At 42.1% G+C, this 121,896-nt stretch overlaps 1 protein-coding gene across 2 annotated transcripts; it reads left to right on the top strand.

Moving 5' to 3' along the window:
* The first annotated feature begins 29,868 nt into the window (after positions 1–29,868).
* On the top strand, positions 29,869–121,408 carry IMPG1 (interphotoreceptor matrix proteoglycan 1). 2 transcript variants are annotated; one of them, XM_059083063.2, is made up of 17 exons: positions 29,869–29,935; positions 46,712–46,945; positions 52,616–52,782; positions 53,051–53,079; positions 55,631–55,695; positions 56,474–56,577; positions 58,822–58,974; positions 62,327–62,385; positions 65,908–65,928; positions 67,266–67,513; positions 68,919–68,995; positions 69,982–70,064; positions 100,321–100,852; positions 103,869–104,088; positions 117,564–117,729; positions 119,662–119,734; positions 121,331–121,408. In XM_059083063.2, exons 1-17 carry the CDS (start codon positions 29,869–29,871, stop codon positions 121,406–121,408), a joined length of 2,376 nt encoding a protein of 791 aa, XP_058939046.1. The 2 variants fall into 2 exon arrangements, with proteins under 2 accessions (XP_058939046.1, XP_058939047.1); XM_059083064.2 differs by lacking the exon at positions 46,712–46,945.
* Positions 121,409–121,896: the final 488 nt, after the last annotated feature.

The following is a 121,896-nucleotide window of genomic DNA, read 5'->3' on the forward strand; positions in this document are numbered from 1 at the left end:
CCGCTGTGGCCTCTCCCGTCGCGGGGCACAGGCTCCGGACGCGCAGGCGCAGCGGCCACGGCTCACGGGCCCAGCCGCTCCGCGGCACGTGGGATCCTCCCGGACCGGGGCGCGAACCCGCGTCCCCTGCATCGGCAGGCGGACTCTCAACCACTGCGCCACCAGGGAAGCCCATGCCCAACATTTTTAAAGATAAGAGAGACCACGCTTTGTTCCCCGTGGAGACTATATCGGAGAAGTGAATTCGAATAACTGATGTGGCAAGAATTCAAACTCTTAGCAAGAAAACAAGTCTCGAGAGCGCATACATAAAATGTTCTCTGGACATGTCACTCGTCTTTCTGTTAGCCACCTAGGGTTGAAAACCAGAATCCTTTGTGGGGCTTTTCAGACTACAATTACCAGTGCCCCACCTCCAGAAAATGCCTGGGTCCCGAGTACCGGCCTTAGGATGGCATCACCCACCAATCAGTCACTTCTGAGCGAGAAATCAACTTCCAGCACGTCTGGGTAACACGTTCAGAAGTGGCTCGGTAAGTAGCTAGCTACGTGACCATACGCAAGACTGAGGAATATATAGTTAGAAGGCAAATGAGAGTCCAATTTTAGGAACTCTCTGACCCGCAGGCCTCGTGTCCCTCCTCGGAATATTCATCCTCTGCTACCGATCCACAGCCCCGCCACCACCTAGGATGCGTCAGCTGCTGGGGAGGCTTGCCGTACGTTCTGCCCCAGTTGACGGGGCCGAAGGGCCATCAGCTGAAAGAGGCAACCCTACACATCATCACGTTCAGCGCATTGCACACTTTTTACTGTGACAGTCTGATCAGGGTGCTTTAACATCTGGGCGCACCCCCGACTCGGCAGGCGTCGGATCCAGCTTGAACAACGCAAGGCGGCCTGTCAAGTCATCTAGCAGGCACTGTCCCCCTACCAACAACTTCATTAGAAAGCCCTATCATCTCTGCCAGGAACCACATCGTAAAAATCCAAGGACCAAATCTGATGGTCTCTCTCTCTCACACACACACACGCTTTTCTGATGTGAGGCTGTGCTTAATTTGGGGGCAGGTATAAAAATGAAGACTTGTCATAGAAAAAGCATCCATGGCAAATCACAGTTTTTTCCTTGGACTGTAAAACGATGGCTGACGGAACAAAAGACTTTCTCTCTCTCTGCGCTTCCCGACTCCCCCTGTCACGCTATTTATTCTATTCTGCACACTGCAGATCCAGAGAATCGGAATACCAAGGAGGGGTGTATTGGGATTAAAGAAGAAGCAGTCACTTCCAACCAGTGATCAAGAGTGTTCATATAACAAATAATTAATAATACGGATCCCCTTCATTATCTGACGGAAGAAAATCACAGAGAAGAAACCTAAGGTCTTTGAACAGAAAGTATGTTATTCTTTAAAATTTAGGTCACTTGTAGGCAGAGCACGTCAGCTTCCCTGGAAAGAAGTAGGTACAGGGGATTTCAGAAGAGCACCAGTGTTTTTACTTCTTTGCCCTGCCAAATTTCAAGATACAGTTCTTTTGTTGTTGTTTCTGGAAACGTTCAGAGCTGACAGGATCAGGGACTACACAGCTGTTTGCCTTCTGTAAATGCACATTGAATGTGTCTCCAGTTTGTGACTTGTTAACTCTGACAGGGCTCGACAAGCCTGGCAAATACAGCACACCTGACCAATTTCTTGAGATGGGAGAATTTAGAGGCTATTTCAGTTAACATGCCCAAGAAAAAGGGCTGCTGGGAGAAGTCAGCAGCTCTGCGGGCCGAGAGCACACAGGAGTTGATGAGAATGAAATTGGATGGACGTGGGACTAAACACTGGACTCCAGGAACAGAAAATGGAAGCTTGTATAGAAATCACATTCAGGTAAAAAAAAAAAAAATTTTTTTTAAAGGCAGCGTGGCAGATGTGAGGGGAGTCAACTGAATGAGTTTCTCAATTATGCGGGGGGAACAGGGTCACTACTCATTAGAACCCGAGTGAAATGCACAAATGAATTCAAGCCGAGGAAGGTGGGAAATTAAGACACTGGAAAGGTTGTTAATAAAGTGATTTCCTGCTAGGATGTGGGTCCCAGCATTACACACTGTGCTCTATGGGATCTCAAGCCTAACCCAAAAAGCTGTTCAATTTTTCTCCAGGTAAACAAGGGAGGTTTGCAGTAGGGAGGTTTGCAGGAGGAAGATTTGCAGTAGGACTTCTACTAGTTTGAGGATTTTTTATTTTTTTTTCAATAAGGCTGCATTTTTCTGGAGTGAGGGAGTAAATTCGGTTCCCTGATCTCAAGGCACTGTGGATCCCAGGACTGGGGTACAAAGCCCCCAGTGCTGAAACTCCAGATAGAGATAACTCCAGCTCTAACCAGTTAGTATCTTTTTATTACTTCCTGTTTTCCAGGACATACCAATCCGGGGAAAAGCCCAAGGGGAGAGCAATAGGCCGAGAGAAAAACAGCCATCGGAACTCACAATCCCCCATCCCCAGAGCTGATGACGCGCGGGTACTCCGCTCCCCTCAAATTCTCCACCCACATTTCTGAGCAGCCCCAGCGGCATCCAAGGGGTATCAAAGGCTCTCTCGTGGGAGAGGGTGGAGCATCCGCTCAGCTGTCCGCGGCATCCTCTTCTCTTCATCCATGCTGCCTGCCCCGGAATCGGGTTATTGGAGACCCCGCTGCTGCTCGGATCACCAAAAGCAGGGTCATAGCTGTGGATGCCGTCGCACCCATGCACATGCTACCTGCCCAGGTGCTGACAGCGTGAACCTTCTCACTGTGATGTCAGCAGGTCTGTCATCCCTGCCAGGGCTAGCTGCTCCCACTGTACGTGCTCTGTAACGAGTGTCGACGCCGCTGATGTTTTATTTATAGTTCCTGTGGTTTTTCACTTGAGCATAATTGGAGCTCTCTCATGCCAGAGCTCAACCCAAGGAGGCTGCAGTCAGGGTACAACCTGAATGGTAACATGCACCATCACCAAAATCCCTCCTCCTTGGGGCTTCCCTGGTGGCGCAGTGGTTAAGGGTCCGCCTGCCGATGCAGGGGAGGCGGGTTCGTGCCCCGGTCCGGGAGGATCCCACGTGCCGCGGAGCGGCTGAGCCCGTGAGCCGTGGCCGCTGCGCCTGCGCGTCCGGAGCCTGTGCTCCGCAACGGGAGAGGCCACAGCGGTGAGAGACCCGTGTACCGCAAAAAAAAAAAAAAAGTCTCCTCCTTTCAGGCACTAGTGGACAGTCCCTTTGGCAAAGTTTATGTCTTGATATTCTCTTTCCTTAGATTGAGTTCTCTCCAAAGAGGTTTCTCCTTTACCCATAGTGAATGAGGCAGACCTGTCCCTCCAGTCCTGTAGACATGTGTCATCCTGTCTGAATCCAAGGCACTGCTGGGTCACCATCATTCATTCATTTATTCATTCAACAAACATCCTTGAGCACCTGTTTACCAGAGACTCTACGAAATGCTAGGGATGCAGTGGTGAAAAAGACCAATACAACCCCTGTCTTCATAAAGCTCTCATCGTAGGAGGGAAAATAAAACAAAATAATCATAAAATAAACTGGGATGAGTATGATATAATTGCAAAAGAGCTGGCTATATAAAAACATTAGGACATTTTTGAATCTATGTTCAAATCTATTTGAACAGAAGAAGAAAATCAATTTGTTCAAGTTTATCCTGGAAGTGAGTCAACATAATAAAAGATTCCAGGGCTTCCCTGGTGGCACAGTGGTTGAGAATCCGCCTGCGGATGCAGGGGACACGGGTTCGTGCCCCGGTCCGGGAGGATCCCACGTGCCGCGGAGCGGCTGGGCCCGTGAGCCATGGCCGCTGAGCCTGCGCGTCCGGAGCCTGTGCTCCGCAACGGGAGAGGCCACAGCAGTGAGAGGCCCGCGTACCACCAAAAAAAAGGTTCCAAAGATTACAACCTTCTCAAAAAAATTTTGGAGGAACATTCAAAACTACCTGGATGTTGTCCAGCACAGCCCTAGGAAGTTGAATTATAGATCCCTCCCTAGGTAAAGCTTCACAATTACTTCCTTCGCTGCCTGTGATACAGGGCCCTCAGGATAACTGGCCACAGTCAGCAACTGTGGATTTCAGAGCACAAATAGCCTGCAGAGGTTCCTAATTGTCTTAGAAATAAGATAACAGCATTGGTCCAGCTCATTTGGAATTGTCTTTGAGGTCGGTCTTGCAGCTCCCCGACAGACAGAGTTAATTTGGCCAGTGGCTCTCCTAAATTTCCTGTGTAGAAAAAGCGCAACGACAAGGGCATCTAAATATGACCATGAAACCATGGCAATTTCCACTTTTACTGTCACCACCATTGCCATCTACATGGTCACCCCCACTTTCGAATTGATGTTCCATGGCAGGTGGCCTCTGAGAGATGAAGGGCGGGGCAGTAGATAGGAAGGTAGAGGATCCTCCTTGCTCCCTGGTCAATGAAGGGCCAAGAATCTTAAAAAATAATAATAAGGATTTTAAAAGGAAAAAACAACACTAAAAACCTAGGGCTTCACAGGCCCTAACAATTCCAACTACTACCTGCAAGGGTGAAACAGAGCAAACAATAGTCCCAGGACTTGATAGGCCAGAGCAGGTCCTTATCCCCACCACCCTGGCCCAAGTACACAAAACTATCCGCAGCATCTCAAGCACAGCTGCCGTGGTCCAGTGCCCAGGCTGGTGAAAGGTCCGGAACCAGGCATAAAGGCAGCGGTGATGACCACAGATATGTCAGCCACAAGAGTGGAAACCACAGTGAAAGCTGTATTGAGTTACGTCCCGGGAGGGAAATATTGGCAGGGGTGCAGCGGAGCCCAGGCCCAAGAAGCAGAAAAGTAGCCAAGCAAAGGCGATGCGTCACCTCCAAGACGGTGTGGGTGTCCTTTCACGATCTTTTTTTTTTTTTTTCATTTTTTTTTTTTTCACGATCTTTTTTGAGAGCAGAAAGTACTGATGGAGAACGGGGCTTGCAGGAAGCTGGCGCGGCTGAGCTAGTATCGTGACTCTAAGGAGCCCTGGTGCTGGAGAAACACGTGTTATGCTTGTAGAGACTGAGATGAGGAGATCAGTCTTCAGAGCCAGCAAGGAGTTCTGGGATGGATTAATAGGAATAAAAACACCCTCCACATGTATATTCTTTGAGACAAGTGAGCTCATCCTATCTGTACCCTTCACACGCCCGTTTCTCATTCCCCGTCCGTAAATAAACTAGTGGCTGCATGATGCTGTTATCACAGAGCCTCCAGCCTTGGATCCCTCACCCCCCTGGGCTAACAAAGGATCCAAGTCCCTGGCCTCCGAGCCTGAATCACACCTGTCTCAGCCGTCACCCCAGACGCCTACCTGGCTTGTACCTCCCGCCCCTCCCCTGCCCTTTATCCCTCAGTTGGGGGGGCTTCTTTCAGTCAAAAGTTTTTCATAGCTACTCAGTATCTACAGCTGATTTCCTCTAGAAGCCCCCGGCCTACGGTGTGGAGCCCAGAAAGACACTCAAGATTCTTGCTCCTCCACAAATATTCATTTTGCCTCATCATGTGAAAGGTCGAGCTTGCTATCAGAGTTTCAGTGATATAGTCCATTTGACCTCTGCCCTCTAAGACTTTACGATATCTCACAATCACCTACAGAGTTCAAAATTCTCATATCACAAGTTGTTCAGTAGCTTAGTTATGGGTTTAGGAACTTGACAAAATAAATATATTTAATGTATGCCTTGAGTTGGAGCTTCTAACCGTGAGAAAGAGAAAGTCCACTGATAAGGCATGAGCTAGTCAAATATATTCAGATCTGAGAGGGGGGGGCAATTTCACGGGCCTGTGACCAACGCAGCTCATAAGGGCCTTGTGCTTGCTTCAATTCTCTCGGTATCACTGCCTTGAAATTCTTAATAATTTTTGAACAAGGGGCCCTGCATTTTCCTTTTGCCCTGAGCTCCACGAGTTAAGTAGTTGGTCCTGCTTGAGAGGGTCATCATGGTCACGTAGTCCTCACATTCACTGAAATTCCAATTCAGGAGAATTGGCAGGAAGCTTCCAAACAGAATTCAAACAAAACCACGGAGAAGAAGATAAGAATCAATTCACATCAACAACTGAATCATCCTAAGAGATTCGAAACAAGAAGAAAATCAGCCATCCAATGTATCTCACAAGCAGGGCAAAGTCTTCTCTGCTAGAAGCCCTTTCATCTGTTCTTACTTTATGCTTTTAATCTCTCAGCTAAGGAAACTCTCAGAGTTTTCACAAAAGAAGGTCTAGAGTCGTTGGGGGAATGTCAAGGAAGAGTTAGGTTCTGACATCCTCTTTGTTTACATGGGTGAATGTGGAGTTTATAGAGAGCATGTGTTGATATGGAGCATAGAGAAGCTTCTCCAAGCAAGAGAGCCAGAGTTGGCAGGGCATGTGCTAAGGTCAAGTGCAGTGCAAGGGTGTGTATGGGGCAGCACCAAGAATGTGGCTGGATGGCGACTGAATGAACGAGGAAACTTCCAGGGATATTTGAAAGCAGGACTTCAAAGGGTGGGTAATAGAAAACCTAGGTAGATTCTTGAGCAGGAGAATAAAGTAACATGGGTGGTTTTCATTGAAGGCTTGTTTGACAAATTTTTGCCTTTTGGTCTGGGGTGGGAAAACATGAAGAAAAACAGCCAACTGGAAGAATGCTTCAATCATTCACAAAAATGGCAGTAAACACTGAAATGAAAGGAAGAAAATAAGATGTGTTTTCTAAAAAAAATACAAAATTGTCACCAGAATTTTGGTGGTCAGTGGGGAATCCAGATTAAAATAGAAAAAGAGAAGCTAACACAGAGCCCTGGGCAGGGTTTGCATTCAGCACCTGTGGAAAGTATTGAAACCAGGAAACATGTACAAGAAGAAGGGTGATAGGCAGAAGAACCAAGAGGTGGAAAATGTCTAGAACATTCTATTTTGACAGATGTTTTTAGGATATTCAGTAAGTAGAAAGATAACTAAGTAAAGGTAACTAAGTAAAGGTAATATGTGATTTTAAAACTGTCGCAGATTTTTTTTTAACATCTTTGTTGGAGTGTAATTGCTTTACAATGGTGTGTTAGTTTCTGCTTTATAACAAAGTGAATCAGTTATACATATACATATGTTCCCATATCTCTTCCCTCTTACGTCTCCCTCCCTCCCACCCTCCCTGTCCCAGATTTAATGCATTAATTTTTAAGGGTACAATAGCAGTTTATTTTTATTTTATAGTTTTACATTTTATTCCATGATGTAAAGCTCATGAGGACTGAGACAAGAATTCTGCTCACCATTATACGCCCAGCACCTAGCATAATGTGGTGAGAAATCAACCCCCCCCTTCATAATAAAAGATGCTCATATCATATCCTCCAAATGTAAAGATCTCAACGAACAAAAAAATTTCATGTCTTACTCCTCTTGACAAATGCTATATACCCTCTTTAAAGATCCTAAGTATCTTACTGGACAAACGCTAGTGACCTTTTCCAATGCTGCCATCAAATGCTGTCAGAGAGCCTTTCTGAAGCATCATGGGACTACAAGGTCCACTTAGCATTCCCCCCACCCCGCCCTCCCACTAAGCAGCTTGATATATCATCTTACCTACTTAAGGGCCATGAAGATGGCATCTCCCCTGCTGACCATAAAGCAAAATCCTGGAGGCAAGATTGGCTATCTTCAGGTACCAAAGAAATAGGGACATTTTTTCATGTTAAGGAACTAGGTGTGATGGGCTTCTTCCTGCAACAGATGGATAAACAAGGAAGTCTTTTTTATGATTTGGGGGACAAATGCTGTGGGATATAAAAAAAGAAAATTTTGAAGAGTGAATGATGGTGATTCACCCTCTACATTATGAAGTCTGGATAGTCATCCATCCACGAATATCACTGGCATCGACTTTGCTTTGTCTAAAGCATGAAAAGAAACGGGCTTGTCTATAAGTTGGGCTACAGATATTCTGACTGCTAAAATCAGAATCATGAAAGGGCAGAGCAAGAAGATAAAATAAAACCTAAAGTATGTGATTTTAACTTTAAAAAAAGAAACATAAAAACATCCCATAAAACACACTTTATGAGTTGAAAATTATGGGAAAGGCAAAGAGAATCAAGGATATGCAAATGATGGAAATTATTAGAAGGAAGCAAATTGGATTTTCGAAAAGACTGCAGAGAAGGGAAATCTTCAGAGGAAATAACCAAAGAAAGCCAGGATAAACGTGCTCATCCAGAAAACTGTCCCATTTTTCTTGTGTTTCATTTCCAGAAATGTTCGTAGCTAAAAAGTCAATTAAACAATACATCTGGAGCCTTTGTGAGCCCTGGCTAAACCAGCACAATGTGCACAGGCCGCTGGAGTGCATGTAACATGCAAGTAAAGAAGAACACCACAGGCAGGAAAACAGATGCAAAATACAAAAGACCCAAGAACATCTCTCCAAGATACAATGAGGGGAGAAAAACTCATAAACTATCCTGCCGATATAGGGGTGAAAACAATGAACTGTACGTAGACGAGGATGTGATTTGAATTATGTGGTGTCACGCTGGATAAACTGATAAAGGAGCTTCATCTCTGCAACAAAAGCTCAAGGTTAACAATGACAAACTCCCCCAACCCCTGCCCAGCAATCGTGTGGAAAAAAAAGATGACTTTGGACAGAAGCTGTACAGTGGCTACTCTCTGCACCTGGAGAAATTCAATAGAACCAGGTGAAAGAAATCAGATACAAATCTGGCCAAAGGAGAGGGGACAAGCTCTTAGACAGACAGATGGTATTTTTTCAATTATGATGAAACCAGATTCAGGGAAAATCGTTGACAGAGAAGTGAGGCAAGAAAATAAGCATCCATTAACACGATGGGTTTCAGAGTCCAGGTACAATGTAATGAGTCCAGAAAGTACAGTAGATTTAAAAGGAGCCACTAGTATACCCCCAACCCCCCAAAGAGTCTGGCCTGCCAGAGTTGCCAAGAAAAATAAAAGAGATTATCATTAATCTGCTTCCAAATGACCTCTTCAAGCCTAGAAATTTCCCTGGAAAACTTACAACCAGGAAAGCAATCTCAGTGGGCAAAGAGAACGTGCCCTCTGCCCAGACCTCAACTTTGGGGGAGAAATTGCCCCAGGCAGACTCAGGTTGGAAAAAGAGAACACGTAGCGTGAAATCTGCCTTCGATTCTCAAAGCATACTTACTTTAAGAGGAAAATAATATCCGATATTTATGTTACAACCCCCAAGAAGTGCACAGATATGACAGAGATTAAGGAATATGCAATGTTCCGGTTTGAGTCTGAGAGGTTTTTCCTAATCTGTATAAACTGTAGAGACGTCCTACTCCCACAAAGCACAGCGTTCTCCAACTCTGTACTCTCTGCATCCATCGTGTGTGTGTATTATTGTGTGGGGTTGGGGCAGAGACAGAGAGACAGGAAGAGAGACAAAGAGACAGAAAGCTCAACAGAGAGACAGAGATAGAGAGAGAAAGTCAGAGAGACAGAAAGAGAAGCAGCACACATAATGACAGAAGGGCATAAGGAAAGTAGCTCCTAAATGGGTAGGTACCCTTTCCCCAAGGTCGCATCATTTCCTTTACATCCCAAATCAGTCAGTACCAATCACCTTGCCCACAGGAGTTCTGGTTAATAGAGGTCTGCGCTGGAAATCTAGGTCTGAGTAGAGATAGTCAGCCCAATTAGCTGGAAAGGACAGAACAAACAGTAGCATTTTTCAGGTGCCCATTGTCAACTTAAAGAAAAACACAGAGGGCTTCCCTGGTGGCGCAGTGGTGGAGAGTCCGCCTGCCGATGCAGGGGACGCGGGTTCGTGCCCCGGTCCGGGAAGATCCCACGTGCCGCGGAGCGGCTGGGCCCGTGAGCCGTGGCCGCTGCGCCTGCGCGTCCAGAGCCTGTGCTCCGCAACGGGAGGGGCCACAGCGGTGAGAGGCCTGCGTACCGCAAAAAAAAAAAAAAAAAAAAAAAAAAAAAAACACAGAGTATGAGTTGTGAGCCTGTTTTATTCAGGGTCTTACTGATGACTGAGTACTAGTGCCCAGGAGACAGCGCCTCAGCTCTGAGGAACTGCTCCAAAGAGGTAGGGGGGAGGCCAGTTTATATATGAAATTGTTTGGCTGGGAAATACATGCAGTCAAACAGACATCTTGGTAAAATGCCAATCACAAAGAACAAATACCTCCAGTTAACAATTTTAGTGCTTTTCTACCTATGGGAAGATACAAGAATCTAGGGTCATTGAAATTCTTCCTGAGATCTGCATCTAACTATGTAAGGGCCTGTTTACCCAAAGCAGAGTGCCTCAGCCTGTTTTTTTTCATCCTGCATTTCTCTAGGTTGCACTGTGAGTGGCCAACTGCAGTGGGTTATGACTTAACCCTTGCAGAACGGGGTGATGAGCAGAGCTATTTTGTTCTCCTTTGTTTATACTACCTTTCAATATCATTCTGATGCTTCCTATAGTTATAACAAAGAGAGCAAGTTTGAAAGGCAATTCTTCCTTGAGTTCACTGCTAATTCTATTTCTACTGTGAATGAAAAATATTTCCTGCCATATCCGTAAGCAAAGGATGTTGCAGCCATCAAGCCATCACGTTACAGCCGCCCTGACGGTGAGCCCTGAGGGAACTCAGGGTGGAGGCAGGATGCCCCCCAACCCATCTAGCAGTCAGCTGCCGCAGCCACCCCGACAGTGCACCCCGAGGAGACTCAGGATGAGAAAGCACAGGATACTGGCCCCAGACAGCTGAGACGCGTATCAAAGGAATGATTTCAGTGAGCCCAGACTCTTGTGTCTTCCCGTATACAGAAAACCTCTAAATTCTTCAACCTGTGATGTCTGGTTTTCTTTTATTAACAGTAATCTTTTGATGTTCCAACTAGCTGGTCTTTGTTGCAAAAACTCCTATGTATCCCGGCTCCCCCCTTGCCTCTTCAGAACAATCTCTCAGAGATATCTGAGGTGCTGTGTCCCAGGCCCAAGTCCTCATTTTTGTCCACCAAACAAAACACAACTCTCAACGTTTAGGTTGTGCATTTTTTTTCAGTCGACACTACTTAACTTTCATAGGATTAATAAATGTTATAAGCCCATCATTTTCACAAACCACATGCCCTGCCACTGTTCCCTTTCCTCCCCATCTAGCCATTCTTCGTGTTCCTTCTTCTTTGCCCCTCCACAGTTCTTTCACCTTTGCTTCTCTTTATCCCATGTTCTTTCTGCTCACTATTTTTTTCTCATTTTCCTCTTCTCTCTCTCCATCTATCGTTCCCTCCTTTGAACTCCTTTTGCCAAGTTCCTTTCTTCATTCCATCCTACCTTAACCTCCTTTCTCCTTTCCCTTCAACTCACCATACTGATTCTCCAAAAGACTGCTGACATGTGGATTCAAGGTTTTTTAATACAGTTAAATCTCTGTAATTCACCGTAATGGGGAGGTTATTTAACTTAATGGAAACTTTGAGGAAGAGAACTTTTCTTAAAGAAATTAGGTTTCAAAATATTCCGGGACAAAGCAATGAAAGCACTGCCACAGGAAGGCAAGCTGTGAAAAGCACTTTAACCGGTAACATATTTATAACTAGCACATCCATTCTTAGACTACAAACGTTTCAGCTGAAGGCCTTCCCTCTCAATCAACATAAGATTCCCCTTGGTTATTAATTTACTTAGCAACCCCCTTTTCCGGGATGCAGGTTAAACGAAGATTCTAACAAAGCTGTATGTCCCAGTAGACGGCCTGTAGAAACAGCCTTGTTGGTCTAATCAAAACAAATTTTGCACAACAAACACTTGCGGTTCCATGGCTCTGTCATAATCATATGCCATGTCAGAGTCATTCTCCCCGAAGGAAAAACATTTAACTGGGTGTTGTCTGCCGTTCGCATTAGCAGCAGGCAGAGCTGGCCTTAGATATAAATATGAAAATAGTCTAATTTTGTCAGCTAGGCCCTGCTTGCTGCTCTCCTCCCCCTTCTCCTATCCCACCGTAAGCAAGTGGCCTATTTCCCTGCCTGCCATGGAAGTGCCTCCTTCTTCCAAGGATCAGTCCCTATTCCACTGGAAAATGTATCACACTAACGAAGCTATTAAAAGGAAGAGTGATGCCTATCAAGGATCCTTTCATTATTTTACCAGTCAACCCTGTTATCTGTAAAATTTGACTTACTTTAAAAATATCTGCTGAATTTTTAAGAATTGTATATCCTATTTTGGATCAAAAGACACATATAGCTTTGAATCCGCTCAACTTGAGGTCTCAAAGCACTTACATTGTCAATATTCCTTTCTATGAAATCTGCCCCTACCCACAACGCAACCTGGAGCCCCTTTTCAAAGGGTGCACCTCCCAGCTCCTGGTGAGAGGCTTTCTTTAGCTCTGTTGACTTTTAAACAGCCAGCAGATTTCCTTGGCCACTGCTGATTGTGAAAGCGAGGGCCAAGTTGGTTAAGCTCCCCAAACCTACCCTACCTCAACTAAACTGTTCCTAGCCTTTTTAGAAGTAACGTCTCTGATGTATGGGTGACTAGAGTAACAGTGGCTTAAATTGCTTTTCAGGAACCTGGAGCTAGTTCTTGCCCGGTTCAGACCAGTTGAGATCACTGACCATTCAACTGGGCCTGCATGAGTGGATGGATGACCATATGACGTCAGAGGGCGAAAAATTTCACCCTTAGAACATCCTAACGCCACCATTTTCTGAACGTGCATCCTATAAAGAGCCACGTAGCCTGACTATGCTTCTGCAGACCACTGATTACCTCACTTTTCTTACCTCCCATCACCATTCCCCATGCCTCAAACCACCCCGCCTCTTAATCCTATAACTATCCCTAAAACCTATCTTTGGGGCAAGTGGATTTGAGGTTTGGTCTCCTGTCTCCTCTCTTGGCTGCCTTGTGAATAAACTTTGCACTGCTGCAGACCTCAGTGTCTCAGCATTTGCCTTGATGCATGTCAGTCAAACAAACCAGGTTCAGCAACAACTGGGCCAGGACACCTTACCCAAACTGAGCCCATCTATTCTCTTTCCAGAGAAACTGGAAGTAAGAGCTGAGAGATTCCAGTCATCTGGAATCTAAAGGCCTATATGTTTATGTAGACCTACAGGCTGAGACAGGATCAGTGTTGGAGTCATGATGATACGTCTTCACTGCGAACGGACCTAAAATAAGTTGGCCATTTATAACTAGTAGGTTCTTGCACTGAAAGCAGAGGCAAGAACATTTTAGCATCAGGTGAGCTAAATTTCTCACCACAACCGGACAACAGAATCCAGAAACAGAACCAAACTGAGTCTTAAGACAAAAAAAAAAAAAAGAAATGCCTCTCAAAAAATGTAACCTTACACGCACGCATATAAAGAAAACTTACACATATAATGCTTCTAACCAATCCCTATATCTTGAATATCACACTCATGCAAAGTCATTTGCATGCATTTTCACTCATGCAAAGTCATTTCTAACACCCTATATGCTAATTTTAAAACTGTCTAGAGCTAAGTTGAGGTAAATATATTTGAAACCTGTAACTATCTTTGGATTTCCGTGTAAGTTCTTTCAAATGTTAGCTAACTAGTGTAAGTTGCCAACTACCTCCTCCCCAGAAGCAGTACCTGACTGAGTACTTCAAAATTTAACTAATAATCCCTGAGGTATAAATTAAGGATGTATATACAGATGTATGTATACACATACATACATGCATGTGTGTGTGTGTGTGTGTAATACATCTGCATAAAAGACATAGAAATAGATATACAATCTTCATTGAAGTGTTTAAAATAAATATAAACATTATAACAGCCATTTGCTGGCAGAGCCTAAGTGCCCAGTCTGCAAAGAAGTGGATGAAACTTGTGCCAACAAGGAAGCAGAGAGGTGACACCTGAGGCTGCAAGGGGACAACTCTTAAGACAGCTGCTTCGTTTTTGGTAATTTCCCTCCCCCTGGTTTCAATCTTTTGTGAGACCTAGCTGTACTTCCTACTTTTGGCTTGTATCCATATCATTATATCCACCTTCCCCTTTTCCTTAAAATAATTTGAGCATATTCTGTTACGTTCTACCAAACAATACTAGACCAAGAGATTAATACTATTCTTACAGAGTTAATATAATTACAAACAAAAATAAGGAAATTTGACATTTTAGTTAGCCTCATTACAGGTAAGTGTATGATTTCCATTACACTTACTAAAATACTTAAAGTAGCTCAAGGGCCACACTTGCCATCTTCACAGACTCCTAGGAACCCCCAGTCAAGAACCACAAAACAGAGGTATGAATGCTCAAGTGTTTTCCTCTGAACATTTCTAAACATATGTTCATTTTAAAAGAAGATGCTTTTTAAACTCAACCAACCTTTGTTGAGTATCTGATATAGTCAGAGAACTGTTTTATTTATTTTTTTCTTTTCCTTATTTTTTTGGCTGTGTCAGGCCTTAGTTGCGGCACACGGGATCTTCGTTGAGGCATGCGGTATCTTCATTGTGGCGCTCAAGTTTCTCTCTAGTTGTGGCTTGAGGGCTCCTCTCTAGTTGTGGCGTGTGGGTTTTCTCTCTCTCATTGAGGTGCATGAGCTCAATAGTTGGGGTACGTGGGCTTAGTTGCCCCATGGCATGTGGGATCTTAGTTCCCCAACCAGGGATTGAACCCATGTCCCCTGCATTGGAAGGTGGATTCTTTAGCACTGCACCACCAGGGAAGTCCATATCAGAGAGTTGTCTTAAGTGTTATGATGTTTAAAAGCAGAAGACAGCATTCTTAGCCATGGGGGTTAGGATTCTATTTGCATTCCAAAGAAGGGAATAGAAAAGCGCACAAATGACTACAATGAAAGGGCAATGAAGGTGGTAAATGTCATGAAAAGTATAAACACTGAGGGGTGCAAAGGCAGGGGACAGATTACTCAGCTCAGTAAAAGTCCACAAAGTTCTCAAAGTCCTGGGTAGATACTGGGAGACTGGAGTAGTCTGCATAGGCAGAGATGTAAGAAAGAGGAGGGAAGGCCTTCCAGGCAAGAGAAACTGCAGAGCCCACATGCCACAACTAGAGAGCCCGCATGCCACATCTACTGAGCCCGCATGCTCTGGAGCCCACAGGCCACAACTAGTGAGAAGCCTGTGCGCCACAACTGTAGAGAAGCCCGCACACCACAAAAAAAGAGCCTGCATGCCGCAGTGAAAGATCCCTCGTGCTGCAACTAAGACCCAATGCAGCCAAAAAATAAAGAAAATTCAATAAAGAAAGAAAGAAAAACAAAACAGGATTTATAAAGAGTGTAAAGGAAGAAAAGTTTTCTAAAAGCAATCTAGGGAGTCATTGTTAATAGGAAGTAACTTAGAGCCATAGCAGTTGGCTGCATCAAGAAGACTTTTCTAGGGCTTCCCTGGTGGCGCAGTGGTTGAGAATCCGCCTGCCGATGCAGGGGTCACGGGTTCGTGCCCTGGTCCGGGAAGATCCCACATGCCGCGGAGCACCTAAGCCCGTGAGCCATGGCCGCTGGGCCTGCGCGTCCGGAGCCTGTGCTCCGCAACAGGAGAGGCCACAGCAGTGAGAGGCCCGCATACAGCAAAAAAAAAAAAAAAAAAAAAAAAAAAAGAAGACTTTTCTAGGTAAGACCAGTCCTAGGTCAGAGCCACACCTCGTGTGAGTTCCCCACGAGTTTTAGTACATTGTGATCAAAGGGTACAGAGATGTGTCAAAGATGAAGGTCATGACTCATTATTAGCCTCAAATGGCAACAGGGTACACTGGCAGTAAAAAAATGAAGCAGAAAGTTAACTAAAAGTGACATCAAAGTACTGACCTGGCAGATCACGTGCTCCATATCAGCCATCAGGAGACTTAGAAATGAAGTGATGTTCAAATGTGCCCAATGGCGCAGTTCTAAAACTGATTCCATAGTAACCACGGAGCAACATCCATGATGGCTGTTCAGTGAGCATTGCTGTCCCAGGGGTGGGCTTTTAGAGCTGCCCCTCAACAAGTTCCATGAGATTATTAAATCCTAATGCCCTCCTAAGTCATTTATTGCATGTAATAAATGACTGTCTCTATTTTGTATCTAACATGTTATTTGTTAATATGCCATCCTGGGGAGAATTGAGAATAATCGCTCACGATGTTCTTTATTCTGTGACTTAAGAAGTGGAATCCCAATGACATGGCCAAGTGTCAAAATCTTCTATTGGCACCATCTTATACTGCAATCAAAGCTGGCCAGCATATTAAACAGAGCTGCTAACCTGGGAATACACTGCATTGAAAACACAAGGAAAGTGAAGGAAGTAAACCTGCAGAAGTTCCTCCTTGATTCCAATCTATGCAATAGCTAGAGCTATAGAGATTCAGTTGATAAAAACCTACACTGAGTCTGAACTTTCAAACACTGTCCAGTTGCAGACAAAAGCAAGCAAAGGGTAATGGTCATTCTGACAAAGCTGGCACGGGACCCAGACTTGTGAAGGGCACTGCAGAGGTTCAAGGGGTGAACCAAAAAGGACTCCCAATAAGACCAGGACAAAGATGATTCCTAGAGCTGTTGCTAATTAACAGTTCTGCCAACTCCTTATTCAGAGAGATGGGAGTAAATTTAAGTTAACTCTTTAAGTGTAAGTATATGGCTCTTTATATAATGTAAATTCTGGCAATTTATTTAAATGTCTCTGTTAAAAAACACTCCCCTTCCACCCTAGCCCCATTCAGATAGTGTCAAGATGGATATTTGATACTTAACAATTGTAGGTAAAGTTCTGTGGCCCTGAGTGGGTAAATTAAGCCACTCCCATATGGAATTCTTGTTAAGGCCTCCTGTCCAAGTGTGTCCTCTTCACAAAAGCACCTGGTCTGGTCTCTTGTGTAGTATAGATGCCCACGTTTTGTCCTGCTTTCTTGGTTAACTTTGAGATTCTTCCATCACTGTGCTCTCCGCTACCCTGCAAAGTACTTCATTCACTCACTCAATGAATATTTATTGAGCCCCTCCAGGGCGCTAATATGTGCTTTAATTGTTTTACTTTGCACCCTACCAGCATCTCAGCTTACCCAGTCTCTAAAAGGCACAGTTTGCAAGTCCATTCTCCCTTTAAATCTATCACCTGTATATTTTCTGCCAATATGCTTGATTTGCCTTTCTTTGTGCTCAGTGAATTAGGCTTCAAAAGAAAAGCAACCAAATGCAGTGGTTCAGAGAATAGACTTTGCAGCCTCATTGCCAGCTCTGAGCTCCAGCTCTGGCACTTATTAGTTACATGACCTTGGATAAATTACTTCACTTCTGGGTCCCCATTTCCACATCTATGAGAAGGGGAGAGGGATAGCTCCTATTGACCTCCTGAGGATGCTGTGAGCATGGAAGAAGTTGATTTAGGTAAAGCACTTAGAAGAGTTCCTGGTATATTAAGCAAGCACTACGTAGTAAAGTGTCAGCTTTTATTATGTAAACTCCACTGTTAAAATGTTTCACATATTCAATGATACCTGACTGGTCAGTGCAGCCCTGATTCTCCCCAGCAGCCTAAATCTGTGGGGCTCAATCCCATCAGACCCTATTCCCCCTGTAATACAAATATGCTACAGTCCCACAATTACTACCCATAGATAATATAAGCTACCTAGGAACATAATTTCAATATAATTCATATAATGTCCCAACTATAACAAGTAGGAGATATAAAAAATTAAAATAAAATAATATTATTTCACATCATAAATGCTTGGGCAGACTACACTACCATCCTCACATTAAAGTTTGGGAGGAACAGCCCTGAATGAGAAGACCATGAAGTAATCATCACATACTTGCATTGACAAGGTAGCCTTGTGAAGGCAGCGGCCAAAAAGCATATTCATGGAGCTGTGCTGTGTTAGTGAATTAAATACTGTGGGTGGCAATGGTACTCATAGTTTTTTCGGAAACGGAAAGAGCCAAACAAAATAGATTTCCATCTTCCCTCGAATTACTCAGTCATTGTATTTATAGAAAATTCCATGAATAGCAAAAACCATGGAAAAATTACTTTGTGGTTATAGGTAAAACAGAACTGAGATCCAGCCTCAGATAATTAGAAAGTTTTTCACCTACATGAACTGGAGGTGAACATTCAAAAGCAATGCAATACGTCGGGCAGTTCTTCACTGTGAAGGACAAAGTGTAGGACACTTAACCTCCCCAGCCTTCCTTGCTGAGTCCATCAGCTCTCCCACCCCCTCAATCATCTAACAACTGAAACAAGCCAACAAATTTCCAAAACAGCCCTTGGGGACAATACTATCCCACCAAGAACCACTGGGTTAATGAATGACAGACGTTTAGAAAGAGGGAAGATACTTGTTGGGACACAGTTTCATTTCTAAGAGAACACAAGGCATTAATTAGCCTGACAATTGAAGATCTAGTGGCACGAATAGCCTAACATCGGAAGAGGAAGTAAACTTTTCTTTCTACACTTCGCTGTATTTAAAAACAACCTGCAACATGAAGCACAATGAGTATACACTGGAATATAATGAAACTATTAAGAAAGAAAGGAGAATTCTCAGAATAAATATGAAACAGCAAAACCCAGATGATGGGAAAACTCGTAAAAATATAGAAGTATCTTCACTTTGAAAAATTACAAGGAAGAGAGAAAAGAGGAAAGAGAGAGGTTATAGGTTACAGTAGATTCAATGACATATCAAACAGTTGTAGTGTGTGGATCTTATGACAGAATTATGAACATTGACTGGATATTTGATGATATTACAGAGTTACTGTTAATTTTTTCGGTGTGATATTGGAATTATGGTTATTTTTTAAGAGTCTGTATCTTCTAGAAATACAAACTAAAATATTTATGAATGAAAAAACATGAGATTTTCTTCAAAATGATATGGGAGCAGAGCAAGGACATGGAGACATAGCTGAAACAAGATTAGACATAAAGTTATTCTATTTTTGGATGTTTCACATATGCCATAATTTTTTTTTTTCGGTACGCGGGGCCTCTCACTGCTGTGGCCTCTCCCGTTGTGGAGCACAGGCTCCAGACGCGCAGGCCCAGCGGCCATGGCTCACGGGCCCAGCCGCTCCGCGGCACGTGGGATCTTCCCGGACCGGGGCACGAACACGTGTCCCCTGCATCGGCAGGCGGACTCTCAACCACTGCGCCACCAGGGAAGCCCCTTGACTCTGCTTTTTTTTTTTTTTTTTTTTTTTGCGGTACGCGGGCCTCTCACTGTTGTGGCCTCTCCCGTTGCGGAGCACAGGCTCCGGACGCGCAGGCTCAGTGGCCATGGCTCACGGGCCCGGCCGCTCCGCGGCACGTGGGATCTTCCCGGACCGGGGCACAAACCCGTGTTCCCTGCATCGGCAGGCGGACTCCCAACCACTGCGCCACCAGGGAAGCCCTGAGCTTTTGATTAAGGGTGGAATACTCACCGAGGAGCGGGTTGAAGTGTGGCCTGGATTGCACCCGGCTGCGTCAGCCCCCAGTCTTACCCATTGGTCTCCTACAGACACCGTACACTGGCTCTAAGAGCTGTTTTCCCTTAAATTTCCCTTACTAGTGCAGCGCCACACGTGGAAGGTCATACAGAGGTCACCAGCAACCCCGTGCGTTTTTACTGCGCATGCTCCATGCTGCTCATGGTCAGAGCTTCTTGTTCAGATGCTACAAAGTTTCTATTTTAGAAACTATTTTATATTTATATATAAACTATTATATATATTTATATATATTATTATATATTATATATATAAACTATTATATATAAACTATATTTATATATAAACTATTTTATATTTATATTTTAGAAACTATTCCTCTGTGCATCACGGCCTCATTAAGTGCCAAACAAGGAGGCGGCTTTGCCTTCTGCCTAATGCCTACGCATGAGGACGCTGTCCTTGGGCCTGACCCTGTCTTTCCTGCCTCGCTAGGACTGGTCCCTTCTTGGAGTGGTTCAGCCACTCCTGGTTAGTTACTCCTCTTGATGGTGATGGAAATACTTCAAGAATCCCTTTTGCCTGCCTGAATTGCGGAGACAAAGCAACAATGTGAGCAGAAAGAAACCTAGAATGCTAAGTGAACGGTAGTCCCTCTACCAAAGAAAAGAGGTACAAGATTCCAGAGATGGAAACTGCCCAGATTCCTATGATGCCATCTTATCCACGATGTCCAAATTAGTAGATGCAATGTGAAGGAAAAGACCAATGCAAACAGTGAACTTTGGATGTGACCCTGCATTTTCATCTTCTCTTTTCATGCAATGTTGTGGTGATACAGTGATGATAATAAGAAATATGTACTTGGGCTTCCTCCATGTTTCTGGCACAGAGCTCCTAAAACCTTTTGGAATTTCTTAAGTGAGGAGAGTGAGAAAGGTGTCTTTTGTTATGTTAATGAGATGGCTTAGGACCCTTGTAAGGCTGGGGACTGGTTGCCATGGAGCCAAGCAAGAGATTAAAGGGTTAGAACTTTCAGTCCCACCCTCCCTGACCTGTAGGGACGGGAGAAGGGCTGAATTCAATCACCAATGGCCAATGATTTAACCAATCACACCTATATACCCATATAATATACCCATTTAGTCAAACACGCCTATATAATGAAGCCTCTGTTTGTTTGTTCAAGCCCAAAAGGACAAGGTTCAGAGAGCTTCTGGGTTAGTGAACACGTAGAGATTCTGGGAGAGTGGTACACTCAGGGCAAGGAGGCTCTGCACCCTTTCCCCAGACCTTGCCCTACGCAGCTCTTCCATCTGGCTGCTCCTGAGTTATATCCTATCATAATAAAGCAGTAATCTAGTAAGTAAAACGCTTCTGAGTTGTGTGAGCCACTCAGAAAATTTGTGGAACCCAAGGAGGGTACCATTGCAGCCTCCAGTCTACAGCCAGTCAGCCAGAAGCCCAGGTGACAATCTGGACTTTGGATTGGTGTCTCAGGTGGGGCAGGGCTGAGCCCTTAACCTGTGGGATCTGACAGTATCTCCAGGTAGATAGTATCAGAATTGAGGTGAATTAAAGGACACCCAGCTTGTAGGTGTCCAAGAATTGCTTGTTGATGTGGGGGGAAAATATCCCCCCCACACACACACACACATACAGATGCTGGAATGGGTGACCAGAACCCATTAGTCATTAATTTGTCTGGTGCATATCACTTACTTGCTTAGCATCTGTTTTCCCTCTAGAGGAAACCCAATGAGGACCAATAAAGAGAACACAGGCCTTGGAATTAGAACCAGGATGAAACCTCTGCTTCATCTCTACCAGTTACACTCTCTGAGCCTCAGTTTCCTCAGCCGTAAAGCAAAAATAAAAGTAGCACTTACCTCATAGCGGTGCTGGGAAGATGTCTTCTATGCATATAAAGCACCTAACTGAGCGCCTAGGACATAGTAGGCACTCAAAAAATTATGTTGATTGATTAACAAATGGAATAGTTTCTGTATGACACTGAATGATTCATTTATGGCAACCATTTCTCATTTCTACTCATTTCAGAGGAAGGAATGCATATACCCAACCTTGTACATTTTAAAGGCACCACTGAAATTCTGCCAGAAAATAAAGGGGAATGCTCACTTCTTTAAGAGTATATAATTATTGTTGACAGTCAACCACCTTGAAGAAGTACTTCTGGATTAATTAATAGTGACCTACCATTAAAAACAACAGTCCTTAGAGAAAGACCTAATGGTCCCAGAAAACATCATTTCAGGAATAGAGTGTTTATCATTCTTGCTTGCTTCCTAAGTGACAGTTATCAACATTAGTTACCAAGATTTTTAATTAAAAATGGGAAAAAATTAATAAGGTACTGATGTCAAGAGAAACTTTTAAATATTTGTCATCTTAATATAAATTCTATGCCTTCATGATCACATATATTGAAACTGAGCAGTACTCTGTGAGGCCTTCCCCAGGGACAGACCACCACCACCACCACCACACACACACACACACACACACACACACACACACACACACACACACACACACACACACACACACACACACACACACACTGTGCCCCCCGCCTCTTGTTTGTAGAAAAGCTTCAGCCTCCGAAGCCTTCCCTGAGTTCCAAAGAGCAAATTTAATCAGAGAAGTGAAAATGCAGAAACAAAGGAAAACAGTCAAACAAGACAAAATAGTAATAGTTTAGCTAAAACAAAGTCAAGGACCTTTAGTTCCTCTTCAAGGACTATAGATGATACTGAGCCACATCCTTGAGTTGTTTTGCAGATACTAAAACCCCCCACCAGGTGGAAGAAGTCAACTGCATGCTGACCACCAGCACATGGACCCAGACAGGCTGGAGCCAGAAAACTGATCATTGTGATTCCCGAAACATCACCTTTCTACCTCCGCATCAACCAAAGAATTATGCACGAGCTGATCCTGTAACCCACACTCCTAACCTAGCCTTCAAAATCCTTTCCCTGAAAGCCATCAGGGACTTTGGTTCATTAAATGTAACAAATATAATAATAGAAGATATTAATGCTAGGGGAAACTGAGTTGCCATAGGGGTATATGGGAACTCTCTAGTATCTTCACAAGTTTTCTGTAAGTCTAAATTTATTATAATATAAAAAGTTTATTAAAAATACAAAAAATAATTTTATAGAAAGAATTTGGAGTCTAAGATATTTCCTTCCAGAGAGAATTTTCCTTTGCTTTCTTCTAAGCACTGGGGATTACTAACAAGCCAAGATCAGTTTAATAAAATTTTTGAGTTGGAGATTTTCTAGACTACACAGGAGCTGGGCTGTATTTGGTGGAGGCCTGGAAAACTTGTGTTCACCTTTGCTCCTAGTATGCGGCCCTAGTATAGACCTGTGTACATATACACAGGTCTATAAATATATATAACATATATATTAATTAATTAAAATATATTTATATGGTATATATTAATTAATTAAAATATATTTATATGGTATATATTAATTAATATATCCGTCTCTATGTAAAACTAAACATGGGTTTATACTGATGTCTCCAACTCTACTCCATTACCATATGCATTATTATTATTATTATTATTATTATTTTTTTTTTTTTTTTTTTTTTTTTTTTTTGCGGTACGCGGGCCTCTCACTGTTGTGGCCTCTCCCGTTGCGGAGCACAGGCTCCGGACGCGCAGGCTCAGCGGCCATGGCTCACGGGCTTAGTTGCTCCGCGGCATGTGGGATCTTCCCGGACCAGGGCACGAACCCGCGTCTCCTGCATCGGCAGGCGGATTCTCAACCACTGCGCCACCAGGGAAGCCCACCATATGCATTATTTTTGCCTCTTCCCCTTTTGCTTGTCTGTAACCTCCACTCCAATAGTGAGAAACCTGGCCTTACCATCTGCCATCCACTTACTTAACTGCTCAGTTCCAGCATGCATGCTATAGTTGTTTCCGAATTGTTAACTCACACCCCTGTGGGAAACAATTTTTTCAACTAGAGTACACTGCTTATGTACAGTTCCTTTTGCCATTAGTCTGACAGACATTTCCAAAGTGATTTAGGTCAGCTTTTCCTCCACCCATCCTTCAGTGCCTATTTCAGACATTTTTAATAAAATTAGATTCTTTACTCACAGCCTGCACTGTCACAATTAACATTGTTAGGTGCTACCTGAAGGATCTGTTTTTAATTTACATGCCTTTAGATTCATTCCTCTGTTCTAGGGGTTTCAAAAAACGCATAAAGTCATGCATGACAGTATTATACAAAAGTTTCATGCCCTAATACTCTATGCTCGTCTATTCAAAGTGCACACACCCCAAAATGCCTATAACTGTTTCACCTGACTGGCCCTTCCAGAGTGTCATATAAATGGAATGACACAGTATGTTATCTTTTCAGACTGGCTTCCCTCACCTAACAATGTGCATTTAAGATTCATCCGTGTCTTTGCATGGCATAGTTCATACCTTCTTATTACTAACAGTATTCTCTTGGGTACGCACAGTTTGTTTATTAATTCACCTACCAAAGAACATCTTGTTGCTTCTGGGTTTTGGCGATTGTGAACAAAGATGCTATAGATAGTCAAGTGCAGGTTTTTGCATGGACATACATTTTCAGTTCAGTTGGGTAAATACCTGAGAGTGTGATTGCTGGATTGTATGATAAGACTATGCTTAGCTTTGCAAAAACTTACCAAACTGTCTTCTAAAGTGCCTGTGCCAATTTGCATTCCCACCAGTAATGAATGAGAGTCCCTGTTACTCCACATCTTTGCCAGCAGTTGGTAGAGTCAATTGTTTTTTAATTTTAGTTACCCTAATAACTGCGTAGTGGTAGCTCATTGATGTTTCAATTTGCATTTATTGTACTGATGACAAATGATGCTGAACAACTTTTCATGTGCTTATTTGTCATCTGTATATCTTCTTTGGTGAGGCATCTTGTTAAGATCTTTGGCTCGTTTTTAACTGAGTTGTTAGGTTTTCTTATTGTTGAGTTTTAAGCTTCCTATGTATGTTTTGGATACATGTCTTTTATCAGAAATGTGTTTTGCAAAAATTTTCTCCCAGTTTGTGGCTTACCTTTTAAAAAAAAATTTTTTTTAATTTATTTATTTGGCTGCACTGGGTCTTCGTTGCTGTGTGCAGGCTTTCTCTCTAGTTGTGGCGAGCAGGGGCTACTCTTCATTGTGGTGCACGGGCTTCTCATTGTGGTGGCTTCTCTTGTCGTGGCTCACGGGCTCTAGGCATGCGGGCTTCAGTAGTTGTGTCGCACATGCTCCGTTGCTCTGAGGCATGTGGGATCTTCCCGGACAAGGGATCAAACCCATGTCCCCTGCACTGGCATGCGGATTCCCAACCACTGCGTCACTAAGGAAGTCCCTGTGGCTTATCTTTTAATTTTGTTTACAGTCTCTTTAGCAGAGCAGAAAGTTTTCATTTTAATAAAACCCAACTTACCATTTTTTTTTGTTTCATGGATGGTGCTTTTATCTTGAATCTAAAATCTTATCACCAAGCCTAAGGCCAAGATTTTCTTCTGAATTTTCTTATAGAATTTTTACATGCATTTTTCATTTATGTGTATGATTCATTTTTACTTCATTTCTGTGTAAGGTGTAATGTTTGTGTCTAGGTTCATTTTTTTGTTTGTTTTTTATAGGACTTTTTGGTGGCAGGCTCATATGGCACCATTTGTTGAAAAGACAATCCTTTATCCATTTAATTGTTTTTTCACCTTTGTCCAAAATCAGTCAGCTATATTTGTGTGGGCCCTTCTGGGCTCTTTATTCTGTTGCATTAACCTTTCGGTCTATTCTTTCACCAATACCATAATGTCTTGCTCACTGTACCACAACTCTTAAAATATAATGTCTAGCATACAAAAAGAAAAAATAACCACTTGTACAAGGAGATAAGATAATAACAAATAAAAAAATAAGAAAAGCAAGACAACAGAAATAACACCCAGAGCTCCAGAATTTGGAGTTCTCAAACTATTCTTTCTATATTTAATGAGATAAAACACAAGGTTAAAACTTTTAACCCAGAAGCCTAAACTATTTTTTTTTAATGATGAAGCAGACTTGAAGAAGAACCAAATGGAAATCCCAGAACTGAAAAATACAGTAACTAAAATTAAGAACAATAAATTATATACAGCTGAAGAAAAAATAGTGAAATAAAAGATGTCAATATAATGAAAGCAAGAGGGAGGTAAAGGGTGGGAAAAATGAGTATATGAGACACACAGATTTTATGACAAAGGTGGAAATTCAGAACAGTATGGAAAATGATGACCCTTTCAAAAAATGGTGGTGGGACAAGCAAAAGTAAGCAACGGTGCTTACAAATGTGTAGTTAAGCAGCAAAAATAAAGTAAGAAAAGCAAATAAGTGGTTACCAGAGAAATCAGAATTAGTGATTATATTTCATGGAGAAGAAATGTTTGTGTTTGTGAGTAAGACCATGGATCCTTCTGGGGTGCTATTAATATTCTCTGGTCTTACTTGTATGTTACCAGGGTGTTCACTTCATAATAATTTTATTAAGCTGAATATGTAGGTTTAAGCCAAGTTGTAAAACATGGATAAATGGTAGCAGACTTAGAAATACAAATCTTAAACTGACAGCAGAGGAAGCTCAGAAACAATCTAATTTACATAAATGTAGTTAAAGACATATCGGGTACTTCTGAAAATGGAGGTAACTTAATAGAAGGATTGGGTTAAAAATAGAAGAATAAATTGAAATATCTAATAATCACTTAGAGTTCCAACTCCCCTCCCCTATTCCATTCATTTGTGTAACTGCCTTTTTGCCATCCAACAGAAGGCCGAAGTTTTATTTTCTGGACAGCGTAAAACATTCTCTGGACTATTAAATATTTGGCAGATTTGGGAATAAGGGTACTTCTCTGAAAAAAAGAAAATTAAATTAAAATATCATGAGACTATTAAGATTCAAGCCCCAGATCGTTTTCTCCACTTGTGTACTGATATATTGTGAGCTAGACTATATCCTAAATTCAAGAGATGAGCAGTCTTTTCTGGAAGATCTGACCACCTGGAGAGGAAATTCTTAAAGATGCTGACTTCAGATGTTCTGGAAAAAGGGTTGCCAGATGTAGCAAATAAAAATATAGAATGCCCAGTTAAATTTGGATCTTAGATAAACAAATAATTTTATAGTATGTCATACATAATACTTGTGACATATTTATACTAAAAAAATTATTTTTTTATCTTAAGTTTAACTGAGTATCCTGTATTTTATCAGGCAACACTAAAAAGGAAGTATCCCAGCCAGATAAATCTATACTGAAGACCACAGTTCACAAGTTCCAATCTTATGCACAGAACTTTCAGTCAGCTATTTACAGACTTGAAAATAAGTGAGTGGTCAGCCAAGGATTACCAGGTATTTGAGAAAAGCTCAAATAAAAAAGATAAAAAAGAAAAAAGAAAAAAATTTAAAATTCAGCTTGGATGAAACAGAGGCTACAAAAGAAGAAAATAATTTCTGGAACTGTTATTAATATCTTTAAAGAAATAAAAGAAATTGTATCCCTGAAATCCTGAAACAGTATCTTATTAAAATTTTTTAAAAAGAAAAAAAAATTTAAGACAAAAACCACCAAAAGCAATTCCCCAGAAATTACAAAATGACAGTAAAAATTTAAAAACCAAATAAGGGTTAAAAGATAAGTTGAGAAAACGTGCTAGAAACGGGAGTTTAAAGAGTAAGAGGAAAATAAAAGAAAGCATGAATTTTAAAAGTTAAAGAACCAGTTCAAGAATGCCGCCATCAGGGCTTCCCTGGTGGCGCAGTGGTTGAGAGTCCGCCTGCCAATGCAGGGGAAGCGGGTTCGTGCCCCGGTCCGGGAGGATCCCACATGCCGCGGAGTGGCTGGGCCCATGAGCCATGGCCGCTGGGCCTGCGCGTCCAGAGCCTGTGCTCCACAATGGGAGAGGCCACAACAGTGAGAGGCCCGCATACCACAAAAAAAAAAAAAGAATGCCACCATCCAAATAATATGGATTCCAGAAAGAGAAAGTACAGAAATTAAAATATAGAAATCAGATTCCGAAAAGAGGTTTTCAATAACTAAAGGACATGAATACCTAGATTAAAGGTCCTCTAAGTGCCCCATACAATGGATTAAAAGAGACCCACAACCAGACAGATTATCATGCCATGTCAGAACATTGCCGACAAAGACAAGATTCTAGAAGTTTCTGGAGAGGAAAAGATCCCATACAAAGAATCAAGAACAATTTGGACTTCAGATTTTAGTAGCACAGGAAGCTAGAAGATGATGGATTAATTAATATCTTCAATATTCTAAGTAGATGCTATTTCCAACCTAGAATTCTATACCCAGTTGTCTTAGTTCTTTTGGGCTGCTATAACAGAGTACTATAGACTGAGTGTCTTATAAACAACAGAAATCTATTTCTGACAGTTCTGGAGGCTGGGAAGTCCAAGGTCAATGAGCAGACTTATTCAGTGTCTGATGAGAGCCTGCTTGCTGGTGCACAGAAAGCGGTCTTACTGCTGTGTCGCCACATGGCAGAAGGGGCGAGAGGGCTCTCTGGGGTCTCTTTTCTAGGGCACTAATCCCATTCATGAGGGCTTCGCCTTCTGACCCAATCATCTCCCAAAGGCTCCACTTCCAAATACCATCACATTGGGGTTAGTTTTCAGCACATGAATTTTGGAAGGACACAGACATTTCGTCTATAGCACTGGCCAAACTATCAGTCAAGTATCAGGATAGATGGAAGCCATGTTCCAACATATAAGACCTCAAATTTATCCACTGTGAACTTTCTTTCAATCATCTACCAGAGCATGTGCTCTGCAAAAACAAGAGATTAGGTTAAGAAAGAAGGCAACCTGGGGTTCGGAAAACAAGAGAGGTGAAGGAATCTCCGGGACGCTTGTGAAAGGAGATCCTCAGGTCACTGCTGTGAACAATAACAAGAAATGGAACACTACAGCCTGGAGGAGGTTAGAAAGCTCTAGGAAACATGGCCAATCTGAGGTGAGTGACCATATGAGGAGGAAATGTACACATCTGGGGTAACATTTGGGATTAACTGATTGTTTTGTATGTAGGAAACTTAGGAAGAAAATGAGATAATTGCAGAAGTCATTAGAGGTTACTGGTTAAGAGCATAGGCTCCTGGGTTCAAAACCTGGCTCTGCCACATATACCTTGGTTTCCTCAAATATAAAACAGAGACAGTAGTATGTACCTCATAATGGTATACCGAGGAATATATGGGTAATCTACAGAAATCTCTAGAACAGTGTCTGTCACAACATAAGAGTTCAATGCATGTTAGTAATTACAGAATATTCCACACTCAGCTATATGTAGCATGTATACAGTCACAATAATATAAGATTGAATTTTCGATAAACTGCAAATACAATAAAGCTGAGGCAGATGGAAGGATGGGACTAGTACATGTTCATGAATGTGGGGAGGGTTTGTGTGGGGTAGGGGGAGACGATATCCTTAATATTCATTATTTGATAATGCCTGAAAGTGGAAAACAAAAAAATAGTAATAGAAGCATACTATTTAGAGGGGGCAAATGAGGCTACTAGAAGAATTAGCTTAAGGAATTAAAAGTGGTTGCCTTTGAACGGAGGGAGGTATGGCACCATTATCTTCCACAAACCTTGTAGAACTATTTGACTCTATACACTCTGTGCATGAATAACAAATTTTAAAAATGTAAACCAGACAAACCAGAAAGGTCATCTGTGTGTAATGCCAGAAAGAAAGCAATTTACAAAGCAGGCCATTTCTATGAGAATGGAGACAGCTTTGCTACCTCTGGAGACAGACATATCGACTAACCCCATACTTCCAGGGGTGGCAATTAAGTTCTTTCAGTGGATGTTCTTTGCACGTGTCGTTCTGGAAGATATTTGACCCTAACTGTCAGCCTTCTTCTGCATTTGGCCGGACTTCCTCTGGCTCTCTGTGTCCCTGTAACAGGTGAATAACTAAGGAAGAAAAGCATTCCTTCTGTCTGTGGACACTTGTTTATAATGGCATTCAGGATCCCCTCGCTGGGCTGACAGATGCTCCTCCAGAAGGTTAATGAGATAAAGTTTCCTCCAGCTGGTCCTTAAGCAGAGATTACACCTAAGGGGAGGATAAGAAGATTACTCCAGAAGCAGGCACTGCCTCATGTTCTTCATAAATTAGCCCTCATAAAAGTAAACCAAGGTTATCCTCACTCAGCTAATATCAATATTTCACTATTTTTCATATTTCTGTCATTTTATTTTTTTAATGAGACTTGGGACGGTTCTGTGATTGTTACCAGAAATACCAATGCACAAAAGCCAGCATGTATTTGGAAACTAGAAGGGCTATTTTTGTTCTTTGGATTTTTCTCCAAGTTCAAGGAATCAAAGGTAAGTTATTTAAATATTTGTTTATTTTTTTTAATTGCTTATATATAAAATCTATTTACAGAGTTGAACATTCAAAATCCAGAAAGTCACCACTGTATCTCAGAGGGCTCGTATATGGTGGGCCTTGAATACATATTGATTGATTGTTTGAATGATTGTCAGAAATGGTTTTCACTTGCTGAATATTTATTTTATATTTGTATAATATATGTATTTATATATATTTTTTATATATGCATCTTAAGCGCAATTTATGTTAACAAAATAGGAGAGATGAATGCATCCTATTTACTCTTAGAAAACACTGCATACAAATCCATAACATTAATGTCAATAAAATTAGTAGGTCCATGAAAAAAATGAAATTAATACTTTGTCAATGATGATCAAACAAAAAACGTATTCCTTACCCTCTCATAGTTAAATCATTAGTTATTTTCCCTTAGAAAATAGCAAGTGTGCTGCTTCTTCAGAGTCCACAATGAGGACCAACTCAGAAACTCGGTTGCTTGTAAAGTTGTATGCGTAAAAGAACAAGCACTGACAGTTTTTACAGCAAATCTTCAAGTGAATCCAAAATTAAAGGAAGCCACAAAACGGGCATATTTAAGAAAAATAATGTACTAAAAATAACTTGTTGAAGAAAGCTTCACTTTTTTTTAAGTATAAGGCCGACCATTATAACATAATGTTTTAAGACATTCGAAATCAATCATGTTCAGTTCTTCTTTAAGGATGGCGTAGCTTTGGACCATCAACCTTTTAATTGAAGCATTGGTTTTAAAGTGCCCAGAGAAAAGTAAAACACATTGTTGGTTGCATTTGTTAAGTCACAAAAACAACAGACCTGTCAGTTATTTATATGTAACATTTTAGTGGTTGCATCTGGAGAGAGAAGAAAATTTCTGGAAAAGATTATATGAAAATTCCCTTTATGTTTTGCTACCTATAAATGATAATGGATGGAGAAAAAGTTTACTTACTTGCCTTTCAATTTGTCAATTATATATAAATGTTTACATTTATTGAAACATTTTAATTATAAGCAATTGATGGGATTCCAGTATATTCTGAGCTTAATCTGCTGAAGCACACCAATTTATCAGTTTCAGAAACTTGACCAGTCAACTCATCTTTGGTTTTGTTTGTGTAATTAATTATGTTGACTAATTTAGCTATTTTCTCTATTTTCATACATTATGTATCAGCTATTACAATTACAAATAGCATAATTACATATAGAAAGTTAAATGAAAGAACTCACCAAAAAACTACAATTTGTTATATGCCAATATCTATGAAACAAACTATTATAACTGCATAATAAAAAAATCTTTACGTTACTTATTTGGGGTTTTTTATTCCATAAGAACCTCAGATCTGTGAATTTCTGTTAATCTTTAATTAGTGAGGTTCACGAGTAATTAGAGTTTATGTACTTCAGCCAGACCGGTTTCCCATTTGTGACTAATTAACCATTATGAGTGTATTTACATAGAAAATGCTTTTGGAAGAGAGAAGAGTTCAACTCAATACAACTAGTTGTTGAGCATAAAAACTGGGTATTTAAAGTCAAGAATTTCTTTTTAAAAAGTTATCCATTATTTGAAAAATCAAAAGATATGGAAAATTACCCATAGTACACCTATCCAAACACAACCTATGTCGGCACCTTCATATGTTCCCTCAGTCTTTTTTCTATGCTTGTTCAATCTTTACATGATTTCAGTTCTCCTGCACACACAATTTTATATGAGGCTTTTTGCACAACTTTTGCATCAGATGAATGGTCTACATTGCTATCTTGCTTTGACTATCATCATTTTATTGGCTGCATAATGTTCCTTTCAGTTGATATCACGATTTGCTTTATCTAAATACTCAACGAAAGAAGTGTTTCTAATTGTTTTGTTATTATGATATTAAGATATTCATTGCAATGAATATCCTTGCACATAAGCTCTCTCAGTATTTAAGATTCCTAGCATGAATTCACTAAAGTAAAATGATTGGGTCAAAGCAATATAAACAGTTTCGTGGTATTCGATTCATATTGCCAAACTTCTTCTCAAAAGGTTTCTTTCCTATGCCGGTAGGTAATTTTTCCCAATTTGATTCCATAAGTGGAGTGTTTGCTATGTACCCAACACAGAATATTAACAGATTCAGAGATATGCCGATATTTCAAAAGGTTTCCTTTGAGCTTTGCAGATTTCAAAGGTAGTTTTTCCATTGATACACATAAATGAAATGGTTTCGATTTCAAAGCATTCATTAAATAAATCGTTTAGTGCAACAGAAGACAGTTCGATAGTTTCAAACAACAATGACTTCATCAAGATACAAGCACCTCTCTTCGGTTTTCAGAATGGGGATGCCAGTTATATCCTATGTGTACTGCACTGCTTTATTCGCTTACCTTTCCATTTCGCATAAACAATTTCATCTAATTGCTTGTGACATGCTGAGGTGTGGGAGAAAGAGAAGAGAGAAAAGCCACCCTTAGCAAACCCTAAAATGGAAATGGTGTTTATCAGAGTATGGGTTTTTTGCATTATATTCGGTTATACTAAATGAAACCTTAACTAAGTTATTATTAGCTCACCAAGGTAGGGTAATTTATTTTAGTAACTATGAAATGTCAGGAAATTTGCATTTGAAGACACTCCAGTTCTTGCTAATTCTTTACTACTGGGATATGTTCTCGTTTCATAAAATTACCCAGGAAGTTATTTTTCCTCATTGCGGCTCCATGAACAGAGAACAAAGCTTCATTTATATACCTGAGATAGCTGCCCAATGACAGTCACATTAACTTTGCAGCTCCTATATTTTATCATCTCTGCTACAGTCTCAGAACACTGTAATTCAAAGGTTGAAGGCAGATATTTCTCTTCAGTTTTACCTGAAAAGATGTCCTTAAAATCAGTCATGTAAATTGAAGACACTTTGTGTCCAATTGAACAAACCATGGCAGCACACCTCGCTCAGACCATTTATTAGATTATATGCTTTAAAAAGAAAAGGCGATTGCTGCCTTGTGACCCTTCCAGGCTTATTTTGCTGATCACACTGAAGGACTATCATATGTGTGAGCTAATTAGGCAGCGTTGACAGGACCTATTGCCTTCGTGATCATTTCCATCAATCGTGAGCGAGCCACCACCTTAAATATCAACCATATTTGCATGTTAATCCTGTATGCAAATTCACATCCTGTATACCTTTGGTGCCCCAGCCATGTTCACAGATCTTATGCTGTTTTAAAATAATCCATTTGAGGCTTCCTGGTGGCGCAGTGGTTGAGAGTCCGCCTGCCGATGCAGGGGACACGGGTTCGTGCCCCGGTCCGGGAAGATCCCACGTGCCGCGGAGCGGCTGGGCCCGTGAGCCGTGGCCACTGAGCCTGCGCGTCCGGAGCCTGCGCTCCGCAACGGGAGAGGCCACAACAGTGAGAGGCCCCCGTACTGCAAAAAAAATAAAATAAAATAATCCATTTGATTTTCACAATAGTCTCTAGGTTTATATTATAATTCAGTGGATATTTGGAAATGACCATAGTAAAATTCTGGTTTTCAGCAACCATTGGGTCTGAGTTCCCTGTCTGAGACTGAGAAACAGTCTCACTGGGATATTAGCCTCCCTAATCAAGAGCGCCATGTCAGACGGAACCATTTTAATAAGGGAGGGAGTGTACTTTTCGCTCTGGATCCAAGGCAATCTGCATGCTGAAGCTTATCCTACAGAGAGTTGATATGGGTGGTAATGAGAAGTCACACATGGAAATGCCACTGTCAAATCTGACCTACAGCATGCATCATTATGATTATTTATCGAGAATGTACTTCCTCTGCTGTCCCTCTCTTCTGGCCACAGTGAATGTGGGACTATGCAAGAGCTGCAGAACCGTGATAAATACTTCTAAGCATATGGCTGTATTCAGTAGCTAAATATTCTCCCATTCACATTCAGCCATTCTTGAGGAAACTGTTTCTTTCTGCGTGCCTTTATAAAGGCATCTTCTTTCATTCCAACTTGGGTTTCTCCATCCAGCCATCTTTAGACCCCTCACTCACCACGGCCCACATCTGTTTTCATAATCACTCCCCCAGGAAAAGGGTTAAAGGAAACTAAGCCAAAAGCCAAGGAAAGAGAAGAGCTTCCAAAGTCTCCCCGATGCCTTCAGAATCGAGTCCAATCATGTCATTTGAGGGTCCTTACAATCCGCCCCTACCTTCCTTTCCAGCCTTACTTGTAGAGCCTACATGAGTCCGTGCCATGGCTAGACGCATTGCTTTCTGCAGATCTCCTTACTTGGGAAATATACACCAAGAGTGTACAAAACATATATGTGGTATTTAGAGAATAATAATAACATGCTCGCTTCCCAGGTTAAATAAGAAAACATTAATAGTATCTTAGAAGTCCCCTGTCTGCTCTGCCAGGATCTCGCCCCCTTTACTGTCATGAATCTTGTGTTAATTATGTCATTGCTTGTCATTAGTGTTTCCACCTATAGATGTATTCTCTCAATAGTATATTAATATTTCTTCTTTTGGTTTGTTTGTGTATTTATATAAGTAATCTCATGTTGTATGTGTTCTCCTATGGCTTAGTTCTTTGGCTCGACATTATATTTTTAAGAGTTTTCCTCACTGTTGCATGCATCAGACACTGAGGCAAGAGCTTACCTGCTACTCTTCATTAGGGAGTGCATTTTCAGGGAGCCAGGAGGAGAAGAAAATGAGGGGTGAAGCAGTGAAAGAGGGAAAACCGACATAAAGTTGCCTCACCAAAATGGCCGGCACTTGGTGTCGAGTGCAACCAATTGCTGATTTCAAGGGACCGTCTTTAGAGGCTACAGGATCTCCAGCTTGTCCATGAGGTTGGGAGCCTAGGGGTAAATGGAGAAAAATTCATAGGAGATCTCCTCAAAAGTTCACCTCAAAGGACATTAACTTCCCTGCACTTCCAGTGTACCCGTCCATAGACCACGGGTGGGTCCTGGGGCTTCTCACACCTCAGCAGCAACAGAAAATCCTGGGGCAGGAGAAACAGACACCGTGACACAGCAAGAGGCAAGGAACTGTGGGCTTGTGTCTCCCATAATGGGTCAGAGCTTATGAAGAGCTGGTCTGAGAGACAGGTGAGGCTAAGAGGGCCTGAGATGATGCTTGAGAGGCGTCTGGGACATACTGCTGCCTGGTATGGATACACCGTGTATTCATTCTTCTGTTGACGGACTTTGCATTACGTACAACACTGGTACAGACATTCCCAATTGTCTCCTGGGGCTCTCCAGGAATCTCTCCAGCATCTAGTTCTCTTTCTCTTTCTCTTTCCCTCTCTCTCTCTCTCTCTCTCTCTCTCTCTCTCTCTCTCTCTTCTGAATAGGAGAGAAATCACTGTGTCATGAGGAATGCATGTTTTCAGTTTTACCAGGTGATACCAAACTGTCTCCCTAAGTGTTTGTGGCATTTGGAGTGAGAATCACTTGCGTTCCAAATCCTCATCCACACTTGTTATTGGCTGACTTTACTTTCTGTCACTCTGCATTGGGGGTGAAATAGTGTCTCAATGTGGTTTTAATTTGCATTTCTCTGATTACCAATGAAGTTAAGTATCTTTTCCTGTATTTTGGGGTCTTTTGTGCTTCCTCTTCTAGAAAATCCTTGAACAAGTATTTTGACCAATTTTTTCAGTGAGATATATGTCTTTTCTTACTGATTTGGAGCAGTTCCTTTTAAGTTGCAGACACCAACCCTTTTGCAATGATGTTCCCTTTCAAATACCTTCTGTCAGTTTATAGCCTTGCCTTCTTACTCTCTTAATGGTATAGCCTTTGATGAACACACATTCTTAATTTCAGTGTTGTTGAATTAGCCTTAGTAACTTCATATTCTCCTATATTGTCTTATAAAAGACGTTTCATTTTTCATACTTAATTCATGACAATTTATTGTATGTGTATGTGTGTGTGAAGCAGGAAAACAATTTCTTTTTTTTAAAACACTGATAATCAATTGTTTTAGCACCACTCAATGAATAGTTTCTCCTTTTCTCTCTGCTCTGTGATGCCTCTTCTGCCATGGACATGGGGTTTGGTCATTTTTTTTATCCCTGAGCTAATACCACATTGCTTCAATTATTTTCAATTTATAATAATCTTGAAATCTTGTAACCATGTTTCCCTGGCTTAGTTCTCTTTCTACAGAGTGTCTAAGTTATTCTTGACTCTCCACTCTTCCCTAATACATTCTAAAATTAGCTCACCAAGTTCCACAAAAATCCTTATGGAGGTTGAACTGGAATTGTGTTGGATCCATAGATGAATTTGGGGAAAATTGACACCTTTAGAGCATTAAGTCTTTCTACCAAGAACATGGAATATCTCTCCTTTTATTAGTACCTTACAATCAAGTTGCATAATGACTTTTTAAAGGGCTCCACGTCATGGACTTTAGCTTTAAGTTTCATTAGGTCCCATTGTTTAGTTTTATTTCCATTTCTCTAGGAGGTGGGTCAAAAAGGATCTTGCTGTGATTTATGTCATAGAGTGTTCTGCCTATGTTTTCCTCTAAGAGTTTTATAGTGTCTGGCCTTACCTTATTACATTTCTATGCAAAAAAGTAATTGGTTTTACATTCCAGAGCTTTGCTGAACAATCTTTATTCTGAAAATTCACTAGCAATTCTTTGGAGTTTTCTCCATTATCATTTGTGAATAAAGAAAATTTGAGTTCTTTCTATTCAGTCTTTGTATCTTTTCTTTCTCTATATTTTCTTACTGCCCTTCATAGGCCAGCCAGTATAATGTTAAAGAGAAATGTGGATTGCATGCATCCTTTCCTTGTTACTGATCTTGAAGAGAATTCTTTCATAGTTCACCATCAAGTAGGATGTTTGTTTTAGATTTTGTGTTTGTTATGTTTTTGCAAATTCCCTATATTAGTTTGTAAAAAAAGTTCCTTGCTATTCTTAAGAGTTTTAATCATGGTTAAATAAAGAAATGTATTGTGTACTTCTTCTATTTCTATTGAGATTACCAAATGGTTTTTCTCTTTTAATTCATTAAAGTGAAAAATTACCTTAATAAATTTTCAAATATTAAACCAACCCTACTTTCCTGAGATAAGTCCAACTTGGTCATGACCTTTTTTCACACACAGCTGGATTCCATTTTCTAATATTTTACTTCAAATGTTACATTAATATTCATAAGCAAGATTGGACTATGATTTTTTTCACAGAGTTTCCTTGTCAGGTTTTGTACGAGTTTGTATGAAAATAAAGTTATTTTTTCCATGAATATTTGAGGAAGCTAAAGAGTTATATTTATGAAAGGATATTTGACTACTGAGTCAATTTTTTAAAGGTAATAATAATTAGGTTTCCTGCCTCTTCTTATATTCATTTTGGTAAGTTGTATATTTCTAGAATTTATCCATTTCATATAAAATTTCAAATTTATTGACAAAACGTTATTCATACCCTCTTGTTAAGTTTTTCATATCTATAGAAAATATAATGATGTCCCCCTTTTCAATCCTGATAGTAATTAATTGTATCTTCTCCTTCTTATGATTTTTGTTTCTGTTATTAGTATTTTCAAAGGAAAAATTTTTGGCTTTTATATGTCTTTTTCTTCTCTTTTATGTTATCTTCTCTTTTATATTTTATTAATCTCTACTCATCTTCTTTTCTTGTATTTTCTTTTATTTTTTTTTCTTTTGTTAACCTCTTGAGATAGATGCTTAGCTCATTAGTATTTAGCTTTTTTCTTTTTCTAAAATAGGCATTTTAATGAGATAAGTTTACTTTTCAAGTACTGATTTAACTATATCCCACAAGTTTTATTGTGTAAAAGTTTATCATTTGATAAAATATTTCTAATAACCAGCATGATTTCTTCACCGACTTATGGGTTATTTATAAGTATTTTTTTTCGATTTCCAAACATATAGGGAATTTTCCAGTTGTTTTTTTAAAACTGATATTTAGCTTACTTCTTTGTTGGACTGAGAACATAATGTATGTGCATTATAGTCCAATATATAGTCAATATTTGTATGTTCTCCCTGTGCTTGAAAATAAAGTATATTTTATATATAATATAAATATATACTATATTATATTTTTGTTTTATAATGTTCTATATATGTTCATTAAGTCAATTTTAGTTATGTTTTCAATCCTCTGTATCTTTATCGATTTTCTTCTGCTTGTTCTATCAGTTACCAAGAAAGATCTCTTAAAATCCACCTGCTATTATTGTTGATTTTACTTTCTTTATTGTTCTAAGTTTGCTTTATATATTTTAAGATAATATTATTAAGTACATAAAATTATAACTTGTTACATCTTTCTGATGACTTTTAAATTTTTACCATTATGATGTGACTATCATCATCTTTGTAATGCTTTCAGCCAAATAAGGAAATTTGTCCACTGATGTGCTGGAACTGGCCCACACTGACTTACAGGAGCCAGTTGCTCACATCTCTTCCCAACTCTGTTTTCAATAATAGCACATCGGTGGCTTGAAATCAGCCATGGGAGAGTTATAACAGAAAAATTGGCAAGTGTTGCAAATCAGGCCTTCTCATCCAACCCTAAGAGCTAGTTATGGAACATTTAACAGCAGACCTCTGACCTCATTAGATATTAATATAGCTATACCAACTTTCCTTTGATTAGTGTTTGCATAATATAACTTTTTTCCATCCTTTTAACTTCCCTATGTCTTTTCATTAAATGTGTCTGTTAAAACAGCATATCGTAGAATTTTTTAAATGTAGTCTGACAATCTTTCTCTTTTAACAGAAACATTCTGTCCATTTATATTTAACGTGTCCCCAATATTGCATGGGGCATACTTATACTAAAAATTTACATAGTTGTTTATTGGAAATTCAAGTTTGACTGGGTGTCCTATATTTTATTTGCTAAATCAGGCAATCCTATTCCTATCTTATTCCTACCCCTAAACCTCAAAGTAAAATGGTACCACATCATAAGAAGAGCTAACAATGTGCCAGGCCTGCTGTAAAATCGTGACCCCTATTTTCTCATTTAATCTTCAAAACAAAACAGAACTATATAACATGCAAACATTAATCCAAATCTATGGTGTTGGAATTATCGTTATACCCTTTGTGAGTTAGAAAGTTGAAGCACATCGAGATTATTTGCCCAAGTTCAGGAAGTGGCTCAGGAAGGCAGAGCTATCTTCCTGTAACTTCAGCCCCACAGGTACTCAAGATGAAGTTCATCTTTCTTCTCTGCAAGAACTGTGATAGTTTCTCATGCATAAGAAAGGCAGAGATGTATAGCTGTTTAACCTGTTTAATCTGTTCCAATTCTGCTCTCCTCGAGCAGCTACAATATCATTCTTTTGTGGCAATATATGTAAGAATGCTGTACACGCAATTCTCTTTACTCGGAATTTCCAATACACTCCAAGACCAGGTTTACATGAGAGCACTAAAACTTAAGAGTAGCTGTTTCATAGTTTGTAATATTAGAATTGTCAGCCACAAATAGATTCAGAAGACAAAGATGCTGGGCTAAATTAGCTGATTCTGATACAAGTACTTCGGACATGGTTAGAATCTAATGAGATAAATATGCTCCAAATATGTAGCACCCCTAGGAATCACAGGGAGAAAGACACCAGCACAGCTGGAAACAGAGGAAAGTGGTTAATGTGTCCCATAAGCAAATCTATCTTCCTGCCCCCTGCTACTTCCTCAGTGCACTCCCAGCTTCTGAAGTTAGCTTCCTCCTAATTGGGGGGGTTTTTTTTATAGGCTCTTGGTAGGTCTTTGTGATTTCCTGCTACTTGTCTACCCCACCCACTTCCAAGCAGATGGTGGACAGACTCTGCCTCCAGCTTGTGAATGACCCGGTACTGTTGTTCCAGCGAAACCTTTTGGTTTCCATATCATTGAAACTTTCTGGGGCTTCCCTGGCGGCGCAGTGGTTGAGAGTCCGCCTGCCGATGCAGGGGACACGGGTTCGTGCCCCGGTCCGGGAAGATCCCACGTGCCGCGGAGCGGCTGGGCCCGTGAGCCATGGCCGCTGAGCCTGCGCGTCCGGAGCCTGTGCTCCGCAACGGGAGAGGCCACGGCAGTGAGAGGCCCGCGTACCGCCAAAAAACAAAAAACAAAAAAAACTTTGTCAAGCCAGGCTAGAAAACTGCTCTGAAAACTATCACATCCCATACCTTTGTGAGATACAACTCATCATCCACAGATCTCAGATTAACCTGTAAAATTCCATTCTGATTCTCTTATTCGTAACCTGTGTATTCATTTAAACTCCACATTCTGAAACCAATGGAGATGGTGCCCCCAAAATTTACAGGATGGGTTAAAAATTGGGAAGCAGAAAAAGGTTAGTAGAAGTTAAGTTAACGTAAGGAAGAGATGATTAAAAGTGGCGTAACGGGGTTGGTCCTACACGGATACGGAGAAGGTATCTGCCTATCCAGGGTGATTTGAGGGGTACTAAAACATCCAGCTGCTGGGGAAAACACTGTTTCTCTCTGTCAACTCTTGAAAACAAGCCTTAGCTAGGCTAGCCAGCAACTTCAACATAATTGCTCTCACCTCAGTTTCACATCCTGTTTACTTCAACCTGACCTCAGCACTAAACCAACTCCGCTCACGGTTTTCCGGAGAAATATACTTTACAGTTAGTCACAGCTTATAGAGATATCCTACTCTTCTAACTTTCAAGAATGGCTTATTTGGGGGAGAAAGGATTTTGCTGATTTTGCTTATGTATTCATGTGAAAATCATTTACAATCCTTCACATTCTAAACTTCGCTGGTAAAATGCTCAAGTAAATTTAGCACCGCATGAAGAAGCTAAGGGTTGATACTGTGGTTTCTCGCAACCTCTGACACACGAATGCAGACTTCGAGGGCACTTGAGAGTCAAGGGCATCCCATGGTCCTGAATTGCAGCAGGAACAGTGCCTCTGGAACTGGCAGGTGTTTGTGAACGGGCCTTGGCCAAGAGGCTTGTTGTGAAGGATTCCTCCTCGCCTTAGATAAAGGCAGGCCATGAGCCCTTCAAGCTACCCCGGGACAAGGGCCTCAGTTGCATTGCTCTCCTTTCTGAAGACACAGAAGGCTGGTCTTTTTGGAGTATGCTCCTCCCCCTTCTCAACATCCTCTTCTGTCTCCCCACGAAAGGGGTGGGGAGTGAGCACCCACTTTTGTTCTGGGTCCAAGACCCTGTCCTGCTGGACCCCTGCCTGTCCACTTCCTGACACCTGCCAGACATGAAGAGCTCAGGACCCCAAGTTGCTCACAGGTGATCCCCCCGGGGCACAAAAGAGACCACTCCCTTTCTCTTTCCTGTTTTGGAAATCTATAGTTAACGTTTTTATAGATCTTTTTAGATTTTTCCATGTATATGAACAGATAATTATTTTCTAAAAATTGGATCAACAAAATATATTTTCATACCATTATTTTTAATGCTTGTCCAGAATTCTAATGAACTCTTCTTTTTTTAACTTGGTAGGCATTTGTATTTTTTGGTTTGTTTATTTTTCATTGAAGTATAGTTGATTTGCAATGTTGTGTTAATTTCTGCGGTACAGCAAAGTGATTCAGTTACACGTATATATACATTCTTTTTCATTATGGTTTATCCCAGGATATTGAACATAGTTCCCTGTGCTCTACGGTAGGACCCTATTGTTCCCTTTTCTCTTTTCTACTTCTCCCTTCAACGTCCGTTCGGTCCCTGCCCTCTCACCAAGCCGCATACGCCCTCAGCAAAATTTCTCGGCATCTCACCTATTGATTTGGTTCCTCCTCTTTTTTTTTAGTGCAGTGAGACGGATTTATCAATACATATGTATCCATGCAAATACATAATAGAATAGAAGATAGCAAGCTTTACTTCTTACAGTGGTTTTCCAGGGTCCTAACCCTTTCCTTCTGACGTAGAAATGCAATGGCCAAACCTATTTTGGCAATGTGAAGAAAAAACAGTGCAACCGCTCTAATGCTTTGAGAGAAGGGGGCACTGATTTTCACCCTCAGCAGGGGGTAGTGGTGTGGAGACAAGGAAGGCTGCCGTGGCACCCACGTTTCCAAAGCTTCAGGGAGGGCCGCAGTGAGGCATCCCCCCCGCATCACCGATAATCAGTCTGTAGGTTGACTACCGTTGAGACTGCGTTAGCTCCGAATCTCATTACAGAAAATCACTGAAATTTTTCCTAATTTCTGTGGTCCTCTTTTCCACCATTTACTCGCTTGCAGCGGGCTTGTCGGGATGGAATTTCACTGGGAGCTACACGTAGGAAGATAGAGGAGAAAGCAAGGTGTAGGAGCTCTTGTCATCTCCACCTGATCATGCAGAAGACAGTGTGCTTAAAATCCATGCAATTTTCTGCAACAGCATTAAGCAAGTGTTCAGTACGCAATTTTTGAGGCGTGTTCAGGTATGTTAAGCACAATGTACCTTTAGTTCCCTTGCTCTTTGGAAGAAAAACATTTCAGGTGGGTAATTGAGCATTTCCGCTAACGGAGGGGCCGGGACTGGGATGTAAACAGATCACAGGCAAGCTGAGCGTTTGCAAAAAGGTCAGAACTGCTTACGCTTTTTTGGTAAGGTCTGGAAAGTATATGCAAGATTAAATTTTTATTTTTTAAGACTTCCAGTCGTTGATTTGGTTCTGGAGTGTTACCCACTTTCTCTCTGTGGAGTTCTGTTCTTCAAATGGAGATTTTTATTCTGGAGGAATTCCAGTAGCTTTTGTCTCCACTCCTGTTAATTCTTTCATTAGGACGTCGCAGCCTTTTCCCTTTAGGAAAACGTAATGGGTTCCCTAAGTGCTTTTCCCAGTGGCTGTCAGTCTCATCACAACGCTGCCGCGAACGCCTCACTCTCCTTTTTCTGTTGTCTGTTACTGTCACTGTATGTGTACAGTGACCCTAGATTGTAAGCCTGCAGGGTTAGATGGCGAGAAAACATTCCTCTAGAGGAGAGAGTCTGGTGAGAATTGGTCCAAACAGGCTGGCAAGGACCCCCTTGAATACATAACCAGGAAAGAGGCTGCCTGGCGGGCAAGGTTGAGCCCTGAAATGGAAACTTTGTAAGCCATCTGTGATTGGAGGCCAACGTTGGTACAGGAAGGAAAAAGAGAAACTCCTCAGTGATGTACTAGGGAGGTAATAGGGAGGTTTCCAGGATGCCAGTCAACGTGGAGCCCTACCAGCCTAGAACCTAGAGTGGTAAAGACACTTTTGACTGAAGGGCTGAGCTTCACGTGAACTAGTGGACATGTTTAGGCAAGGCTTAGACAATCTAATTTTAACACGATAAATGAAGGGGCCAAAAGCCCAGTATTTCAGAGCTGCCTCTCCACCCCAGCGGGATCTGACTTTTTCTTAGGATAATGTAATGTTTGAATTCAGTGTTTGAATCAAATGGCTGTTCGTTAATTTCCCTTTCTGTACATGTGGACATTTCCAAACTTGTCACAGCTCCCCTGGGTGGCAGGATCCGGGTCAGCTCCAGGATTGAGCGGTTAAAGAAATTTAATTTAAACCCCAGTTTAAACCTTCGGTGTTGACCACCTTCCTCAGTCTGCTGGAAGTTGCCTGCCTGTGGACCTGCCGTCCTCTTCGCGCCACCTAAATACCGATATTTCCCATCTGCCAGGCCTTTCAGGAGAGCCTCCCAGCTCAATGGGAGTCCGTCCCACCGTGCTACGTCCCAGCCCTTCCTCAAATGGTCTGTTTTGCTGAAAAATCACAACCTTCACCACCACCCTCATCAACAAATGTCAGTACTGAACACGCACAATCCCGAAGTCAAAGAACTGATGATTGGGGGCTCCGTTTTCCAACCTTCGGTTCTCATTATATTATGTGTTCGATAGCGACACCTTCTGGTGAAGTGTCACAATAGCACGTCGAGTACACCGGGCTCTACGAGCACACTGCAAACATCAAAATAAAAAATAAAAATAAATAAATGAAAAGAAGGAAGGAAAAAAGAGGAGGGAATGAAGAGAGGAAATGTGGATGGCTTTGCATGTGGTGTCAGGGGACTCCTCCGTCACTCATATAGGACCTTGCTTTGTTTCAGGAAAGGAAGTGAAAACAGATCTTTCAAAGACTTTTGCCCTAAGTGCACATAGAAAAATGGGTCAGTGGCTGGAGGGAAAGCGATATCAAGAAAGAATCTTTTCGGTAGAAGGAGAAAATAATAGAATGTCTGCAGGCTGATAGGAATGATCCAGTAGGAAGAGAGAAAAATGATTCAGTAGGTGAATGAAAGGAGGGTTTCTGGAAGAACGTCCTTGTGAGGTGAAATGGCTGGGATCCAGGGCGTAAGTAAAGGAATCGGGCTTAGACAGGAGCACGGACCAGTCATCAAATAGTCACAGGAGGGAAAGCAGAGTATTTGAGCACAGATGCAGCCAGTGAGTGGATGCAGCGCTGGAAATCCGAAAAGTTATCTTCTGGTTTCTCCTGCTGTCAATAACACGGGAAGCAAGGCCATCAGCTGAGAGAACTGGCAGCAAGTGCAGGAAATCTGAGAAAATTTGTGTGCCGTTCTCCGAGAGAGAGAGAGAGAGAAATTCAGTGGACCAGAGAAAGGTAGTGTGATATTATTGAAGGACCATACATTTAAAGTAAGTCCTAATGGTTGTTTTTCCCCAGCCATGTTCAGCTACTAGGGTGCCCGTGAGGAGGAGGCAAAGAGTGGCATTTAACCCTGGTTCTGGTGGGGTTTTGGGGGTTTTTTTTGTTTTGTTTTGTTTTTGTGCTAGGAGGGCCTCTCACAGTTGTGGCCTCTCCCTTTGCGGAGCACAGGCTCCGGACGTGCAGGCTCAGCGGCCACGGCTCACGGGCCCAGCCGCTCCGCGGCACGTGGGATCCTCGCGGCCCGGGGCACGAACCCGCGTCCCCTGCGTCGGCAGGCGGACTCTCAACCACTGCGCCACCAGGGAAGCTCCCTGGTTCTGGTTTTGCCTGTCAGGTACAGTAATGGGGGCAAGAGAGTGGAGGACTCATCCTCCTAAAGAACCAGGCAATATTAATACTCTTTGCTATTGACACCTATGTTTGTAATTGGCTCCATTTAGTATTTCTTCATTGGTTTACTCTTGGATAAATTGAAAGATTCTGGGGATGCTGATTTTACTAAATTATACTTTGTGTATAAACCGTCCCCTTCCTGTTCTTTTGGTTTTCATTCACAAAGGAATGTGGAGAGCCTTCTGTAACAAAATGGGAACTTAAATCTCTGCAAGCCACATGCTGGTGGCCTCCAGGGGCCAGAGTGAGTGGTCCCAACTGTCCATCAGTAATTCCTTTCTTAAACGGCAGAACGGCTGAAAGGAAAGAGATAGAGGTGGGAGAGGAGGAGTGGAGATCTGACCACACTGCTAACGCGCTCTGACACCTCTAGGCCTCCGTACCTGACTGAGTGGCAAACTGAGAAAAATGGTATCTGTTTCGTCGATGCACGAGAGCTTTGCTGAGAGTGATATGAAATAATACCGATGGGAAAAATTCAAAATAAAATAGTACTCAGTGAATGTAAGTTATTTTTATGAGAGGTCTACAAAGCTAAAAATGAAATCCAGACCTAACCCTACCAGACACCTCAGTGCCAGCAGGATGAATGGCTCCGGAGTTTAATCCTCTGCCAGCACCCTCTCTTTGACCTCCCCGCCATCCGTTCTCTCATCATCTCCCATAAAATATCAAGCTTGCTCTGTAAATGAAACTCTAAGGCCCCAAATCATTTTCAACCAGATTGCCACCCCCAGAGCCCTGCCCTCAGAGAAATCCTAGGGCTGCTGCTAATAGGCAGGGAGGCTGTTTGCTTGCATTTTTTCCCCTAGGTTTTTAGAAGCACTCCACTTCCTCATCAAGAGTACACCTCTGGATACCACCATGCTATATATCATTCCCCACTTGAATTATAATGTCTATCTAAAGAGGCATCTCTCGGGAGGCTTGAGTGCTAAGTGGGGAGTGATTTTTAGAGAGATGTGTGGGAAAAGGTTTCAATATTTGGCAGTTCCTAAAGTCAAGATGATTTGAAATGTTGTTTTCATTTTTATTTTTTTTAAAATATGCTTTATCTGCCAATTATGCTATTGCCTGATTTCTGAAAATGTCTTGTCACTGAAATATCACATTTGGCAGTTGCAGCAACAGAGAACTTCCATAACCCTCAGGGTCAAGTTTTTAGTTTTTTCCAGCCGTTTATTATATGCTTCACTTACAGCACACAAATGTATATATTCATCAGGAAGTCAATCTTTCTTTAATTGAAATATAGTTGATTTACCATGTTTTAGGTGTACAACAAAGTGATTCAGTTATACATGTGTATATTCTTTTTCAGATTTTTTCCACTATAGGTTATTACAAGATATTGAATATCGCTCCCTGTGCTATATAGTAGGTCCTTGTTGGTTATTTTCTATACAGAACTGTTGTATCGGTTAATCCCAAATTTCTAATTTATCCTTCCCTACTCCTTTCCCCTTTGATAACCATAAGTTTATCTTCTATGTCTGTGAGTCTGTTTCTGTTTTGTAAATAGCTTCACTTGTATCATATTTTTAGCTTCCACACATAAGCGATATCATGACACTTGTCTTTCTCTGTCTGACTTCCTTCACTTAGTATGATCATCTCTACGTCCATCCATGTTGCTGCAAATGGCATTATTGCATTCTTTTTTATGGCTGAGTGGTATTACCAGGAAATCAATCTTTCTCTTACAGATCTCTCCATTCAAACATACAGTTCTGAAATTAAAGACCTAGACAATGCCGCAAGAATGGAAACAACCGAAAATACCGGGAAATTTTACAAAGTGTCAACAATGAGACGAATATTCGATTTGGCAAAGCATCGAACCAAAAGATCAGCATTTTTCCCAACTGGGCTTAAAGTCTGTCCACAGGAATCCATGAACGAGATTTTAGCAAGTCTTCAAGCTTATTACAGATTGAGAGGTAAGGAAAGAGGCACAGCCTGTTCAGGCTTTCCCTCTCGTCATCCTTTCCCTTTCATCCATCCCAAGGCTGTGTTCAGCCCAGAATTTCCAGTCTCTCATTCAGTCACAGGAGTTACAAAAATCAGCCAACGGATTTGAGAGTTATGAATGATAAACCCTCGAAACCATGATAGATCTGTGCTTGTAGGTTTTAAAACCATGTCCTGTGCAACACAGAGCCGTGAAAGTATTTAACAAGCCACCAGGAAGCCTTGGCCTCTGGGTTTTACCTCTTTGTATTATTTTTGCCGAAGCCCACTATTAAATCCTAATGTTTAAGAAGCACGGGATGATTGCAACGTCAGGAATCTGTGCAAGTTGATTTATGACTTAAGATTTCACTTTTCGTAAACCACATTACAATCCCAATCCTCCCTCCCTTCTTGATCAGTTTCAGTCGTTTATTGCTGATCCAGTAAAAATGTCTGAAACTGGGAAACCTGGAGGCACAAATTAGCAGTGGTTACCAAGATATAATGCAGGGGTGTTAACGGGATTTACAGCACAATTACTGTGGTTTCCATCAGAGTAACAGTGCAGTTTTTACCCCCACGACAGCATCACAGGACTCTTACAGCATTCCCGGAAATCATGACGGAGTTCAGTCACACCACAGCCATCAGTAGCTGTCCTTGTCATTCACTTACCGTGGATGGAAAAAAATCCCATGGCTTCTTCTTTAAAGGAAATTAAAGAATCTTTGGTAACTGCTATTAATTCCCGAGGTAGCTTGTCTGGCTGCATCCTAAACGCAAGTCACCTTACATGTGAAAATTGAGAACGTTTACTGATTTCCACCTTGATCATAATAGTTGTTTGCTTCCACTCCAAAAAGCACAGTCACCCTGCTCTATTTCAAGCCTATTGACTAGAGCAAGCTGGTTCAATTCTAGCCTGTGATGTATTGCACATTCTGACAACTGAAAACTATGCCACCAACTAACATCCCACCAAGTTCTTAAGTATTTACATCTATACGATGTGCAAAAGCTGCGTTAATCTGGGTGTTGTTATTGGGCTTGGGAAGCATAATTAACTAACAGTATCAAGAATATCAAGCCCTGGGTTTCCCTGGTGGCACAGTGGTTAGGAATCTGCCTGCCAATGCAGGGGACACAGGTTCGAGCCCCGGCCGGGGAAGATCCCACATGCCGCAGAGCAACTAAGCCCGTGCACCACAACTACAGAGCCTGACCTCTAGAGCCCACAAGCCACAACTACTGAGCCCACGAGCCACAACTACTGAAGCCCGTGCGCCTAGAGCCCATGCTCCGCAACAAGAGAAGCCACGACAGTGAGAAGCCCGCGCACCGTAACGAAGAGTAGCCCCCGCTCGCCGCAACTAGAGAGAAAAGCCCGCGCACAGCAACGAAGACCAAACGCAGCCAAAAATAAATAAATTAAATTAAAACTAAAAAATCAAGCCCTCTGTTCCACATATGTGTCACTTTATGTGGAAGTAAAAAGACACTTGCTTTCTAACAGAAGCCACACCCGCGGAGAAATGACAGCTACTGGATTAGAGTCAGAAGTAGGACTCTAATTATAGAAAATCAAGTGCACTATATTAAAATTCTGAGGTCCTAGCGCAGCACCTCTGCATATGGATGCAGAAGCAAAGAGATCATTGGGAATGCAAAGAAAAGACAGTGCCATAGGTAAAGCATTCATTTTGGACGTACCTACACATTGATCAGACAATGACACTGGTAAATTTTATGTTATCTGTTAATGGATAGAAGCATACGTACATGGGATATGCATCACATTGACTACGAACACAGCTGTTGCTAACTATTTTCACTTAACTTCTAATCCTTTATGACGTTCACAGATAGGATTCATCACAGGTATTTGTAGAATGGACTATTTATTGCTGCAACCAAATTTTTAGCTCTGAATTGTATTCTTAGCTCTTTATTCTTGATTAGGTTTACCTCTGTCGTTCTTGCTTCCCTGGATGAAACAAACCACTGTTTTTCTCCCCACAGCAATGATAACCTATTATCTTTATGGCTGCCCCTGGGTGATATGAAATTTTACTGTTCACCAGCATGGCTTTCTTAAGTCTAACAAATTGGTTCACAAAGAGACTGGAAATAAGACCCAGCTATAAAGCAGTGTTTCTCTGAAGAGTAACCCAGTTATTGCTCTCATAGCTGCTTTTACCAAATTATCTGTTGACATTTTTCAAACTTAGAGGAGACAGCTCCCACATTCCTCAAATCAAATGGAATACTGAGCTATTTCTCTTCCCAGTGCTTAAAGCAACACAAGGGAAAATGTTCTGAGCTTCCTGATAGAATCGCAAAGATTTCCTCAGAAAGCACAGACACAAGGGTCAAGGTCGTTCCTGGTAGTTTCCCAGGCAGAACCTCTGTTCCCACCACGCCAACTCTCTCCTCTGTGACTGCCTCCCTTCAAAGTCCTCTGAGTCCTTTGTGAATTCACCCCTCCCCATGTCTCTCCCTCTCTCTCTCTCTCTCCCTCCCTCCCCTCCTCTATCTCTCCCCACTCTCTCTTTCTCCCAACCCCAATATGAAAAGCAAGATCTTTCTTTCACGTTAACGTGTGACTCGGAGAAAGTTAAAGGTGAAGGGAGTCCTAGTTCTTGCTACTCGGACTGCTGTCCTCAGACCAGCAGCGTCACGTCCCCTGGGAGCGTGTACGAAACGCAGATGTCCACATGGCCACCAGACCTACTTCATAATCTGCATTCTCTCATATTGATAAGACGCCCAGGTAATCCTGCTCCTGCACCTGCGGCCCTTTCTCCCACCTCAGGGACACAGAAAGCCCTGGTCCCTATTAAAACCTACTTTTCCCAAAGGCTCTGAGAAAACGTTCTCCCTGAAGCACAAATGCCTGAAGCTGCTCGAAGAATTATTTCCCTGGGGCACTGTCGTTTACAGTGATCCAAATGTCGGGATGAAAGAGGGACCCGTATCTTTTCTTTAGACGATGTTCGAGGGGCAGGATTTTGGTGCCTCCTGCGATGTCATTTTGCCGGCATCCGAGAAGCTCAGCACACATCAGGAGGCACAGAATCCTTCCGTGATCCAGAGAACAGGGACTCACCGGGAGGGTCATCCGTCCTTGCTAAGGGAGCCTCAGATACAAACCGTGAAAGGACCTCAGCGCTGGGAGGAGTCTGACAACCTCTGAAAAGCTGGATCTTTCTAACCTCTTGGTTTACTTTTCTGCACCATCTTTGTCTGATTCTATTGGGAAGGATTGCCACAAGGATTTTGGAGAGAGCCAGAGCCTTGCCTCTCCAGTATCCCCACAGTTGCTTGAGATCTGACCACAGAACCTCAGCCTTTCTGCTTGGTGTCTCAGCCTAGGCTGTTTGATGATGTAGGAAAAACCCCCAGGCAACACGCACCTCAAATGTGGAAAACGCGATGGCACTTTTGAGGTGGTGGGCGCTGCAAACCACCCCCCGCCCCGGGTCTGTGGGTTCTGGTCAGGCTGCTGCTAGTAAATGACCTGAGCTTCTGTTGGTCTGGAATTCTCTTTGCCTCTTAAAACAGAAAGCTAAGAGAAACCCCCGATGTGGACCAAGTGGGGAGTGAGGGAAGTTAAAGCACTGGAGTAAGCGTCTCCAGACTGGGCTTCACATACCTTGTTCCTCCCCATAACCCATAACCCCTTTTCTCTGCATGGCACTCAGAGGGTTTCTTTAGAAAGTCAGATGATGTCAGCTTCTACTCCAAAGCACCCCCTTGCCCCTCAGCCCTCCAGAGTTAAAGTTCAACATATCACAATTGCGTATGACCCAAGTCTTCGATCTTTGTTTCCTAACTTAATCCCCCCAAATAATTTTTAAATTAGGTGCCCTCTTGAGAGCTTTTCCGTTGACATCTAAAGTTTTCCATCATAAGCTTAAATAACTGGATAAGATGTAACTTTGGGTGAGCTGTAAATATTGATATTGAAAATAAGATAGGAATTAAAGCATCCTCGTATATACAGTGGAATCTATCATAGATACTCAATACTTACCATCAGGTACTCTACAAATGCATGAACAAGCCCTTCCAAACAGCAGGCAAGGTCACGTGGTCCCTTTTCCTCCACACACCCACATTTCCATGCCACCTCTCACTGCAGAGTCTTATCTTAACGTAATTTAGGTCATACTTGAAAGTCTGTTATGGGCTGCTCTAAAATACTGCTCAGTAACAAAAAGGTACAAAAACTGAAGTTACATTTTTTAACTTATTTCCTAAGTAAATAACTTATTTTACTTATTTCCAGAAATTTCTTCTGGATTCAGTTGCATTTAGAATTATTTTTAATATATACTTGATTAAAGGAAGTAGATGTAAGTTTGACAAAAGTTTTTAATTTTTTTATGGATGGATATAAGATCAGATATTGGTTTGGGGTAACTAATGTTTATAGATGCAAAATTAGGAGCAAAGCTTTGGAAGGGGCCAATTTAAATGAAGGGCCTATAGCTTAAGCTCCACTGGCTTCTGCCTCTAGATAGATGGGTTTGCTCTGGCGCTGTCCCTCTATTAGTTCATGTGCCATTATTTATTATTCCTGTTACGTATTGCTAACATTAGACAGGATTTAACACCCATTTTATCCCTATTCTTTTCCTTAGTTTCACTTGAATGCTGAGAAAACGTGTGACATAAATAAGTAGACGGGAACAGATGGAGTTTTGTTACAGTAGCAGCCTTATTCTTAAGTTCCTCTGGCATTTTATGCTAAGAATCACATCGTGATCTGCCATCATTATTTTTAATGATCTATCAGCTGTCGACTTCATTAGGACTTTTTCTAAGGTGTTGAAGGCAAAGCATCAGAAACTGCCCTACTTGCAAAAACTGTGTGTTTGCCCTCGACTAAGTCCACTCCCTGTCTTAATCTCAACCACAGTTATTTCAAATGCCCTTTGTGTGGCAACCCAGGGGCAACTGTGCCATCACAGGAAGGCGGTATGGATGGGGAGATGGGGGAAGGAAGACGGCCAAAGGGCAAGTGAGGAAGGAAAGATGCGTTGTTAGGCAAACCGATTTAGGAAAGCACGATAGGGAAGTTGAGATCTAGGAACTGAGTCTCTGTAAATGCATGTGTGCCTGTTTATCCCTTGGAAAGTCTGCAGATACAGCGGGGTACCTGTGCCCCAGTAGAAGACGACTGGTCTGCAAGACGTGCACCATCTCTGTGCCCCTCACCACATACTTCCACGTTCATCCTCTATGACTCTCAGCCTTGCTCTGGCCACAGTGACGTTTTTACTGTTTCTTCAATGTTCAGCATTCTCCAGCCTCGGGGCCTCTTCTCAAAAGTCACCTTGATCAGGAGGTCTTCCTCAACCACCCTATTTTTAATAGCAGTCTTACACACACACACACACACACACACACACACACACACACACACACACACACACACACCTGTATTTCTATCTCCCTTCTTTTATTTTTCTCCATGGTGCATATAGGGGCTCAATAGAGATGTGTTAAATGAATTAAACTCTATGGGCTATAGGATATTGTTATCAGCATCAGCCGTGACAGAGCTTGCCACGTTTACGACTGGGCTTGGGTTGGGAGAAGGGCATCTTCTCAGGATGTGGCCGTTTTTCACTCCTGATGGCGCTGCCTTGCAGTGTGCCAGGAAGCAGTGTGGGAAGCGTATCGCATCTTTCTGGATCGCATCCCTGACCCAGGGGAATACCAGGACTGGGTCAGCGTCTGCCAGCAGGACACTTTCTGCCTCTTTGACATCGGGAGAAACTTCAGCAACTCCCAGGAACACCTGGATCTTCTTCAGCAGGTGAGTTTAAACACGGAGTGTCGGGAACCCGTTCCAAGTAGCTCCCAGGCCTCCAGACCCTGCCCCTCTTGAACTCGTTCCCCCAGCGTAAGGGTTGGCTGAAGAAATGCTTAGAGAGATCTGAGAAGGCCAACAGGAATTTTCTTCCTGCAAAATAACATTTTACAGGCTGATTGAAGTGGAGTTAAAGGGAAAAGGGAATGAAAATAGACTTTGGCTCTTCCGTTGGCATTGTCTCTTGATAAAATTACTTTTTATCTTCCTACAGAGGATAAAACAGAGAAACTTCCTTGAGAGGTGAGTACCCAAAATACAGTTGCGGCATGCTCTTGACTTTTGAAAGATCACATGATGGAGTGAGACTGAGCTATTGTGCCTTTGTATTATTTCAGCTACTGAGATCAGAGTAGGTTATTCTGACAGACCCTTTATGCATATATTCTGCTGAAGATAAATGAGTATATAAAAGGGAAATGGATAGACCTTATAGATTGAGATAGATGTTTGCGCTATATCTGCCGATAAAATGAATGCGATACTGTTTGATAATGACCTAACGTGTTTTTTACTTATTAGATACACAGCAATTAAAATAGCTTCATTTTTAGAACTGATGAAAAATATTAGTTACATCAGGAACATGTTGAATGCAATCAAAGAGCAACCTGAATCTTGAACTCTCATTTGGTATTCTGTAAAGTGTTAGTATTTCTCAAACTAAACTGAAGCACTGAGCGGTGTCTTCTACAAGAACCGAATATCAAATAAGAAAATTGAAATGCAAAGAAAAAGCAAAGTACATCCAATAGAATGATTAAAGAAGAGGGATGCTGTTGCCAAACTCTAAACTCACAAATTACACTCGTAACAGTTAGAAATCTAAATCTGAAGATAACAATACTGCAGAGAGAGCCACAAATTGGGCCGTATGAATTACAATTCTTTATAATGCTTTTCACATTTGTTCCTTGGTTTCTGTTCCCTTTGTCACAACCTGACCCGGGACCTTCTTAATTTACACTGTGCAAAACGTCAGATCCTTGCCTCTAACCTCTTCCCCTCCTTAACTTGCATAACTGCTCCTGGGGTCGACACACCTGAGATATTCCTTTGTATACACCGAGCCTTGTTCAAAGGCTTTGCAAAAATACTCCCGCGTCTTCCCCTGGCCCTTCTGAATGTCCACTCCCACCCTTCTCCACGTGCTCTGTGTGCAGAGGGCTGAGCGGGAGGGACTGACTCACTGGCCTCTGACTTCTGGGAAGGCCCAGCCAACGTGGATCAGGAGATCAGAGGGAGAAACAGAGTGAGGTGAGCGAATTTATCACCTCCCCGCGCGCCCCACCTGCAAAGCCTTCCAGGGCTACGGACCTCTTTCAGCAGCAGCTCAGCTCGTGTGAGGCAGCCCTCTCTTTCCACAGAGCCTTCTCTGTGTCTGATGGGCAGTGACTGCTGCATCATCTCACCCCTCCTGCAGAGGGGAGCTTTTAGCACCTCGCCGTTATCACCCACGGCTTCTGCACGCACCCTTGCGGTTGCTCTTTCCACGGCTTAGTAAGTAAGGCCTTTTTTAGAATTTGCTCAAATTACCCAATTCTGAGTGAGCCATTTGTTCCCTCTCAGGACCTCCACTGAGGCAGAGGCCACACTAATCCATCAAGGCCTTCACCCCCTGACCTTTCCAACTGTGCCCTCCATGAGCCAGGGTGCCACCACTGCCACCATGACACTTCCTCGCCACGTCCAGACCTCACCCTGCTCATGCTGGGCTCTGACCACGGCCTTCCCCTCTGCCTGAAGAACCTGTCTTCTCCACCCCACCCACCGGAATCCTGCTCTCCTTGCAGGCTCCCTAGTCCCCTACAACAACAGAGGACCTAGCCATGCCCTCTGGTCTTGCACCAGTGTGGGCCACTACTGAGATCAAACAGTCAACCCTGACTATATTGTACGAACACAGACACAATCCTTTGCGACCTAACAGCTTAGAGTAAGAAGTCTTTCAGTGAGCATCCATAGCTATCACTACTGCTACTCCTTTCTAAATAAAGCTTGCTAGAATGGGCTAATGTGATATGCAGACAGCTCTATAACCATGACCTTGGATGACACTCCCTGGCACTGCAAACCTACCCACAACTCCCTGGCAGGTTACCATTGCAGGCAATGATTATGTCCAGAATAGAGATTCAAGACACCTTCATTACCCAGAAATCTCTCTCTCTCATTATCGTAACCATAAGAGTTACTTTATCAGATAAACTTAATGACTCTCTGAATTTACAGGTTTGAGGGTCTGAGATTTTAGCAAGAATATTTCAGTCATAGATCATGTGATCAATTATCTTTGATATCAAGGACACAGTTGAAGCACGATGGGGACTATAAAACATCGGACCCGGGCTTCCCTGGTGGCGCAGTGGTTGAGAGTCCGCCTGCCGATGCAGGGGACGCGGGTTCGTGCCCCGGTCCGGGAGGATCCCACGTGCCGCAGAGCGGCTGGGCCCGTGAGCCATGGCCGCTGCGCCTGCGCATCCGAAGCCTGTGCTGCGCAACGGGAGAGGCCACAGCAGTGAGACGCCCGTATACCACAAAAAAAAAAAAAAAAAAAAAAAAAAAAAAAAAACGGAGTCAAACATAATTGTTTTCGGGTTGTTTCAATTTTTCTTCAAAGAAAATATATTAGAAGATTATTTCAGTAATGCAAATATAGGTAAACCTAATTTTAAAATATACTTTCTCTCTAATTTTTAGGTCTATTCAGTATAAGCAAATTTAAATGCATTTCCTCTATTGTCATCAAGCTCCTTTTCACCATCTCTTTTTTTATTCCCTATTGTGCTAATAGAAGAGATGAAATATCCACAAAGGAGACGTTAGGAGAGCCTGGTGAAACCCCTGTGTTTTCAACAGGTAAGCTTAGAACTCCTTGTTTCATCTGCTACTGAACCGTAATTCAAACCACCATGAAAGCATGTTATTTGAAAAGCAATGGGTAATTGAAGTTGACACAGTTTATAATGCACTTTCTCAAAACTAACTTGTATTACTAACCTTACAAAATAATTTAAATTCATAGCATACGCCTTGGGGAATACAGAAAAGAATAAAAACAAAACCGAATCACCCATTATCCTACAACTTGGAGGCAATCGTCAATATTTTCCAACAAACGAATTCAAGATAATGTATTCATGTGTCCTTTACATAGTCACAAAAAGAAAAAGTAACCAGATCTCATTAGGCAAAACCATTTAAGTGTAACACATCTAGGGGAGCTCCAAACTTGCGTTCTGGAAAGGAATAATGAGGAATTGAAGTGGGATCAAGAGTACGAGTTAGGGCTTCCCCGGTGGCGCAGTGGTTGAGAGTCCGCCTGCCGATGCAGGGGACGCGGGTTCGTGCCCCGGCCCGGGAGGATCCCACGTGCCGCGGAGCCTGTGCTCTGCAACGGGAGAGGCCACAGCAGTGAGAGGCCCGCGTACCACAAAAAAAAAAAAAAAAAAAAAAGAGTATGAATTATATTTTGCTCAAGAACATATTTGTGTGTCTTAAAAGAAAATGAGTTCAGAATGTACCTAACATCTGTAATTTCCAGAGTGACAGGAAAAGCATGTGACATGATGACCTCATTCTAATGTAAACTCCTCCAGTCTCATTCTCGTGCCTGTACTTTTTAAAATTTCCACAGACGTTGCCAGTGTCTCACCCGGGTCCCTGCCTACCCCTCCCGATGACACACTCCTCAACGAAATCCTCAACTACACGCTCCCGGACACCAGGATGCCTACGATAGTAAGAAGTTCTCGATCTAGCTCTTCAAACGTCTGTTTGGTTTCATTAGGAAAACAGGGAAAGACAAGGGATGGACTGGCCATTTACTGTTGTTAGTGCTGCGTTTTTATCACCCCAAGTAAGAGTGGGTGACTTCCTTCTATTGACTGTTCTCACTTCCTCCAAGGGAGGGACTGAGAGGGAAAAGAATAGATTGGAAACTAGGATGAAGTGAGAGAAGTTGCAACTGAATTATTAACTCCAGGAGGGCAGGGGCCCTTCTTCCCTCAGCGCCTAACAGAACCTTATGTACAGCGGGTGCTGACCAAGCGTTAGAGTGAATAAATGATGGGCGAATGAATGAATGAATACATCAGTCAACCCGTCACTGAAGTCCTTTCCCCACTGAAGTGTAAGGGCAGCAAGGGCAGAGGTCTTCTTCTGAGTCATGTCCAGCACGAATAGACCAGCCAAGTATCCAAATGACCGAAATCCCACGTGTCAAGCCGGGGAAAAATAAAAACAGTGTTTTCTGGCAAGAAGCCACACTGGCCACCACTCTGAGTGAAAGGGCATGCAGGATCGTTAGGGAATTGAATGTTGGTTATCGCTAAAGGGGGACTTTTTCATTGAAGTATAGTTGATTTACAGTATTTTATTAGTTTCAGGTGTACAGCAAAGTGGTTCAGTAGTTTTATATACTCCATTGAAAGTTATGACAGAATAATGGCTGTATTTGCCGTGCTGTACAATAGATCCTTGTCGTTTATTTATTTGATACGTGGTAGTTTGCATCTCCTAACCAAAAGGGAGACATGCTTAACCTCTCCAAAAGCTTTGAGCGCAGACCCTCGGTACACAAGCAGGCAAACACCACTCCCTTTGCTCCAGGGATAGAGGTGTGGCGGCACGAGGCAGGCAGCAGACCCAGAAGAGGGCAGTAATATAAGGAAGGGACCCCAAACCAGAAGCTAGATCTTATCTTTATGCTGTCACTGCCACAGGTCTACCATTCTCTGTGGTCTGTGAGGCTTCTCTGGCCCTTTCCTCTTCCTGTGACCCTCCCGCCAAGGCCCAGATCAAAGCCAGAAGGTGAAGGCAGGAAGTTCACTCTCACCATCTCTACATGGAAATTCAGAGATGAGAACCCCTGCTGACCGTTCTCTCTGGGCTTTAGGCTGGACGGCCGTAGACTTGACGGAACTACTGCGCTATGAACAAAGAGTGTACATGTTTTGTTTTTCTCAAAAATACTGTTTCGCCAACAGTGAAAACTGCCGTTGGAAAAAATTATTGAGGTTAAACATACTCACTGCAAAACTTCTAAGACAACTCCAGTCTGCCTTCTCTCTTTTCTCACATTACCCGTTTCCCATCTCTTTCAAAGTCTGATATAGGTCCCTCCTTCTCCTGTAAATATCCCCTGAATATTTTATTTCACATTCTTCATATCCTCCCGTTAACATCCTTTTCACCACCTACATCTATATTCATTCTTTCATTCAGCAAGCATTGGGCCATGCACTAAAGATACTAAGATGAGCAAGACTCAGTCCGGTCCTTCAAGGAATTTATAGTGCAAATAAGGGCAACAAAATAGCCCAAGTGCTATGATTGAAGACGGCAGATGTATAGACAAAGTAATAGGCTGGGACAGGTTGCTGAGGATGTGACCCGCCTTGTCATGGGTATTCACTGAGAGTTTTGTGCAGAAATGGTCTCATGTTTTTTGCTTTGAGGGACTCAATGAAGTGTGAGAATCACACTGGATTCAGGATTTTATGTGGGGTGACAAGATTACCATATTAAAAAAAAAACTTCTATGTGAGTGTATCAGAGGTACCAAATGAGCAATTCAGATGTTATTTGCTAGTGCAAAGGTTCAGAGAAGGCCAAGATTTCTACCCTAGATGGTAGAGGAGATGTTTTTTAAATGAACCAAAGGATATTGGTAAAAAGTAAATAAGTGTGTGTGTGTGTGTGTGTGTGTGTGTGTGTGTAAATGCTTTCATGAAGAGCACACAGTCATAAAATGATGGAGTTCTCAAGGTTTCTACATAATTAACTCATCAGAGCTTTGATACCCCGTGAAATTCAGAGGCCACTGCTAGTTAATAGGACTTTTATTCTAGAAGCACTGAAGGCTTCAGAACCCACTTCCTGAGACAGTACCAACATATATTATACAATGTAACCATTTGCTTGTGGTTTATATTAACAGAATCCCTTCTTTTTTTTTTTTTTTTTTTTTTAACTCTAACCCAGGAAAGAGAAGTAGAATTCACTGTTGCTGCTGAGGGCGCGCTAGAGCAGAAAGTAGGGCTAAGCATCTCCCTGGCAGAGCAGAAGTTCAAGGAAGAGCTCACCGACTCCCAGTCCCCGTATTACCAGGAGGTTGCAGCCAAGTCGCAGCTTCAGGTGAGCTGAACCCACCGCAGACAACCAGCGCCCGAGGCAGGACTCAGATCTGGGAGTCAACCGCACAGAAATCCTCTTGGCTCATCTGCCTGTGACCAGGCATTCTTTTCATTTTTCTTATTTTTTGGTTTGTTTTGTTTTGTTTTTACCTTTTGACCCCCTTCACCCATTTTCCTGCCTTCCACCCATCTCTACCTCTGACCGTCACCAATCTAATTTTTGTAACTATGAGGTTGGTTTCGGGGGGGGGTTTGGTTTGTTTTTAGGTTCCACATATATGTGAGATCATTCAGTATTTGTCTTTCTCTCTGTAACTCATTTCACCTAGCGGAATGCCCTCGAGTTCCATCCATGTTGTCAGAAATGGCAAGATTTCATTCTTTTTATGGCTGAATAATACCGCATAGTGTAGGGTGTATTCCATCTTCTTTATCAATTCCTCCATTGGTGGACACTCGGGTTGTCTCCATACCCTGGTTATTGTAAATAATGCTGCAACGACCGTGAATCTTTTCAAATTAGTGTTTTCGTTTTCTTCAGATAAACCCCCAGAACTGGAATGAAGTGGAATTGCTGGATGATACGATAGTTCTATGTTTAATTTTTTGAAGAATCTCCGCACTCTTTCGATAGTAGCTGCACCATTTACATTCCCGCCAACAGCGCACAAGGGCTCCCTTCTCTCCACACCCTCTCCAGCGCTTGTTATTTTTCAAAGGCATGGCATTCTTCATGGGTGATAAGTGGAAGAAGTTATATGGTCCACATCATCCGTCACTAAATCAAGACACTATCCCAAGATGGCTCTTCGCTCTCTGACCGTCATCGCAGCTGCCTGTTCCTGGTTAATTAAAAAAGCTCTTCATTCCCTGCAGGATAAATCCAAACCGTCACACTGAACTTGGCATTTATGTGCCACGAGAAGGCTCCTGCCTTCCTTTCCAGCCTCCTCTTAACACCAGTTCTTTACCATCCCCCTCTTTACACTCTACTTTCCAGAAATGCGAACTGCTTGCAAATCTTTTCTTACCTTTAGTCTTTACATGTGCTGCCTTGCCTGTCTGGAATGTCCTTCCCTGAGTTGCATTTTACAAACTTCGTCATGAAATGTTCTCTCTATGCATCCTGGGTTCAGTGCCTCTCCTCTGGGCTAACAGCCGGTGCCCACTGTTGGCACAGCACTTATCACCTTGTCTTGAGATGGTTTGTTTACACGTCTGTGGCTTTCGTTGTCTCCACTCCCCTCTGCTCTCGGGCCACACTCACTGCCATGAGGGCATGAGCTTCCCCTTGAGGGCAGGAAGTGCTTCTTTCATCTCTGCTGCTTACCTCCTAATACAGAGCTTGGGATGCAGTTAACTACTCAGTAACTGTTTGTAGAAATGCAATTGAAATTAGATGCATCCATGAGATTATGTAACCATGAACTACATTTATGAACAGCCTGCGTGCCCAAGCATCTTAGCATGGCCAGGGAACAACAGGCGCCTAATTCTCATACTTGGAAAATTCAGTGCTTTCCTCCTCTCAGCTGGAGAGGAGATGAATAACAGAAACATTCTCAACCTCCCACCTCTCCCTGCATCAGCATTCAGTCAATAAACTGTAAAGAATCTTTTCTATGAACTTCAAAGAGAAAGCATCAGCGTGGGATATTTATGAACCAGAGAAGTATTTAGACATGAATTAGTAGATAGAATGAATTAAAGAATTGTCTGTTAACTTTTCTATTTGTTCTTTGAAATATTCTTTTCAACAAATCCTTAGGCTAGTCAGAATATCTTAAAATTGGATAATTGGCCATAGACTGTCTTCACTGACCTGTTGTTAATTTTCTAAGCACCTAAAACAACCTGATGTAAAATAATGCAAAGAAATCATAATTCTTTTTAAATCTGAGTTTTAGTCTTGTTTCTGCCCAAGAATTAGCCGTGAGAATTTGGGGATCACTTCCCTGACCTTGATTCCTCATTTAGAAACTAAAGATGACCTCGAAGTGCCTTTCCAAGTCTAAAATGCTCTGTATCAAAATAGTAGCACTGTTCTTAACGTTTTATACATATTAACGGGATTTTTTATGGGATTCTATACTTAAAGTAAAATCATTTCTCTTTTTGACAAGTGAGGATACTGAGGTGCAGGGAGATTAATTAATACACCCAACAATGTCACACCTATTAACTGGCAGAGCCAAGTTTCAGACCCAGGCAGCCTGGCACCAGAGCCCCTGCTCTTAACCACTATGCTATATTTTTCCCAAATAAATATGCATGGGGAAAGGATTTTTGTATCAGCAAATGAACATGCCTCTCCTAGCCTCTGAAAAATTTATCAACCGAAGAAGAGTATGTCTTGCTGGATCTTGTTCCAGAGACCATCACATCAGTCTTGCTGGTTCCATTTACCAGCCTCACCACAGCCCAACACTTGCATTAGCTCAGCCATTCAGGCCTAATCAGGAATTAATGGCCAGTGCTTTGCAGTAATTTAACTTCCACAATAAACTTAATGACCAATTTAATACAAATGTCAAAAGGAATGCTTAGGTGTTGTCTGAATGCTTTCTCCTGTGCAAACATCCAGGAGAACTCGACACGGCTGCCTGTTTTTTAACATACATTCCAGCAGAATCAGGAAGGCCTCTGTGCATGTCACATTATTAATAAGGTTAACTGGGCACTTAATTAGCAATTTAGTGGTTAGCTGCTCCATGATCAGAAGGTCTCCGGAAGATAAGTTAGCAGAATTAACTGAAGGCCTTTGTCAGTTGCCTCCTTAGATGCCTTCTGCACCCTCCTAATCAAAGCTGATTCTTAATCAATCACAGCCAGGTTCACAGAGAGGACACGGACACGAGCGACCAACCCCGTCCACAGGAGCCGGGGTTGTATTCACTAGTTTGTTGTATTCACTAGTTTGATGTATGCTTCTACCGTTTTATTTAGGTACAGCAGCCAGTTTGACTTTAATAATCCCTTTAACATTACAGATATTTTCCAAATCATATAATTCAATTCAGAAAATATGATCTTACTCTGTGTGTATAAATAAAAATACTGTAGCCAAAAAAGTTTCTTCCAAGTACCACCTTAAAATTGTTTCATATTTTATGTAAAGTAACCAGTAAAGCAGGTCAGAACTACCCAATTACAGCTTTTAAATAAATAGCAAAACACTTTCCTCTGCGTTTCAGAAATAAATGAGAACAAAAAGTTTGGCCTCAATCATTACTTCAATTTTCCATTTTCACTTTTTTCCCCTAACTCATCAAAAGTGTTTAGGCTTTTTCAGTTAGATAAGATCTGACCCAGTAGAACCAAAGCGTATTTCATAAATTTCTTTCTCTCTGCAGATGCAAAAGGTATTTAAGAAACTTCCAGGATTCAAAGAAATCCATGTGTCAGGATTTAGGTAAGAGAATCGGACTCCTCAATTTTTAACTTTCTTTCTCACTATCCCCTTTTAAAAGCAATGTCATGAGGATTTTAAGGTCACTTTTACCCCAATTCTTTAGCTCCGCCAAATCCTGAAATCTGAATACATTTCAGATGAAGGAGTTGTCTAATTAGAACATGACTCTAGGTGATTTTTAAGGAGTAACGCAGGAGCCGACCTCCTTCCTTCCTCCGGATTCAGAAGCACGGCTTTCTGCAGAGAGCTCATCGCTGTCCTTGGCAATGTCATTTACCGAACCTCTTAGGAAAATCCCTGACTTGGTTACCTTGATGTCAATTGCCCGGTTTCCTATCCAATGCTAAATACCATCCTTGTTTAAGCAAATCAAGCTCTTCTTAGGGACACAGGGGAAACTAATCAAAAGTGCTATAGGGGTAAAAGAATTGGGTAGACGGGGATGGGGATGGAACTATTAATACCTGTTTTATCACTTTGATGTCTGACCGTACTTTTATACCATTCTGATCCATAGTAATGTATTACCATGCAAAATTTATAAAATTGAATATTTAAATAGAAGACATGAAATAAAATAGTGCCACGCTAAAGCAGGGTTCCATCATGTTCTCACAGCTTTCCCCTAAGCAGGCCTATATCCAGTAGCATCTCAATATTCCAGTGTGGGTTCAGGAGTTTTGGCAAGACTTTTGCATCTTTCTTTTAAGTTCTCACTATTCAAAACATCTACAAGGGGGATCATGATGTGGTATTTTTTTTAACTGTGCCACAGGGCATATATCAGCCCTGGTCTGAGCAGAATGAGATCCCTTGCACTGGGGGGGGATTTGTAAGATGGGAGGACAGGCCTCTCTCGAAGCTCTTCCTGGCCTGTCACCATCTGTTGTCTTAAATCAAGAAGGGGGCTTCCCTGGTGGCGCAGTGGTTGGGAGTCCGCCTGCCGATGCAGGGGACGCGGGTTCGTCCCCCGGTCCAGGAGGATTCCACGTGCCGCGGAGCGGCCAGGCCCGTGAGCCATGGCCGCTGAGCCTGCGCGTCCGGAGCCTGTGCTCCGCAGCGGGAGAGGCCGCAACGGTGAGAGGCCCGCGTACCGCAAAAAAAAAAAAAAAAATCTTTGCTATACCTTTGCTTTTGGAGTCAGATCCAACAAAACTATTGCCAAGGGCTTCCCTGGTGGCGCAGTGGTTGAGAGTCCGCCCGCCGATGCAGGGGACGCGGGTTCGTGCCCCAGTCCGGGAAGATCCCACGTGCCGCGGAGCGGCTGGGCCCGTGAGCCATGGCCGCTGCGCCTGCGCGTCCGGAGCCTGTGCTCCGCAACGGGAGGGGCCACGACAGTGAGAGGCCCGCGTACCACAAAAAAAACAAAGCAAGAAGGGCCACAGGGTGGGTCCCACATGCTCACAAAGAACAGCTGTGTAGGTGGGGGCTCGACCCATTTATTTCTCTCGAAGCTGTCAGGCGCCTCTGATTTGGGTACCTCCAGAGGAAGGACATGTTGAACCATGAAAGTAACAACAGATGAAACCCTTAACATTTACCGAAGCAGACTCATTTTTCTTTATTTCAAGATGCTGCTCCACAGCATTCCATGTGAAATCAGATGGATTAGAGAGAAATAAAAGATGATAGGAGAATACTCTGCATAGATGCAAGGTCTTCTGGATAGACCACTGCAGTTAAAGAATAAATTTTTAATTTAAACCTGAAGGAAATGATAGGAACAGTTCTCTCAGTGAATGTTCAAATGCTCATTATCTCCTCCCTTCAAATAAATGAAAAACTAATAATTAAAAAAAAATTCTGTTTCAGAAGAAAACCAAAATGTTAGGTGATGAAATTTTTGCAAGGTAAATATTTTAAAGTTATTATATCCTCTGAAACTGCATCTTTCCCGTGTGTTTTTCTCTGTAAGAGTTTATCCTTCTTTCTGTCAAGGATGCTTATAAAGTATATTTGATTACATTTTCCCAGTGATTTCCATTATGTTATGTAGACTTAGTCTCCCAGAAAACAGTTTGACCCCCGAATACAATAGATAATATGCTTATGAGTGTGGCAAACTTTTAATCATGAAAAACAATGCTCAGAATATTGTAAAGTAAACTTGTTATGAAGGAAAATGCTTTCTCATGGAGCCAGATCCTCCCACAGGAGACCTAAAATCCCAGGAGTCTCAAGGTCCCCTCTTTCTATGAGCTGACTCATAAAACCTGATCTACAATTAAACAAATACTTTTATATCGGTGACCTCATTTGATTCCTTTAACACAGCTGGGAAGAAGTTAGAACATCTATTATTAACACAGTTATAAGGAGGAGCATTAAAGGTTCCACTTTAAATATTGCTTTATCTCTTAAAGCAAATATGAGAAACTATTAACAATCATCCAGTCTAGTTGGAGGGTATATTCCTTCAAAAACATGTACACAGACATCCACAGCAGCTTAATTTGCATTAGCCAAGAACTGGAAACAACCCAAATGGCCATCAGCAGAGTCACAGATAAACAAATTGTGGTATATTCTCACCATAGACTGCTACTCAGCAAAAGAATGCGCTACTGGAATACAAAACAACATAGATTCATCTCAGAATAATTATGTTGAGTGAAAGATGAGCCAAAAAAGGAGTATGATATAATTCCATTTGCATTTCCTTCTCGATAATGCAAACTAGTCTAGAGTGAGGGAAGACAGCTGAGCTTCTAAACCAAATTCGCGTTATATGCCCAGAGAAGTGCAAAGTGTTGTCGTCAGTCTGGTGACCAAAAGAGCCTTTTCTCCCGGCACAAACAGGAGGTGGCGTGGTAACAGGAGCCCCGGGTTATGGTCTTTCGGGCCAGGGTTGCAATCTCGGCTCTGCTGCTTTCCCACTGGCAGCTTTCCCTCTCTCTGCATCTTCCCTTATCTATAAAGTGGCGATTCATTTATCTATAAAATGAAAAGATTAAATGAAGAAGCATGTAAACTGCCTGCAACAGACCACCCACTCGGTAAACAGGTGTTTGCTTTTCCTGCAACCTGTGGCGTGATGAATCGCTCCATCCTCTCAAGGCTTACTGATTAAAGCAATTCAAAAAACAGTCAAAAAAACTCCAGTTCCGGGGTCTGGTCTCAGATAAATTACCTTCAGGAATAAACTAAGGGGATGAGAAACCCATTTATAAAATACTTTTTAAAGCAACTTCCTGGCACCAGCACCCCACTGAAAACCTAAGATGTATAGGATATATTTGAAGCCTCTGAAATCAAAGAGTTTAAGTACCTAAAATCTTTGAACTGAGGCTCAAATCCTAATAAGAAACATCATAGAATAATGTTTACTTCCTGAGATTCACATGGTTCTCAAAACTTCTATCCAAAGCCTGATCGTGCAGTTTGTTTCTTTCAAAGCTCTGAGCCAACATGAGAGACAATGAAACTTTTTTTGTGTATGTGATTGATTCATCAAATGTCTCAGTAAATTTCATGAAAATTCTTTCTCCTTTGCATGTTCCCGTTGTGTATGATGAAATGAAGACCAAAGAAAGAAAGAGATGGGTAATTTGAACTTTTTTAAAATGTTTTGAAATATAGTACATTTCCCCACACTCACACATTTATGTGCTAAACTCTTATAGATTATTTTTACATATAAAGTCTGGGATAAGCCAGTGTCTTTTTATTGGTGTCTTATTTAAATGGAAGTATTTGATCAATTGCTCAGTGGTAGGAAAGAACCCTCAAATCAAAATCACTACGTGGAGAAGCAGGTAAACAGTGACCTGATCAGCGGAAGTGTGTTTTATAAAACTCAAAAGCTTTTCAAAAGAAAATCATAAAAACACATATCTGTGATGCAAGTGTGTTTCAACAATTTCTTAAACGTCGTTTGTGATGGGAAGTTGCCAGTCTGGGTGCACCCATGTGCGTGCAAGCCGCCTAAGTCTGTAATAAAGCAGAGGAACTAATTTGCCACTTGGTTCCCAGGTCAGTGTGAATGGGGAAAGAGCCCACTACATCCAGCTTAGCTCCTGTACTTGGGGAAATAAGCAATTGTAGACTCTGACTGATCGTGTGACCCGAAGAACTGCCGAGAATACATATTATCGTTTCCTGTGGCCTTTAAGACATTTTTGTATCCCGCTGTGTGGATTTATGGCATAAACTAAGAGGCAAAACCTGGTCCTAGAGGCCAGAGCTAGAGAGGATCCTATTTCATGTTTACATGAGTAAAGGCGTTGATTCAATAAATAGGATAACAAATACAGTTAGTCCTGAACTACTTCCCTTTCTCTTTCCTCACATCTTCCTTCTAAGATGTTATTTTAATAGCAGCTTGAGGGAAGAAGAGATTTTGTTTAATATAATGTTGTATTTTTTAATTAAAAAATACTTCTTCAAAAAAGTAGAAAAGAAATAGCCTTGAGAACTGAAGCTTTGACTTGGCTAAAACATGTACATATTGTTGTCCCCCTGGTATATCCTACAGGAGGCTACTTGTAGGAAAGAAACAAAAAAGACAATTCATCCTTCTTGCTGATTGGCACTTATAAGACCACGAAAACCCTGATCAATACCAGCAACTCTTGACAATTAACTTTTTCACAAAGACCTGAAGTGAAAATTTATGGTCACTTGATCCAGTTTGGTCTCTCTTCAAGCTGGATTTCAGTCCCATCATACATTCTATTTCAGAGCTGAAATATATGTCAATTCTTTTTCTACCTTTCAAATTTCTGACAAACACTGAAATTAGTTTCAAGTGTGTGATATTCATTAAAAGTCCATCAGGAAAGAGGTTGAAGCTGTCCTGAAGCTTGGTGGAAACACAGTGATTCTCTTTATAAGGCATGTAACAATGGCTTTGGATGAGCTGTGTCCTCTGCGATCTACAGGTCAAGCTCCACAGAGATGCAACTTATAGCCATCTTTCAGAGAGACAAGGCAGAAGCAAAAAGCCCTGCAGGTGACCTCCTGTCTTTTGATTCCAACAAAATTGAAAGTAAAGGAGACCTTCATGGAACAGTGGAGGGAGACAAGCAAATGGAAATCTACCCCACAGCTTTCGACCTCAGAAAGCTGATCAGCAAAGCACTGGAGGAAGACCAGTCCTTGGATATGGGATCAATTCAGTTCACTGATGGTTAGTGGGTGATTTCATAGTTCGGAGCTTATCCTCATCCTGACAGAGAGATGAGGAGGTGTGACTGTCTCCTGGTCACTGTCATTTTAACTTGGGTCCTGTAGAGTCAGTCATTTCGGTGACAGGCCAATCATGGATGGCTATCATCTCTGTCTTTCCTCACTGCCCCCTGGGTCTCATTCAATGGGCCTTTCGTGACCACTTCACACCAAAAATAGATCTAGGGAAGCCAAGAGGCTCAGCTCAGTCCGGTTCAACCACAGTCACCCAGTGGAGCCCAGGTGGAGAGAAGAACCCGAGGACAGCTCTGTTCCCCTGGCACAGCCCAGATTCCCTCATCTAGTATATGGGTCAGGTTCCAGATGGCACATTTGAATAGGATAATTTGAAAAGAGTTTCATAAAGGGACTGTTATAAAGGTTTCCCTAATGCCCAGAGGACTAGGACAGTTGCCCAGGGCTAGAGGCACCAAGGCCCCACTACTACCTCCAGGCCTGAAGGGCTGCCTAATGATCTAAGCCATACCAAAGACAGGGAGCAAGGAACCGCTGACATGGTCCATGTAAGTCAACCTCCCAGGGCAAGGAGTAGTGGGGAGAGAAGAGCGTGGATCTGAAGAAATCAACAGAAAATCGGGCTCACTCAGGGTCCTCAGAGGGGGCCTGGAGGGACCCAGGAGCCTGGAACTCTTCACCCAGTACTCTTGGCATAATAGATGGGCACTAGAAATGCCATTTTAATGTGACATGGCACGAAACTGGCATTCTCTGTCCGTTCTGTTTCTGTAGTTTAGAGAGTCAAACTCAACTCTGGAAAACTTTACAGAGATCCCTTGGGATGAGATGTAGGGTATGTCACTAAAGTTGTCAGTAAACATTCAATATTAAACATTAAAGTTGTCAGTGAAAACTTCAGACTCATCTCTGAGAGCATCTGGTACTCTGGGTTGGTCTCTTGGTTGAACCCTTTGGGATAATCTGAGAATTGGGCTTCAGGGTAGAAGTAGGATTCACGAGGACTCACATTCGGTCCTTGCTTCCAGTATTTATTCTAGCCATTTCTTTCTTTGTCAACTTAGTTATAGTTTTGTCCCCACTGGCCTAGCCAATCAGTTGGCCTGCTTGGTCCAAATGTGTCCAACCAAACTAAACACCCTAAAAATCCACCTTAATAACTGTTCTGATCCCATAGACTTGCAAGATGAACCCCTTGCATCCACCCTTCAGCAGATCACTCAGATCAATGACCACTAGTGTATCTGATGCTGATTTCTTGATGATTTTTTTGTACCACTCCTTAAGAACTGGTTATGGCCACATTTCCCAACCTTCACTGTTTGACTGCTCCAACCACAAAAGAAAAAAAGAAAAAGAAACACTCAGACATTGTGATTTTTCACCCACAGAAATTGTTGGGTCTTTGCCAGGTCTTGATCCTGACACCCCATCGGTGCTGTCAACTCTCCTCACTGATATCACAAAGGTGAGTCTGTTCTTCAAGTAGGAACAAAGCCTCGAAATCTTCCATCAGAAAAAATCAGCTTAAGGACTGAACAGAGCAAGATCCCCTCTGCAATGCTAAATATAATTCTTTTCTGAATCTAAAAAAGAATGAATATATGTATATGTATAACTGATTCACTCTGCTGTACACCTGAAACTAACACAACATTGTAAATCAACTACACTCAAGAAATAAATAAAAAAAATTCTTTTCTGTTTTTCACAGGCAGTACTTGCTTACCCACTTCCACTCTCTGTATTAATAAAATATAATACAACTTGCATTTCAAATATCCTTAAATTCAAAGTTTCCTTCAACATAGTTAGAGCTCTGTTTCACTTAAGAGTCAGGAATTGCCATTTTTGATAAAACAAATACATGTTCGTGAGCTGAAAAAATACTTAAAGCGGAATATATTATTTAACTTTGATTTTCTGAAATAAATATAACAAAGATACTTTATAAGTTTATTCTTAAGTCTTAAGGTCTTATCTATATATTTATTTATGGGGGTTTGTAAGGATAAGTTAATATATTAGGAAATAAAAAATAATGAATTCAGTAATAACTTTTGTATTTCATTTAAAGATATGTCCATTTAATTTATGCCAAAAGTTGTCACTACGGTGTTCATAAATGGAAGCGCTAAGCTTTATTCCTTTTTTAAATGAAAAAATGCATAAGTTCAAATATGATTGACACACGTTTCAAAGTATTTTGGGTTATCAGTTAACCCTATACAGGCAGACGCAGCCAAGAGATCGTATTTTACTACTGTATCAATGCATGTTTTCCTTTCAAGACATGTTTCTGTATCAGAACCTATAGCAGAATCCACAATAGAGTCAAGTCAACTACAAAATGATTTGCTTAAATTTAAATGAAAAGAAAAAATACAGAGTATAACCCTTCTCATATACAGAGAAATGTCCCTTGTCAACATCTGTCCTCAATTCCTTCTTCAGGTTGCTACTCCGAGTCCAGAACTTCCTCTTGGTCAACCCATGCTGGAGACAGTGGACAGAGCAGAACAGAGTCTACCTGGTGAGTTACTTCCCACAGAGTCTGTGTTAGATGACAACATCCTCTTTGAGGAATCCATCTATGACACTATCTCCAAGACCAGTGATAAGGTCATCCTCCACCCAGGAGAAAGTTGGGTCCCACCACTGTTTCCAGCAGAAGAGCTGTCCACCGAACCACCTTCTTCTAAAGAGGTGGTCACCCTCAGCTCTCATCCCCAGTCCCACAAACAGCACTGACAGCCCTTTCCCGACGGATCTGGTGATAGAAGCTGAAACCAAAGCAGCACCAACCACTGGCCACCCAGAACAGCTATCTCAACTGGGCTTCAAACCTGAGAGGCTGTCAGGACAAGGTAGGTCCTAAGGCCCACGTCCATGACAAGGGGCTATGGCGACAGAGGATTGGGCTCCTACAATCAGTGTTTGTATTCCTATTCGCCATATACAGCCTGACCCTGGATACTGTCTGTTCTGCTAGGTGTGTTCCTTTACTGACAGTTAGCCCATGTGTAATTGGTCAATAAGGATGTCAGTAAACATTGAAATCCTCCTAGTTCACTTATTTATTTATTTTTTTACTTTTTAATTAATTAACTTATTTTTTAAATTGATGTATAGCTGATTTAAAATGTTGTGTTAATTTCTGCTGTACAGCAAAGTGATTCAGTGATACATATATATATACTTTCTTTCTCATATTCTTTTCCATTATGGTTTATCACAGGATATTGAATATAGTTTCCTGTGCTATACAGTAGGACCTTGTTGTTTATCCATTCTATATATACTAGTTTGCATCTGCTGACCCCAAACTCCCAATCCATCCCTCCCTGACCCCCCTCTCCCTTGGCAACCACAAGTCTGTTCTCTCTGTGAGTCCATTCCTGTTTCATAGATAGTTTCATTTGTGTCATATTTTAGATACCACATATAAGTGATATCATATATTTGTCTTTCTCTGTCTGACTTACTTCACTTAGTATGATAATCTCTAAGTCCATCCATGTTGCTGCAAATGGCATTACTTCATTCTTTTTTTATGGCTGAGTGATATTCCATTGTGTATATATACCACATTTTCTTTATCCATTCATCTGTCGATGGACTTTTAGGTTGTTTCCATGTCTTGGTTATTGTGAACAGTGCTGCTATGAACATAGGGGTAGATGCATCTTTTCAAATTATAGCTTTGTCTAGATATATATCCAGGAGTGGGATTGCTGGATCATTTGGTAATTCTATTTTTAGTTTTTTGGGGTTCCTGGTTCACTTCTGAATTTTCAAAAATATTTAGTTTTGAGGCAATAGGGTCAAACTTTCTCACAGATAAAGAGGAAATCTTTATCAATATATGAAGACCTTATTTTAAAAAAAGGCAAATATTCTGCAGAAGAGTCTTTTTTTAGTGCAAGAAGTAGTGGATATAGTGGCTTTAGGAACCTCTGTGCCTCCCACTTTATACAGCTCCCTGGAAACTATAAGTAAAAATGTCTTTAAGGAAGCATGAACCCCAGGATATAAGGCTGATAAGGATGCTCTGTGATTCTAAGTGCAAATGCCAGGGAAGATTTTTTGTGGCTTATATTTTTAATTGAATTGTTTCTGTTTTAGTTAGGGCTCTTTACAAAATTCTACGGGTTTTGGTGGTCTACCTCATTGCTATTTTCCTCATAAACCTTGTGTGAAATTAGTGTGCAATTTTACTGAGTACAAGGTTTTTCACAAAAACACATATGGCCTGATAGCAGAACCACCTACACAGATTAGATTTGGTTTACATGATTACCAGTGACTAAATATTAACCGCATGATACAGTTATCTATTTCTGCATTACGAATCACCCTTAAAGCTAGTGCCTTAAAACAACAATCACTTATTTTGCCCATAAATCTGAAATTTAGACAGGGGTCAGTAGGGACAGCTCTTCTCTGCCCCATGTTGTGACAACTAGAGCGTCTCAACTAGTGTTGAAGATCTTTTTTCAAGAGGGCTCACTCACACAGCTGACAAATCAGTGGGCAGCCAGAGCTGTTGGCTGGAGGCCTCATTTCTCCACTGTGTAGCCTCTCTGAGGGGCTGCTTGAGCTTCCTCTCAGCATGGCAGCTGGGTTCAAAGAGTCATTATCATAAGAGAAAAAAGTGGAAGGCTCCAGTCTCCTCAGGGCCCAGAAACAGTGTCACTTCCTCACATACTAATGGTTAGGCAGCCATAGCATCCATGTTGATTAAAGAGGAGGGCATGTAGACCTTATCTCTTGATGGAAGAAGTAGCAAAGCATTTATGGCCATTAATAATCAACCACCATTCACAACAACCACTATTTTGACTCTTAAATCACTTAAATGTTGGTTGGATAAAACAGACCACCTTTTGGTGACATGAATGATATTAAATGCTCACTGGATTCCTTTCCTTCATTATGATATCAGAAAACCTTATTATAAGATCAGCATTTGGGGTATATTAATAAAAATGATAGTATATCTATGATGAAAGCATTATTGTATTTTCAAAATTGCTTTACTGTTTTCATTGTATGTATACATCCTTTCCATTCATGAATATACCATAGAACACTAAAGCTGGAAGGACTCTTAGACATACTCTAGTTAAGCTGTATGTTTCACAGGTAAGAAAACCAAGGCTAGAGATGGGAAGTGCCTTGCTCAAGGTCACACCATGTAGCTGGTGGCAAAGCCAGGACCGTCATTCAAGTTTCTTCCACCTATTACACTATGTTTGGCTTAGTGACCTCATTATTTTAAAAAATATATATTGCCCCAAACTTGTTTGCTCTCAACCCACAGCCTCTTCTTTCTCTATTTCACTACATGGTCATTTCTTTTTAATCGTCTAGCCTTCTGAGTCTTCACAATCTCACCTCCTAATCACCACAGTTTTCACAAGGTTTCACACGTTACAGGGACACAATTTTCACAAAATTCACAGATCTTTTTTCAATTTAGCAGCCTCATTTCCATCTTTATTTTACTACACTGCTGGCGCAGGGCTCCTATTGACACCCCCTTCTTTACACTCCTTCATTTAGCTTCCTCAAGATGAGTCATTCTTGGTTCTTAGGTTTTTTTAAAATAATTTGTTTATTAAAATCCTGCCTCATTCCCCAAAAAAGGTGATGAGGGTTTACAGACTTGTGTGAAGTACAATAAGATTTTATTTTAAAGAACTGAAAGAAAAATGGAAGAGAAGATGAAACAAAGATAGGTCAGATGACTCTTGGAGTAATGAAAATGTTGGGGAACTAGATAGAGGTGGTGGTTACACAACGCTGTGAATTTTCCTAACACAATTACTGAATCATTCACTTTTTTTGAGGTCGTCAGATGTTTACAACTAATAAATAATTTTAGAAAAACAGAGTTAAGGCAACATTGAACTGAATATTGCCATCACTCCTTACTTATATTTGGCATTTTACAATTTAAACCATTCACTTTAAAAAGTCTTATTTTATGCTATGTTTCACCGTAATAATATTTTTTAAAAAATCAAATGACTCCATACGGAAAATTGTTTAGAAAGTAAACATCAGAAAGTTCCTTGTTTGCTTTAGGTGGTTCATGAATTTGTCTCTGAGCTTCTCAGCAGACTGTGCAGTGAGAACAATGCAATTTGTCACATAATTTGGAATCCGCATGCTTAGAGCATGGCAATTGCTTAGGAGAAAAAAATGTCTCCTGTGACTCCTCCTAAGAAAGAGCATCTGGGTTACGGAGAACCACGTTCTGTCTGCCTCAGCCTCCCTACAGCATAAACTCGGTGTCAGGTGTTTCCTAGAAGGCCCTCCCTGGAGACGCATAACGAATGCCTGAACCCAGTTCATTACAGTGGTTCCACGAGGGACAGGCGCTGACCGTCTGCCTTAACTCAGGGATTGAGTTTAGAGTATCCAGAGGAGTGACTATGGTGCATAACCTTCAGTCAATGCCCCATAAACAAAAATTACACTCATAACTGAGCTTTTCATTAGTATTGACCAAGAAGCAGTATATTTGTTGGCCTGGGCTTAGACAGCCAATATGCTATGTTACCAATGAAAGGCAGATCCATACGTTTTCATAATCAGCCCAACCAGGGATCGAGAGGACATCTCAATGACCAATGAAGACCCCAACTAGGAAACATCCCTGATAAAAAGGCACCCCACTCATATATATAGAAAGGGGAAGGAAAACAAAGAGCAGCTCTAGGCAGGACCAAGGCTTCCCTCCCTCATAAAATTCTGGGTCTCTCCGCAGCACAGGTAGATGACGACCAGGACTCCAAAGCTCTGCACCTTGGCATCACTGAGATAATTGTAGCCTGGAAAATGTTTAAGGTTAGTGTCGCCAAAGGCCCACTAAGCCATGAAAATCTCAGTCAAGTACTCATAGAAATCTCTCAGCTTAAGTAGTCTAATGTAGTGGTTAATCCCCTGAGATAAAGTACTTGCAAAATGTGCCTCTAGAACACTAAATGAATTGGTGTCTATCTGGTCTCGAATTCTGAGGTCTTCTATTTTTATGTTTTTAGGTTAGTTGATCCCGTTCTTTCTTGCAGAGCCAGTTATCTTATCTGTTAAGATTATTCCTATTTCATAGAAATCAGTCATCAACCTATAGGGTAAACTCAACATTCTGTTCGCCACATAACATGCATCCAACTCGTTCAAAAGTAGTATCGTAGGGCTTCCCTGGTGGCGCAGTGGTTGCGAGTCCGCCTGCCGATGCGGGGGACGCGGGTTCGTGCCCCGGTCCGGGAGGATCCCACGTGCCGCGGAGCGGCTGGGCCCGTGAGCCATGGCCGCTGAGCCTGCGCGTCCGGAGCCTGTGCTCCGCAACGGGAGAGGCCACAACAGTCAGAGGCCCGTGTACCGCAAAAAAAAAAAACCTCCTGCAGTGAGCACAGTGTCTGGCACATGCTTGGAGGTTCATAACCATTTGTTACTGTTGTCAACTTTATTGGGTCCATCAGTGTTTCTGGTGTCAGACGGTAAACTCCTAGAGGATATACCTCTCTGTGTACCGGTCCTCATGCGTCTCCAGAGCCAGCCTCACATGAAAGGTGCTATTCCTCACTGGTAAATACTTTTGTCGAAATGAGAATGCTGAACAACTTTAATTAGCTCCACCGCATGGGATGTATTAATACCACAAGGATTCATGTGGAGGCATGAAGTGGAGGAAATATGCAATAAGCCACTCTCCCAGCCAAAACATTTTACTTCCTAACTCTCAGCCAGAAGGGCCTGGCCAAGATGTTAATTTGCTCCACTTCAAGATGAAAAGATAATAATTAAGACTTGGAAAGATTTGTAAGAAAAACTCAGCTGAACTTCACACCACTAAGGTCAAGATGTTTGCTTCTTCTTCCTTGTAATTCTAAATCGGGGACCAAACAGTAAATTTTCCCAGCAGGAATATGCCACTTATAAAAATAGTTCAGAGGCCCATGGAGAAAATCTCATCTCAAAGGAAGGAAGGGACGGCCATTCAACAGGGGCTTGCAGTTACGCTCCATCCCTAGATACCACCTTCACAATGCCCAGAGAAAACTGAAAAGTGAAGCCCTTCCAACTCTCACATTGGATCAAAGCTGAGATAGTACTGTCCTCCAAATTTTATATTTGGGAAATTCAATGCCCTGCCCCAAATCGTGGCATTTCCCAAGAAAATGTGTTTTCTGACTTTCTGCCCCCAGTTGAACTGATCTGATGCCCTCTCCCTGCTGCAGTGCTATTCGGTCCTCATTCTCTCAAACCTCTCCTCCATGACCACCCTTTTTCCAGCTCTTCCCAATTCCGCCCTCAAGTTATGATCCAATTTTTTATGCAGAGTAGTGGTCTCTTTAATCTCTTTTCAACATTTTAATGAACAGAAACATCGAGTTTATGAGCCCTGTTAAGAACATTGAAAGGGTCTTAAGCTTGGGAATGACACAGCAAATCTGAGTTTAAATAGATCTTCTGACTGCTTTGTGAGGAATTGGCTGGAGGTGGGCAAAAGCAAGCCATCAGTTAGAAGAGTGTTAACAGCAATCCATGCTGGAAAGGTTGATGGCCTGGACTTGGGTGATCGAAGGGGAGTTGGACAAAAAGGGACTGATTTGAGTGGTAGTGAAGAGGTAAAACCATTATGAAGAATTCTGAAGCCATGAATGGCTTCGGCAAGAAAGCTTGGCCTGATTAATGATCAGCGACTGTTATGGGCTCAATAGTGGGTGGTGGTGATCTATGTGTCTGCAGTGTCCGTACTATCTGCAAGTGAGCTGGTCTGGGTCACACTCCCAGATGCCCAAATAGTGTCTTCCTGTTGCCACTTTATGGTCATACGACCAGCGAGCACATTCCAGGAGATGCCAGCCTTAGCTTGTTCTCAGACCCTTGACGTGGTCACTTTCATCCATTTTTGTGGGTTCATAGTTACATAATGAGGAAGATTGATAAGTATCCATTATTAGCAATGCTTTTGATTGATCTGTCGAGTATTTCACAGTGAGGAGAAAAGAAGAGGTTGATAAATACAGAAAACTGTGCCACATAAATAGGTCAACGTAATGATTTTAAGGACTTGACCCATGCAACTGTGAAGGCTAGCAAGTTCAAAATCTGCAAGGTAGGCTGGCAGGCCAGAGACCCAGGGAGGAGTCTGCTGACAGAGTTTCCATTTCCTCTGCGGAGGTCAGGCTTCTTTTTTTGTTTTTAATTGAGGCCTTCAACTGATGAGGCCCTCCCACACTATAGAAGGTAATTTGTTTCACACAAGGTCAACGGATTTAAATGTTATTTTCATCTAAAAAACACTTTCACAGAAGCAGCTAGAATAATGTTTGACCAAATATCTGAGTATCATGGCCTAACTAACGTAAAATTAACCATAATAGCATGTCTTGAATGAGCTCAGCACAGTAGGTAAAAAACAGAGAGTGCTTTATACATTAGGTCAGCAGGAAAAGATGCAAAGCCAGGACTAGAACGGGCAGAATCAGGTCATAATCGGACAATTCATCTGGAGCAGAGAGAAAGCAGGGTTGCCTGATGGCATGCCCTTAGTCATAATGTGAAAGTGTGTCTGTCATCAGTGATAACAGGTGATCAGTATCTGTGGAGTTGGAAGGAGCCCACGGTAGAAAGGGGGGGCAGGAAATACACAGTAGACAGAACATTGTGCAGAAGAAAGCCACGGAGGGAGAAGCACCAGGGTGACGTGGGCGAGGCAGTCAAAGTGACATCTAGCTGGTGCCATAGTCACCCGTTCTCACCTGTATCACTTCTCGAGCGACTGGGGCGTGACGTATTCATAGCTACAGGACTGCTGTCTCGTGTCCCCTTCTCTTGACCCACACGAGGTACCATCACGATTAGGGTGGGAAGGCAAACATTTCTGACTCTCTTTTGCCCATTTTTACAGAGAGTATAAGGTACCAGTTGTGCAAATGGTCTGAGGCCAGTGAGCAACCAGGAGCTGACAAGGTCACCTCTGAGACTGTGGGGAAGGAATGTCACCTTGGGTCCAGCTGTGAAGACTCGGGAGTTTTACAATACGATCAGCATTGTAATCAAAGAAGCAAATCTTGCACTGAGGGAAAGTGACATTTTAGCAGTCCTTAAGGTAGAAATAGCAAGAGCATTTACAAGGGAATTCTATGCATTTCCATGGATAGAAACTCCCATGAATTCCTTTAATTTTTAAGTTTTAAGAGGATAAAACTGCATTCCAAAAGTCATCAGGAAATAACAAGTTGCATGCAGTGGTCAGCTTCTAGAAGGAAGTCTGCACAGGCAACTGAGCAAACCAGTCATTGTCACACACTTCTGCTCAAAGAGACAGGTCACATCATTCATCTGACTTTAAAAATGTAAATGTCAGGAAAATGAGAACTTTGTCTTTAGATTCTGTAATCTCAGAGAAAATTTAATGTCTTTGGACCACTGAGTAAACCAAAAGATAAGACGATTTTCATTTTCTTCTATCTCTATGTTTTTTTTTGCTTGGCAATGAATGAGATGGAATAATAACTCTCCCGTGCTACGTGGCAAGTTCTCTGTATTGTCAAGTTAGGTAAAATCCTTGCCAGAGCGTGTGTATTAGCTTTATTCTATTTGGAATGTTGAAACAAGTGCTAATCCACAGAATTTTAATAAATGTTCACAAAATGTCATCCAAAGACAGCATTTACAAAACTTACCAAACTTCATTTACAGATGGAACAAATGAAAGCATTTGAAGACAGGTAAATGAATACCTCTGTTTGTATTTGTTGATTTGCTTTGAATGAGCATGTTTAGAGTTTAGGAAAATGTATCTCTTTAGATTCTCGATCCAAACCTTCATTCTGCAGGATGACAAACTCCCCATTGATTTGAGTCTCTCCATGGGAGTTTGCAATCATTTTAGTCAGGCCCTTCATCTGTTTATTTGTAACATTCTTGAATGATCTGCCGGTAAATTTCTTCAACTTTGAAAGCTGGAGTGACTCAGGGTACTACATAAATGAGGTACACCACTTTTTGCTGTATCTTTTGTATAGGAAATTTAAGTAGAGGTAGTTGGACAGGAAACTGAGAAGAAATACGCAAGAAACAGAGCAAGTGTGACTTCCCTGGTGGTCCCGTGGTTCAGACTCCGTGCTTCCACTGGAGGGGGCATGGGTTTGGTCCCTGGTCAGGGAACTAAGATCCCACATGCCTGGAGAAGAAAAAAAAAAAGAAGAAGAAGAAGAAAAAGAAACAGAGTAAGAAATATTACAGGTGGGAGAACTGGGCAGTAGAGAGGAGAAGGGAGGCCAGAAGAAGGAAAATGAGATAGATAGAAAGAATACAACCAAAATAGCTTAAAGGGCCTTTTAATTGTGGGAAATACTTGTTCTAACCATGGGATCTGGAGAGCAACCAAAGAGAAGCTGCACGAGGATAGAGACCTTGGAAATAGAACAGTGGCGAGAGGTGTCGGGCAAGACGGGGGTCGCATCAGTGCTGGGGGGGGGCGGGGGCTTCTCCCTTCTGGAAAGGGAGCTGGGGCTGCTTCTGGACCAGATGGTTCCCAGCAGAACCAGTTTAAAAGAGTAACTGCTGACCAAGGCCCAGGGGTGGGAAGGAGCACCTATTCACTCCGGAAAGGAGAAAAGCTGAACTGATTCAAGGATGCAGAGTCACCTTATAAGTTGGACAGAGCCACGCTGCTACTGGGCTGTGTACCTGCAATTTGCTAACTTTCTTATAAACTTTACTCACGATTCCCGCATGGTTCTAAGGAGCTGAATATGTTGAATGACTGCCCAGGCAAATGAGAGTGACGATACTCAGCAAGACTTTAATGTCAGACCGAAATCCAGAAAGAGGACCTCCGCATCCTCCTGGGAGATAAAGGATGGGGGAAGACCTGTGGGAGGCTCTCACCTTCGCCCCAGGTGAACCCCTTCACCAGCACTCCTCCGGAGGAAGCTTCTCCTGGGGCAAGGAGGAAGTTAAGCGTAAGCAAAGAAAAAGAGGAAACGAACAGTGCAGTAGTGGGTCCCAGCTGCCTTAATATTCACTATGGAAAATGGAAGCTGCCACTTTGCATGACCGGTTGATGGGTGCCCTTAATTCCTGGCTAACCAAGAAAAAGAAACGACTTTGAGAAAACTTCCCTGAGACCAAATACTACATTAGAAGGCTCATTTCTGGAGTAATTTAATTCATTGTTTCATCATATACGAAAGATATGAAACTCTTCCTGTTTTCATGAGACTCATCTGAGGCTTTGTTGGTTTGTAGGCTTGCTTTGTTTGTTTCGTGTTTGTTTTTTAAGTTTGCAGCCTTCCTACCCAAATTAATGAATTTCTCAGTTCATTTCTCCCCAGGGCAGTCTCCTTTTCTCTCCCCGTTGAAAACATTTCCTCTTATGAAGCACAGGCTGGGCCAGAGATCCACTTTGACATGTTATGCAGTTTATAGCAATAACCCTGAAATGGTATCTTTCAGTCCTCTTTATTGATATCTACTATGCTTGATCAGGACAAGTTATATTACAGGTGTCATTCTTTTCGACTCTAAGGCCATTTGCCCAATTTCAAGTTTTCTTGGCAAACCCATGATCCACAGTAAAGTATCTTTATGTTGATTCCCATTTGGATCTGTGTCTTCAAGGGCCTCACCACCAATTCAAAGCCAATTTGCCCAGGATTCAGTGGACCTTGCTTTTTTTCCTCAGACTTTATCATAATAATTCTTGAGACCGCAAGTCCACTTTGAGATAGTTTCTCTCAATTCCATAGCATCCTCCTTTCACGAATTCCTGCATAGACAGCCTGGCCCTTTTCTCTTTCTTCTTTCTTCCTCTCAACCGAATCTCAGCACACCCTCTGTGCATGTGGGACAGGTAGCACCCCAGCAGGGCCAGGTTTAGGGTGTAGTGAGTGAGGCACAGATTTAAGGGCAATCCAACAAACTCAGTCATCAAGATAATATTGAATTGTAAGATTTCAAAAAATCAAAATTAATGCAAAAACTCAGGAGGAAAAAAATATCAAATTTTTAAATGAAGGTAGCTGTTGTTTGTTTTACAATCCTGCATTACGGTATGACAGGGACACTCCTTTCCAATCTCCACAGCCCTGGTCTCCCCCTTCAGGCAGCTTTATGAGGGTCGACATCAGTGCAAAGGACTGGATAATGTGAGGCTTCATAACACAGAGTTATGATTTGGTTTTGTTTTTTGGTTTTTTTTCTAGTGCCTTTGCTAACTTTTTCTATTTGGTTCAAAACATGGGGGGATATTTTGCTAAGTGTATTAAGGGACGCACATTTTTCCTTTTGCCTCAGGACCCAACAGGCTCAATGCCAACAGAACTAAGTCTTGCTAAGGTTGTGTTCTATGAGCAGAAATGCTCTCCAAGCCTTACCCAGCAGCCTGGTGCCAGATCATGGAGTAGTAGGGTTGCAACAGTCCACATAACAACCAACATAAACAGTACAGGCAGGGGTAGGTATTTATAAGGATGGCAAAAGGGGTTGTTGTAAATCACTAAAGCATTATTTTGGATGAGAAATGTACTCATTTTTCCACGCATTCATGGAAATATAAATACTTTTCGGAAGGGTTCCGGAATCAACTGTCTACTTTTCTTCCCTAATGACCCAGCCAGTCTATGTAGAATTATCGTCTCTGCTTTGGTCCCACCTGGAAAATGTTGGTGTTTCTGCCACCTTCCGCCTCTTCCCCATCCCAGTGCTGTGTCCTGGGCCTCTGTGCTCTCTGCCCACTGCATCCCCTCTGCCAGGGCCAGCATTTTAAAGTCCCTTTTTGGTGGCAAGGATTCCTTCCTTAGTTGACCTGTAACAGCCAGAATTTAACCAAAAAACAAAAAACCAGAAACTACTTCAGGCATTAGGTTACCATTTTTATAAGTCAAAACAGTCAAACGTGAGCAGTACGTAATGGTTCAAACTATTATTTACAAGAAAGAGAATTTAATGCATGGAATGTGTTAGGTGGCAGAGGAGCTGAGAAGCCAAACAGGAGAGGGAGGCTGCCCACAGATTAAGAAGAGCAAGTGTTTCTACCCCAAGCGCACCCCAGGCTAGAGAAACAAAAGTTGGAGGTGGTATTACTGGGATCCGGAGGCCAGCTCACCTGAGGGAAGCTGGAATCTTGGAGCACCTATCCAGGGGGGGAGCATCTATGAGGGGGAGGGGGAGACCCAGAAGAGAGAGAGAGTTGCCAGAGCGGTGACCTGGAGCGCACAGGGTGCAGGAGAAATAGTCCCGCCTTTCCCTACCCCTGCCTGCCGATGCCCTCATTGGCCAAACCCAGCCAGAAACCAGATGGTGCAGAGGTCTTTGAAATGCTACCCACAGGGTTCAGCATCCCACCCCCACCTCCCTGAAACAGAGCTGAGGGAAGGGCAAGGAATTACTGAGGAATCAGCTCAGACTCCAGATCGTAAGGGATGCCATCATCGAGCAGCAATACGGCACTTGTAATAACGTCGCGAAACATTGCTCATCCGCACCCATCCAAGAGGTCTTGCTATCCAATCGCTTTATTTCCAGGATTGTGGGAATACACATGTCATTGCCCTTCAAAACTGTCCCCTTATTATTTGCACTTAATTAAAAACAGGAGGCTGTCTCCCTATGTATTAAGTGATTTTTTTTCTTTTAATTTAACTGTTTTAGATTGGGGTATATTTGATTTACAATGTAGTGTTACTTTCGGGTGTACAGTAAAGTGGTTCAGTTATACATACACATATATCCATCCTTTTTCAGATTCTTTTCCCATTTAGGTTATTACAGGATATTGAGTAGAGTTCCCTGTGCTGTACCGTAGGTCCTTGTTAATGATCTATTTTGTATACAGTAGTGTGTATCTGTTCATCCGAAGTTCCTGATTTATCCCTCCCCCTAACCTTTGCCGTTTGTTTTTGAAATCTGTGAGTCTGTTTCTGTTTGTATTAAGTCATTTTAAAATTGCAGCAGAACTGCTTATTTTCCCAGAGCAGTATCTCCTCCTGTACCCAAACCCATCACCTTCTATAAAGTAATACACAGCATAATCCCCTGGGATAGTCTCATTGTTACTGACGTCTTCCTGATGTAGTCACCCATCTCAGCTGCCCTTGAATTGAAGCAATCTCACTCCATCTTTGGACCCCAGCTCTTACCATTATCTTGTTTTCCTCTGCAGGGGCACTCTCTAGATGAATGGATGGATAAAGGCATGGAGGGGTGGGTGATGGAAGATGGATGGATGTCAATGGTAATGATGATGTCGCTGGATTTTAAATAAAGGGATGCTCCCAGCCTTTCTTTTGGTGGCAGCAGGTTGATCCACATACAGGTGCCAAGGCTGATGCAGGGTCATAGATGCAAAATGTGAACCTCATCAATGTAACACTTTATCTTCAAACCATAGTTAAATGTTAAATTAAAGGTAGAAAGAGATGATTTTTCTCAGAGAGATATCAACGATTCAGGCATTCATCACTGAGGGGGAGGAGAGTTTGAATGTATTTTCTTAATTCAGATAATAAGTAATAAACGGTTGCCTGAATTATTCAGATTCTCTTCTTAATGTTCACATACCCTATGCATTCAGCCTTTGCAGGATGCTATAAATCTTCCTCTCACCCCACCGCCTACAATGTCCTATGGGGTTGAATTTTTATTATTTAATGTTAGTATATGATTAGGCTATGATTTCTTCAAATACAGTTCATTACTCTTAATAAATCTTGCAAATTGTTCAAAATCCATTGTAAAATAAAAGCAGATGAAATATCGTGTTTTAGGTAAAATTGTCATTACCAAGGGCATGAAATTAACCAGGCATCTAATGCACTTAAGGCAGTTAAAGTGCTCTTTGTAGATCACTTGAGGATGAATAATGCTTAGAAATTTGAGTTTAAAATAGCTCTAACTGGAACTATTAACTTATCCCCCCAAAAGTTCTTGCTTCTGAACTACCTTTTAAAAACAGAAATTTAGAACCAGTCTTGCATTCTTCTCTCCTGTGCCCATAATGATTCCCTCCAGCTGACAAAATGGGATGTTCTCTAGTAATATCTTCAAAATATGTACTTACAAAACCAACTTAGAGAATGCATTGAGGCAGGAAGCGATGGTTTTAAGTGGCTGAGATACAAATATCTTCTGCAACCGCAACTTGGCAAAAACCACTAAAAACTATCATACCGGCCACCGGCTCGTAGGGGGAATTTATATTCCATTAAGAAGTAAGCAAAGAAAGATGTTAACCAGCTTGAATTAACAACACCCTGGAAATTCAAACACACTTTTTGACGTGTATTTGCTCTTTAACAAGCTCTATAGATATATGGCAGAAAATGTCAGTTTTTTCCCCAAATGACACTCATGGACATAAAAAGCATTTTAAATGTCAAATGGAGGAACGCTTGTGAAGGGACTTCAGTGTGATCGTATTATGGATTTCTTACTCTTCAGAGTACAAAGCTACCGTCTAAAGTTGAATTTCCCTGTCTCTAATAAACATTCTAAAGCAGAGTTCCCTTTGGGGGCACTTCACAGATCTTGGTATTAAACGTAAGTGTCCATGTACCTCTTCTTGACCTAAGTCTTTACCACTAAACTACAAGACAATAAAGGGGCACCGTGGAGGAAGTCGCGACTCCGAGGACTGAGGGCAGGAGAGCAATGCTGTTTTACATCCGCCTCGGGGGCAGACCCAGGCTGGGTTGCATCACTGTGCTTCGGTCACTGTACATTTTCCGTAATAAATTGTGGAAGCTTTCCTCCTCCAGTGTTCTGAAACTCTTCCGTGAATCAGAATCCCTGGAGGGCTTGTTAAAACACAGATTGCTGGGCCCTTCCCCCAGAACTTCTGACTCAGTGTGTGTGAAATGGGGCAAATCTGCATTGCTAACAAACGCCCAGGGGCTCAGCTGCTGCTGGGAGCCCGTGGCACACCGAGACAAGCCCTGTTCCACAGGAAGAGCTGTAACTTACACTGGGCTCTAGTTAACATTTTCAAAGCTCTTTCATGCCTTTGTATTGACGTAACTGACTGATAAACTTTGCCATAGATGCACAGAAGAGCTCTTCTCCTCTCCATTTTAGACTGTCAATAAGAAGCACTGAGGCTACCCCGCCCCCACCCCCGTATTCCCTGTCTCGGTCACCACAGGCAGCATCAATGAAAGCGCCCGAGCTGGAAACCTGGAGGTCACTCCAAGGCCCTTTCTGCTCTCTGCACTCACATCCAGTTGCGTCCAAGTCCTGCTGTTCTCACTCCCCGTCTTCTGGGTGTCCTGCTCCCTTCCACTTCTGTGCCTTTGCACATATTGTTTTCTCTCCCTCATAAACTGTCGACGTAAGAAAAATGCACAACCCAAACGATGAGAGTTATGTGTTATTCCGTGGACAAAACTGAGGACTTAAGCCCGGGACACGGCATCTCAGATAGCTCTGAGGGACTGCTCTGAAGAGGCAAGTGTCCGGTGAAGGACACTTGAAGGGGGAGCCAGGATACACAGGAGTTTTTGCAACAAACACCAGGTAGTAGGAACATCAAAAGACTACTGTTTTTTTAAATTCATTTATTTATTTTTGGCTGCATTGGGTCTTTGTTGCTGCACACAGGCTTTCTCTAGTTGCGGCGAGCGGGGGCTACTCTTCGTTGCGTTGCACAGACTCCTCACTGCGGTGCCTTCTCTTGTTGTGGAGCACGGGTTCTAGGCGTGCGGCCTCAGTAGTTGTGGCTCACGGGCTCTAGAGCGCAGGCTCAGTAGTTGTGGCCCACGGGCTCAGTTGCTCCGCGGCATGTGGGATCTTCCCGGACCAGGGCTCGAACCGGTGTCCCCTGCACTGGCAGGTGGATTCTTAACCACTGCACCACCAGGGAAGCCTAAGATTACTGTTAATTAAGGAAAACCAGACATCTGAAGTTAGGGAATTTAGCATTTTTCTGTGTATGGGAAGATGCAAAAGTCTGGGCTCTCTGAAATCATTCCTTTGACATGCGTCTCAGCTGTCTGGGGCTTGTATCCTGTGCTTTCTCACCCTGAGTCTCCTCGGGGTGCACTGTCTGGGTGCCTGCAGCAGCTGACTGCTAGATGGGTTGGGGGGCATCCTGCCTCCACCCTGAGTTCCCTCAGGGCTCACCGCCAGGGCGGCTGTAACGTGATGGCTTGATGGCTGCAACATCCTTTGCTTACGGATATGGCAGGCTATATTTTTCATTCACAATACCTTGATACTGGTGCTTAAATTTCTCAGGAAAAAATGTTTCTTAAGGTTTGATATATAATATTGAAACAGGGTGAGTTAACCTTTGATACAGATCTAATATTTTGTCCCCTTTTTAGTATTCATAAGCTCAATTTCTCCTTCAAATTTGCTAATTCCGTGGTACATCTTTTTCAAAGTTCACCATGCCCTAGGTGTGTGACTGTGTCTGAGCAATCTTGCTTGAAGCACACGAGATTGGTAAGACCCCTTCTTCGGGCGGGCACTTGAGTAGCTAATCCCCCAGTACCCTGTGGAATCCAAGTCTCATTTCTCATGCTTGATGCAAGCTGCTTTCGCCCCTCGCAAGGGCTCTGACCCCTCCGTCTTTCTGTTTTTCCATTTGGCGCGCTTTACGTTCAGCTCGAGCCTCGAGGCTTGGGGTTGAAGAGGGTGAGCTGCTCTCGCGAGAAAAAGTGTAGTGCTAGTAGATACGATTACTCTTTGTGAAGTTTTATGAACAATATAAACAAGAATGTTGCTAAAGTGTCAGACTCACAATTATTCAATTGTAGCTGATGTAATTTTCCTTAACTTGAAATTTCTAAAGCCTGTGTTTTCACTGAAAGAAGGTCTGTCTCTCTGGACTCCTTGCTTAATAATTACTCAAATCTCAGCTTCTGGACTCCCCGAACCAAAATGGGAAGGGGTGGTGGACGGCATTGTCAGTAGCCCTGCCTGTCCCAGCACTTGAAGACAGTTAAACTAAGAAAAATAAGACTTAAGCAGTTTAGAGATTCATTACTGAGAAGTAAAAAGCTGAGCTTTGGTTTTATATCAATCAGGTGTCAGTAACCCCGCGAACCCGTGATTGGCGCGGTGATTGTTCTCTGCTGTGAGTATCATGTAATTCACAAAGATTCAGCAGAGCCACTTTACTGGGTGGCCCCACTCCCACCCCTTTTCCCTCCAACTCCTCATGACATATTTTAGATCCAGCACTTTGTTGTTTCTACCGGTTGTTCCTGCACCACGCGAGAGCTGTGAGCTTTTATTTGGGGCAATATGAGGACTACAGCCCGGGAGACAGCACCTCAGACAGCTCTGAGAAGCTGCTCCAAAGGGGTAGGGGGGAAGGACAGTATATATGTGACTTTGGTGAAGGGGGAGTACATGCAGTGGAGCACATATTGTTTGCAGAAGGTTCCTGCCAGTCGCTAGGAGCAGACGTCACCATGAAGGATTTTAGTGGTTTTCTAGATAGCAGGAGATGCAAGAATTGGGCTCATAAAATCATCTCCTGAAAATACCTAACTATCTGAAGACCTGTTCTGCCAGTTTTTCCCAGAGCACGGAGTGCCGCATTCCTGATCTCCACCCTAAACTCCTTTCAGGGCGGTTGCAGGTCAGCAGCCGCAACGGCTTGATCCTTGTAAAGGTAGGTGGCAAGCGCTAATTTGTAGGTGGCATACCCATCACTGATTCTGTTAAGAACTTATTCGTCTGTCTATGCCTCAGTTTCTTTATCTGCACAGTGGAGGTGATAGCACTTGCTAACTTGGATGTGACCTTTAGATACAATAACATACATAGATAGGAGATGTTCAGTAAGTTGGAGCTATTGCCATATTTTCGGCTACTATAAGCACTGAGGCAGTGAATGTATTTATCTTGTTCATTGCTGCTGCCCCAGTGCCGTGCAAGTACCTAGCACCTGGTAGATACTGAGTATTTTTATTGAATGAATGCAAGCATGCCTACGCAAATGAAAGAATGAAGCCCCGGCAGAGAGGAAAACATCAACAACTTTGGGGGGGTGGTTCGGTGGAAATAAAATGGATATGTTAGGATAATTGAACTTTAGTGTTGAGCCTGTCATAAGTGAATTTTGAGTAGGACTTGACGTTTTCTCGGAGTCTTTATCATTAAGTGAGATAACAGTGCCTACCTTGCCTATCTCAAAGGGGGTTAATAGACATAAATGAAACAAAGAATGAGCATAGAGAAAAGAAAGCAATAACAAAATATGCCAGCAATGAAAGAGTGTATTGGGACTCACTAAAAGGAAAGATGGAGAAAACACCAAAATGCATAATCTTGACTGCAGCCCGCGAGGTGCAACTCCCTGTGAATGTCAGAGAGTCAGGAGAGAAGGAAACAGACTCCAAGGACACGCAAAGAGGAGGAGGGAGACCAAGACAAAAGGCCAAAGAGAGCTTGTATTTAGTGAGTATTTGAGTAACTGATGTTGAATCAAAAAATGGGAAGTGTTTTGGTTTCATATGGAAAATAAATTACAAATTCTATGCAATGTAATTAACTTTTATAATGTTTATTAAAACCTTTGAGGACCATTTTGCATTAAATATGTAGAAATTACTTTGCAAGGTATAAAAAGTCAGATAAGTATAAAATTACTTGGTATTTCAGAGCTAAGCCATCACAATTAGTGAGTACACCATGAAGTCACTCAAAACTTGGAGATTTGGAAAATTTAGAGTTCCTGCTTAAAAAAGGACTCTCCAAGTTTTCCTATCCAAAAAACTAAGAACACTATTAGATGGGGTGGAAAATCACAACACTTCACATGTTGCTTTTAGGTCTTTAGTCTTCCTTGAATTTCTTATGGAATGAGGTGAGGTTTCAATACTTAAAATTAATGTTTGAGCCTTTGGCAAATAATCTTAATTTGCCAATTTCCAAACAGTTAGAAAAACCTTAAGAGATTAATTAAATCAATGCATAATTTTATAAGCTTCTGTTCCATATAATTGGATCTTTCTATTATACTTTCAACAAAAAGAATATTATACATTATTAATATCACAGGAGTTCTAGCTATCACTTATTGTATGCTGTGTATCTTAAAGTAACAACTTGCCTTTGCTATATCAAGTAATTTTTTTAAGCGCCACTTCCTTAAATGTACCAGTTCTCCATCCTGACTGCATGTTAGAATCACCTGGAAAGCTTTTCAAACATACCAATGCAGGGCCCTCTGCTGAGGATCTAATTATCAAACTCAGTTCCTTTGCAGAAAGGCCCAGATATTGATACAGTTCTGAAAACTTGCCAGGATTCTAATAGTCACTCAGGACACAGTCTCTCAGCCTTTTGATTCATGGTCTCCAAATACCTCAATTGAATTCCATTAATTGCCTTTAGCAAATGGTAAAGAATAAATCTCTAAAGGGGTAAAATCATGACTCTCGTTCAAATAGAATATGAACATTGTGTCACAGATGTGTCAAAGATGTGTCAAAGATTTTATTTAACTCATTAGTTAATGAGGGAGCAAATAAGGTGTTACAATTGATTCAAAAGAGCATTCAAAGACAGGCAAAATATAAGCCAGGGGTCAACAACTGAAAGCCCTGTGGGCCAAACCCAGCCCACCACTGGGTTCCCAACAGCCTGCAAGTTAAGTCTGGTTTTTACATCTCTAAATGGCTGAAAAAAATCAGAAGAATTATAATGTTTTATGATGTGTGAAAATAACATGAAATTCAATTTCAGCACCGATAAAAAAGTTTTAGTGGAACACAGTCAAGCCCCCTTGACTTGCTACGGCTATTTTAGAGCTACAATAGCATAGCTGGGTGGTTGCGATAGAGACCAGATGAGCTATACAGCCTAAAATATCAATATTTACTATTTGGCCCTTCTCAGGAAAATTTTGCCAACCCCTGATATAGGCTAGTCAAGAATGCTGGCACAAATTTGCAAATTGACGCAAAACTGGTCAAAATCTACCCAGCAGTAAAATATAATGTTTGGAATCATCTCTTCCAGAGGGGGAAAATCAATGGCCTCCCCATCAGACAAACTTCACTTGCATGTCTGTGGACTACAGTTATTGCATTGCCTTTAGTTCCCTATAGCTTATGGAGCTGTAAAATAGCCCAGGGCTTCCCTGGTGGCGCAGTGGTTGAGAGTCCGCCTGCCGATGCAGGGGACGCGGGTTCGTGCCCCGGTCCGGGAGGATCCCACGTGCCGCGGAGCGGCTGGGCCCGTGAGCCGTGGCCGCTGAGCCTGCGCGTCCGGAGCCTGTGCTCCGCAACGGGAGAGGCCGCAACAGTGAGAGAGAGGCCCGCGTACCGCAAAAAAAAAAAAAAAAAAAAAAATAGCCCAAAGACAGTGAAAAGCACAAAACTCTCTAGAATTAGATAACCTCCCACTATCTGCCCACTGATGCTCATAATTCCTTTGAAAAGACACCCAGTAATTTTTTACACCCATATCACAGTCTTTAACAATTTTTTCTGACACAAACTAACTACATTCACTGTTTTTTGAAATATTTTTTGAAGTAGAGTTGATTTACAATGTGTTAGTTTCAGGTGTACAGCAAAGTGAATCAGTTATACATATACACACATCCACTCTTTTTTAGATTCTTTTCCCATATAGGGCATTAGAGAGTACTGAGTAGAGTTCCCTGCGCTATACAGTAGCTATCGATTTTATTTACGATAGTGTGGATATGTCAATCCCAATCTCCCAATTTATCCCTCCCCTACCTTATGCCCGGTAACTAGGTTTGTTTTCTATATCTGTAACTCTATTCTGTTTTGTAGATAAGTTCATTTGTACCATTTTTTTAGATTCCACATATAAGCAATATCATATGTATTTGTCTTTCTCTGACTGATTTCACTTCACTCAATATGATAATCTCTAGGTCCATCCATGTTACTGCAAATGACGTTATTTCCTTCTTTTTATGGCTGAGTAATATTCCATTGTATATATGTAGCACATCCTCTTTAACCATTCCTCTGTTGATGGACATTTAGGTTGCTTCCATGTCTTGGTTATTGTGAATAGTGCTGCAGAGAGCATTGGGGTGCATGCGTCTTTGCAAATTATGGTTTTCTCCAGATATACACCCAGTAGTGGGATTGCTGGATCATATGGTAGTTCTATGTTCAGTTTTTTAAGGAATCTCCATACTATTCTCCGTAATGGTTGTACCAATTTACATTCCCACCAGCAGTGGAGGAGGGTTCCCTTTTCTCCACACGCTCTCCAGCATTTATTGTTCGTAGACTTTTTGATGATGGCCATTCTGACTGGTGTGAGGTGATACCTGACTGTAGTTTTGATTTGCATTTCTCTAATAATTAGTGATGTTGAGCATGTTTTCATGTGCTTTTTCAAGACATCAGAGTTATACTCTGAACTCGTGTTTCAGATGTGCTTAGGACACAGCCAGACCCCACTCTATAACCCATATTCTCTGCCTGCTCTAGGAGCTGGGTGCACACCAGTGACTGACCACTGCTAACTGAGCCCTGATTGTCAGCTTCTCATCCACAGACCAAATATGAGTCCTTATTTGGCTTGTGCAGAGTCCTCTGGGCAAGGAGCTCCCTTAAACAAAGGCCTGAGGGAGCATGTGTTCCTGGCACACATATTTCCAAGCCAATAGAGATGCTCCATTTTAAATCTGATTCCCCTGTGATTTTACAGCTTCCCACTTTCCCCAAAGAAAAGGCAGCATTCCTCTAAAATTCTTATCCAGACTGCATTTCTTCCATTTACTGGTAGAAAAATATCTGCATAAAAATCAATATTCGCTGATATTCTCTGATCATCCTTTAAAATGCATGTTTGACTTTTCAATCAACTTTACTTTCATTTAAGCTGTTGAATATTTATTGCAATTAAGAAACTCCTCATTAAACATACCTTCAGTGTTTTGATGATATTCTTATGAAAACTTTTCGTGAGGTAAACAATTTTCCAAATCCGCACTAAAATCTTTGTTTATTATTTTTTATATTTTCGATATATTTCTATATGTTTATATATAATATAATCACACACCTATATATATTATATATATATTTATATATATAATATATATATAAATTTTTATATATATTTTTTATTTTTAAAAAATATCTCTTGCTTTGACTTTATTAGTTCACAGTCAAAATTGCTTAAGGCCGTTCTCTGAAGACACTCTCTTGTAAAGCCAGGGTACATCAGCTCAGTTTCTACAAACGATAACCGTTTGTGGCTCAAAGAATTGCACTGGCTGAATTTTGCTTTCTTGTGTTTGGCTTTGCTCCTCACCACATCCCTAAAGCCAGCAGGGCTTATCAGTCTTACCAGTCTTCTTTCACAAACACAGACCCACCAGCTAATGAGAGTTAGGCCTCCCTTTCATGTCTCCCAAAGCACACCAGGCGTCCTCTTTCACAGCACTTGGCACACTTGTGATTGTATAGTTACTGCTTGAAGATGGAAGGATCCCTGAAGACAAGCGCTGGGTCTGTCATATTCACCACTCGAGTGTCAGCAGTGCAGTGAGGAGGGTTCTGGAGTCTGACTATGTGCATCCAAACCCCAGCTAACTACTGGCAGCCTTGGGCGAGTTATTTAACTTCTCTCTGTGCCTCAGTTTTCCATCTGTGAAATGGTCATAACAGTACCTATTTCATGGGGTTCTTGTGAAGATTTAGTTAGTATGTACAATGCTTAGAATTGCGCCTGGGGGGAGGAATGGACTAGGAGTTTGGGGTTAGTAGATGCAAACTATTACATAGAGAATGGATAAACAATAGGTCCTACTGTATAGCACAGGGAACTATACTCACTCTCCTGGGATAACCATAATGAAAAAGAATATAAAAAAGAATATAGACATGCGTATAGATAAGTCATTTTGCTGTACAGCAGCAATTACCACAACATTGTAAATCAACCATACTTCAATTAAAAAAAAAAGTTTAAAAAAATCTAAAAAAAAAAAAAAAAAGAATTGTGCCTGGTACATACAATGTAACCAAAAAATAACAGCATGCCTGGTACAGCTCAGTATGCAATAAATATTCATTAAATGAATGAATGATTGAAGTAAAAGCAGACTTGAATCAAATATTCAACTATTCCAATTCTAGCGCTTTTTTACTCTTCTTCCATGCTTTCTTGAATATACAGAAAGCTTAATTTTAAGAAAAAAGCAGGATTCCAGCAAACTTTTAAACAATGATTCCAGTGGTTCTCCATAAAAATGACCATTGGATTAACTGAAAAATTACTTCTCTCTGGGTTTGCTGTTCGAGTCCTTGACTTTAAGCCAACATGCTTTAAAAATAGCCATAAATTCATCTCTAGCAATTGATTTAAATTACCATTTTTTACTGGTACCTAGTATGTGTTCAATAAATGTGAGGGATGATTGTTTTAAGGAATGGATGAAGAATTCACATGTACATATAATTTCTTAAAATTAGAGCTTAGAGCAGTGTGTAATAAAAAATATACCAGACAATCAAGGACACACTTTCATTCAGACTATTACAATAGGGGGAACATTCATTAATGAGGAATGTGTCAAACAGAAAAAGTGGGCTGAGGTTTCATAGAGGCTGAGTCTTTCGGGAGGCAGGAGAAAGAGTGAGGACAGTGAGTGAGTCTCAGCCAACTTACAGGAGGGAGGGAGATTCTTTGCAGTTAACCCTTTTCCAGAACAAACAAGGGTGGGGAGATTTCAAAAAGCAAAAGGGTTGAGGTGAGTGGGAGCTCTTAACCATAGCTATTTTTTGCTAAAGCTCAAGTCAAGTTCCACATTGTCAAGAGTAATTTTCAGTGGGGCAGTACTGCCCTGCAGGATATGTCTTGAGAATGTGAGTGACAGAGACACTTCTTACTTGCCTCAGTAGCGGGAAGGCACTGCTAATACTTCGTGGGAAGAGAAATTCTCTAATATGCAGGACGATACTACACAACAAAGAATTTATCTGCTTCCACTAATACTTTTGTATATCTTGCTAGATATTCATGTATATGGCGGGGGCGGAAAACTATAAATTTCTAAGCCTGGACCTTAACGCCTGTTAACGTAAAATTTTATTAAAAGGTAAAATCATTACTCTCATACAAATATAAAATGAACACGAGTCAGAGATTATATTTAGCAAATTACGAAAGAGGAAACAAGACGTTATGACCAGTTTGAAGGAGAATTCAAACAACACAATCAGCAATTTAAAATGAGGAAATAAATGTACAAGTTTATAGAAAACTGGCCAATAGCCACACGGAAATAGTCAATTATATTCCACCTGATGAAAACCCTTTGTCTTTCATGGACAAGAATAATTTGCATTACTCTAAGTATACTACAACTAAAATATTGCAAAAGCGATAAAAGGCACAGACCCGTAGAGATCAGAAAACCCAGAAAGTGCACTAGATAAGACACTTAAGTCCTTTGCATTCTTTCCTGACACTTCTTTTTTTATAAGTATAATTTGCGAAATGTATTTTGCAAAATTTAATTTAACCTGAGCTTTCTGCAAATTCAGCCAATGTGTACAATGAACTTTACGAAGTGTTCGCCACCAATTCAGGAAATCACTACTTCTCTGATGACAGTGGTGGTCGTTGTGTTTATGTGGCCCATACAACATCTGAATCTGTCTGCCATTGTAGCTGTGGAATCCACAATGATGATTATAGATGTTTACATATAAGTACATATAGGAATCTAACTGCTTTATTATGTCTTATGGTGCTATAATGCCTTTTGAATTACATATTGTGCTATTATAAATTATTTTCCTTTTATTTCTCCTTTATGTTACAGTTTTTTTAACTTTTTATTTTATATTGGAGTAGTTGATTAACAATGTTGTGTTAGTTTCAGGTGTACAGCAAAGTGATTCCGTTTTACATATACATGTATCTATTCTTTTTCAAATTCTTTTCCCATTTAGGTTGTTACATAATATTGAGCCGAGTTCCCTGTGATGTACAGTAGCTCCTCGTTGGTGATCTATTTTAAATATAGCCGTGGGTACACGTCCATCCCAACCTCCCAGTCTATCCCTCCTCCCCACCCTTCCCCCCATTTACGTTACAGTTTGAACAATGCACTGACTTTTTTGAAAGTGTGTATTTGTTTGCTTATATTCTTGATGAAGCTCTTTCAGGATCATAAGAGGGCATTACCAAATATTTGTTAGAAAAAGGGGTACTGAATTGGTTGGGTTGGGGACACCTAGCATGGAAGTCGCCTACGGCAACCTACATTAGGTAAATACAATTCAGAGCGGCAATGTTTCCGAGTCATACAAAATATATTGTAAGAAAATACAGTGAAGTCCTCCGCGGTGTAGGAATTAAGTTTCTTAACAATTTCAGTTTTAATCCAAATGTTAACAGTAACAAAGATTTGGAGTAAAATATTTTTACTTCTGCGGTGGCTCTCTGCTTAAGACTTACTTAATAAGTAGATACATGAGAAATTTCATATTTACCTCAGTTTACCAAGGAGCTATTTTTTTATCTGAAGTTTGCAAAAATCTAAAATAACATCTATAAGAAAAATTTTAAAACTGTATATGTCTGTAAATGTATTTTATGTAATGTGTATTTCTATATTTCATGTTGCACACAAATATAATATTGGCGATTTCCAAAAAATTGTGTATAATTATATTAAGAGACTAAACAATAGACTTTTAAAAATAGTAATTACTGTTACTTTTAAATCATACATGCTCATTATTTAAAATGCTAAAGGAGGAAGAAAATTACCAAAAAGGGAAAATAAAATAATATTAAAACTGTGCTACTCAGAAATAACTAAGTGTTTAATCTGTTTTTCCAGCTATCTCTCAATACATTTTAAAAGACAGGCTACATAGAAAGGCTTTTACAAATATGGAATTTTTCTGGAATGCCACTCAAATAAAATGGACTGCATATAATATTACTTGACTTCAACATAAGAAAATGAAACAAATAAAACTCAAATTACTGAATTTCAGATAAATATTTCCTTAATTTATTTTTTTAACATCTTTACTGGAGTATAATTGCTTTACAATGTTGTGTTAGTTTCTGCTGTATAACAAAGTGAATCAGCTGTACATATACATATGTCCCCATATCTCCTCCCTCTTGAGTCTCCCTCCCTCCCACCCTCCCTATCCCACCCCTCTAGGTGGTCACAAAGCACCGAGCTGATCTCCCTGTGCTATGCGGCTGCTTCCCACTAGCTATCTATTTTACATTTGGTAGTGTATATATGTCCATGCCACTCTCTCACTTCGTCACAGCTTTCCTTTGCCCTCCCCATGTCCTCAAGTTCATTCTCTACATCTGTGTCTTTATTCCTATCCTGCCCCCAGGTTCATCAGAACCATTTTTTTTAGACTCCATATATATGTGTCAGCATGCGGCATTTGTTCCTGGAGCAATACAGACACCCTTCTTTCTCTGACTTTCTCATTTGCATTTGCTGCATGGCTAAACTCTCTCACCTCCTTCAGGTCTTGCTCAAATATTGCATTCTCAATGATCACCGTATAAAATTGCAAACCCAGGGCTTCCCTGGTGGCGCAGTGGTTGAGAGTCCGCCTGCCGATGCAGGGGACACGGGTTCGTGCCCCGGTCCGGGAGGATCCCACGTGCCGCGGAGCGGCTGGGCCCGTGAGCCGTGGCTGCTGAGCCTGCGCATCCGGAGCCTGTGCTCCGCAACGGGAGAGGCCACAACAGTGAGAGGCCCGCGTACCGCAAAAAAAAAAAAAAAAAAAATTGCAAACCCAGCATTCCCACCTTCTTTCCTGCTTCCTGTTACTTCGTTAGCTCTTATCACTACCTAGTATAGAATATATTTCCCTTCGTTTATTTTGTTAATTTTCTGTCTTCCTCCACTAGATAGTAACCTTCTGCGGGTCAGAAGCTTTTATCTGTTTTGTTCACTGATGTACCCCTGCACCTGGAACCGCGTCTGGCACATAGTAGGCCATCAATATCTATTTGCTGAATGAATGAATAGTAAACACATATGTTCTATCTCTACAATATGCCAAAAAGAAGATGACTTTTTTTGTTATGATAAATAAGAATGGATTTGTTTGATAGAGAATTAAGAACTTGCTGGTCATGTCACTTGAAGATCTAGAGGAGACTGTGGAATCTTTGTTTTTAGGTTTTTAAACATAAACCAGGTGACCTCCAGATGTTTATGATTAGTGGGTACATGTAGATGTGTGACCCTTTCCAGCAGCATTTAGAATGATCTTTCATCTGCACTTGCCTCACACGTCTCTGTGCCTTCCTCTGGCTACTAGTAGGGCTTCCAGCTACCCCCACTGAGCCCATCCTCACCTGTTACCGGCTTATCTCACTTTGGGCTTCAGCTGGACCTGAGTTCATCCACTTTGGTTTGGCGCATTTCATCTGTGGCCTTTGTTTGCGGGAAGATCTCCTGCCCAGAAAGTGACCAAAATAGCCTTTTCCTTTACACCCAGCAGCTGGGCTTCTACCAGCGGCCCCCCGGGCACACATACATATAAACAGATCTCATGCCCTCATGAGAACTCTACACATGCTCTAACATGACAGCTAAAAAGTCAAGTTGGGCTTCCCTGGTGGCGCAGTGGTTGAGAATCCGCCCGCCGATGCAGGGGTCACGGGTTCGTGCCCTGGTCCGGGAAGATCCCACATGCCGCGGAGCAACTAAGCCCGTGACCCATGGCCGCTAGGCCTGCGCGTCCGGAGCCTGTGCTCCGCAACGGGAGAGGCCACAGCAGTGAGAGGCCCGCATACCACAAAAAATAAAAAAATAAAAAAAAATAAAAAAATAAAAATAAAAATAAAAAGTCAAGTTATTTTGAGTCTGTTTTGCATACCTCATGATGAAATAAATGGCCTTGGCTTTTCGTGCTTGCCTTTCTCCATTGCAGTGTAAAAACTTAGGGTTAGGATGGCCTTTGTTGCTGGCATGTCTTTTGCATAAGAATCTGATGAATAATTATTTTAAATACATTTATAAGTGGTGGTAATGTCTGGATGATATTTTGTGTCAAAAGAATTTACTATAGCCTTAGTAGTTTCAATATCAAGCTGAGAGACCGTGAGGGGTCTGTTAAAATCACACTTAAATAGGGCTGCTAGATTCAGCAAAGAAAAATACAAGATAACCAGTTAAATTTGAATTTCAGATAAACAACAAATAATGTTTTAGTATAAGTATGTTCCAGTGGGAATCCTGTATTTTATCTAACAATGTACATTTAAATAGCCAACGGTTCTATCAGTGAAATAACTTGGTTGGGTTTATTGTGAATATGATTAATGTGAAGATGTCACAGGGACTCCCCTGGTGGTCCAGTGGTAAAGAATCTGCCTTCCAATGCAGGGGACACAGGTTCAGTCCCTGGTCGGGGAGCTAAGTGCCCCCCACATGCTGCGGAGCAACTAAGCCCATGCACCACAACTACTGAGCTCGTGAGCCTCAACGAGAGATCCCGCGGGCTGCAACTAAGACCCAACACAGCCAAAAAATAAAAATTTGTTTTAAAAAAGATGCCACAGAGGTTAAGAGTTAGAAATTCTTGTTTGCTAGTTGATGACATAATGCAACAGACTGTTTTAATCTGACTAAAATCTCTGTACTGAGAAAGGCATGAGTAATGAGATGCTGGCCCGGAGCAGAAAGAAGACACCTGTCATTGTGCTTCGCCCCTGACCCTGACCATCTGGAAGAGTGCTGAGGAGCTCAGATTCAAATGCGTCTCCCCCCAGCACAAAGTCAAATCAAACCACTGCTAGTACTTGAAGCCTTCAATTTACTTATCCCAGATCTTTCCAAGGATGTCTTAGTCAGCTTGGGCTGCTATAACAGAACATCATAGACTGGGTGGCTTAAATGACAGAAATTTCTTCCTCACAGTTCTGGAGGCTGGCAAGTCCAAGGTCAAATTGCTGGCTGATTCAGATCCTGGTGAAGGCCTTTTTCTGGTTAGCACACAGATGCCTTTTTTCTGTATCCTCACATGGCAGAGAGAGAGAGAGATCATCTCTCTTATATCTCTTTTTATTTATAAAGGCACTAATCCCATTTATGAGGGCTCCACCCTCCTGACCTAATTACCTCCCAAAGACCCTACCTCCCAATACTGTCACATTGGAGATGAGGATTTCAACATATAAATTTTGGGAGAATGCAAACATTCAGTCCATGGCAATAGAGATTTGAATAAAACGACGAGTGTGTATCTAGAAAGATCTTGGATGTTACAAAACATCATTTCTGATAGTTGAGTGAATTATGGGTAAACACACCCAAGCATCCTCCCCAAGTAGAAGAAAAGGAGGTGCTTCTCTGAAATCTGGTTAAATTCTCCACAGACAGGTTTTATTTTAAGAAACTAATAAAAGTAATATGATTCTACCTTTCAGAACTGTTTATCACTTGGATTTTCAGTTTGGGCGATTGCACTCTAGTATATTAGCTGAACTGAGAGTCCAAAGATTATATCTGCATCCAGACAGTCCATTCATCATGCTTAGCATTTGCTTTCCCACATATTTGCCAAAATGCCACCGAAGTATTCACAGAAAGCTCCCTGTTTTGATCTACCTAATGCCCTAAATATTATCTATCTGGCTCTAGATTTAGGTTTATTGGAATATTTTAATAACCCACCAATATCTTTATCTGAAAGCTTCATATAACCACTTTCTTAGTTCAAAACTACTTATTGAATTTAATTTTGCACCAAAAAAGGGAATGGACTTCAGTAGTTCAATATGTACTTACTCAAGAAAGCAATGCAAAGTGGTGGTATTATCAAGGTATAATCATGTAGGAATGAAAAAAACCTTTAAATATTACCCAATATTTAGTTGTATGGCCAATACATAGTTCAAATTATATGCGTTACCCACATCTTCACGCTCTCCGTATCATTTTGCAAATAGGCAAGTTATTCAGTCAGATTATCCAATTTTGGAAAAGCATAATTTAAATTTTAATTGATGAAAATACCACAATGTGATAACTGAGATCCCCCCCAAAACTCCAATTACACAAAATTCAGGTTTGCATGACTGGAAGGTGAATAAAACTCCGGGCCAAAAGAGCACAGCTAATTGTCTGGGAGGTCCAGATGGGGATGTGAGATCCAAGTCTACCCCAAAGCCACCTGCAGTGCGCCACCACCTGCTGACCTAGTCCTTTTTTTACCACCTGGTCCCTAGATGTGCTGTGTCTCACTGGGCAGTAATTCCTGTAATTCTAGGCAATTGGGGCTCTTTTAGCCTTGCATATCCAGAAGTATTGAGCCTGAATAAAATGGTTATAGAGACCCACCCTCTGTCTCCCTTGGTGTGGACACAGGGCTGCCTACCCTTTCTGTACCAATTTGTCTTTTTTGGTTTTTGGCTGCGCCACGTGGCTTGTGGGATCTTAGTTCCCTGACCAGGGATTGAACCCGTGCCCTCAGCAGTGAAAGCACAGGGTCCTAACCACTGGACCGCCAGGAAATTACCACCAATTTGCTTTTTAATATATGATACTAGATTTGGTAATTATTTCACTACATAAGTAAGTCAAAACATGCTGTACATCTTAAATTTATGCAGTGAGGTATGTCAATTATATCTCAATAAAACTGGAATAAAATCAAAGATATTTAAAAATAAATAAAATATGACATTAAGATAGTCAAATGCTATTTTTCCAACATTAATTTTAACTCTGGATTTTCTTTTTTGCTTTCTATTCTTTGCGGGGATGCTTGGACATAATGAATTGGTCTCAGGAGCTTCCTCCATGGACAGTTCTTGGTCTGCACCTGCTGTGGCGTCTACCTCCCTATCGGAAACCCTACCTTTCTTTACTGCATCGAGCATCTTTTCTCAGACTGATCAAAGTGCCACAGACATAATTTCCCTTGACCAGACAGTACTAGTCCCACGGCTAACCATCCCCACTGATGATTATTCTGCCATCAGCCAATTGGCTCAGGAAATTTCACGTTCACCTGCATCTTCAGAAGACAGCAGGTTGAGTATTATTAGCAGTCAAGATACAGTCGGAGACTTAGACGGAACGGATCTCGGCAGCACTCGCGCATCCTCTGAGGCACTGGGATTCAGTGGCTACGTTTCCGGCCTGGATCACTTCGCGGAGAACATCACTTCCGGCCCAGCTTTGCAGTACATCACCACCAGCGCCATGACCGCTGCCACCAGGGGCCGAGAGCTGGTGGTGTTCTTCAGCCTGCGTGTGGCCAACATGCCCTTCTCCACTGACCTGTTCAACAAGAGCTCGCTGGAGTACCGAGCTCTGGAGCAGCGATTCACACAGCTGGTGAGTGGACACCACATACAGCTGTCTGTGTGTCTCCTTTCTTTCTTGTTGCTGTTATTTTATAATATCATCCCTGGGTGTCTTGAGCAATGCACGGTGGAAGAGACAAGCCTCTGAGAGAGCTGTTGCCGACGGCATTCAGCTAGAGCGTTGACATGGATTCAGATCCAATGGGCCGCTGGCGCCCAACTTCCTGGGAACAGACTTATTTTTAAGACCTTTTCATTACAGTTCCTCCCGATTTAGTTTTCCCAGGAATAATACACAGCCGCTCACGGACTGAGCTTGGAATTTATAAACAATATGAGCAGACTTATCCGAAGTTGTAATGCCACATGCTGTTTTCCAGCCATCTGACTAAAGGGTTCAAGGCTAGAAAAGTCCAGCACAAATGAGGATGAGAGTTCAAGTGTAAGATTTTTTTTTTTTTTTTTTTAGTTCCCCTTAAATTCTCATAAAACTAAAAAAAAAAACCTGACTAAATGACTTAGCATCCCAAGCCCTAACAAAGAAAGTGAGAAGACAATCATGGTGGCATATAACCCTAATTTATGAAACACCCCTCAAACTCACATGTACTCTTGTAGAAATACATACACAGTGAAAACTGCTGAACTATGAACCTCTACACAGTCATGGCTAATGAAATTGAAGTACACAATGCATAGCACAAAGATCACAGAATTTCTGAAAATAAGAGGAAAAATATTTGTAAGCTTCATATAAGTTAAATCATTATGCAAATTAAAACCACATAAACACCAATGCTTCAGGTGAACTTTAAAGTAAGACTCTGTGCTCTTCCCCCCTCCCCAAAATGAGGTGAGTAGATATTGGGACAATCTCAAGGAACAGAGTCCCAGGGCACCGAACCCAGGTGTATTAACCAGGGTACATGCTGGGCTGCCATAATGAAAAGATCAAGAATACAGTAACTTGGGCTTCCCTGGTGGCGCAGTGGTTGAGAGTCCGCCTGCCGATGCAGGGGACGCGGGTTCGTGCCCCGGTCCGGGAGGATCCCTCGTGCCGCAGAGCGGCTGGGCCCGTGAGCCGTGGCCGCTGAGCCTGCGCGTCTGGAGCCTGTGCTCCGCAGCGGGAGAGGCCACAGCAGTGAGAGGCCCGCGTACCGCAAAAAAAAAAAGAATACACTAACTTAAATAGAGTACAAGTGTATTTCTCTTTCACTGGGTGGGTGGGACAGCTCTGCTCTATGACGCCATCCAGGGACTCACAATCCCTTCATCTTATAACTCTGCCAACCCCAAGGGTGTTTCCTCACTCATGCAGCCAAAGCTGGGTCACCAGTACATCCCTGTTTCCACTGTGAGAAGGTGAAAGAGAGGAAGTCCAGAGCAAGAGATTTTCTAAGCAAGTGATGCCAAAGTTGCCCACATCTCTTACACTCATATTCCATTGGTGGGAACTGGTTATGTGGCCACAGCTTGCTGCAAGGGAGGCTGGGAAATGTGGTCTCTAGCTGGGCAGCCTCTTTCCTGTGAAGAAGAGGAGCAGCTAGTTGTCTGCACACTAGCTGAGGACAGGGAATTCCCACCAGAGACCAAAGCAATGGTAAGACAGAGAATGAGCCTAGTCAAAGTAGGTGGGAGAAAACAGGAGAGAGCGGTTCCACACTTCGTATAAAATTTCATTTTATTTTCACAATGGCCTTGTGCGGGGGGGGGGGGGGGGTGGTTACTGGAAGGGGTACCAACATGTGGGTCTGGGTCAGAGTCAAAATTCTGGTGGGGTGGAGACAGGGGCAAAGGAAAAGCAGGTCTGGGCCAAGCCTGGGAGACTGTAGTTTGCGTCTGTGCCCTCTCTGGGTTCGTGGGTGTTGGTTCATGAAGGAGAGGGCTCGCTTTCAAGGCTGGAAACAAAGCAGACGTCGCTGAGTTTCAGACATTTCTGAAAAGTGATCTCAAGCGTGGTCATGGGGACCTCCCTGGTTGTTCAGTGTTTAACACTCTGCGTTTTCACTTCAGGGGGCACAGGTTCCCTGGTCGGGGAACTAAGATCCCACGTGCCATGCAGCGCAGCGCCCCCTCCCCCCAAAAAAGGATGGCTGTGGCTTACGAGAGACAGGTGTGGGAACGTGAAACACAATTCTCTGGGACATCATTTTGAGATTATTATAACTTGGGAAAGGTCCTTAAGGGAACAACTTTTCTTCTCCCTCACAATTCAGGTGAGAGCACTGAGGTACAACAGTAGTTAAGTGGCTTGATGACATCACACCGCTGGCTAGCGACAGTCACAGGACTGACACCTCGTCTCCTAACAGCCAAGTTTTCTGCTCTCTCCACTTCACCACATCTGTGCTGATATGAAGCATCCTGCACAGACAGACGAGCTGATGGTTCAGCTGTTGTTTATTTCAATAGGTCATTTCAAACTGGGTGCTTCCAAATGGATGTCCTATTTACCAGGCATAGGTCAGTCTGTTCCTGGGCTCAGTTTGGAACACGTTTTTATTTACTTGGATTTGTGTGTGTGTGTGTGGTACGCGGTCCTCTCACTGCTGCGGCCTCTCCCGTTGCGGAGCACAGGCTCCGGACGCGCAGGCTCAGCGGCCACGGCTCACGGGCCCAGCCGCTCCGCGGCATGTGGGATCTTCCCGGACCGGGGCACGAACCCGCGTCCCCTGCATCGGCAGGCGGACTCTCAACCACTGCGCCACCAGGGAACCCCGGATTTTTTTTAAATAACTGAACCTGGCACCCCTGCCTGGCTGATAGCATTGACCTGGATTTTTTTTCAATCCTCTGTTCTCACAGTTCATCACGAAGAAAATCACTGCCTATCCATCTCAATACCCAGGCAAGTGGAAATAGGGGACATAATCACTGCATATAGATCATTAAATAGTGGTGTTCTGGTCTCATGTTCAATCCAAACACAAACATAAAAAAGGAACTGAAATTTATGCCTCAGATAATGAAATGTGAGTATAAAAGGAATTAGCAGCAGCTGAGCCCTTAGAACACCGTTAAGAGTAAACCATCTTTTATTTCTGCAGCTGGTTCCGTATCTACGATCCAATCTTACAGGTTTTAAGCAACTTGAAATACTTAACTTCAGAAATGGGAGTGTGGTCGTGAATAGCAAAATGAAGTTTGCTGAATCCGTGCCGTATAACCTCATCAAGGCTGTGCGAGGCGTCTTGGAGGATTTTCGTTCTGCGGCAGCACAACAGCTTGATCTGGAAATAGATAGCTACTCTCTCGATGTTGAACCAGGTAAAAGAATCCAACCCAGAAAACTTTGGGAGTGTTTTGGTTTTGTTTGTTTGCTTAAGCATATGCAGTTCAACTTTGAGGCCACAAAAATCAGTTTAAAACTGCACTTGACAAAATAACTTTTCGGAAGCTATGGATCAACATGGTAGATAGGTAGGGTCCTAAGACATGCAGGTTAAAATTTTCCTACATCGAAAAAGCAAAGAGCAAGTATACCTCTTGCTTCACAATCTGGGCTCTTTAGTTTCCCCACAGAACAAAACTTTTGCTGTGCTGAAGAGATTTTTTTTTTTTTTTTTTTTTTTTAAACATAACCCACAGCCAAGCTAATTTACATCTTGTCGGAAGTCAAAAGCACTTTCTCCGTGAACTGCAACCACCTAAGAAAGCTTCCAGTCCTCTTCGTAGCACAATTCGGGATGAAACTGAGACAGTTTCCCGAGGAAAGAAAAATAATCATTAGACCAAAACTCAAGCTTGGAAGAAAGCCACTTCACCATCACCCAAGAGGAAAATCATGTCCCCTCCCATTTGTATACCCGAGATCAGCTTCCACTTGTGCAGGTTAAAACAAAGTAGTCAGATGTGGGAAAAAATACTTAAAGATACAGGGGCTGAGCCCAAAGCTACCAAATAGAAAGCAAACATTTGTTCTGATTATAAAGCATAGCGTATGTACCAATATAACCAGCTATGCCCAAATTGGGAACTGTTTCCACCATTAGCTCCAAAATTCTCTTTTCTCGCCAATTGAAGAAAATTTTTTAATTTCCTGGAGCGCAAGGGGGCAAGGCTCCAAATCTACTGGAAAAGCGACCTTCCAGTCATGTTCAGAACAAACTTCCTAATTGGCTGTGAATTAGTGAGGTGGATCTTTTAACATCCTCCCTGGCTTCCTGGGGATTAACAAAGGCAGGCATAGGGAAAGGCCTTGGGCAAAATGCAAACAAAAAGGCTCAGTTGAGAGACACTCATCTTTGAAGGAGCAGAGCCTCGAGCAACTTTAAGAAAATTGCCTCCTACCTCAGTAAACAGGATTATTAAAAAGACGGAGAGAGCCTGACGGCACTGACCCGCGAAGTGCTTACCTTTGAACCCAAGCAGCTAAGCAAGCCCTCCAGACCCCTAAGAAAGCAAAGACCCCCCTAAATGCTAGTAAGATACTGCCTCTTCCCCTGAAAACTACCAGGGGATCCCTGCCAGCTAAAATCAGAAGACCAATTCTTTTCAGTCAATTGAAAACAGTAACATAATATAGGGAGAACTTAGCATAAGAGAGACAAGGGCCTGACCCCCTCCCGGGGGAGCTGACAGGCTTCTTAGAGACCCATCCAACGATAGGAGAAGGTAAAGTAAGGAGCCAAGTTGAGGCAGGGGAAAATGGGTGCCTCTTAGATAGAGGGCAGGAAGCTGGTAATGTATTTGCCAGGGATGTGTAAGGTACCCTGAGGACGCTGGAAGGAAGCGCTGCAGAAAACCATGACCTTGGAGGGCTATGGTCCTGAACATGAATCCTGTGTTCTAATGATGCCCGAAACTCTGCCTCTGTGCACCAGTGCGGAATCGAATCTCAGAGACAGGGCTCTGGGTGAAGTAGAAAAGAATAGTTTTATTGCTTTGCCAGGCAAAGGGGGACACAGCAGGCTCGTGCCTCTCAAAACTGTGTGGCCCAACCTGGTGGGGGGGGCGGATTTGGTGAGGAGTTTTATAGCAATGGTTCAAGGGGGGGCAGGGTTGCTGATAACGATGGGGGTGTGCACAGGGCCTGCGTTCCTTTAATCTGGCCTCAGGTGGTCTCTTGATTGAGTTTCTCGAGGTTAGAGTGCTAACATCTTCCATTTGTTGGGGGTTTTCGTTTTGTAAAGAGCTCAAAGATATTGTTGTGTGTATCCCTTGAGGGGGAACCAGGACCCTGCCCCAAGGCTGCACTATTATTTCTTGACTGCTCCTCCCTTGTCTCTGTATCCCCTCCCTTCCCTGATTAGCAACTGTTCGAATCTGCCCTTTGGAACTCAGGGAAGGTCATGGAGGCTGGAGTCTTACCTACAAGAAATGGGGGACACAGAAATATTTCCATGCCCAGGAGCCCCAAGGGTCCCACCCAGTTTCACTCTAAGGAAAGGGAGGTTGAATAAAGAAGCCAGTGGAGAGTTTAGTTTAGCTGAGGGGACTGTTAAAGCCCTCTTGGTCAGAGGATGTAGCATTTCCTTTCTATGCCCCAGTTTTATTATATTTATAGGCAATGCCCGGACAGACCAATTATTTAGTTCCATTTGCAAAATTTGAAACAAAACCCAAATCAAGTGCTTTTCTTTTCTTTTGGCCTAATGTCAGGGTGGAAAAGTGGTTTATGGTAGCAATGCCGGGAAGGGGGGTTATTATTCCTTTACGACTTTGGGACTAAAGAGAAGAAAGAGGGTAGAATCTGAAAACCCTCATGAGATTTCCAGGTGAATTTCACCCCACATTCGGATCAGCATCGAGCTGTCTGACTGGCTGTGTCCTCTAAAGGAGGGTCAGTACTTGGTTAGACCAGATGGCATCTGCAGAGGCGCAGACAGGTAGGAAAAGCCACACAGACGCTGTTGGTACTGTGTGCGGTTTGCCTCTCACCTTCTGAAACTCCCCGAATAAATGAATCTCTGATATAAAAAGTATGAACCAATGTTAGAACTATCTGATTTATCAACCGAAAAACAATAAATCACGGCTCGCTCAGTATTCCGCTGGCATCCCTGACAACGAGAGTTGTCTTTCACTTAAGCTGCGGTGAAAATCCTTCAGAAGCACGTGGCACTTTCATGCCAGTTAGATGTGCAGTTTGAAGGTTTCAAAATTGCAAAACTACATATAACTTATTCAGACTTACTCTCTCCTTGAATTCCTAAAATTCCTCCTCCAAAACAGGCAGACCTCAAGGCTGGTAAATGGTAAACACTGAAATTAACTACAGTCTGGCATCCTAGATGCTTCCAGCCAGAATGTGCACGATCAACAAACTCATTTTCTCTGGAAAGTGCATAAATTTGTAAGATTCGCACTTAGTCACCAGCTCTGAGAAGATGGTAGATGTCACTCATCACGATAACGACAATAAAAATGGTAACAGCTACTGTTGATTGACACTTAATTTTTCAATCTTAATAAGTAACTACACAAAGTGATTATTTCCCCCCATGACACAGTTGGAGAAACTGTTTCCTAAAACTGTAAGTAACTTACCTTTTTACTGGTGACAGAGTCACCAAGGGCTGGAGCTGGAATTCAAAGGCAGCTTTGTGTGCTTCCGTCAACTCTACCTACTGCCTCTTTCTAAAAAGGAGTCTTATCAACCCTCCTACTGGGTATACAGAGGCTGCATAATCTACTTAGAAAAAGTGACAACACACTTCAGTCTAATTAATCCTAAACGAACTGTTAGGTTCTGCATGTCACCAAGTGAAATTTCCTACAATATTTTGTCATATTCCAGAAAGCCAAACAAACAAAAAATCGTTCTCTCAGAAACAAAAGTCCCAAGCTTGCAAATGTCCCCTTTCCAGGTACTGGTTATTGGCTCTGCTAGGGGTGTCCCTTCCGAGCTGGGGCAGCCACACGAGCCCTCTTTCCAGGACACTCTCCCCAGCTCCCCCATCCCGTCTCCTAGGTCTCTGGCCAGTCTCCTGGGGTTACATTGCTGCTGCCTCCTGCCTCCCGGGGTGCCGTCACAGGGGTTTTCTGTTAATGTCTGCTTCCGTTACCAGTTGGACTGCCACATACCTTGCACCCCTCTCCAGAGTTTCAACCTGTGCCCTCATCTCACACCCGAACCACCCGATGGGGCTTCCTTAAGACACTCCCAGAGCCCTTCATCCAACCCCTTAATGCAAACCCTCCACACAAGCCTGGGACTCAGCCCAGCTGCAGGGTCACCTGCCACAGCCCCTGCTGTCAGGCGTCCCCCTCCACATCCTGGGACACTCAGGCCCTAAGATCAGGGCACCCAGAGCACCTCAGTTTCGCTGATACAAAAATGACTGAGCGAGAATTCTTCAACCCTCTGTCCAGGTAAGACATGTGTGTTTGCCCTGGAAATGTTACTGAGAGCCTCCTGTAAAGAGTTTGTGGTGGTTTTCTTGAGAATGGTGGAGAATCGAAATGAAACCCTAAGTTTCTTCATTGCATGCCCCTTCAAGCCAGAAAGAAGTCCCATTAATACCTTACTCAATTCCACAAACGTGTATTAAGCTGCAACCACGTGCATATAGTACTATGCTGTGCGTTACACGTATCATTGAATAGTTATTCTCACTTTAATCCTACCCTTTGGCAATAGGTCATAAGCAAAATATTTTTGGCCAGTAATAAAATAACAATAAAACAATAAACATGAACTTAAATGTAGATTTTTTTTTTTAAGTTCTTTTAATCACTGAATTGCACAACAGTTCTGGAGCCGGGCTAAAGCTCCGGATGCCTTTGTTCCAGTAGGACATCTAGAATGGGAGATTTCTATTTGAGCTGGAGGAACGTCAGTGATCACCTGCTTTCATTACCCCTTTTTATAGAAGGGAGAAATGAGACACAAAGGTGCTAACCTGCATTCCCAAGGCCACAGATAATTGCTGGGAACAAGCTCTTCTCGCCCAGGGTGCCTTCCTGGAGGCTTCAGCGTTGACAGCAGGGATAAGCAGGTTCCCTCCGCGGCAGGTGCAGCCAAGCCCAGAATGTTCTCAGGATTTGGGAAAACAAGCCCGATGGGCCTGTGTGGAAGGTGGGGTTCCCCACACGAACCCCCAGAAGGGCGCCACGTTTATTCAATGACTAAGCACTCGGCACCAAGCACTGAATTTAAATGATATTCACGCCTTAAGAAGGGAGCAGTCAGACGACGAGCGCTGCATTAGGATTTCCCGGGCTCTAGACCCTTTGCCTTCATGAATATTAATTTTAAACTTTAATATTAATAGAAATCTTTAAAATTATATTTTAAGTCTGCGGTGGCATAGAGACAAATATAATGCAGATTGGATTATATTAATTTTTTTCTTCTGATTTTAAAGAACTTAAAACACGTTCGCGAGCCCCTAAAAGTCTGGTGGGCTAGTGCGTCCCGTGCCCTGCAGATCCGGATGTGTGGGGCTGTCATTCCCTGATGCCCCAAGGAACGGAATGACACGCCCTCCTCCCCACCAACAAAGCCGGGAAGGCGAAGCCTAGGTCGTTCGGGGGTTAGGGAGCCCCAGCTCCCCACTTCTCTCAGACGTGAGGCTGGGTCGCGGCCTCCTCGGAACTTTTTGAAATGGGAGAAGATGATCCAGGAGTTTGCACCACATGCCCCAGCCGGCCGGGCCCGATCTGCCGCGGTGATCACGGCGCCCTAACGGCTCGATCGGCGGTACCCCGAAGCTGATTCTGCCACCGCGCCAATTCCCGGCGGACCTCGCCTCCCTCCACCGGTGCGCTCCGCACAGCGGCTCTTAAGGAGACAAAAATCAGTTCGGGCTCTTACCATTTCAATCCCTGAATCTATTCCTATTTCTTTTGCTATTGAGCGCCATCTAGCGATCACTAGGTTTCATCGCATTAAAATGTTAAAAAAACAAACAGGAAAAAAAAAAAAAGGCCACAGAAAAGTCCTAACAGGCCCTCAGCCCCGGCCAGACCAAACGAAGGCTGAGTTCCAGCCACGCTGAACTGGAATCCTGCCCTAGGACGGGACCCGATTAAAGGAGATGCTGGCGAGTTTCGCGGCCTCACCACTCTCTCCCTCGTCTCTATTCACCCCTCCAAGGCCTGAAGGGCCTCCTGGAAACCCCGTATTTGAAACCACTGAAATGATGTCAAAAGCTGAACATCGTAACATAACGGATGTTAATCTTGGGTCATACTTACTACTTAAAATGGGCTTCAATTTCCTTACCTGGGAAAATGAAGTCAGCACTGTCTACTTTGGAAGATTATTGTGAATATCCATGAAGACACATGTTTTAAGTGCCCGGCACAGTGCTGAACAAACAATAACCCTCATTATAGGCGCGCTCCCTGTTCATATAAATAATTGCCGTTGTGCTCCTGGCGAAGCTGGAGGTTCAGGATCATGATTTCTGGGGCCAAGCCAGGGACAAGGCCTGAAATGAAATGACACCAGTCATTTCCGACTATGGTCGGAAACCACGTGGGAAGCCAAGGACCAAGTGCCATGATGAACCTGGACCTTTCCCACCTGCTGCAAACTAGGAGCTACTAACGCAGTCAACTCACTGAGTGCCCGGGGCTGCCTCTATAGAGAGGTTGTCAAATTTGCTCCGCAAAAGAACTATCCACATGGATTAAGGAAAGAATATTAAGTCATTTTGCTAGCAAGCAATTATGATAAGCCCAGAGGATGTCCCAGATCATACTAGGTGTTTGCTGGGTGTGGTACAGGCTTATAGAGACACCTCTTGGGAGTACGAACCATCAAAACAATCTATTTAAAGGGGATTTAAGTAAGCCCAGGAAGCTAAGGCATCATGAGGCCCTCACTTCCTCAAATCCACACACAACCTGATAGTGACTTGAAAATATTCTTCTAGGAAATGGCAGCTAATTGTTCTCTTCCTGATCTCAAGTCTTGTCCTCCCTTTTTCCATGTCACACACCACATTCAGAACAGAGCATTTAAGGTTGTTGCCGCATAATGTTTAGCTTATTAATCTTGACCAAATCAAGAGCAAAGTGCAGGAAGTTCAGATCGATTTGTTCTGCGCATGTCCCGGGGAGTTATGTTAAGGAAGAGGCAAATAGTTGTGTGGTCCACTCATGAATGAATCCATCATTCTAAGGAGAATGTCCTTGGGATATGAAAAAGAAAGAAAATAACGACGTAGGGAAAGCTTTGCTTAAGAAACTTCTACTAGTTAAACTTTGATTCATCATAGAACCATCTCTCCTCTTCTATGGCCCTGACTCTGCAGAATCTGCCTAAAGCCTACAGCCCAAAGTTGTAGGTGTCCTTCAAAGAATGACATGTAAGTAAAGAGGGTCTTTTTTACTTAGGAAAAAAATTTTTCATCTATTTTTAAGGTAATAGGAGGGAACACAGTAAGAATTGCCTCACAAATTAATCTAAATATTCGTCTCTTCTGTTACGATTCTAATTAACTGAGATTGCCTTTACAAGCCATGGCCAACAGCTCCCCCCCCCCGGACTCTTTCCTTCCCTGGAACCTGTCCTCACACAGTCCACAAGCTGGGAGGGCGGCGGGGCTAGGGGGAAGGGGCAGACGAGTGCAAACAGCCTTGATCTTGGCAACGTTCAACCTCACTGAGTCTTGGCTTCCTCATCTGCAAAGTGAGCAAATTAGTGGAGAAGGTCTCCAAAATACCTTCTAGCTCTAAAATTCTGCCTCAAATGTAAGGTTTTAAATATGGATAAAATAAAAATCTAAAGCAATTAGCTGGACTGGAATTCTTAATACTAAAGAGTTTGAAGGGCCAATTTGGTATTTCTTGAATGACTGAGTGTCTTAGGACCCAGGAAGGCGTACACAGCAAACCCAAACTGAACTAGGTGACGTGAAGTCTTGTACTGTTCTGTAGGCTGGTCCCAAATAAACGACATGGGAGAAGCAAGTAATCTATAAACTAAGTGCCTTTGTTTGTCAAATATACCTGATTGCTGGCCCCCAGATTTGGATAAATTCACTTCTCCCGTGTTGCCTTACTGTGTTCTGTTCAGGTTTACTGGTACATAGACATAGACTACGCCTGGCTGGGCTGAAGGAAATATTGGTAAAGCAGAAACATTTTTTTTTAAACAGGAGACTCACGTGGTTATCACACAATTCCTATTACTCTTCTGAGGGGTGGGCTCGGTGCATTCAGTCTGCTTTCCCAGTTAAATCTATTTCTCCACTGCAGAAAGAGGGCAGTGGAGGTACTGACTATTCCCTCCTGGCCTCCGCTTTCAGGACTGCAGCCCTGACTGTCAAGTTGCTGACAGCTGTTATTTATTAAACCAGTCCCTGGACATGAAACACCTGGGTTGTCAGGGTAACTCTGAGTCATTTTCTAAACAGTGACGAGGATCCCTTTGCATGGCCAGCTTTAGGAAGTGAGGCAGGGAAACCCATTCGCATTAGCTAGGCCTGGCTGTCCATATGGACCCTCAAGTTGCAGAGAAATACAACTTTATGTAAAAAAGTAGCAGGTCTACTTTGCTGGGAGACCCCAAAGTATGTTTTCAAGGACCTGCTCCTGCCCTCCCTCCGCGTGGGCTGGTCTAGCTAACCCCCTCGCTCTCCTCTTCCGCCACGAGGAGGCGCTAGATCGGGACCGTGAACTCGAAGGTCCGTGGAATTCTCGCCCCACAAGCTGCGCCCCCCACCCACCTGCAGGGCTTCTGTGGTCAGTAAACTTGGCAAAGCGGCTGACTACAGCCTTCGCTCGAAGATACGCCCTAAATACTCGCTTATTAGTGACTCTAAGAGGTTTAAAAGTAAAAAGAGAAGGGGGTGCAGCTGGGGGGAGAGAGAGTCCAGGGGAAAGAGAGAAACCGGTTATGTTTATTTCGTGCAGCATTTAAAAAAAAAACAAAACACTTATTTAGCCACCAAACCAATTTTTAACATAAAACTGACTAAATCCTGCTCAATTCGAGTTGTGCAAATGTTCCCGCTTGGGAAATACTATACCACACGATCACTGAAGCAATCCTAATTCTGAAACTTCTAAGACCTATTTACATATTTTCTAAAGCACAAGTCTGATCATAGCCCTCCCCTGCCCCCAAATCCTCCATGGCTCCCACCTGCCTGTAAGGTCCAAATCCCTTAGCACGACCCACCGGAGCTTGGCCTGAACGTACCTCTCCAGTGTCAACTCCCTTCCTCCCTGTGTGCCGCCAGCGGCGGCGGGTCCTCAAAGTGCAGCAACCATCGACGAGAGGGGGTAGGGAACTGAACGCACCGAGGTATGGGATCAGAAGGGCACAAGCAACTGATGGTTGCAAGGCAAGTTTAATAACAAAGCATAGCCGTATATATACCCCTAAAGCAGGGAATTTGCTTAGTCATCATCTTATCGGCATCAGCTGGTTGATTGGCTTCTCGGCTTAGTCACGCCTTATCGGCATCAGCTGGTTGACTGGCTTCTCCGCTTCTCCCTCAAAGGCACCAATTTCCCCTCCAGGGTTGTTTTTCCTAGCTTTAGGGAACAACCAGAGACTCCCAGTAACTGAGCAGGTCCCTGGAGCGATCTGGCCAAAGGCCATCTCCTTTTTTACGTTCACACCATAAAGTCCAGGATGCATACCAAGGAGAGTACAATTGGGCCCTGAGGCTTATGAGGGTCTTAATGGTGCCTTCCTCAGAGAGCAATGCTCGCCACATTTCCCCCTCTTTTATTTTTTAAAGCTTGATAATGTAATTTCAACCCATACACCTCCTGACGAAGAGCAGCTAGACGGCCAACAATAAAGCGTAATAAACAAGGTAATGCAATTAACATCAACTGTCCATCAGTCCATACACTTAAAAAGTGCATTTTTACTTTGTTCCAATCCCAGTCAGTTTCATTATAAGCGTGTTGAGTCACACAAATCCAAGTATATTTAGCATGGCAAATCAAACGCATTTTCAATTTTAAAGCCATAATTTGGTCTCCTAAACCTATGAGAGCATTTTTTAACTCTTCAACCTCAGTTTTTAGTTGAGTATCAGTATGACTTTGTAATGCTAATGCAATACTGGTATTTTTAGACAATTGATTAACATAATGTGCTTGTACAGTTTTACTTAATGCTAAACCAGCGGTAGCGGCTGTGGCTGTTAAAGCGGCTAAGGCTAATATGCTACATATTAATATTCCAACGAATCGTTTAGGTCTTTTTAAAGCTTCAGATAATTCTAGCCAAGCTTGCATGCTAGTACTATGATACCATGGTTCAGAAATATTTACAGGCAGCATTACATAGGAAGGTTGTTTTAACATCATAACAGAAAAAGTTCCTTTCATAGGCAGAATGCAAGTACTAAAAATACAATTCTGACAAGTTATATTATATCCTAAGGAACCAGAAGTAAACTCAATCTGTAAATCTCCTATTAGCAAGGCATGGTGTAACACAAGTAATCACCGGTTGATAAGAATAAGACAATGCAAACTTCCCCAAATCCCAATGCTTATAAAAACCAAACTATTATTAGTAACAGAAACTGAAGAAATTAAAATGGTACCATTATTATAATTTAAGGTGCACCAGATTTGAGAATTCAAAATCAGATTGGGGAAAATCAGAAGGAAAAAAGGAGGGAAACTTCAAACTTGTAACAGCTTTAACTAGCTTTAAACTATGGCCGGCCAGTAAAGTCCCTTGTCCTCCTACATATACTTAAACACAAAAATAGTATCTTTGACTTTGCAGCTTCTATTAGAGCTCTACTTTCAGCTTTATGATTAGACCCATCTTTGTTGCTGTAATTACCAGTCTCATTCTTTCCATTTTTGTTATTGTTGCCCTATGAAATCATTTTTTCTACAACAGCAAGAAGATGTAAAGCTTTCTCAGCTTGGTAGGTTAATATATACAGGTCTACGAGCAAAAAACACACTGCTTGGGCAAATTTTTCTTCAAAAGGTTCTATGAACTGATAAAGTTTTTCACCAACGGATATGGCTCCTGTATACTGTCGGACATGATACAGGATGACTGCTTGATTGTAATACAACATACTGTTTTCAAGATCATCTAGTCCATCCATTTCTTCAACAGCCGAGTGCACCTGATTCTTCAACTGGTTAAGTGTCTGTCTTAAACTATCTGTTGTTGTCTGGTTACTTTTGAAAAACTCAGCTACTGCTGTATTCAAAATTATTTTATAATCGTCTTTGTTTATATGTTGTAGACAGACATCATAATTTCCAGCTGTGAAAGCCTGGAAAGCACTGGTGGACAACTCCTTCTCTTGATCAGTAATCTCAGGTCGCTCCTTGGATACTTTTTGTCCCATACTTTTTTACTTCTGACTATTGCCCCGAGTTACTATCAACTTTACTATGTGACCACACTTTCACTCGTAACTCCGGGGATTCACCTACCGAGATTCAGACGTCCCTCTCGTCCGGTGCCTGCTCGGGCGCCACTTGCCGCCGTGGGTCCTCAAAGTGCAGCAACCATCGACGAGAGGGGGTAGGGAACTGAACGCACCAAGGTACGGGATCAGAAGGGCACAGACAACTGACGGTCGCAAGGCAAGTTTAACAACAAAGCGTAGCCGTATATATACCCCTAAAGCAGGGAATTTGCTTAGTCACGCCTTATCGGCATCAGCTCGCTGATTGGCTTCTCGGCTTAGTCACGCCTTATCGGCATCAGCTCGCTGATTGGCTTCTCGGCTTAGTCACGCCTTATCGGCGTCAGCTGGTTGATTGGCTTCTCGGCTTCTCCCTCAAAGGCACCAATTTCCCCTCCAGGGTTGCTTTTCCTAGCTTTAGGGAACAACCAGAGACTCCCAGTAACTGAGCAGGTCCCTGGAGCGATCTGGCCAAAGGCCATCTCCTTTTTTACGTTCACACCATAAAGTCCAGGATGCAGACCAAGGAGAGTACAGTCGGGCCCTGAGGCTTATGAGAGTCTTAATGGCGCCTTCCTCAGAGGGCAATGCTCGCCACACCTGTGCACGAGCCTCTGCCCTCCCCCGCGCTGGGCTTCCCCCGCCCCCTCTTCATGGGCATCACTTTCCCACCTCTGTGCCTCGGTTCATGCTGGGTCCATCTCTAACATACCCTCATAGTTAGAGCCCTTATACTAGACAAGATGCTGGGCTTCTTGTGTAGAAACATCTGTGTATATGTCTTATTGTCCCCTAGGGTTCTTGAAAGGGTGGCTTCATACCCGACTGCCTGTCCTCTAGTTCCTAATACATAACAGGGGCTTATTGAAATAATCTGAAGGGTAAATGGCTGATGTGATTCAACAGGAAAGCTTCCGGGCAGAAAAGAACAGCGGTCTGGGGTCCAGAGGGCTGCTCTGGTTCTGCCGTCAGCACGTGGGGACGCGGGCCTTTTGCTTCTCCGCCCTAGAGGTTGGTATGCTCAGCTCTAGAAAGACAGGGAGGGGGCTGGCAGGGGCCACCGGCCTTCCAGAGCTAAATTGTCTGAGATTCTCTTGGTTTATACTCCACCTTACAAAGAACTTGAGGCAATGCTACAGAATTAAGAATAGAGTGAAAGAGAACAGTTGATGCCAAAGAAAGAACAGAGACCTCAGGTCTACTTGAATTTTCCAAAGGGCAGAACCTCTAACATTAGGGCCTTAGGGATCACAAAAGACTGAGAAAAATAGATTTTTTTTAAATCAAGAAATCATCCTGAGTTCTCAAAACTGTCCATAAAAATGACTGACTGTTTTATTACTTCTAAGGTATCCCTCATCTTAAATATATAAGATCACCAATTCATCTCTGCAGAAAATGCTTGCCTTTAAAAAAACCTAATGAACAAAAAAATTTATATACATATATTTTTTTCAGATTCTTTTCCATTACAGGTTATTACAAGATCCTGAATATAGTTCCCTGTGCTATATAGTAGGACCTTGTTGTTTTATCTATTTTATATATAGTCGTGTGTATCTATTAATCCAATTCCCAGTTCATCCCTCCCCACACCTTTCCCCTTTGGTAACTGTAGTTTATTTTCTATGGCTGTGAGTCTATTTCTTTTTGGTAAATAAATTCATTTGTATCATTTTTTTTAGATTCCGCATATAAGTGATATCATGTGATATTTGTCTTTCTCTGTCTGACTTACTTCACTTAGTATGATCATCTCTAAGTCCATCCCTGTTGCTGCAAATGGAATAATTTCATTCTTTTCATGGCTGAGTAATATTCCATTGTATATGTATGTGCCACATCTTCTTTATCCATCCATTCATCTGTCGATGGACGCTTAGGTTGCTTCCATGTCTTGGCTATTGTATATGGTGCTGCTATGAACATTGGGGTGCGTGTATCTTTTTGCATTAGAGTTTTTGTCTCTTCCAGATGTATGCCCAGGAAAAAATTTTAATTCTCTAATACAGTGGTTATCAAAATGTACTCCCAGGTCAGATACATCAACACCAGCTGCATTAGAGAATTTTTTTAATGTTCCTTTTGTTAGTGCCTTAGAAATATAAATTCTCGGTCCTCAAACTTCCTTCATCGGAAACTGTGACGGGTGGGGGGGGGGGCAGGATTCTGTTTTAACAAGGCCTCTAGATGAGTCTGAGGTGCACCAGTTTGTGCGTAATTATGTTTGGAACTAAATATGTTATCACGTGTGTCTATAAACTCATTTATCAAAGATACAGAAATGTGTGGTTCCCTCTTCTCTCCACTCTTTTCTCACTCTTGTACAACTCACTCCAAAGTGGGGTGATGGCAAATCTATGCGGTGCCTCGCCTCTGACTTCTGCAGGATCCATGGCTCAGGCGTCCCCGCACCGATAAAATCTGCCCTTTTTACAGGTGATCAAGCAGATCCCTGCAAATTCCTGGCCTGTGGGGAATTCGCCCAGTGTGTGAGGAATGAGTGGACCGAGGAAGCCGAGTGTCGCTGCCGAGCGGGGCCCCCTGGGCCCTGTGCCCCCGGAGAGGACTGTCAGGACACCCCGGGGAAGGGAGATCTGTGCAGGTGGGTCTAGCGCCGCGCCACTCAGACCCAAGAATTAGTCACTCAGGCTTCTGAGACACCCCTCATTAGCATGAATTCATGCAATCCCGTAAACCCATGGTTCTCAAAGTTCAGTGAACACCAGAATCTCTCCGAGAACTTGTGAAAGCGCACACGTGGCTGGACCCTGTGATTCGGTAGGTCTGTGCGGGGCCCAGGTACGGCTGCTGCTGCTACTGCTGGTCCCAGGACCATACTTTGAGAACCACTGGCCCTAAGCCTTTCTGCAGGATTTCATTAAGGCCAATAAGGGAAGAGAAAAGAGCCTGCATCAGCTTTAAGACAGAACACCACGTGACCTACTACCTTAATCGGTGTCTATGTGTCTACTATTTGAGTTTTTCCCTGGTTGCAAACACATTAGCTGTCATCATAAGAAAGCTGAAAAATATAGAAAATGATGAGAGGGAAGATTAAAAGCCTGTATAATTCATCATGGTAATTGATGTACTTCTTTACATAGAATTTTCCAAAGTAAAATGGAATTAGACTGGCTTCTTATTTTACAGTCAGCGTTTTTTAGTTAGAACATTCTCCCATGTCATTAAATATTTTCTGTAGCATCATTTTTTTTTTTTTGGCTGTGTTGGGTCTTCATTGCTGCGCGCGGGCTTTCTCTAGTTGCGGTGAGCGGGGGCTACTCTTCGTTGCGGTGCGTGGGCTTCTCATCCCGGTGGCTTCTCTTGTTGCAGAGCACAGGCTCTAGGCACACAGGCTCCAGTAGTTGCGGCACACAGGCTCAGCAGTTGTGGCTCACGGGCTCAATTGCTCCGCGGCATGTGGGATCTTCCCGGACCAGGAATTGAACCATGTTTCCTGTACTGGCAGGTGGATTCCTAACCACTGCGCCACCAGGGAAGTCCCGGCCCCTGGTATTCTTGGAGCCTCCAATTTGCCCAACCAGGGCAAGTAGGAACCCAAAATGCTACCTTAGCTGGTGGTAGGAGGAACAAGGAACTTGTTACTCAACCTCTTTAAACCACATGTGTCTCTTCACTCTTCTCTCTTCTTCCTATCAAGCACTAGGACCGGACAGGGTTTCCCTCCTTCCTACAATGACACCTTCCTTCCCCCTTTCCTTGATATTATAATGGACAGAATGTTGAGAGAAAGAAAAGAGTTTACTGATAAGGGAACATATATCATAAAATATCTCACAAATATTACACCCATTTTATAATGTAAAGAGTGAAAAAGCAAGGTGCAAAATGTTTATACAGTATCATCAGAAATTATGTGTACATAGAAAAGTCTGGAATTATATACACCAAATTTTAAAATAAACTTTTTTTAAAGTTTTTTTTTAACTGTATGAACAAAATATTATTACAGAGTTGTTTTTCAGCAACCATAACTCAGAATTTGACTTTAAAAATAATTCCACTTCAGGGCTTCCCTGGTGGCGCAGTGGTTGGGAGTCCGCCTGCCGATGCAGGAGACACGGGTTCGTGCCCCGGTCCGGGAGGATCCCACATGCCGCGGAGCGGCTGGGCCCGTGAGCCATGGCTGCTGAGCCTGCGCGTCCGGAGCCTGTGCTCCGCAACGGGAGAGACCACAGCAGTGAGAGGCCCGCATACCGCAAAAAAAAAATAATAATAATAATTCCACTTCTTGCAAGATAAAGTTATCACTCATCTTTCCCGTGAGCTTTGTTCAGTCCTTCTGAGACCACTGCCTATGAAACAGTAAAGCCAACTGGAAGGCAAAACTCGGGGCAGAGGTGGGCTGGTGCACAAAGCATACCTCCTCCAACTCTAGTGGAAGGCACCTGCAAAAATATGCTATTTTCATTTGTCATAATAATTTTAGAACTAAAATAGTAGAAAGCCATAGTTGCTCTTAACGTTGATAAGCCCAGGAAACAGGATATCTTGTTTTTGCTTTCTTTTGCAGGTCACCAGATCAATCTAGAAACCAAGTGTATGAAACTAGTGTCAAACAGTTCCCAAATCAGCACAATAACAAGGTACAATCCCATTTTTATATGTTGGTTTTAATTACTGAATATAAATTTGGAAGGAAATTAAAAACATTTCTGGGCCTGACTCTTAAATAGAGATAAGAAAAAGCAGTTTTCCTTTATTTGCCAAGCTTTTTTGTTTAGTAATTTAAGAGGGAAAAAGGCATTTCCTGGTACAAAAAGTATAGAGACAGGGGCTGGCATTAACTGAAATGTGTAGACAAGACAATAAAATAACAGAAAAAAAATCCAAGTATTTTATAATATTCCTAACCTTTTCTTTAAAAATATACATGCAACTTATCAAATGCATTTCAACAACACTGAATTTCTCATAATGACTTATATTCCTGTAACTGAGTAATTATATATAGTAATTATATATATAATTATAGTAATTATATATATAGTAATAGTAATATAGTAATTATATATATATAATTATATATTTATATATATAATTATATATATATTATATATATATAATTATATATGTATATGTTATATATATAACATATACATATATTATATATGTATATGTTATTATCTATATACATGTATATATATTATTTATATACATGTATATGTATATTATGTATGTATATATGTATATATTCTTATAAAGTGTTTTTATTTCAAATAATCAGCTAAAGCAAAAATATGAAGAAACATGATTTGTGAACAAGGAAAAACCTCAAAAATTCCTAAAAGTTCATCCTCAGATAAGTGTTCCTTCCAGTGTCCTAGACGTCTCTTTCAAAATACTCATCCAATCAACTTTTTTGACTAAATTTTATTTTACAAAGGGAAATAACTTATCTAATAAGCACGTTAGATATAGCCTACATAGAGCTTTTAAAATAACTTTTGGAAAAATACCTTCGATAATTTTTAGCCTAAAATTACCTCGTTTCAAAAATTATAACTAGTCTTTGATGGTAAAAAAGAGTGCTAATCAGCCAGTGTCCACTCTCCCTGAGGTCTCGCTCTCTATATAGTGCTCGATGGAAACAAACATGGCAAAGTTTGCAACTGAAACTAGTCATTACGGTCCAGAAGGATACTGAGGCCATGACACCAAACGCTAATCATAAGTTCACGTGTCCAAGTGCACACAAGGAATAATGTGCGCCATTTTGACTTCCCGAAACAAAGAACATTGAGAAGACAGAAAAGGTTCAGACTTGGGCCATACAATGACAATAGGACACAGGGTCTGATATTAATAAAATGCCCAGGATGAAGTGTACACCAACGGAATCTGGAAGTACCAGGGAGAATTAGGAACCACATTTCAAATGAGGAAGCAGCTTAGAGTAATGATGTCTGCTATGGTTGGAAGGTAACATGTTGACTTTGATTCACAAATTATTTGCCACCCCTGCTTCAAGAGATTGACTCAGTCTGAGAAGATTTAAGAAGAATAGTAGGTTTAAGAATTCTTAGTAGGTTGTAAAGTTAGGAATCTTTCCCACCTTTCAAAGAATATACTCTAAATGGAAGCACATTATCTCATCTACCAGCAGAGGTAATATTGGGATGAACCCTTGGTTTGACCTTGGGTGGCATTTTTTAATCTCTTAAAAACGATTTCTCTTCCAGGTAACCAGGAAAAGAAATTCTGAATTACTGAGTGTAGGATATGAAGAATTTAACCATCAAGATTGGGAAGGAAATTAAAAACTGAAAAGGTACAAATTATCATTTAATCTATCGCAAGAGAGATGGCTTGCTTTCTCAAGGAAAATTGCATCCACTGTGTCAAAATTCTGAAAACATAGGCAGGCGTATCCACTGGTCATCGATATCCAGGCATCTAGTCAACACTGAGAACCAGGACACATCACATTTCAAATAGAGAAGAGTCATGTACTTGAAGACCAATCAATTCTGAAAAAACAAAGCAGCTTATTATCGAAACCACCACCAGTAAAATGTATTTTGGTTATTCCTCAGCGATAATCAAGGTGATAGCAAACTAGCTTTGTGTCCAGCTGCCCTTAAAATATTGTTCACAGGTCATTTATGACAAATGCAACTTATTATTTGGGGGCAGGAGGGTGGGATATACTGGGAAATAAAGCTCTTCATATGTTAGAATGTACATAAAAGATGATTACCTATTCAAGGAGGTGCAGGATGAATGCATATAGTATGTAAATTGTGGT

This window comes from Kogia breviceps, chromosome 13, assembly GCF_026419965.1.
Source record: "Kogia breviceps isolate mKogBre1 chromosome 13, mKogBre1 haplotype 1, whole genome shotgun sequence".
Lineage (NCBI taxonomy): Eukaryota > Metazoa > Chordata > Mammalia > Artiodactyla > Physeteridae > Kogia > Kogia breviceps.

Coding starts and splice junctions, on each gene's coding strand:
- IMPG1 (XM_059083063.2), top strand. CDS start 29,869: ATGTATTTGGAAACTAGAAGGGCTATTTTTGTTCTTTGGATTTTTCTC. Junction 104,089..117,563: donor CTCTCTCGATGTTGAACCAG/GTAAAAGAATCC, acceptor CCCTTTTTACAG/GTGATCAAGCAGATCCCTGC. Junction 119,735..121,330: donor CAAATCAGCACAATAACAAG/GTACAATCCCAT, acceptor TTTCTCTTCCAG/GTAACCAGGAAAAGAAATTC.